The following is a 127884-nucleotide window of genomic DNA, read 5'->3' as shown; positions in this document are numbered from 1 at the left end:
TCGCAGCATCTTGGGGCACACAGTGCAGCCCCAGAGCCCCCCGGCAAGCGAGTACTGGCCGGGCTCCCGGGGGTGCCCACAGAGGACGCAAGCCACCTTCTGAAGCGCTGCAAGGAAACCATGCAACCAGATTCACGTAGCAAGTGTCTCTTCAGCGGGTTTGCCCCTATATATAGGTGCATCTACTGAATATATACATGCCTTAGCAATAGTATACTGGAAACTGTGCCACGCGTGACTTGATGGTGCTGAACTAATGTGTACAAAAGTATGGAGGGGTCCATGTACCCTCTAAGTACAAAGTTCCTCCTGTCCAGCCGCAGGAGGGTCCGATTTTGGGGCATGACGGGTAACCTGCCAGGGCTCCTGGGGGCATGTGGCTTTGGCACCTGCCCAGTTTGCTCACGGAGCCGCTGGATCTGGGAGGACAGACTGGAGCCAGACTGCTGCGGGATGCTCAGGGTGTCAGAGTCCAGCCCAGGCGCTTCAGCCGAGCTGCAATCCCCAGGCCGAGAGCCAGGGAGAGCCAGGGAGAGCCGGGGTGCCCACTGCTTCATGCCCACAGGCTGTTGCAGGCTTGGGCATCGGGCAGCAGCCAGTGAAAGCTCTGCTATGTGCATTCCTCTCATGGCGGGTGAAGATGTGGGTTAACCCCGGGAGAGGAGGACCTGGAGATTTCCCCTTGGAGGTGAAAGGTGCTAACATCCCACCACTGGCTGCCACACAGCACCCGTGGGGCATCCAAAATGCATTTCGTGGGCAGCTGAGCAGCTCTGGAGTGGCTGTGGTTGGTGAGAGGAGGTCCCCTTGGCATGCCTCTCACTGGGGCTGGCATGCCCACTCCTCCCCGGCTGACACGGAGGGGCCCCGGCTGAGCACACTGCCCACTCCAGCAGCCGGGCGAGTAGCCGAGAGTGCTGTCAGGCTTCTCCCTGTGCAACTGGGGTCTGGCTGGCAGGGACGGGGCTGCCTGCCCCTCCATGCGGCATGTCCAAAGGCCAGAACGTCCGGAGAGTTTTTCTTTTCACCCTGTAATTGCACAGCCCACTGTGAGCTAGTGGCAACTCCCAGCTCCTCCTCGAGCAGGTAGTGGCTGCCAGACGGTCCCTGCTCCAGTGGGCAGGTACCCACGCGCATCCCTTCCCCAGGCACCTGCCCTGCACATGGGCCGGGATCTTCCTCACGGAGAAAGTCCAGCTGACATTCCTCCCCTCCGACCAGGGGAAAGAAGCCACTCTGTCCTGGTCTTCATCACCAAGAACATGCTGCATCAATAAATAACCCTCATCTCAGCCTGCGTTGCTCCCGGGCTCGGGTCAGCAAGCGAGGGGGAGGTCCGAGTCGTCCCACGCCGTGGCTCTCCTTGCTGCCCTTGGGGTTTTCCTCTGAGGCTTCACTGTACAATGAGAACAAGACCAGCTGCCGGGTTTTATTGCTAAGTCCGAGTGAAGTGGCTTCGGTTTGCGTATGGGGCTCCTCTGTGGATGGGGAGGGATGGGGACCGGGCTGGGGGGGAGCAAAGGGTCATTCTTCACTGGCTGACTCTTGGAGAAGGCGATGGATGTCCTGGAAGGAGGGACGATCTTTAGTGTCCCGTCTCCAGCAGCTGAGCATTAGCTTATAGACTGAGTCAGGGCATAGTGCAGGCTGGGGAAGGTAGGTCTTAAAAAAAAAAGGCAAAGAAGATAGAGGGAGAGAGTTACTGCCACGGAAATCAAAAAGCAAACCACTCCTGGGGAGCCCCATTTCTCCATGCACTGGGGTGGGGGGCTGTGCTGCTGAGTGTTCAGGGGAAAGGGGACCCCCCAGACGGCACAGTGGGGGGGCTGGGCACGCCTGCTCATGTCTCCCACAGAATCACAGAATTGCTAAGGGTGGAAAAGACCTGTAAGATCATCAAGTCCAACCATCAACTAACACCACCATGCCCACTAAACCATGTCCTGCAATGCCTCGTCCACATGTTCCTTGAACACCTCCAGTGATGGTGACTCCACCACTTCCCTGGGCAGCCTGTTCCAATGCTTCACCACCCTCTCAGTAAAGAAATTTTTCCTAATATCCAGCCTGGCTAAACACCAGAGTGGGGTCAGCGGGCAAGCGATGCCTTGGACTGTGTGAAGTGCAGGGTTTGCCGTGCCAGGCCCTTCACCAGGACTCCTTCCCAGAGGCATTCCTGTCCTGTAACTCCCCCATAGCCAAGCTCCCTATCTGGTCACCTTAAAGTCTTTTCCCAGGTCCCTGGTGTCCCACACACACCTCTGCCTGTCCTGTCCCATCCCGTCCCAACCCATCCCATCCCATCCCATCCCATCCCATCCCATCCAATCCCATCCCGTCTTGTCCCATCCTGTCCCTACCTGCCGGCCCTGGTCCCGGAAAAACTCGCCAGTGTTTTCGATGACCTGCTCATCGGACAGCTGCGAGTAGGGCTGCTCCCGGCAGAGCGTGAAGGTCTCCCACAGCGTCACGCCAAATGCCCACACGTCACTGGCCGTTGTGAACTTGCCCTGGTCGGAGGGAGCAGAGCGGGGTCAGGCATGGGCATTACCCCATCCTGCTCCATAAGACATATGTGCCCAGGATTCAAAACCCCTTTCTAGAAGCTTCAGCTTCCAGATCTGGGCCCAGAGGGGGCTTGGTCCCGCAGACCTGCTCTCTGCCCAGAGCCAGAGCCTGGCGAGCTCCGGGTCCGGCTTGCAGTGACTGCTCTGAGAGCTGGGGCTTGGTAAGGACCCAGCTCCCTGCTCCCTCTTCCAGGTCTGACCATGGCCAGGGGAAGATTTCAAGCACCCCACTCAACAGCTGGGCACCGGGACACCAAAGATCACCACAGTCCCCCCATCCCTCCTGAAAAAGCTGTTACCACTCCTGCTTCCTGTGTGCTTCACCCCAAAGCTGGGCTCCAGGGAGGAGAGACTTCCCCGTCCCTTCTGCACCCCCAGCCCGAGGAAAAAAAGGCTGTGAGCAGCCCCAGGGCCATGTCAGTGTCCGTCAGAGGACCCCAGCCCCTGCGTACCAGCAGGATGCTCTCCCAGGACATCCAGCGGATGGGCAGCACCGCCCGTCCCTGGATACGGTAGTAGTCCCCGCTGTAGAGATTCCTGCTCATGCCGAAATCGGCTATCTTGATGGTGTACTGCTTCCCCACCAGGCAGTTGCGTGTGGCCAGGTCTCGGTGCACGAAGTTGAGGGAGGAGAGGTACTTCATGCCGGAGGCAATCTGGGTGGCCATGAACCGCAGGTTGCTGTAGCTGCCGGGGGACACAAGGGAGGACTGAGGCGCCGGGCAGGACAGCAGCCGGGGCGTACACGGCCCCGAGCGGGGCACCCCAGAGCCGGGCAGGGTGCCGGGAGCTGGCAGCCCTGCCTGCCTCTGCCCGTCCCAGGCAGCGCTACCTGACGGTGGGCGCGTGGCCTGCGGGGGGGCTGCCTGCCTGTTGGCGGGACAGGAACTGGTTGAGGTCCCCGTTCTCCATGTACTCGGTGATCATGCACAGCGGGTCGTCCGCAATGCACACTGCCAGCAGCCGGATGATGTTGGGGTCTTTCAGCCGTGACATGATCTTGATTTCCTTCAGAAAATCATTCCTTTCCGGAACAGAAACCACACGGATCGGATAGACAGACCCCGAGGGGCACGGAGGTGCACACAGACCGGCCAAGCACCCCACCCGCCTGCCCGAGCCTCGCAGGGATGCATGGGTCCCCTCCCCTGGGACTGGGGGCCACGAGGGGGACCTCAGGGCTGATCCGTGCATGGCTGTGGGGTGGACTCAGCTGGTAGATGGGGTGCTGGGGGGCTGGTTAGGACCAGCAAGGACCAAAAGTCCTGAATTGCGGCAGCCCAGCATCTCCAGGTGGCTCGGACACGTGGTCCTCGCAGCTGCACCAAGCGCCTGGCTGCCAGAGGCAGGGGATGCTTTCCAAGCATCCCGGATCTTCTGAGGGGGCTCTGTGTGGGGGGGAGCGATGCTAGGGCATGTGCACCCCCCGGCCCTGTACCTGGCATTCTTGTTGGCATCTGCTCGCAGCATCTTCACAGCCACCAGCACAGGGTGGTTGGAGCTGGTGTCCAAGCCCTCCAGAGCAAAGTCCTTGCCCGTGAACTTCTCCATCCCCTCCACTTCGCAGAGGTGAACCTGGAGGGGGGCAATGGGCAGCTCTTACCTCCACCAACCGATGGCCTCCCCTGGCCCCCACAAACCAGGAATAGCCTTGCCTGAGCCCTGCTGGGAGCAGGTCCAGCTCCCACTCACCTCCCCAAACTGGCCTTCCCCCAGCTTCTCCTTGAAGGTCAGCAGCTTCCTGGGGAACTCCTCGACAGCCACATCCTTGCCGGAGAGCAGGTCCATGGTGAGGGCCGGCACCGAGTAGGTGTTGCCGCCCGTCACGCCCTGCAGGTTCACGATGTCGGCCTCGGCGTAGTGGGGGACGCCTTCAGGGACGCTGGCCTGGGATTGCTTCATGGGGCTGCTGCAGCCTGGGGGAGACAGCAGGGCCAGCCCTGCCTTGGGTGTTCTGCCCTGCACCCTCCGCTTCCCAGTGCCCATTCATGCTCCAGCCGCTGGCTTCTCCATCCCCGTCCCCCCAGAGCCCCCACGCTGCCCTGGCATGGCTGGGCTCCTGCAGACACTGCAGGCTGCTGCGCTCCTTCCCCACCACCGACAAATGCACCGACCCAGCCCCATGTGCCAGATGAGTAGGGATCAGTGCCCGACCTCCAGATCACTGAGGAAGAGACTCTGGAGCATCCCAAGGACTGTGGTGGGGACCCAGTGCTGCCCGGTGTGGACACTGGTGGCTGCTCTTGGTCACAGGCTTTGCACAACCTTCGAGCTGGATGCACAGGAGCTCGTGCAACATCCCCCCCACCCCATTGTGCCAAAATGTTTGGAGACTGGCCAAAAGCTGGGGCTGGGGCTGCGTTGGGCTTGGTGCATGGTGGCTGGCTCTCAGCACGCAGGGTGTCCTGGCTCTCACCTGTGTCCTCCTCCCCCGGGGTGAACTCGGGCAGCTTGCGGATCAGGCGGGAGGGCTCCTGGTAGTCAGGTCCCAGGGGGAATATGCGGTCGTAGGTGGAGCTGGACTCCTGCTCGCTGGAGGAGGAGGAGCGGTTGTGGTTGAACATGCTGGATTCGCTGGGCAGGGAGAGGCTGACGGTCATTTCGTCATCCAGCATCCTCCGTGACGCCTGCGAGAGGGGCAAGGAAGGGGAGAGCTGGGATGGGGGGTCTCCGCAGCACTAGCAGGATGGGGTCTCCTGTGCTCCATGGCACGTGGTCATGCCCAGCCCTGAGCCCTCCTCTCTGGTGCCCTGTCCCAGGGCTGCAGCACCCCCCTGGGGAAGACATTTCTTCTCGTGTCCCCCCCCTTCTATTGTCTGCCTCTATGGAGAAGAGTTTGGCTCCATCACCTCTGCAACTGCCCTCAGTTAGCCGGGGGCTGCAGTGAGACCCCCTCGGGCTCTTCCTCCCCAGCCCAGCTTCAGGACAGAGGGATGGACAAGCAGGCAGGTCCCAAAGTCACCGCCCTGCTCAGCTAAATCCCCTTGCTTGGGAGATGGGTGCAAATCACAACCTTCCTGAGGAGGGAAAGGGAGCGTCAGCCCCTGCACGGATTCTGCTTTCCCCATGCTGAGCTCCCAGGATAACCTGCCTGGGACAAGCCCACGGTGCTGGGGCACCTCGCCAGCCATCCCACGCTTGCCCACCTTCTCCAGCATCTTCTGCCAGAACTGCCGCCACAATATGATGACGATGATGGCCACCAGGATGAAGATGATCGCCACCAGGCACCCGATCAGAATGCGCGTGTTGCTGTCGTCTACCTTGAGTGTGGGGTCTGGCAGAAGGAGGGGACAGCAAGAGCCGGTCACTCCAGGGCAAGGGGAGAGCCTCTGCCTGCTCCCTTTCCTCCGTTGGATGGGGCAGAGCCCCCCAGAGCATCTCCCCACGGGGAGGTGACCCTGGCCCCTGCCCGTCTCGGGGTGACGTGCTTTTCAATACCTTACCGTAGGTGGTGGGGACCACGGGCGCCTCGGGGGGGGCCAGAGAGTTGTTGTACATGGCTGCATCTGGCAAGGGAGAAGAGGAGGGCATCAGGGTGGGGGGCATTGGTGCCCCACAGCCCCAGTCCCTCCTTGACACCCCCCCCTCAGGAGGGTCCGGTCCCCACAGGGCTCGTGGCGGTGGGTACCCGACTGGAAGGTGATCTCGCTGAACATCATCCAGGCATCGGCAAAGTAGTACTGGCACTTGATGGCGCTGGCCATGCGGTGGAGCAGGGGCACGGTGACAAAGCGGGCACTGGGGTTCACGTCGTCCAGCACCAGCACCGAGGAGACTGCGCTGGGCTCCCACTCGCTGGCGTCAGCGCGGAAGTAGCACTGCACCTCCTTGAAGATCTTCACCCCTTTGGCGAACATGTTGTTGCAGTGGACCTGTGGGGCAGCCCGTCAGCGCAGCCACGGCAGGGGACAGGGATGGGGGACGGGAAGGGAGGCATGCAGACCTTCATGGCAGTGAAGTTCCTGATGCGGTCGAACTCAAAGGTGATCTCCACGTAGCCCCCAACAGTGCTCTCATTGCGCCAGCCCACGTAGTCATAGCCCGGCCAGACGTGGTACTCGTGAGTCTGAGTGAAGTCATCCAGCCCCGACACCCCATCCGTCAGCTGGCCCAGGCCCTCCGTCATGCTGGCGCGTGCGAGGGGGGAAAGGGAGTGTGACTCTTGCCAACCCCACAAACCTGCCAGCACCCGGCACCCCCCTCCAGCATCTCCTTGCAGCCCCTGGGAAATTTGGGAGGGTTTTTTTTGTGCTTTTTGAGGTTCTCTCTGGAAAAGTCTACGGGATGCTGAGCATGCAGTGCAGTTAGCGTAAATCCGAAAGAAGAGCTGGGGGTGCTGCCCCTATCACGTTGTCCCCATCACCATGTGCAGCCTCCCAGAGCTGGCTATGTTCCCCAATTTGGGGAGACCCCAATTATTTGCGCTGCTAAGGATCAGCATGCCTGCCTGCAAATGCAGGGAAGAAACACTCCCATCCCCTCCTGTATGCGCAAGCCCCGCCGGTCCTCACCTGTACCCGAATGCCCCGTCGTACACCGAGTCGTTCAGGTAGATGACGGTGCCCCCAGGAAGGACGAGCTGCTGCCCAGCAGGCGCGTTGTAGGACACCAGCCCGTCTGCGGGGAGCGGAGAGTGAGTAGCTGCCCATGCTGGGCACCCCGCTGCCGGTGAGCCCTGCCAGCCCCAGGGTGCTGCCAGCCCCCAGTGGGACAGACAGCCCCCAGCAGACAGACAGCCCCCCAGCCGGGCTCTGGGGACACGGGCAAGGGTGCAGGACCGTGCCACCCACCCAGCCAGACACAGCCATACAGCTCCACGCGCAGGCAGACGTTCATAGAGTGGTCGGTGACGGGGATGAAGCGGACGAAGCGGGCGATGAGGGGCGGCTCCAGGTCCTTGAGGACGATGTCGTAGGGGTTGGTGTTCCCATCCAGCACCTGGGGAGAAGAAGTGTGGTGGGGACAGGCAGGTGCAGCCCCCCACCCGTCTCCCACTGCAGCCCCTGCCCACCTCCTCACCTGCTTCCCGTGCCGGTTCCTCCAGGAGATCCAGCGGGTGCCATCCCGGCTGTAGTTGATCTTATACATTGGGGCAAACTCATTGCCGTGGCCCCCAGCGTGGCGCCCCTGGGTGCCCACCAGCGTGATGAAGTGCAGGGCGCGCAGGTCAATCTGCAGGAACTCCTTCAGGTCGTCAGGCTCCACTGGGATCTCGGGGCACCAGGCACCATCGCCGTCCTCTGAGTCCAGCCTGCAAACCCAGCGTGGGGGAGCAGCTTGCAGGTGGCCGAAGCCAGCTCCATGCCCCCCTTCTGCCCCTCCCTGGTAGCCCAGACCCTGCCGTGGCTGTCGGAGGAGGGTCCCCGCACTCACCGTCCGTACTTGGCAGCTGTGGACTCGGACCACTGGCTGGAGGCTGAGATGTCCTCGTCTGGGATGTGCCCGCCTGACATTCCCAAGGGGTACCGGCATACCGCTGCAAAGAGACCGGCAGGGTGCTGAACAGGCATCCCTCCTTGCCTCCCCGGCTGAGATATGTGCCAAAATACGGCATGGCACTGCCAGGGCTGGGGCACATCCGCAGCGCTGCGGGTGTTGCAGCCCGGGCAGCTCAGGCACAGCACTCTCCATCCCTCTGGCTTGTGGAGGGGGGATGAAGCATGACGGGACAGTCCTGCACAGGCAGATGCCTGCCCGGGCAAATGGAGCCACTGGCCAGAGAAGGATGCCAGCCCAGCCCAAAGCGAAGCTGAGAGCAAGGAGAGCCAACGCTCCAAGGGCTGCTGGACGTACCCGGTCCCCGTCCCCAGAGATCACTTCAGCCTCGCTGGCAAGAGTTTCAGCTGCGGTGGAGGGAGAGCCCGTGGGCTGGCACTGCTGTCCCCACACTCCTCATTCTGGGGCCCCCCAGAGGGCTCGCTCCAGAGGCCGCTCGCCCAAAAAACCCACCTGCAGCAACCTGTTCTAGGTCGTGCCGCCCCGCTGCTGCCCCCCCGCTGCTGCCCCCACTGCTGCCTGGGGGAAGAAGTGATGGTGGGTCCCATCGCCAGCTCCTGCCCCAGCTGCGAGTGGAAAAGTACCCAGGGTGGCGGGAGGGCTGAGTCCTGGAGCGGCAGCCGGCTCCCCCGGCACCGCATCCACACCGCTTCCCAGGAGTTATTTTTTCACGCCCGGCTGCCAAGAGACCTGCTGAAAGGCCGGCTTGTTTGGTCATGTTTACTGTCTGGCCGCCGGCTCCAGCCCACAGCGCTCCCTCCGCACGCCGCCTCAAGCAAACGCCCGCACCGAGGCGGCAGGGCCCAGGTGAGGACGCAGTGCCGGGGCCGCCTCCTGCCCCACAGCCTCCAGCTCGCCCGGTGCTGCACCGGCAAGGAGCCCACGTCCAAGTGTGCAGTGCCACCCAGTAGCTGGCTGCCGTCCCCGGGTGCCCGTGCCACAGGGACCATCTCCTGCATCCGACAGAGGGATGGGCGCATCCTCAGCATGAGCATTGGCACAGTGGGGAGCATCTCTTCTTGTCTCCAGCTCTCCCACTTGTGATGCTCTGCAGAGTACAGCTCCCGCTGAATTCCCATGTAATTCTTGCTGACTGTGGAGCCAGTCCAGCTCCTTTGCCCTAGGTAATAACCACCCTGGCCAGGCAAAGCCGAAGCTGCCCACTGTGAATGGCTGCAGAAGAAACAGGATTGCTTCCCTGAGACGCAGCTAACTCTTCCCATGGATGGAAGAAGCCTTTGAAGGGACTTGTTACAGAGACACCCCAGGGAAACCCCGATGCGCTGAAGGAGCCTGGGCTCAGTGTCCATCCCTGCAGCGCAGGAAGGGGGCTGAGCCCTGCAGAAACAACCATTTAAACACACTTCTCTTGCTGATGTCCGGTGCAGTGTTGTGGTTTCTGAGCAGAAGCCAGGCACCTAGTCAAGCTGCTTTTCTAAAGCCAACCTTGGTTTGCTGCGAAACCGCCAAAGAAAGCACACGCCAGTGGCAGCAAACAATACCCTGGTGCCGTGTCTTCTGCACGCTGCAGCCTCAAAAGTGAATGGGCTCAATGAGCCCCCGATGGAGAAGGGCCCCACTCAGAGCCCGGGGCTCCAGCTGCAGCACTTTGTCTGTACCCCAATGCCTGCCAGTGCCAGGACAGGTACCCACGGCACTCGGAGGATGCTTTCTGGGTCACTGGCGGTGGCTGAGCCGCATGCATGACATCAGAGCGTCCCAGGCAGGCATGGGTTGAGGGGCCATCACACACGGCTCCCAGAGCTGGGCAAGTCCCAGAGATGGTGGAGATGACGTGAGCCCAAGCTCAGACACCCTGGCAGGAACACAGCCCAGGGAAAGGCACCTCGTGGCTCTTGCAGCCACCTGGTCCCCGTCTCACTTACCCGGGTTGACCTGGGGTCTCGCACCCTGCGGGACGTGCAGCAGCAGCAGCAACAGCAGGGCTGGTCTACGGGGGGCCGGCATGTCGGCAGTCCTGAGGAGACAGAGCCGGGACTTGTCATGCCGAGGCAGCTGAGCTGCGCAGGGAATGCCAGTCCTGCTTGGGGCGGCCGGCCGAGGACGGGAGCGCTTCCCCTGCACGAGACCCTGTGTCCCCACCTCAGCCTTGGAGGAGGAGCAGAGCCCCAAGCCTCATGTCTGTAATGGTGGTCAAAAGGGTCCCGGTGTCCCAGCCCCTCTGCCACCACCCCCCGGGAGCCACAGCATCATGGTGCCGTGCTGACACAGCCTTGGTGCAGGCGGATAACATGGCCCTGCTGCATCCCTGGAGCCGGCTGCATGAAATGGCCACGGGACCCACACAAACCTCCCAGGGCTCTGCTTGGGGCTGGCGCCATCCGGCTCCACCGACGGGCAGAAAGGCTCCGGCTGGGCTGCCCACCCTGGGATGGCTTTGAAAGCAAGATGTTGCACAACCCCGTCATATAACAAAATAATAGCACGTTGCAACAGGCGGTTTCCCTGCCTTCTGGCTTGGGAGAGGTAACAGCAGATAATCACCCGAGGTTTACGGCGTATTTATTGTGACAGTTCTCCACAGCAGAGGGGATCTCGGGGACATGGGGGACATGGAAAGGTGTGACAGAGGGCATGAGAGCCAGCTCACGCCTGCTGCCTCCTGGATGGAGGCTGGGGGGACCTAGAGGTCCTGGCAATGGGGCTCAGGCTGCAGCAAGGGGAGCAAAAGGGCTGGTGCTAGCGAGGCTCCTCGGAGCAGGGTGCAGCCCGTGGCACGAGGGGCTCCCCCCCAGCCCCAGCCCCGGGACATGCCCGCCCTCTGAGTCAGCGCTGCCGCCACAGCCACTTCGCAGGGCAGTGGCCATCGCCCTGGCTAGCCCTCGGCTGCCGGGTGCCCCCAGCGCCGGAGCAGCTCCTGCTGCCCCACGTACCTCTGGGGAAGTGCCATGGGATGTGTCACCAGGCCGGGGGATGCACCAGGGACACCAGCGCTGGGTGGCAAATCCCAGCGTCCCCTAAATGTCACCAGCCTGCCCCAGGTTCCCCCTCTCCTTATTTGCCAGGGGGACATTTGTCTTCCTGGGACAGCCCTTCATACGAGCGCGGGATGCAGATTAGTCCTCTCTTTATTAAAAAAGGCTATTTTAACCTAGTTTGCATGCACATTAATCTTTGCAGGAATAACTTACTAACCTGGGGGTTAACGGGACCATAGCTCCCGGCCAGATGTGACCTGGCTGCACTTGAATGCTGGGGCAAATCCCAGCCGAGTGCTGCTGTACCAGGGATGTCTGGGCTGGGCTCACGGGTCCCTGAGCTGGCCCAACACCAGTGACCCCGCAGGTTGGTGCTTGGTTGTGTCCCTGTCCCCACCCCACACAGGGACCCACAGCCTTGTCCCCATCAGCAAGAGAAACCCAAATCCACCCTGAAACAGCTGCCACACAGCGGATGCCCCCATCCTGCGGAGCCCAGCTGGGAGGTGCTGGATACGGCCCTGCTCGCTGGCAAAACCGGGTCTTGGCACAGCAGGAGCGAGGCGGGCTTGCTGTGACCATGCCAGCACCCAAGGGAAGGGCAAAGCCCCAGGAGTTGCCACCCGCACCCTGCTAGAGGATCCCTGCACCCAGCAGTGCGCTGCTGGATTCCCCCGGGATCTCTGCTAAACACCACAAGCTCTGCCGGAGGCACCAATAAACACCTGGACTGAGGGTGATTTTTTCCCCTTTTTTTCTAATTTTTTTTGGAAAAGCATATATGTGGTTGCTTTTTTTTTTTCTATTCCCAGCTGGGAAAGTGTAGTTAGTTGCAACTAACTCAGCTGCAACTGGGAATTTCAACTGCCTCGCTGAGAGGTGCGCACGAGGCTCCTGTGTTTGATGATGGCCAGTTCCCCCAACATTAAAATCTCAATTTCCTTCTGCATTCCAGAAAACATCCAGGGATATTTTTTCCCACTATGCTTTTAGGCTAAGTAAACTCTTTAAGCATCAGGATACCAGATGCCGTAATCTCCCGCAGGGAATGAATTTACATTTAGTCTAATATAGGGAAATTATCCCCACACGGCCATCGTGAAGTGCTCGTCGCTCCTCAGGAGAGCGGGGCTGGGGGACAGCGGGGAGACAGTGACTCAGGCACCGAGGCCGGGGGATAAGGGACGCGCGGTCAAACCAGCGAGCAGTATTGGCAATCCAGCTGGAAATCATTTTTGTTCCACCAGCCCTGCAAAAGGGATGGCTTTGCAACATTTTGTCTGAAAGTGTTTGCTGAAAATTTTCAATCACTGGAAATTTTTAGTGCGGAGAGTTTTTGGAGCTCCTCCCTGGCATCGCCTGGCCTTGGGAGCTTCCCTCAGCCGCTGCTTTTTTTTTTCCCTTTTTTATTTTCCCTCCTTCTTATTCTACTGAAATCACTAGGGAAAACTAGCGGGCAAAAAAATTAAATCCACATTTGTTCAGAAACAAACCCCACCTGAGCGGTGCCCCCTCTCTCCCCCAGCCTGTGCCAGCTAGTGGTCGCCAGCTCGCTTCCCAGGTGGGCACCGCTGTCCTAGTTGGCACCAGAGGAGCGTTGTCCGTGGAGAGGGGGCTGAGCAGCAGCAACCCGCACCCCCTGTGCATGTGAGGTCCTGGACGCGAGTCCCCAAGGGCTGCCAGGGCTCCCAGTGCCAAGCCCATTCCTCGCACGGGGCTGGGGGCTCCCCTCCTGCTGGGGTGGCAGGCACGTGGGACACACTGAGGCCACGCTGGAGGGAACGTCCCCGAGCGGCGAGAGGCTCCCTGTGACCCTGGACCATGACCCAAGGCACGTGGTGTTTCAGTAAGGGGGTTCGGGACCCCTGCCCCAGCTGGCACTACAGCCCCCAGCATGCTATGCCACCGGCGCAGCCTCGGCGGGAGCACAGTGCTGCATGCCGGGACCCGTAGTCCCCCTCCCCTCCAAAAATGCCATTTTAGACCTTTGCTGGGCTCGATGCAGCCCCATTTTCTGCAGCGGCAAGCGTCTCCCCAGCCACAGGCTGGCTGGCTCAGCCAGGGTCATTGCAGCTGTGCAGGGTGTGAGTTGCGGCTGGCATGTCCCCGTAGTGGCCAGCTGCCCCGGAGAGACCTGCCAGCAGCACAGCCCATGGCTGTGGGGCCTAGGGACGTGGTTCTGTGGGTGCTGCACCCAGCAAGCAACCCTGCCAGCCGAGAACTTGCAGCCCTCCTCCTCCGCGACGTCGTGCCACGGTGCACGGCGTCACCCCGCCACAGCGCAGGGCTGCACAGCATCGCTCAGCCGCGGCGCAGGGCTGGGAAGCCACAAGCAGGTCCCCAGCACCAGGATGGGGGGGCAGTACGCTCCGGAGCACCAGACCGGTGGCCCTGTGTCCCCTTCCCAGTGTGACCTGGTGCCTGGCTGGGGGACCCCGGGGGACAGCGGGGCCTCTCTGGCTGGCCAGCACTGCCGCTGGCTCTGCCAACGGACACACAGGCGGGAGCCGAGGAGGGACACCAGGAAGCGCTGGCCTGGCACAAGGCACAAGGGGGGAACATTGGCAGTGGGGGGAAAAATGGAGAGAAGGGGCCAAATGTCACCTCCCCTGGTGGGGACGCTGCGCTGCTGCTGCCCCAGCCCCTTCCCGGGCAGACCCACCACCCCAGCTCTCTGCCGGGGCTCCGACGGGTGACCCCACATCCCCCCAAAATCCCAAAGCCAGGGGTGCAAACGCCTCCCCACGCGCCTGAGAGCGACTCACCGGAGCGGGGAGGCTGCGGCGGGTGGGCGGGCTCCTCGCCCCTCGCCCGGGCCAGAGGAGCCAGGCGAGGAGCAAACTTCCCCGGGCTGATGCAAGATGCCTCTGGGAGAGCGTTCACATTCTGCAGATTCCTGGGAGCCGGCCAGAAATCCCACAATCCTACATCTTGCACATTTGGTTTCAATTAGGGAGCGGAGAGGGGGAGCCAGTCACCAATCCAGGCTGGCTTTTCGACAGAGGTTATTTTCCTCGGCCCGAGGGAATGTGTGCAAAGCTATAATTTACAGCAAAACCCATTCATAGTGCAAGAGAAAAAAGTAAAAAAAAAAAAAAAAAAAAAAAAAAAAATCCCAGCGGCTGGTGAGGGAACTTAAAGCAATAGGCAGCATTTTGCTTTCCGGTGCTCGCCCCCATGGCTGCGGGATGGCACGCGTGTCCAGGACACTCTTCCTGTGCTGTGGGGTGCAGGGACCAGGTGAGACACCCCCAAAATGGGATGATGGAGGTGCTCCATGAGGCCCCATTGCTAGCCCGGAGGTTCCCGCATGGACTGCCCCGCTCCAGGCCCCTGGTGGGAAGAGTGCCGGGCTCCTGCGCGGGCACGGGCGGCCAGGACACCGGCCAAAGAGCCGACCTGCCCCGGCACGTGGCACGGAAGAAGCGCTCTGGCTCCCCGGGCTGCACACCCAGCTCCTGGTTTTACATCATTTCCAGGCACTAGCTTGGCACTGCGGCCACCAACTACGCAACGCAGCAGGGAGAAAATAAGAATAATCAGCTCACATTAATTTTTGTGCAATAGCTAAAAATGCAATTAAAAAAATTTAAAAAAGCAGCAATTTTTTTTCAGACTAGTGTTATGGCTGTATTTTACGCCAGCACCTACACTGCTGTGGGAGGGAAGCAGCACCCCAGGCAGCAGACCAGCAGCTTCCAAAAAGCGCTCCTGTCCCGCAGGGTACCCAGCAGCCCCAGGGCTGCAGCCTTGCTTCTAAACCAACCTCCTCCCCAGGCTCCCAGCCTGCCTGCTCTCCAAACAAACCGAGTCACAGCCAGGGAAAGCCATCCGCTACCCACAGCAGGACACCGGCGACCCTCGCCGCTGCCACCAGAGAGGGGCTGCAGCGCCAGCCCAGCCACGGGTGCAGTAAGAGGCAGACCTCAGGGCAACGCAGGCAAGGCAGAGCACCACAGCTACCTCCAGGCTGGCAGGGAAGGCAGGAAGGAGCAGGCAGGGAGCAGGTTAGTCTAGTGCCTGCTGCAGGGCTCCGCACCATGCCCTGGCATGCCACCCCAGATCAGCTGGCAGGGGGATGCCCTTGCCTGCGCACAGGCTGCCCTACGTGCACGCCGGCACAAGCGCTGGTCGGCTTCGCTCCACCCCTCTTGCCTCCTGCTACCTGGAATTGGCACTCAAATAACTTGGCGGCGGCCAGCGCTGCATCGCTCTATCCCAGGACCTAATGCAAAGGTGTTGGTGTGCAAACAGAGCCAAAAAGCCAAAGCAAACACCTCCCCTCCACCTCTCGCGGCACCCGGGGAGCCAGCTGGAGCAGCGATTCCCCAGGCTCACCATGCAGCCCCTCGCTCCTGCTCAGCGCTGGTCCTGGGGCCACGTGCATCCCCCCTGAGATGGGCCATGCTGTGCTCTGGCTGCTGCCTGCCCCATGCCGGTGAGGAGCAGCTTTGGGGGTGCCCGCCTGCTCCCCAGGGAGCAGAGATGTCCCTTCCTCATGGTGGCTGCTCCCAGGACCCGGCAGAGCCAGTGGGCAGGGAGAGGCGGCGGTGCAGACCACCCGCAGTACTCTGCACTGGCTCCTCGCATCCGCTCTGGCCCCCATCCCGCGCCGTCCCCTGTGGGACCCGTGGCTGCCAGCCTGCCTCGGCCACACACAGCCCAGCTGGCCTGTGGCAAGCCACCAGCAGCCACAGCAGTGTCCAGGACCACCCCCCCCGCCATGGCCCCAGCTTCCCCGGCATGCTGCCTGCGGAGCCAGGTGCTCAGCTGAGCCTAGGGTGCCCAACAGCCACCTTGGCACTCAGGGGACTTGGTGACTTTCCCTGGGAGGGAAGCAGTTTGGGCTCTGTTCTCAGCCCTGCAAGGGAAAATCCCTCCTCAGGCAGCTGTGGAGCAGTGGGCAGCTGTGCCCCCCTGCCCCAGGGGCTGTGGTGGGACTCAGGAGCAGGAGAGGAGCTGGCCAAGCACCATCCCCCCTCCCAAACAGGAGGGGAGGCGGCAGAGCCGCTCTGTCCGAGGGCATCAGGACACCACGCTCCAGGGCAGTGGGCTCTGGCAGGAGCCAAAGAGCCCTCCCTGGAAAAGTAGAGGGCACGCGGTGCTGGAGGAGGGCACCGCGCCAGGCTGGTTTCACCCCGAGCACTCTGGCAGCACAGCACACCTGCCTCTTCCTACTTGCTCAAGGCTTGCTGCCATTTGCAGAAATTCAAGAGGAAAGCACAGCCCTCCACTTCCTCCAGAAATGCCACACAAGCACTGCAAGGCAGAGGACCTGCCTGTGACCCCCCCCAGGCAGCAACCCCTGCTGCGCTGGGCAGAGCGGGGCACTTGGCATGACACAGTCAGACCTCTGCTCTATGAGCAGAGCCTCTGCGGAAAGCCACCATCACTAAAACAACACCAGATGACAGACAGGAGGGACTCAGAGTTTAATCGGGTGCTTCCAGTTGTGCAACGTACAAAGGATGACCAAAAGGGAGGACGTGGGCAATGACAAGGACCCTATTAAAAAAAATAGTCATGTAGATTTGAGAAAAATAAAAATTCAAGATTAATCCCAGCCCCGTACCATAAAAATCCTCTGCATGTACAATGACTATTCCTATATACATGTTTAAAAATAAATGCCCACAGCCCGGAGTGCAAAGAGCAGTGCCACAGCTGTGCTTCATGGCAGGGGAATCCATAAAGTGTTTGGTTTTTAAATTAAAATATAAATAGAAGCATACAACCGAGTGGGTTACATCCTCCTCTGCACAAGGCTAGAGCGAGCAGGACCAGCCCCTACCAGTTACAGCTATAAACCTTCATGTGTCCGAATTCCCAGCCCGCCAGGCGGGACGGGCAGCCTGGCTTGGGCACCGCGCCGCCGCTACATCCCGTTCTTCACCAGCTCGTGGATCCCGTCCTCATCAATAATCAAAGGTGCGCGAAACTCTCGGTCCTTCACGTACTTTTCCAGACCCTAAGGGAGGACGAAGCAGCTCGTTAGGAATGCACCATGCATCATCTGCTCTGTTGACCTGCTGAGCTGCTCACAGGTGGCTCTGGTCCCCTCCCATGCTAGTGGCTTGGTGGACACTGCCTCAAAAAGCTCCACAGTGAATCCAAGTCACACTTTCATGGCTTACCCCCTCCCCGGCCAGGGCTCACACACGTGACCCATCAGCCTCCCACCCGCCTAGTTCATCTGCAAGGGCACCCGACCTCTGAAGAGCCAGTACTCACTTCTCCACCGTAGGAGACAAGGGGAGAAATTTCACACTGGATCGGCAGGTCGTTTGCGTCCTTCAAGCTGCAGAGGGGAAAAAAAAAAACAAAACAGTCAGGAGGGTTAGCCACATCCCACCGGGGACACGTCTGGGGCCCAGACATCTCGCAGACACCAGCGCAGGGGGTCAGCGGCTGGCTGGGGCGCCAGTGGCTGCCAGCCCACGCAGATCCCGTCAGCACAGAGCTGCCCCGGGTTAGTCAAGCCTTGCGTGCTCTCCGTGAAGGCGCGAGCTAAAGTTTAGATAACCAGCAGCGACTGAAAGGGAAGAGAGCTTTAGATGCGGCTTTAATGAGGATCTACGTGCCTTTCCATGTGTGCAACTACAGCAGCGCCTACACCCCCAGCCTGGGCCACAGCCCTGCTATATTTGATGCTGCATGCAAGCTAGTCACCCCTTCCTCCTCCTCCTCCTCCTCCTCCTGCATCCTTGGGGTACGAGAGATGCACTCACAGCACCTTCCTGTTTGGCTGGTCACAACAGGTCTCTTTTTAAACACACTCCTTGTTTAAAGCACAACCTGAGGACACAGGGTAAGCCTGCCTGCTCGCGCAGAAATACTCCCTGCGGCACTGCCTGCTCCTCCTGCCTTTGCCTCTTAGATCAACTGTCTCAGCTCCTCTGTTCTGCACACGAGCCTGAGCTGGTGAGGACCACAGCAGACACACGCCAGCGCTGCCCGCCGCAGCCGCACTGCTGGGCAGGGGTCTGCGTGGGGTCCCTGACCCTGCTCCTGCTGCCACCAGCCTTTGTAGGACCCCCCGGATGCTCCCTGGATCTAGCTGGCGTGAAGCCTGGCCAGGGGGTGAGGAACCACGGTGGCACCCCAGGGTGCCCCTTCACACCGCTCTCCACTGCAGCCAGACAGGCATCGCAAGATGTCACCTGTGACAACGCTCCCTTAGCCCAGGTCGAAGCTCGTCCCTGCTGCCACGCACTCGCTCAGCCCCCTCCTGTCCCAGCTGCGAGTAAATAAAACTCACCCGTCCTAACCCAGCTCTTGCACTTGTGTTTGCCTTAGTCAGATTCATTTCAAGATAATTGTTTAAAAAAAACCTGCCAGTAACTGGCAATGAAGGATGAATGTAGGATAAAGTGCACCCTTTATCCTACATTATAACTAGTGTGATGGCCTAGTTATAAGGCTGAAAGCACTTGGAGTCTTGAATTAAAAACAGAGACCCTAGGCATATCCCACCAGAAAGTACCAGAAGATACCTTTCCCTCTTCGGGAGAAGTTGTAACAAGCTTGCTTAGCTGGTAAGCGTAAGTGACTTGCAGGCTGTAAGCCGCACCGACGTGCCCTGTGCCTACAGAAGAACACGCTGCTATTACAGAAGTTGCTTTAACACTTCTGTCAACTTTCCCGTTTACTTCTGTAAACTTTCAAGCACTGAGCCAGGGGTTTTCCCTGGTGTCACAGTCTGGATCTTCAAAACTCAAGAGCTGAAGTCACACAAAGCACAGCTGGCCGCCTACGCTGAGATTTGCACATGCTACATCAAAGCCTGCTTGACGTTTACTTAACGTTTTTAATCCCGTTTCAATCTGCCTGGATGCCTGGCAGAGACCGGCAGACGGCAGCGGTCTCCAGCTATGGGACTAGCCGGGATCAGTCCAGGCTGTGCTACACCGTGGCGTGACGAATGGGAGTGTCATCGAAGGGACACGCCAGCGTGTTTCCCAACAGCATCCTGCCTGTGGGGTGACCTTTGGGGGCTGCGTGCAGTCAGCAGCAGGCTGCCTGCATCTGTACCAACAGCACAAGCCCCTTCCAGTTATCCCCACCGGCTGCCTCTGCGGAAAGGAGCCCAGGAGGGAGCAGATGCTGCCCACCGCCCGCCACCGTGCGAAGCGGCATCTGTGGGGTCCTGTAGTGAGACATGCCCCACTCCCAGCATGCGGCCCCGAGCCACCCAGACCCATTAGTCACTACAGGCGCCTGCTCACCAGCGTACCCATTGCAGCGACCGCAGCCTGGCACACTGCTTCGCCTACAGCCTGTTAGTACCTAAGCACAGCCCCGCCACCATGCACGCTGCACGGTATAGTTACTTGTCATTGACATCTGCTGTGGTGGCATCTGACCTTCCGTTTGTGACACTACGTGGGAATAAACAAGGATTAGCAAGGGTGGGAAAAAACAGAGCAGAACAAATCCAGGGTTTGCTGTTCTCCAAACAGGGGCGGCGGGAGGTCTCTCAGTCGAGGGATGCCACAACCCTAGTCTGGCTGCTGCATGGATCTGCTGGTGTGCTTGGGCTTTAGGGAGCCACCTCCTCCCTGCACGGGCCACCTTGGCTGCGCAACGGAGACCAGCAGGATTCAGTTCACAGGGGCTGAATCAAGATGGAAAGCTCCTGCCGACTGAACGAGCGCCCCGCCTGCAGCCACCGCCTGGCCTGCACCTGGCTCTGCCCCACGGACCACCCGGGAGAAGGGACCCACAGCTGGTGGCTCCAGCAACGCTGGTTTCAGGAGCGCTGAAATGGAGAAGGGCTGGGGACTGCCTGGAGCTTTATACCCAGCCCAAAAGGGGTGCAGGAGCGCCAGGACCAGCAACTCACCGAGGGATGGCAGGGATGCGCGTGCCATTTTCATCCACGAAATGCCCCCCTGCATTGAGGACCCAGCAGTGGTGCAGGGACATCAAGGCATGTCGGGCTGTGGTGGGGTTGTCCTTGCCATTCTGGCTGTCTGCATTCTTCAGGGGAGAAAATTCATCCTCACGCAGCACCTCATACACCACGAACTTCCTGAGGGGGAAACAGGGCATGGGAGGGTTAGGTTTGGGAAACATGGCTGTTCCCTGTCACTTCGGCTTCTCCCCTGCCAGGGTGGCTGAGCCAGGACCACAGCCCGCACCCATGGGCTGTTCTCACAGCCATGAAGGAGGGAGGGGAGGACCTGGGCTGTAGGGTCAGGAGGTGCTCCTCTGGCCCAGGACCAGGGCTCAGCCAACTAAGAGGCACACAGTGCCTGTCCCTCCTGTTGCTCACATCCCTGATCATCTCAGGGCACAATTGTCCACTGCTGCTGAACAGCATGGGAGCTGGCATCCAGTCCTGACCCCAGGGCACTACTGGTGGGCACAGCCCTGCCATCCCCTAGAGGCTCTCAGAGCTGCCCAAGTGAGAACCAGCAGCCTGCTCCCCACAGAGAGAGAAGGACATACTTGGAAAACTGGAAGATGTCGAAGACGAACTTTTCCATCTTGATCCCATTGGGCTTCTCGGGTTGGATCAGCTGCCCTGTAGCAATGTCCACATGTGGGATCTTCTTCTCGGCTACGTGGTGCTGCAGCCGTGGTTCATAAGTGCTGCAACGGGCCAAGAAAGAGTTGTCGCTCTCCCGAGCAAGGCACGTCTCCAGCCCCCTGGCTCAGACACTGCTGTGGCAGGACGACTGCTCTGCCCTGACCCCCAGCCGTCCCGAGGCACGGGCCGCTCATCCCCACGGCAGCCAGGCGAGGACAGCCCCGCACGCCTGCGCTCTGGTACCAGCAGCCAGCAATGGCCAGGGGAAACCTCATCTCAAGGAATGGACTGTGCAGAGAGGCAGGGGTCAGGCCACACGTGCAGGGGCAGGGGCCAGACCCCACGGGCCTCATCCCAGCATGCCTGCAAACAGCTGGAGCTCAACCAGCGGAAAGCAAGGCGCAGGCGGCCAGGCAGCCGGCTCCGCTGAGCACCGGTGCTCCTCCTCCGGCACGCCAGCAGCACCCTGGCAGGCCCTTACTTGACTACATCTTTGAGGAAGGCGGTGGTGAAGTAGTGATTGGCGATGTTGCCTGCGTTGAAGAGCAGCCGCCCATCTGGGCTCCGTTTCTGGGCAGTGGCCAGGGAGATCTCGCTGTACTCCACCACCTGGTAGACACCATCCACTCGGCACACCACACCAACTGGCTCCGTGGGGTTGGTCTTCTCCACCACCTGCCCAAGAGAAGCACCATCAGGGAAAGGCCCCCAAAGCCCCATGCTTCAAATACGCTCCCCTTGTATCTAGCAGCCCCCATGGAGGCATTTTCCTGTGCAGGACAGTGGGGTTAAGGCAGCGATAGGGATGCTGGAGCCCTCCCCTCCCAGGTGCTTCTGGTGACAGTGCCCAGAGGAGGGTAAGACAGGGTGGCAGGCACACCCAGAGAGTGCGGGCAGGATCTGGCACCAAGCCCGCATGTGGCTGGCAGAGGGCACAGATATTTTTAGCACCCAGCCCGCACATGAACAGCCAGCTTGCCACGCACAAGCAGGAGGCTGCTGGCTCAGCAGAGCCATGCCCCTACACCTGACCTCCCTCCTCTTCCTCGCACCCAACACACCTCCCCCTCTTGCTACGGGCCCCCTCAGCAAATCCCTACCCGTCACTGCCACCAAGGCAGGGCAGCATGCAGGGACACAGGGCTTTCTCCTTTCTGTGGGCTAGGGTTTATTTCCTTGTTCTCTCACTTTGGCCAGAAGGAGGAACTACTTTCCCTTTCCCAGCTCGCTCTCCGAAAGCTTCAAGGCCAGCAAGCCCTCTCACCTGTTTGCCAGAGCTGAGCCCAATGCAAACACAATTGCGCAGCCCCTTTGGCTGTTAATCCAGCCTTTAAGTAAAGCTTCGGGTGTGCAACATCCTACCTGTGAGACACGGGGCTGGGCTCAGCGTCAGCAGTCAGCTGCACCCACCATGTCCTGGTCTGGTGCCCAGGACGTCATGGCCGGGGACAGGTGGCAGCCTGCGGCAGGGATCCCGGCTGCCCGTGCTCCCCGCAGCCACCCAGACACCAGCTGCCCAGCGTTCGGGTGGGAACCAAGCAGCCCTGTTGAGGCTCCCCAGCAGCTCTCGGCCGCAGGGACTAGAGGACCTGCGAGCGCTGGGGCTGTCGGTGCCACGTCCCTTTGCAAGACAGGAGGGGAGCAGCGCCAGGCAGGAGTCAGTAACGCCTCACATCCCCCAGGATGCCAGACCCATGGGGCAGGTGGGACTCTGACAGCACATGCTACTCCACCAGCGAGCTCCCAGTGCTTAGCTATCCCTCCTGGCTGCAGCAAGCCGGCAAAAGAAAGGCGAGGAGTCAGAGAAGCCAGGCAAGGAGCAGGACAGATTCCACCCTGCTCTAGGAAAGAGGTGTCTGCCTGCCCCCAAAACCATACCTTGGCCCCACAGTCCGCTCCCTTCTCCAAGCAGAACCCGATGAACCTGGGGTCAGCCACCTTCACCAGGATGTTGTCCACACAGTAGACATGGACACTCTGCACACCCCTCTGCTCCATGTCATCCACAATGCCGTGCACCCCCAGGGCCCGGTACAGGCCCCCATTGCCATCTAGGGAAAAGGGGAAGAAAGCGTTTGGGCCGCAGCAACGCCCGGCTGCGGTCCCGTTAGCCACCCAGGCTCACCCTCCTTCCCCGCAGAGCCAGGGTGGAGCATCACGGGCCCAGCCATACCCCACCCTGGTCCTCCCCGCCAAGACAGACACCTCCCAGCTGCGTCACCCGTGGGCCACGTCACGCTGCGAGACTGACCTACGCAGGCTCCAGCTCCAAAAGCTTGTCCTCAGCACCGTGTCTCACCCCCGCACACCCCTCCCGCCAGCTCCTGGCTACCGACCTGGTGCCATGGCAATCTTGCCCTTCTCCTCCAGCAGGATTTTCCCATCAAACCCCAGGGCGGGCAGCATGCCCTGCTGGAAGAAGATGATGTTTTCCTTCTTCAAGCCAAAATAGCGATGCTTCAGGAAGAACTCCTTGGTGGACTCCATAGTCCGTCCACTCGTCATGATGTACCTGCCACAGCACAGAAGAGACCCAGTGAGCAGGGAGGAGAAGCAGGATCTCACACCCCTCATCCTAAATGTGGGGAACTGCTCCAGCCTGTAACACCCAGGACAGGCTTCTTCCACCCCAACCCCCCCCAAACACTTAAAGGGATCTGACCCGCTGCAGTCCCACCTCTTTGGCAAGCCAACGAAGGGCTTCACCCCTCCTCGCAACATGCATCTCCAAAACCCTACCACACCCTGTGCAGTGGGTGGGACACCCAGCTGCAGCCGCCAGCTCCCACCATGACACCACGGCATCGTTGCCGTCCCTTGCCTCCCAGACCCCCACCTTGCGTGGCTGCCATCCCACGCAGCAGGCTGCCCAGAGGTGACACGACGCATGTTCCCAAGGGCCGTGGGGTTGAGCCTGACATCGTGGGACCTGCCAGTACCACCCTCTGGGCCTTGACCCACTAACTCCAACAGGCTATGCCCACAGCCATAGCACTGGTGTCGAGAGCGTCTGCGCCAACCCGTGGGTCCTTGGCCTGCCACGGGGGTCTGCGCCAACCCGTGGGTCCTTGGCCTGCCACGGGGGTCTGCGCCAACCCGTGGGTCCTTGGCCTGCCACGGGGGTCTGCGCCAACCCGTGGGTCCTTGGCCTGCCACGGGGGTCTGCGCCAACCCGTGGGTCCTTGGCCTGCCACGGGGGTCTGCGCCAACCTGTGGGTCCTTGGCGTGCTGACACCAACAGGGCCCATGCCAACCCACAAGACCTCGACCCACTGAGGCCAACCAACGGGGCTTTGACCCAGCCAACACCCATGGAACAATACCAACCCACAGGCCCTTAACCCACCAACACCAGCCGGGTTGATGCCAACCGGGTCCCGCTAACGCCAACCCACAGGTCCTTGACCCACCGCTGACAGCGGGGCCCTTCCGACACCACCCCATGAGCCTTGTCCCACCAAGGCCACCCCAGGGGACTTTGCCCGGCCACAGCCCAGGGCAGGGCACTCACCAGGGGATGTGGCAGGGGGTGCCGTGCTGCTCCTCCGCCAGCTGCTGCAGCCGCCGCAGGCGCTGGGCCTGGAGGTGGAAGAGGGTCTTGCGGGAGGGCAGCCCCACGTCGCACATGCCCTTGGGGTAGGGGACGCCGAGGCGGGTGCCCTGCCCGCCGGCCAGCAGCAGCACGGCCACGCGGCTCGCCGCGATCTCCGCCAGCCCTGCGCCCGGGAGAGCACACACGCGTGGGGCCCGCCGCGCCGGCACCGCACCGCACCGCGCCGGGCCCCGCCGCCCCCCGCGCCCCGCACCTACCGCGGCTCTCCCAGCGCGGCAGCAGCCCGCGGTCGCGGGAGGCGCTGCCCAGCACGTCCCGCGGCACCGGCTCCATCCGCGCGTCCAGCCCCGCCGCCGCCGCCGCCCCACCGCCGCCGTCCCCGCGGGCGCGGCGGAAGAAGCGGTTGATCTCGGCCACGTCCATGTCGCGCAGCTCCGCCGCCAGCGCCCGGCGGGCCGCGCCGCCCAGCTCGGGCCAGAAGCGCAGCACATGGCCCTGCCCGCCCGCCGCCAGCCGCTGCTCCAGCGCCGCGGCCACGTCCCCGGCCGCGTCCGCCGCCTCCATCCCGCCCGCCGCCGCGGGGCCGCCGCCCCCCCGCCGCCTCTTTATAGCCCCCCGCCGCCCCGGGGCCGCCAATGGCAGGCGGCGGCGGCACGTCCCGCGCCCTCACTGGCTGCGGGGCACGGCGTCACCGCGACGACTGCGCCCCGCGCCACGTGGTGCCCGCCGCCCGCCCAATGGACGCCGGAGGGGCTCGTGGCAGCGCCCCCCCCCACCGCGCTGCGCCGCCAATCGGAGCGGCCGCTGAGGCGGCGGAGGCGCGCGCGCCGGCGACTGCCATGGCAACGCCCGCCACGTCAGCGCACGGCGCCGCCAGCGGGAGAGGCGAGGGCCGGCCCCGGTCCCCCAGCGGCGGCGGCGCAGCCTCCGCTCCGCTCCCGGGAAGGGGGCGGCCCCCGTCCCCCCCAGGCGGGGCGGGGAGCGGGGTTTCCCGTAAGAGCCCCACCCCTTCCAGCTGTTTCTCCCCGCGCGGGGCCCACGCGTGAAGTGGGAGCTGCGGTCGCCGTCTGCCCCCGGGCAGGGGAAGGACGGCCTTCCAGGGAGCCCCCGGGCAGAGGCGTGGGCCAGCGGTCCCCACGCTGCTCGGGCAGGCAGCAGCCCCCCTCGCCTCCGTCTCCCCTCGGGCAGCAAGAGGGGGGGGTCGCGCAGGGAAAAAACCCCAAAAACCACCCAAAATGGCCAGCGAGGTCTCCGCAAAGGAGGAGCCCCGCAGAGAGCAGCCCCCTCAGCCAGCCATGCCCGGGTCACCCCCAGCGTGCACCGCTGCGGAGAGCCCCGGCCCCGTAATTTAGGGGAGCACGCAGTAAAAGCAGTGGGGGCTGCAGCCGAACATCTGGACACCCCCTCACCCCACGCGTCCCCTCCTGGCTCCGGAGCCGCGCACCGCCAACGGCTGCAGAAAGTTGTGCAACTCACAGCATCTCCTGGGAGAGCGGCCCGCGTCAGCCGAGAGGCGACTCTCCCTCCGGATGATATCACGTCGGAAACCGTTACGCCAGAGCGAGTGAGGAAAGCGGCCGTGCGCGGCCTGAGTAAGCGGTGCAGCCGCAGGAAGCACAGCCCCAAGTGACAGGGAGGGGACATGGCGGGCTCTGGCCTGGCAAAGGTCACCCCAGCGCTCCCAGCGGGATTTTCAGCCACGCTGGTGCGCGGAGCGACCGCGTCCCCACAGCCGCGGGTGCCAAGCGCAAGATGCCAGCGCCGCCGTGGCTGGGTCACAGCCCTGTCCCCCCCCGGACGGAGGCCCTGGCGCAGGGTGAGAGAGAACTTGCTCAGCTACGTGGCATTTCATCGGCGGTCCCAGAAGAAAAGGCTGAACCACCGCTTCGTACTGAAGCATCATTTATTAATCACCTGTATCAAGCACACATCTGCTCAGCAACGGTGCGTGACGGGATACAACAGTTGACATCTAACCCGAAGGGAGGCACGTGGTTACAGGATTCGGCACAGCGGGAGGAAGTACACTGAACCCTCTGGAAAGACAACCCGGCTGCAACGTGGTGCTCAGGCTTTGTTGTTAGGTGGCTGGAGACCAGTGAGAATAGAATCAGGAATAGAACTAAGATTGGAGCTGACTTGTGCTTTGACCAGTGATTTAAAAATCAATTACTCTCCTTGCATAAAATAAATAGGTGGAAGTGTAAAGAACTTTCTCTCTCCCTCCTTGCTCCCAGACAGACATTGGTGGCAGAGGGAGGACAGCTATTCTTTGATTGGCAGTGACATTTTGTGTCATATCACCTACAAAACCCAACCAGCACCAAGGAATAGTGAGCGCCAACGCATTTCCCGTTCACACACATGCTTCCAGGGGACCCAGCCCCTTGGACTGCCTCTTCCTGGGGAGGAGGGCCGGGTGCCTGCCGTGGAATCCCACCGGAGCACCACCAGCCTTCCCTGGCTGTCTCCAGAGGCTTCATCTTTCATCCCTTTCCCCACCAAAGCAGATCTCTCCCTCACAGGCAGCCTGCGGGTTTTCACGTCTAGCTCTCACCTAGCTAGGACTACGCAGGTCAGTGCTACACCGACGGCTCTTCGGAGGGAGTTGTGTCAGCAGCATGGGTCGAGAAACCTAGGGAGCATCTGAGTGGAAAGCCTCAACACTTCTGCAACTCAACAGGCAGTAATTTGGAGATGAGGAAAGCCAGGCCCATTCAGGCACACACCGCGACAGATGCCTTGGATTGAATCACCGTGCACACTTCAGATACAGTCTATAGTTAAGAAACTCACAGGTTTTAGCAGGGCTGAAACTCATGCCAAGCCACCAACAGCTTGCTGAGACACCAGAGTGAGCTTCAGCTTGACAGAAAAAGGCTTTGAAGGCAGAGGGTGAGGGATAATGATAAAATGCTTCTGCTCTGAGGAGTTTCTAAGCCTCCCTGTACCCCACAGCCTGCAGAGGGAAGCCAGGGGCTGGATCCAGTGACAGGACAGAGATCAGCATCTTCAACTCTTGCCAGGAGGAAAACAAAAGATAGCAGCATTGGGGTTTTTGCCCAGCTCAGTGCTCAAGCCTGGTCAATGAGCATCCAGAGAGAAAATCTGGTGGCAAGAGTTTGCATCTTGAAGATTTATTTAGCTCCTATTAAAGCAGCTGAACAAAACCCCAGCCAAACTCAGGTGGAACAGCTGTACCCTGCTGCAGGAACAGGTTGTAGCTCCTCTCTAAAGATTAATCCCGGCACGGCTCTTTATCTTTAGTTGCAAATCCAAAGCACAATTCTGACTGAAAGAGAGATATACTTGAAAGATGACAGGGCAGCTCACAGTCCTAGACAAATGCACATGAGAACTTAAATGCATTTAAGTTCCACACCTGCACCCTGGGATCTCCCTGTCCCGGTACCACTGTGGGTGACAGACCTCACACCCCACACCAAGGGGAGCTCCCCGTGTCCCCACATGGGCTGGCACTCAGTGGAGCAGGAGCTCTTGGGTCTGCTTCTGCCAGCTGACGGGCACACACAGAGCCAGCTTAATGCTGCTGACGCGATGGCATTCAACACATGAATTTCTGGGCCAAAGTGCTTTCACCCCTGGCTCAGCCTGCCAGGGACTGCAACAACTCAGAGCCGAGAAGGTCAGTCAATGCCTACAAATACTCAGAGTACTTTAAACACTGCTCTTCACATAGGAAAAACCCTCACCCAGTTAATTAGCCAATTCCTCCCAGACACTAAAGGTGCTTCACTGCAAGGACAGTTAAATTAAAAGCAATGAATCACACACCCCATCTATGCGAAGCTGCTTTACGGCTATGTACACCAAAGTAGCATCATTCCCAGAAAAAGTCTGATCAGCAAATCACACCTTAAAATTCATTGTGGGATTCCCCCCCCCGGAAAACCTACCACCTCAAGACAACAGATAAATTCAAAGAGATTGGTCCTTTCTGGGGAAGTTTGGGAAGGGCCATAGTAGACAGGACTCTACACCAGCACAGAGAGGAACTCAGACTCATGAAATGCTACAGATATTGCATCTCCTGACACACCGCACACGCACAGGGCAAAAATCAAGAGGAACTTTTAAGTGCAGGATTCCAGCAAGTCCAGCATCAGCAAGATGCAAAAAGTAAACTGCAAGGTAATTCAGGTATTATTCCAGGGAAGGTCAGAGATGGTTCAGGCAGCTGCCTGCAAGTATTTCAGCTGTAGAAAAGAATTCACGAGGGCTCTCCTCCTCACTAAAACTGGTACCAGGGCTGCAAGCCAGAATACGCTGGTCCTTCTCTAAGTAGGCCTGTTCTGTGCTGTGTTCGCCAGGAGCAAAGTGCCCACCCCTGCAGGTAGAGGCTCCGCTGGCTGTATGCGTTTGCACACGTCTGGGAAACAGCCACCACCTACCCTGTACCAGCAGCTGCGTGAGTGAGCTTCTGCCTACGCATTACAGCCACATGAGCAAAGAGCTTGCTCTGCAGGGAGCAGTGATGCTGCTTGCCCAGTTTTTTTTTCCCCTAAAAGCATGTGGCTGTTGTCCCTGATACGGGGAAAGACCTTCTCCTGGCCAGTCAAGTCTGATGACAGAGCGAGCCCTTTCCATACAGCATCTCAGATTGCCTCAGGCCCTTTGTGTAACCTATGAAGGACCAAAAGTGTCAGTGCTTCTAATCTACAAGTCTAATGGGTTGATGCAAAACCAAAACGCACAACACAGAAAAGCCAAGCGTGGGACCTATGAGACACAAGTATTTGTTCTTTCTTATAAGACTTGCAGGGCAGGAGTCCTGCTGAGACACAAATACTGCGTGCTGTAGCACTCCTTTCCTAAAATATCACCTAAAGACGCTTACGTATTACAGATGATTTGGCATCAGAGCTAGGAAGCATCAGTGCCAGCACAGGGTATATGCTAGAAAGATGACTCCACACGACAGGATTTTCACATCACCTCAGGCTACAAAGTGCTTACAGGTTGTGTTGGGACTGAGGCTGGCACTGCTCTGACAACATGTATCTGCCATCAGTCCCTGCCCACCCCAGGCATACAAGCAAGTTCAGCTCACCACAGGCAGCGTCACCCACACTGCCTAAGCCCAGCATGCCATCTGTGCCAGGTCAGACGGATGGCTCTTCTTGGGTCACAAGACGGCGACAGGGTAACACCGTAGGCTCAGCAGATCTGATTTCACTGCCTCTCTCTGCTCTACGTGATGTGAAGACTCAAAAGTCTTCCTGGTCTAGTTCAGAGAGGATGGTGCTTCTGGTTCTTTATTAACCATAGATATGAACAAAAGGCAGGGAAGCCTTCCTCCTCCTCCCCAGCACTGGGGAAGAGCACATGCATTATAGGAAAGCTTAACAGAGAAATCCTCTCTCCAGAGCAAAGTCAAGTGTTAATGCCAATACTTTAAATTGTCTCATTTCAAATCACTTAAAAGCGCTCACCAAGGTCTGCTCAGCCTCCCAGTCACCACTCCTGCCACCCGAGCGCCCGCCGGGGCAAAGCCACACACCCAATGTAAACGAGCAAGCACAACACACACACAAGCACACGCTGAAAGCCATCCCGGCCTCCTCTGCACATCACAAAGCAGCAGTAAAGGTTTCAAAGCCCAGTTAAATCCTTTGCATCTCTCCTTCACAGATGACTCAAAAGCAGGGCTAGGAAGCTCTTTTGTACATTCAACTGTAAAACATGTGAGGAAGAGGAGCAAGACAACTCTCCTGATTGTTGCTACTGCCTACAGCAAGTTTTGGTACAGATATCCTCTCTTATAGGCACTCAGTGGATAAAACGTAGCCACCACAAACTTGCCATCAAAAATCTTTCCAGTCAGCATTTTTTGGGCAGCTTTGGAATCACCAGCATTTGCATATTCAACAAAGACCTGAAAGAGAGAGAGGAGAAACAGGACTTCCAGTGCAGCATGCCACCTGCCCCCTCCCAGCCCTGCAACCAAGGAAACAGTTCCCAAACAAATTTTTCCCCTCTATCCTTGGTTGAGCCCAGAGCAGTGGAGCTAAAAAGGAAGGAGCTGCATCTCTGAACTGGAATTTCACCTCTTGCTGCTCATTTCTAAGGGCAGCATATTTGGTGAGGTGGGAGAAAGTAACATGATGCTCTACATCCTCAACACCTCCTCTCCCACCCACTGGCTTCTCCCCTTGCCTCCCATATCCCGGTTCCCCTGCTAAAGCTGTTTGGAGGCCTCCCAGGTTAGGCAACCTTATATAACCAGGAAGGAACCTGTGCTGCCCTTCAAGATAACCACTTATTTTTAGCACTGGCTGATGAGATTTCCAGGAACTGAGCAGCAGTCCTGCAGCACATGGAGCTTACGTGGGAATACACAGCCTCTTCCCTCCATTCACTTACTTGGCCTTTACCAGGATTCTCCTTTGGAATAAGCAAGGAAACCACCGGTCCGTATTTCTGACACTCCTCCCGTATGTCTTCCAGGATATCTGGGAAAGGAAAGAGCTGGTTGTCTTTCACCTTGCACAAACTAGGATGAGCCAAGAAACAAATGAAGGCCAGATGAACATATCAAGAACATTCAGTCAACAGATAGTCTTTTCCTCTCAATTTCAAATAAACAATTGAGAGGTGCCACAGCAGCTGACACTGCTTAATGGCTGCATAACGAGATGAAGAATCTGAACTGAGGCTCAAGAACACAGACCTGCAGGCAGTGAATCCCTGACAGCAGGGTTTGGAGCACATGGACAGTGCTCTTCCTTGCACACAAAGCCTGGCCTTCCAGTAGCTAAAACATTTGGGATTTGTGCGTGCTTTTTTTTTTTGGTTACGGCACTTAGAGGAGGGGAACTAAAGTAGCTGCCACAAACCCTTCTTTGTATGAGCAGAACCCAGCCTTTTAAACTCATATCCCCAGAGCTCTCTAGCTTTTGCCACTCATGTGGATTTGAGAGCAAGCAGAAACGCAAATTCCACTGACGTGCCTTGCCACCTACCACGTATAGTGTTTGCTACAGTTTAAGAACTCCAATGAGGTATTTCAGTTCTCTGCTGAGATCTTGGATAAGTTCACTAGCAAACTTTTGAGGATCTCTGTTACTGGACTTGAGTCCTCCGCATGTCCAGCAGAAGCTGAGAGCCACAAACACATTATGAGGTCTGTGGGCAATTAACCAAAGAAGAAAATCAAAATAAACTTTTTTTTTTTTAAATCTGGGATCCTTCAAGAACTCACTACAAGCTCTGCTTTCTGTCTCAATCTTTCAGTCTACTCTCTGTTGGTGCAGTTGACCCACTTGGTACCAAGTCTCAGCTGAGCAGCTCTTTGCTGTTCTTAGCCTATTAATTGCTCTTCTGCTTGCTCTCGCATCCCCAAAGCCAAACAAAACAGAGCCTGTAAGGCAACATTGCTGTATGGGAATTGCACAGCTTGCACCAACCTTCATATTCTTCTTCGCACTGCAGAGAAGCATCGCTTAGAACATTTAGCAGCCTCAGCACAGGCGTGGGGAGCATCACCAAATCTTCGATATGGGGAGCTGTTTGACACCCACAGAGTTAGACAGAAGAAAAGAAATCAAAGTCCAAAGGAGCAAGAAAACAGCAAGTGGACTCAATATGCACAATTATACACAAGCACTTACTGCTCTTTGCAGTACAGTTTTGCTTCTCTCCACTATTACCTGCATTTACAGTTTGTATTCTCCCTGTTTCCAACTTATCTTCACCCGTGCACTGAGAGACTCTTCCAAAGGGTTCAGTGCACTCTGCAATTATACTGAGGCCAGCACCTGAAATTGCTTTTAAAATTACAAAGCTAGCAGAAATTAAGACTAGAGTTACGTCTGCTTAGCTCAAATTCTGAAACTGATGTGACCTCAAGAGCTATGTTAGTTGAGCAAACTGCCCTGTACATATGGAGATGCAAGATGAAGGAACTACTCTGCAACCTGCCTCTCCTGTTACTGCTACCAGACAAGCTGAAAACAGGCCGGCCAGCTTCTGTAACTCAATTCTTAAGCTATACTAAGGCACAAGCCTCATCTCTCTCTAGGATATCTTTCAGTTCTTCCCTAAACACCATGTAAACCCTCCTCCCTTCAAAATCCAACTGTAATGCACTGTTTTGAGAACCACCATAGAATCTTGCAACAGAAACGGGGAAAACTACTTAGTTACTTGAACAACGCAGTGCTGTAGAATAAGGCATGGCCACAAGGTGGGTAAGCAGTGATCCTGTGAACGACTTTACAGGAGCAGAAATCAAGCTCGCTGCCATGGGGCGCTTGGCTCTAGAAAACAAACAGCTGCAGGATGGCCTGGAACAGGTAGCATACTACCATAGAAGAAGGAAACAGCCAAGGTGGACAGACTAACACTAAACTGTAAGATTCACGTCTGAGAGGACATCCAGTTCTCTAGAAATTCAAAGCAGCAGGGACAGTGTCACTTCTCCAGGGACAAAAGCTTGATTTAATGTTCCTAAAAGGGACTGGTAGGCCAATCATGAATTTAAGATCTGGGAGTCCAACTTTCAGTACCTGGAGAGTGTTAATGTTTTCATTTGTATTGGCAGCTACAGCAACTGAACACAATATCAGTACCTCACAGTTCTCCCACTTGACAGTGAGAGAGCGGAGAAAAAAGAGAAGAAGCAGCTCCAATTCTCCAGTCTGAGCTTTCTGACTACATTTGCAAAGACAGCTTGGAAAAGTGTTGTATTTTCGCTAAGCACACAATACGTAGAAGGGAGATGATATCTCTGCCAGGTACAGACAGCAGATGTTGATTTCATAGTGCAAGAGATGACAGACAAGCACACACGCTATAAATCTCCTCCTGCCTGACATGGAAGAGTCCTTATGAAAAGCTTAGAGTATGAAAGGCCTTATCAGTCTAGATGATGCCCAGACAGCTCTCAGGGAGAGCTCTTCGAAGAAAGGTGCTGCATTCAGACAATGTCAGGCATGTTCCAGCTCCAAGGGAACCTCTGAGACCATTCTTCCACAGGATTGTTGGCAACCAAGAGACAACATCAGATGAACCAGGGACTGAAAGAACATTTAAGTGTCACCTTGGTCTTATATGCTGCCCCTTTTATTCAAGTAAGTCTGCCCTTCATTTCACACGTCTTTTTTCAGAAAGAGAGACAAACCAACCCCTAGGACTCAGAGCCATCTGGTCTTCCTGTAACCAAGTGACAAATGCATTTCTGGCAATACTCTTCTGCCCTAGGAGGTACTTTCTGCCCAGCCCCTCTGTTCCTCTTCAAAGTGCCAGGTGATACCAACCGCACTGACAACACAGAGCCTGCAAGCAGCCCAGGAAAGAAGTTGATGAACTGGAAAGTCGAGACTTGGCTGTAAATGACAAGGAAAGCCATTCTCAGCTGTCTTTGCTCTAAACAGAAAAAACATGTCCAAGTGAAAGGCAATGACAGATCATTTTCTGACTTCCTAGAAAAACAACAGTAAATACTTCTTTGTGCAGACAATTTGTGTTTGGCAAAGAAGAGAACCAGCAAAGAGAACTAAGAAAAACTGAAGCTGTTATATAAACTTGTAGCACTAACCACAGAAGCACCTTTCTAGGTACAGTTAGAGGTCTGTGTGTTTAAAACTAGACCAGAAAGCACTGCCAATATACTATTCCCTCTGCTCTAAAGCAATACTGGCTGCAAGGTTCAGCCACGGAAGGTGGCTTTGATTACAACAGTCCCACTTTCTGAGATGCAAGAGAAGTTTGAAAACAGGAATAACTTTGTTACCTTTGCCTAATACACAGGAATGCCAGTAATTTGATGTGACCTCAAAAGGCAATACTTAACAACCTCCACTGAAAGGTACACCAAGCAGCTTAAGAAAAGCAGGGCTAAGATTCAAGGGAAAATGCTAGCCCAGCCAGAAGCTGGATGCCTGAAGCATTAATTTATGCTGCAGAAAAGCTGGATGCAGATCTCATCACTGGTGTTCCTGAAAGCAGACAAGCTCTGGAGAATGCTACCATGTTGCTTTTGGAACAGAAAACAGGGAGTGATACAAGCCTGAACAGGGTGGTCTCAGCCCATCTTTTGCCGACAGCCTGCAACCCACATGTCGGGGTCCTGGGGAACCACCACCATTTTACTAAATTGAAGAGAAAGTGCCAGATGAAAGCAACAGTGACATCTGTGCGTGACCTGCCACACAAGCACCAGCAGAGGCAGGCCAGTCACTGCAAAAACAGGCTCGCAGCATGAGAACACACCGGGACTATTCAACCTCTGCAGAGGAGGCAGCAGCAGATGCTACCACCAGCCACTGCCCTAGTTGCTCACATTCCTGCTTCTGAACTGGGAAACACTTGTCGTAAGAAAAACGATAAATAGCACTGCACTCTTGAAAAGAACCTGAACAGTCCCAATACTACGTAAATACCTTGGTTATTTCTGTCCCCTCAGATGAATGCTGCTGCCAATATACTCTTGGTCAGTTTGATCTGGGCAGAACTTAATAGGCAGAATTTAATTTCCAACCAAGGAAAAGCAACAGCCCGCAGGGCTAGAGGGGCAGAGCAGCACTGAGAGCACAGGCATCGCTCCGACCTGCCTGCTGTGGTACTGCAGAGGGCTGGCAAGCGCCACAAAGAGCAAAGTAGCAGCAATGAGGCCTGAACCACAAACAACACAATTCAACTGCACTCTGTGCTGCTTCCAATACATGCTGAGAAAGCCATGAGCAGGGGCGACGTGCACAGCTTACCAAAGGGAATGCTGAAGAACGGGCTGCATAAAGCCTTCTCAGCGGAGGCTCGCTTTCCTTGGTCACAATGAAGCATGCTGGAAGAGAAGATATCCTTATGCTCTTGCACGTGACATGCCTGCATCGACAAATTCAACTCAGGCTGGAAGCCACTAGAAAGGAATACCCTATCTTTGGGATGCTTATGGTACAAAGAAAAGAGCAAGAAGCACATCTTCCAATTCATGGCTGAAGCACACCAGAAGGATCCCCTGAAAGCATTTTGGGTACATGGTACAGTAGGCTTTCCTTCTTGATGTCTCTCAGCGCTGAATGATGGAAGTTGCTCACTTACAAGTTCACAAGGAACACGACATGTTCCAGTTCCACCTCCCCAGGCCATTTAGCCCATGTCTCAGGCACACAGGCAGTCTCATGAAAGTGATCACACTCCAAGGAGCTCCCACATCTTTCCACAAATGGTATTCAAAGCAGCTAATAGCCCAGGGCTTGCCTGAGAACATCCCCTACTTGGCTATTTCTGCCAAGTTGTGCCTTCATTCACTCTGTAGCCTCAGAGCAGAGTCACAGGACAGTGAAAACAATCCCCTCGGCAGATCTCTCAGTAGAAAGCTGCACAAGCGCATTTGAATCTTGACGGCAATGGAGAAGCAGCACTGTCTGTCCCCCTTCCTCGTTTCTGACAAACACTCCCCTAAAGCAGCAAAGTCTCCAGTTTTCTCCAAATATAACCTCATTGACAGGCAGTGCAAAGCACTGAAACAGCAAATGATTAACATCATGACTGATACTCTTTATGTGCTTACTCCAAACTGTGCCAAAATCGCAGAAGCTGAAGCGTCTCTGCTAATGCTTGCTCTTGTTACCAGCACAGTGGCAGGGAGATTTAAGAAAAAAAAAAAAAGTGTTACGTGTGGGCTCTAAGTTACCAAGAGCAAGGCATGAGACTTTACAGAGCACACCTTTAAGCAACAGTTAGTAAATATGATAAGATACCTTTTGATAAGGTCTCTGAGGTGATAAGCTGGAATGGCTGAATTAACCACCCCTTCACTGGCAAATATGCGATCAATGATGGCAGAACTGTTTGTCTGGAAAGAAAAAGAAAGATTGCTTAGGGAGGAAAAAAAAAGACCAGTGCAGAGCTTGCAATATCCCATCATTTTCTGGACTGGATGCAGAGGGCTCTGGTACTGTGGTGCTTTGCAAGAGATCCCCAATGCTCAAGCCTCACAGGTTAAACCAGCAGGCCCACATCAGATGAAGTTTTTCCCATTTGTCTGTGCAAAAGCTGGAAATTTCCACACGCAGGCAAATTTGTTGTTATTGTGGATGTTATGATGATGAAAGGATACTCTTACTGGGAAGGGGACCAGAAAACAAAATTATTTCATAAAGAACAGAAGACAGTCAGGCTCCAGGCTCACAACACAGAGCGTTTCTCTTGTTTTCTCAGGATATGGACTTACAAGAAGATCCCCAAATTAGACCTATCGTTAGACCAAAACCAGCAAATGTTTCCGCTGTCATTGTGCTGCCGAACTAGCTGGCAGCCATCCATTTTGTTCTTCCTTCTGTGCCACACTACAGCCAGCGCAACTCACCTCCCAAATCTTGGCAAGGCACAGGCTCCAAACACAGACTCCTGGAACCCTAAGCTTTCAGTAACCTGAACACAGGCAGCATTCAGACATGCCAGTCCCACAGGGCAGGCGGGTCTTTAAGGCTCTGGAACCTTAATTCTCAAGGCAACAGGATTAGAGAAACATCCTGGAAACACTCCCTAGTTGCCAGGTACTACCTCACAAATTCAGGTTAGGAACAAGAAGCACAACAACTCATTTGGTGCAAGCAAGAACGCCTGCAGCAGCTCTCTCTCACCTTCCATTCCTGAGATTGGACTGTATGTTTCAGTTTCATTCCTGAGAACATTTCCAGTAAAACGATTCCCAGACTCCACAGATCCACAGCAGAGGTACACTCCGTCTCACTCTGGAGCCCTGCCTGCGCCAGGCAGTTCTGCAGTTCTGCCTCTGGAGCCCGATACCCGTCTGTTTGAATATATTTCACATCCTAAGGAAGATCAAACACATAGAAAAAGTTAATTTTCCAGATTCAGGTTCTCTGCTTTATCCTTAAATCAGTTCACAGACATCCTTCCAAATGGGTCACCAAAATACTATTGCTAAATTGACAGAAAGCATTGTACAGCCAGTCATGTTCGGCAGGCAGTTCAACCTGCTATACTGCTGTGTTGATGAGGAAAAAAACAGGACTGTCTGGAAGAGAAAACATCTCCCAACAAAACAGCAGGCATCCCACTAACGTCTGATCTCTCTGAAAGACAGCACTGCTGGGAGGAAGAGGCTGGATGTCACTGCAGCCTGGCCCATGAACCATAAAGTTCTCACAAGTGCAGAAGATGCTAGAAGTTTCAGGGTAAGGGTCGAACACCCACAATATGCTCCCACGTCGGCTGCATGAGAGGACAAACAGCCCAGTCTGAACAGTGAGGATCAATAACAGCTGCCACTATTCAAGTACTGACGTTCTCTGGAACAAAACGTTAGAAGAACGAAGCAGGCACCTAACGCTCAGACAAGGAAATTATCAAAGGTGCTTCCCACGCACCTCTTCCTCCTTCTCCTCGCAGCCAGAAGCGCTGCAGCAATCAATACCTGCCCAGCTGCCACGGCTGGCAGAGTAAAATAAAATGCCCACGCGCTGCCTGCTTAAAAGAAAACAGGAAATTATAGAATCACACAAGTGCTGGCTGGAAGGGCTGCTCTGAAGGTCTCCAGTCCAGCCTCCTGCTCACAGCCAATACCCGATCAGTCAGCTCTGGCTTTACCTAGCCAAGTCTTGTAAGTGTCCAAAGACAAACTGCATGCTGCGTCTTTTAACACGGGAGGGCTCATTTTAGACATACTGATGTGACTCAAGGAATGACAGAAGAATATGCAAGCCTACTTCCTGGATAAAGCGCAGGACTGGGAATTCTTACCAGGGGAATATATTCAAACCAGAATTATCTGGTTCTCTGATTGAAAATACATTTTACAAAAGACATTTTCAGGCAACTGAGCTCTGTCAAAGAAAAATTGATACACAAATTGCTCATCAGCGTCCCTCCTCCTATCAGCAAAGAGCAGAACCTCCAGCATGGCAAAAAGCAGCAGTTTAGCAGCCCCACCAAACAACATTTAGAGATAGAGAAAACACCGTGGTCAATGCCACCAGCAAAAGAGCGAGATGGAATTTCACTCCTACCATCTAAAGCGTTTTGAGAGATTTAAGTGGTTGAGACCTTGCTCTATGTACAGCCATTCTCTGTTAAACAGTAACGGCAGGAAAAGTTATGCAAGGATAAGCACAGCAGAGCTGTCACAAATAAAAGTAGCATAGTCTTGACTCAGATAAGGAAATTACGGACATACGCTGCTGCCCAAGGCAGGGGTGGTGAGGGGAAGCTGATACCCGGTGCACGTTCAAAGCAGGGTCAGGTGGTTTACCCATATAGCCAGCAGTTCCGAGAAGGGGCAAAGGAAACTCAGGCCAAAGAAAGCAGACTGGAAGGAACCACAGAAGCAAATAAAACACCCGATCAACTATTATAAGGCAACTCACAGAGCAAGCAGCAAAACACGGACCTGAAGGAAAAAAAGATATCTACATTAAGCCACAGGACACCAGGAGAATGTTTTTTGCTGATAGGCAGCAACAGATTACCAGCACAAACCAGCATTCAGCCAAGAACGTAGGAGAAATGAAGAACAACATGGAGGAGTTAAGAAGCACAAACATTAAAAACAGCTTGTGTACCAAAGAATTCAGAGACAGGTCACCCACACAATCCTCTGATATTCACAGATCAGTGGGCTGTCCTGTCAATACCAGGTAAACCAGTAAAAAACATATATGAATTTAAAACCTCTAAATAAGTAGAGTGCATGGAGTAGAGATAAGCTAGGACAATGTCTGCACAGAAAAATCATAGCTCATTTACTAGACTTACTGCCCATCACCCAGTGATTAAAGGCAAATTTTCTAAGAGGCTACCTGATGAAAAAGCTTTACTGATACCCCTCATGGGCGGTTACTACAAGAGGGAGGGGTGAAAGGAAGCTCTATCAAGCCAACAGCAGACCGTCCGGAGGCTCTCTGCTTTCATCAGAGGCCATGGAAGAGAATAAAAAGGGCAAGGATGAACAAAACCCAGTATCACCAAAACAAAAAAGTGACGGCACGAAGAGGGATTGAAAGCCCAGCAAATGGGAGAAGCAGAGCAGAACAGAGATCTGTCCGTGTCAGGAAAGAACGAACACTGCCTACCCACAACCAGAGTATGGGCTTTCGTCAACACAATGACACGGGAAAGAAACATCCAGATTTCCTGAAAAAGGGAAGCTGCTGAAGACAGGATGAAAGTAAAGACAAGCACAAGGACACTGCCAGAGATAATGCAATTGACTGGGGAGGCTGATGGTGAAGCCTGGATTACTACTACATACGATAAGGGATGATAAAAGGAAATTCTACAGACCTGGGTGCTCCCACTTGTCTAACCACATAAAAACTCGCAAACTTTCCAGGAAGCTGAGACACCACTTTTTTCAGTGCATCATTAACTTTGGAATTCGTGGTCATGTGTAGCACAAAGGCTAAGACATGAACAGAAACCAGAAACATGTAAGGAGAATGGGAACACGAGCGTCTGTTTCTGGGGCCAGACAACATTCCAGCCTTTTTCCAGGAAACCCTCAGCACCAGCTCAGCTCCCACTCTGATCAGGTCACGTTGACTCCTACACTCATAAGCTGAGAACATCACAGACCCACACAACTCAACACAGAGCCAACTGCTTTGAGAGCAGCACGTTCCAAACCTGATTCCCCTCTTTGAAGCTAAGTCCAAAGTCAATGAGCTTAAAGCACTCCTCCTCTGCGCTCCACAGGATGTTGCGTGGCTTGAGGTCTGCGTGCACGTAGCCTTTGTGGTGCAGGAATGCCAGGGCTTCGAGAACGTCTCGGGCGCAGTGCTGGATCATCCACATGGAGCAGCCCTGGTTGCTGGAGTGCAGCAGCAGCTCGGACACGCTGATGTCCAGCAGCTCCAGCAGGAGACAGCGAGACGGGCCATTCGCAGAGTAGTGGTTGGTGAACACGCCGTACAGCGTCACTACGGAGAGACGCATCGACAGACATTGGTAATGAGCAATTACACGGTCATCACGCTCCACTGCTCTCCACTACTGCCCAGAAGACCACAAAAGCTGCAGGAGGCAGCTCATCTGTTTTACACAGCGTGATGTTTAGAGAGATGGAGAACCAAACTTCAGAGGGAAGCAGCAGGGGAAAAACAGCCTTGTCACCCCTCTGGGCTTCGGCGGATGGGCTGGTCTCCCAGTGCCCCGCCAGGCTCTGCTAAAGCAACGGGGCTGGGCGCTCCTGCTCAGGACAACCTCTGGGACATGGATAAGCAGATCCCAGGGGGTAAAATGGAGGTAGAACCACTCTTTTTGGGACATCTGCCAATCTCTTCCTGTGTGAGTCTAGGTATATTACAGCATTAAAAAGTGTTTCACGCGGACAAAAAATAATCAGCATCGGGAGAACCTGGGGGCTTCCAGCAGCCGCCTCTAACGTGCTGGCCCTTCCCAAGCCCACTCCCACCCAGGCAGGCAGCCCGGGGGCAGCACGGCTCTTACCGGGGCGGCTCAGGCAGCCCTGCCCAACGGGGGACTGAGGGGTGCGCTGCCTGCGGGGACCTGCGCTGCCTACCCAAAGGGTGATGCCCGTCTCTCGCCTGCTCCTGCCCACCCGGGGAGGTGACCTGCAGGCCCCCAGCCCAGGGAAGGGGAGGGGTACCCAGGGGCCTGCCCCAAGGGGGTACCAAGAAGCACCCACCGCGGGGATGCTGCTTTGGGGTGTGCAGGCTCGGGGCCCTCAAGCCTGCCTGCCCAGGGGTACCAGTCCGAGGGGCACAGTGGTCTGGGGGCCCCCAGCCTTGCCTGTGGGGGTCAGTTTGGGGGCGAGGGAACCCATATTCCCAAAGGGGTTGGGGGTTCCCCTCCCTGCTTGGGGGGGGGTGGGGTGGTTTGGAGACACCAGTTTGCCCCGGGGGAGACTATCCTGGGGGAGGGGGGATGTCCCGGGGATAGGGAGTGCCTGCGGGGGCCCCCCGAGAAGGGGGGTTTGGGGAGCGGGGGGGGGGGGTGGTTATCGGAGCGCGTCCAGGCTGGAGGACGAGGCGGGGTGGGGGGTGCCGTTACCGATGTTGCGGTGCCCGCGGAGGTGCTCGAGCGCGGCGCGCTCCTTGCGGAAGCCGTACTCAGCGCAGTCGGCGGCGGGCGGGCGGGCGCCGGGGCGGCGCGCGGGGCCGGGCCGCGGCGGGGGCGGCACGAACTCCTTGACGGCGCCGGGGGGGGCCCGCGGGTCCCCGCAGCAACGCACCCGGTAGACGGAGGCCGAGGAGCCGCTGCCCAGCGGCGCCTGCACCTCCCACAGCCGGCCCAGCGCCTCCAGCAGCGGCGCCGCGCCCCACACGCACCCCGACATGGCGCCGTCCCGCCTCACATCGCCCCCCCCGCCGCTGCCCCGCCACCGCCGCGCGATCGGCACCGGCCCCGACCCCGGCCGCCGCCGCGCTCCGGCCGCCATGACACCGGAAACGGGGCGGGGCGGCGGCGGCACCGCCCGGCGGCCCCTCCCCTCCCGCGGCGCGGGGCGGAGCCGGCGGCGGGGCGGGCTCTGCGCGGGGCCCCGCCCCCTCCGCTCGGTAACGGGCGGGGTCCCGTCCCCTCAGCGCGGGCCCGGCCGGGGGTCCCGCCCCCTGGGCGTCGGGCGCCGCGGGGCGGCCATGTCGCCCTCTCAGCCTGGGCACCGCCGAGCTCCCCCGACGGCCCGCGGCTCCCCGTGGCCGTGCCGCTGGGCCTGGCTCCCGCGGTGGGGCTGCCTGTGGCAGGTGTCAGGCCTCTGGCGGTGCTTTGCGGGGATGTCTGTCTCCCCAACCCCGGGGCTTACCCGTGGCAGGCCCCGTCGGCCTGTGCCACCCCCCCAGCAAGCCCGGCGCTGGAGGGCGGCCTTCCCCGGCACCCCTCAGCCGCAGGGGGCTGCCGGGGCCGCTGCCTCGCTCCTCCGCTCTGCAGCCCGCACGCAGGAGCGTCCAGCGGGTCCCCGGCCTCGCTGGGGGGCTGCGGGGCTATACCGAGCTGGCGCAGGCGGCCCCCTCCCATCAAGGGACTGCCACATGTCGGTGGGTAAAAAAGAAGATTTATTGTGCAACCTGCATCCTTTGTCCCAAACTATACACGCGCCCTAGACAACATAAATAGAGGGACTGGACCAGCAGCGAGGTTCCCTTGTGATCGGCAGGGTTGGAAAATGCGGGTTCCTCAAAGAGGGGCTACGAGCCCTTGTTTCCGTCAACATATAGCATGCAGTGTAGGTCTAGGCAGCGTACACGTATACATACTCATATAGATTGCTGTTTGTGGGGTGGCATCGGCCATGCACAGCGTCATGACAGTACATGCAGGGCGTGTTACACCTCAGCTGGCCGCGGGCTCCCTGCGGCTCTGCCGGCCCCTTCGCTCTCGAGCACGACCTTCCCAGGGGCCGAGCGCTGCAAAGCCCCGGTGCCGCCATGGCACCCACCACGCTGACAGGCAGGGAGGGCATGGTGGCTGCTCCCAGGGCAAAGGGATCCACGCTCACGGCCTCCTTCCTTCAGCAGGACCACAACGTGGCTTTGGGTGGTGGAAGACATTTCTTCAGCCCAACCACCCTGCGTGGCTCAGGAGGAGCTGCGAGCAGAGGTGCCCCATCCGTGAGCCCCTAGCCTCCTCCAGCCCAAAACTGGTCTTTGGAGATTGTCCTCTCAAAACCACCTTTGCAGTGAGGATGCACATAAAAGCTCTAAGCAAAGTGCCATCTCACGGCTGCTTCCTTGCACCGGCCCAGAGGTCCACAGGCTGGCTAACCTCTCCTGTAATTCATGGAGGAACAATCACAGAGCAGTATCAGGACCGCGTGGCTTCTTGTGTCCCAGTCTCGCAAAGACATCACCATCCCAGGAAATGAGGGAGAGTGGTGGCGCTGGCCCCCACGGAGCAGGCTGCCTGCCTGGGCAGGTCAGCCTGGTCGGTGGTGGCTGGGGTGAGACCAGGAAACAAGTGGAAGCTGGAGGGGGATCTCGTGGGGAGCTCAACTCCCCGCCAGAGCCCACTGGCCAGCAGCCATGCGGCCCCAGGCATCCAGCCCTGCTCCCTGCCAGAGCCCGTGCTGTGAGCAGGTCTCCTGCGGCTGGGGGTCCGCTGCAAAGAGGGATGGCACTGGTAGGACTAACGCCAAGGGGTTGGCACCTGGAGAAGGCCTTGGGGACGTCTGCCATGCTGGCTCCCTGGCACGGGGCACTAGGGCTGGGTGAACCTGCTGGCACACCAAGACGGGGTATCTCAGCAAGCACATGATGTAAGCTGGGACACGCTCCAGGCTGGGGCAGCCAGCCCAGATGTGGGCAACCATGGGGGACACTTGTGGGACACTCGCCCCACCACAGCTGACAGGGTTGGGGGCAGGCTGGCACTTCTGCACCCATGCATGAGAACCATGCTGCTGAGCAAGCTCACCCTTGGTCCCCAGCTCAGCGTGGCCCCTGGCTGCAGGCAGGATGGTGGCACCTTGGCAGGACGGGAGCTTTGCAATGACAGGTGAACAGGCCCGGGATGGGGCTGCAGAAACTGTGGCAGGACAGGCTGTGCCCCTCCTGGGAATCTGAGGAGAAATGGAGTGTCACAGCTTCCCACACCCCATGCTAGGGCAGCAATGGCTCCTGCCACCCTGGGGCTTCCCTCTCTGCAAAATAATGACCCCAAAAACGGCAAGTGGCAGTGAGAGACATGTTTGGGAGAGCCAGCCCCCACGGTGTCCCCGTCGTGGCTCCCCCACTGCTACTCAAAGGACAGCAGGTCAGGATGGGGGCCCTCCACCTCCCGGCCGGGGGTGCATGGCTCCGGCTGCGCTGTGCTCCCCGGTGGCTCACGCTCCAGCCCAGGTCTCCGGGAGGGCTTCTCTGTACGGGGTGAGGTCTCGGTGGCCCTCTCGCCCGCTCGCCACTGGCTCTCCAGGCTGCCCTTATGGATGAGGTCGGGCACGGGGAGGGCAGTGGTGGGCTGGTCCCCACTCAGCTCTGGGCTGCTGATCATGCTGGGGACCCTAGGGCATTCTGGAGGGGATGGGTCCCTCGTCCCCGTCCACTCCTCTGCGGGGTCGGGGTGGGCTGCAGGCAGTTCAGGAAGCTCCTCCGTGCTGCTCCTTGTGCTGGTCCCTGCTGCCTGCGGCGCGATGAGCATGTCCTGCGGGGTCTTCAGGGCGCGTGGTGTCCGCTTCTTGGTGACGGGGGGTGGGGGGTCCAGCCGGGGGAAGGTGTCCAGCCCCACGGCCCTGCAAGCACAGAGAAGCAGTGACATGCAGCCCCACGCCAGGGCCCCTCCAACCTGTCCCAATGGCCACGCCATGGGGACACTCACCCATCCTCGCTGGCCGGCTGTCCCGTGCCCAGCATGGCCCCAGCGCTGGCATTCACCTCCATCACTCCCACGCTGGGGAGGCTGGCCGGCTCCTTGCGGCGCAGGAGGTCGTTCACCTTGGCCCCCACGGCCTTGCCCAGGTTGCGGAGGTGCTGGCTGCCGGCAGGGCGGGAGGGCTGCAGTGGGGCGCCCGCCGCGGCAGGGACGTGCTGTGGCCGTGGGGTGGGTGCTGTGCTGGCGCTGGCATTCTCAAACATGCTCTGGTCCACTGGAGGGGAAAAGGGAACAGAGAGGGGGTGTGAGCCGGGCTGGAAGGGGGACCCCAGCAGGGACAGCACATCCCAGAGCTGCCCGCCAGCTCCCAACCCAACAGCATGGGGGGGGCAATGTGGGGGACAGGGAGGCTCCTCCTGCAGCCCGGCAGAGGCTGTGGGCAGCCAGGCCATGCCAGGGCCGCACAGGGCAGTGCATGCAGTGGGGACAGCATGGGGTGAGACGGAACAGAAACGAGCCCAGGGCTCCACGCTGGCACTGCCAACACACCGAGAGCATCTCTTACCTGACACTGAGCGACTTGGGAAGCAGGTTGCGGAAAGAAAGAGAGAGAGAGAGGATTTACCAAGGGAATGGCAAGGGGCCAGTGGGCCTGTGCCTTCCACGCTGCTGGGCGAGGTGCACTGCTGACCCCTTGCCCAGACCTGCCACGCTGCCTGCAAAGATGGGACTTACGTGGGGCCCTTATCAGCCAGGCACCCAGGAAGCAGCAGGGGTTCTCCGGGGGCACCCACAGCCTGGGCTGTGCACTGCCCACCCCACCAAGGCTCCCTCTCCAGCCCAGGCTGGCTGTTCCCTCGCACTGGCCAAGCTCCCCAGAGGGGCCGGGGGCTGAGCCCATTGCCCAGAAGCATCCTGCTGTGCACCGCACACACGTGTGACATCAGCCCTTTGTGACAGTAGCCGATGATGTTACGGGTACCAGTGGTGCAGGAGCCACACTCCGGTTACGCAAGGGTGATGGAGAGCTTTGCCCTGCCCACCGTTTCCACTGGGGCCATGCCCTGCGGCACCAGGACAAGAAGCCCAGAGGCCCCATGCCCCTGGCGCCCTGCCAGCCTGCCTGGTGAGCCTGGTGCCTGCCCGCTGCACCCAGGCAGGGGTTGCAGTCAGCCAGCACTGCCTGTGGGGAGGGGTCTCCCTTGCACCCCCTGGGCACGGCCACAGCACCGCTCAGCCTCAGCCTCCCGTGGCACAGAGAGGGCCTGCGGGCAGACAGGCTGTGAAGGGGTTTAGCTGGGCATATCCTCCTGCGTGGGGCGAGGGAAAGGGGACCGGGAACACCTGTGGCAGCGGGTGTTTTCTGGGGAGCTGGGGTGTTCCTGCAGTCACACCCCACCTCTGAGCTACACCAGTTTCTCCCCCATGTCTTCCCGGCAGGAATCCTCAAAGCTGTGGGTGCTGCTCCCAGGAGTGCCAGCTCGGCCCTGCCATCGCTGCCTCTGTGCCACTGCAGCTCACCATGGGACGGCTCCAGCGGGCTGCTGGGTGAGCCTGGTGCTGTGCTGGTGCCTCGGTGCCCGCCAGCATCCTGCACCCATCTCTACCCCTGCGTCCTACGGGGAGAGGGACGGTACCCTCCATGTCAGGGGGACGTACTGGGACAGAGCCAGCCACCTCTGCATCCGGTGGAGACAGAGATGAAGAGTCCCCAGCACTGCTCCCAACCCCGGGGGGGACTGGGCTCTGGCAGGGACCCCCGACTCACTGCAGATCCTTTCCTCCACAGCCTGCGGCCCCGCAGCCCCGCCGGGCAGCAAGCGCCCTGCCCGCACCTGCACCATCTACCGGCCCTGGTTCTCGCCCTACAGCTACTTCATGTGCACCAAAGGAGCCGCCCAGCAGCACCCGGGCACCTTCTCCTTCAGTCTGGCCACCAGCACCTGGGAGCCTGAGGAGCCCGATGACCTCTCGGAGATCGTCTGCTCCTCCTCTGTCTCCTCAGACAAGCCCCAGCCCCCCGCGAGGAACAGTCTGGCCAGCTGCGGAGCCAGTATCACCATCTGGGACATCCTTGCCGCTTCCCAGCGGCAGTCGGTGGCCCAGCGCGGCTACCAGTGCGTGTCGTGCTGCCGCATCTTCCCCACGCTGTGGTCGGTCAAGACCCACATCCAGCACAGCTCCCAGGAGGGCTACAGCTGCAAGGTGTACTACCGCAGGCTCAAGGCCCTGTGGGAGAAGGAGCACAAGGAGCAGCAGGCTGCAGCCCCCAGGGTGCCCATGTAGCCCCGCCAGCTGGGCAGCCGCCGCGGGAGGGCACTGCTCCATCACGCCTGCCAGCAGCAGAATAAATTATTTTAGGAGCAGCCGGCCCTGTCTGCCTGCTGTTCTTGCCTACACAACACTTCCGCCATCCTTTAAGAGGCTCTTCCTGACTTTTCCTTCCCCAGCAGCCAAAAATCTACCAAGCCCCTGAAAGCACTGCTTAGCATCTCAGCATCTCCATGGGATGCTCTGCAGATGCCAGGAACCCCCTGGCACCCTTGAGCTGTCAGGTCAGCCCTGAGACAAGCCTGTGCTGTGCAGCAGCTGAAGGGGAAGGCTGAAACCTCTCTACCGCCAGCAATTTTCGGGGCACCTGCCTCTCATGGGCAGCCCGTGGCTGGCACCACAAGGAATGGTCCCGCAGGGGAGGATGCTTAGGTTGGATGGGGTCTGTGCAAGGCCAAGAGATGCCACCGCCGGTGCTAGCTCCCAGCATGGAGGGGGAGAGATGTACAGAAAGAGAGAGAGTCAGCGAGAAGGAAGAGACAACAGAAAGCCTTGAGAAATAGAAAGATTTATTTAGCAAAAGCCAGTCAACTAATGACAACACCCAAGGGTTAAGTGCACTTACATTGACAGATTGGTTTCCCAGATAGATTGAGTTAACAGTTAGTAACACGACAGTTGTAGGAAAAGAAAGGACAAAAAATATAGCTATAAATCCCCAGTAAAGGTCCATAACAAAAGTGAGAGGCTAGAGAGGCGTCTTGGAGGCAGCGCCGAGTTAGGATGAGGATCATTTACACATGTACACCTGCTGCGCGGCAGAACACTAGCAGGGTCCCACCTGGCTCCGGCAGCACCCCGTCAGCCTGTGGGGCACCCACCACCGTCCCCTGTGGGCAGAGTGCCGGGCAGGAGCCCGAGCCCGCAGCTGGTCCCAACAGGTCCTCACGGGGCACCGCCTGGGCTGCGTGTGTGCAACAGGGACAGGCAGGAGGGGTGGCCTGGGGAAATGGCTCAGCCCTGCCTGCTTTCTGAGGCAGCCCAGCCTGGAAGAGACCTCCTACCTGCTGCTGCTCCTCCCGGGCTCTCCCTTCGTCTGCCCTGCCTGTATGGCTGAGCTCCTGCTGTCCCCTCTCCTGCACGATCTGTCTGCTCACATGGAAATCCCTCTCCGAGCTCACGCATGCATCCCTACCCTGCCTGCTCCATGTCCTGTGCGTGCTGCCATGCCCACTCTCCCTCCTGGCGGGACCAGCCTCCCATCCCACGCTTTCATCTCCAACCACTGTGAGCTGGCAGCGGGATGTCGGGGTCCCCAGCAGAGGGGCTGGCACACAGCTGTACCCACAGCGGTGCAGGACAGGGCATACGGAAGTATTGGTGGTCAGAGGACAGGAGCACAAGGGTCCCAACCAGCACCCACTCCCACTCTGCCCCCTCTGTGGCTGGTGCAGGGGCTCCCCTGGACACCAGGCCACTGCTGGGGACACTGCATGTGGCCTTCCTTCCCACTAGGACTCTCTAGCTCCTCACAGCATCCAGCCTCCTCCTCTGATGGGGGCCGCACAGCACAGCTCATACTGACCCTGGGGGTCTCATCCACACCTCACTCCTTGGCAGCCCTCAGTCCCAAGGGGACTGGGGCAGAAAGAAGCGATGGATCTTCCTCAGCAGCCGGGCTAAGCCCTGGGGGAGAGCAAGAGCTTGTGCCTGGGACATGCTCAGCTAGGGGTTAGGTGCAGGCAGATCTAGCAGAGACAGAGCTGGTGAAGGCAAGAGCAGAGGAAAGCAACAAAGCGAAGCAGAAGCAGAAGCAGGATAGGAGGGTGGATGGGGAGGAAGACAACTGTGCCAATCCTCATCTCATCAAGTGTTTCCACAAGGAACAGGGGGGACATCAGGACTCTGGCTCATACCCCTTCAGCTGTGGTCTCTTGGAGGCTGCAGCAACAGGCAGCTGATAAATGTGCTTGCAGAAAAGAGACAAGCTTTGGATCCCTTGGAGGCTCCCACAGATGCCTCAGCCATGCCAGACCCCGAGATGGGTCTGGTGGGAGATCCTGAGATTTTGGATTCACTTTTCCGGAGGGTGCAAACCAGAGGTGTGAAGGAGCCCACCTGCAGACACCAGCAGTTCGCTCCCCATTGAGGGGCAGCAAGCGTGCCCATCCCTGTACAGGGCCAATGCCAGCACTGCACCCCCCAGCCCTGGCCCAGGGGCAAGCGCCTGCTTAGAAATGGGAGGGTTTGTCTATAAAACAAAGCAGAGAGTTTGTGGTGATGGTGGGTGCAGGGAAGTGCTTGAAAACGTGACTTGAGAGCACCAGAAAGGCTTTGAAACCTGGCAGCCATGCCGAGGAGCCCAAGGACTGGGCAATGAGGGAAGGACACCCCACAGCCCCGTGCTGCGTGCCCTGGCTCCCTGCTCCTCGCCGAGCTGTGCCTTCCTCTCCACTCCACAGCCTGGGAGAGGAGCGGGCAGTGACCGCACACCCTCCACCTGCCTCAGGCAGGGACAAACCCTGCCCTGGAAGTGCCACAAGCACCAGCACTCTACCAGGAGCTACCTGCTCCCAGCCACCCTGCACGGCCTCATCTCACCCCTTCAGCTCCTTCCCAGGCTCGTCCCCACTGTCCTTCGCTGTCTCACCTCTCACTCACGCACCCACGCCTACAGTGCACCGTCGCCAACCCTAACCAACCCGCTAGCACGGCCCAGACCTTGTCTCCCTCCCTCTCTACCACACAAGAGAGCCAGATCCTCTGCCAGCGGCTCTGTCCCTGCTCACCGCCCTGCGCTAGCTCCTTGGTTGCTCTTGTCCCCGCTCACTGCCCCATGCCTGCTCTCTCATTCCCCCAGCAAAAACCTTCATCCGCTTTAGCGCTCCCCCCTGCAGCAGCACCAGCAGCAGTGGCTAATCCAGCAGGGAGTCCCTCGCCTCTGCCTGACCTCAAAACATGGCTTGCATGGGGACGGGGACCAGCGGGTAGCACAAGCAGCTGTCAGCTCACCATCCGATGCGAAGCGGGGACGCTCCAGCTCAGCACACAAGCCCACGCACACTGGAGCACAGCATGGCCAGCACACCCCCTCGGCACAGCTCCGTCCTCACCTCCGCACACCTCCCGGCCGTGTGCTGGACGCCTTGTGCTCCCTCCTCTGTCCCCTCTCTCTCTGGGCTGTCCCATCCCTGCCAGGGCCAGGGGGCTATGGCCAGGGCCCGCCCCAGCTCCAGCAGGTCCCGGCTGCTCCGCACCACCTCCTGCCAACCCCTACACTGCGATCTCGTCCTCCAGGCTGTCGCCCAGGTCCTGCCTGGGCTGGACATGGAGCAGGCGCGGTGGTTCCTCCTGGGACCAGGAGTCGCGCTCCTCGCTCTCGTCCGTGTTGGACTCGTACTCGGAGGCGATGCCTGACTCGCGGAACTTGATGAGCTCCAGGCTGCCCAGCGGCGGCTCTGGGGCGGGCGGCCCCGAGCCCGGCAGAAAGCGGTAGCACTCTAGCTTCACCAGACAGTCGTTCCTACCTATGGGGCTGCCCAGGGCGCTGGGGAAGCCCGAGCTGGGGCCCAGTGGCGGCGGGTGGGTGTCCTCAGGCTGTGGAGTGGTCGGGTCGCAGAGGACGGGGAGGACGTTGGAGCGAAAGGTGATCTCCAGCAGACTGTCCTGGGAGCCTGCTGCAAGAGAAGGGCACGGCTGAGAGGCAGACAGTGCCACCCCGGCTTGCCTGGGCATCACCCGGCCACCATGGCTGGCTGCAGACTGGACAGAGGACGAGGGTCCGGGGCCATTTGGGTGTCAACCTCCCCACCACCACCATTTAGAGGGGGTCACTTGGTGCCACTGGTGCCAGGAGCTGCTGCTGGCAGCAAAGTGCCAGTTTTGCAGCATAAGAAGTTATCTGTCTCCCACCCCAGCTCCTTTTGGGAGCTGATGGCCACGTCTGCTGGAGAGGAAGGTCAAGGAGGGGCTCTTGGGCAGGTCAGGAGCTGGCCTAGACAATGCAGCCAGTGGGGAAAACGGACATACAGCTGATGGACGTACGTGACTGCCTGTCCATACAGCCCTCCCCATGCCCTCTCCCACGCTGCATGCAAGCACCCTGCCGCACACGGACAAGCCAGGCCAGAAGGGCACTACACAAAACCACCTGAAATGCACAAAAACCCCAGCAGAAACACCCGCACGCACGTCCTCCACAGACCCGGCTAGCTGCGAGGGGAGAGGAAGGGGCAGGAGTGCTTACTGGTGGTGTTCCCCGCCAGCTTCAGCTCCAGCTCCTGCACCTGTTTGACCAGGAGCGAGATGTGCTGCAGCAAGTCCTTGTTCTGGAGCAGGAGCTGGTGCACGCGAGCCTGGGCCTCCAGCCGTGCCGCCGCCTCCGCGGCCAGCTGGTCCTTCAGCAAGTGGACCTGTGTGACAGGAGAGAGTGAGTGAGCACGTGGGAGATGCTGCTCGAGGGCTGAGAGCTTTGACCCCAGCTATCCCTGCTCCTCTACCAGGGCTCACCAGCATCCCGCCAAATGATTTGAAGAAGGAGCCATTCCCTGCAGGTACCTGCAGACGTGATGAGGAGAGCGGGGGCAGGCAGCAGTGTCACACCAGGGCACGCTCAGCAAATCCAGCGTGCGGTCCCCTGGTCTCTCTGATGGAAAAGCCCAAGGCAAAGGGAGGTGGTGCTGACCAAACTGTCAGCCATGCACGTGTGCATGAGGAAAGGGCAGACCGGGAGGAAGCCAGATGGATGTGAAAGAGAAGACACGCTCGACCAACTGGATGGTGCTGCGGGTGCATGAGGGTGCAGCCACGCGCCGCGAGCTGGCCCTGGCTGAGCTGTCCTTCTGGGCAAGTTTCCCAGAGACAGTATTTTGCACAAGGCAGGGTCCTGCCAGCAGTGTCTGCTGCTAGCATGGGCTGGAGCATCAGAGCTGCCCTGGAGCTGCAGGCAGCTCTGGCTGTGACAGGCACGACATGCCTGGAGCAACACAGATGGCAGAGCACTGCTGAGACATGGTGGCTCTGGGGACACGAGCTGGCTGCTCATTCTGGCCTGGGAAGCAGTGCCTGGACATTAGCCAGTGGGAGTCCACGGGCAAGAAGTCCATTGATTTTGGCGTAACTACCCATACGCAAGCAGCTCTATCACCAGCCCCACATCCCAGGGAGGGTGGGACGCTGCTGGGCGAGACCAGCCGGGAGCCCTTGCGCAGGGGCGGTGGGGACAGCTCTCTGCTCTGAGCTCAAGCAAGGAGAGACCCAGGAGCGTACTCCGGACAAGGGGACAGCAGTGCAGAGCCACCGGGGAGCCACACCGGCTCAGCATCCCCTCCTCCCACGGCTCCTACAAGCACTCCTCTCTCCAGCAAGGACTGAGCCAGCCAGGCTCGGGGAACCAGGAAAGCATGGATTTAATGGAAAGGAAAACAAACCCAAACCCGAAAAACCAAACCAAAACCAAACACAAAAAACCCCACCAAAAAAAACAAACCCAAAAAAACAAAACCAAAAAAAGGCAGTTTTACCTTGGCCTAGAAAGTGACCTTGGGGAAGAGGGCGGGAGCTCTCCGCAGTCTGCCAAACCCATGAGCTGCTGCTGCGGCTGCAGGGCCCCAGAAGCAGCACAGCTGGGTGCCACCTGCCCTCCTGGGTGGGTACCAGGAGGCAGCGCAGGTGCTGCCTGCTTTGCCCTGTGCTGCCTGACTGCAGCCAGCAAGGCGGCAGGGCAGTGCCCTTGGCGGGGCAGAGCTGAAGCACAGCGAGCTCGGGGGGCGGCAGGAAGCCAGGCAAGGGGCTGGGACTTGCTTTGCCACTGCTGCGAATCCAGAGAGCCAAAGCCACCTCCTCCTCCTCCTGCCAGCGCTGGGACAGCGGGGCGCAGCAGCGCGGTGGGATGGGGACCCTCTGCTGAACAGCGGTGGGTGAGGCGGAGACCCCGCGCTGAGCTAGCAGAGGTGGAATCGCAATTACACACTAAGCAGGTGCCAAAGCTTTGTGCTGGCAGCGTCAGCCTGGAAGCCATCCTTCCTCGCAGCTGGATAGCTGTCTCCACCACAGGAGCCTGCAGCAGGGCCCAGGTGATGCTCAGGTGATGCCGGGAGAAGATGTGAGCAGAGCCCAAAGGTCACGTCTTGCGGAGGGGCAGTGGCTCGTGCCACCAGGCCCCTGGGGACAACACACAGGAAGGACTCCTGGCCTTAATTCAAGAGAAGGAACTTTCACGGGTATCTGGAAATGCCTTGCAAAAGCAAGTCTCTGGTCAACAAGGGAACTAAATGGCATTTCATCCTCAGCCAAGTAATTAGAGGCCGAGATAATTACAGGATGGTCGCCGTAGCTATAGACCAAGCACAGATCCTGGTCAACACAGTGGATCTCCCGGCTTTGTTAGTAACAAATTTAGCCTATACCCATCACCATGTGTTCAGAGACAAACTGACTTGGTACTTTGTGAGAGAAGATAACAAATGCCATTGACAGAGGTGTTGATGTAATGCACTCAGTCATCTGAAAGGCATTTGACATGATAGGACCCAACTTTTTCATTGATAAAGTACAATGATACGAAATCACCACGGCACACGCTGAAGGGATTAGAGAGCAACTAAGTGACGGGTCCTGGGACAAGGACCATCCTGGGGTGAGCAGAAGTCCAGGGCAGAGTGTCAGCCCTTGGAGAGAGGAGGATGAGGCCACTGACTGCCATCCCACGACACAGCCAAGAAATGGCGTTATACTATTTCAGATATTTTTTTATCTGGAAGTGGGAAGAAAAAGAACTTGCCACTGCAAGGCTCTGCAGGTGCACAAAGACTGGGAGCTACCGAAGGTGGGCAGTCCCTACCACAGAGGGACCCAGCTTTGCCTGGCAAGCTTTGCCTGTAGCAACACCATACTTGGGCAGACATAAAGGATCCCCGGAGGACACAGGTCCCTCTCCCGGAGAGGAAAGCAACTTCCCGAGCCCGTGACCCCCGAAGTCAGCAGCGGCTAACGCCAGGGCCAGGCGTTTGCAAGAACACAGGGGCCAAGAGGCCAAGAAAGCTGGTGGCAGGCAGACCTAACTCTAATCCATCCAGGCTTAACGGGGCCATCACTGGGAGCGAGGGCACAGCCAGCCACGCCAGGAAAGCATGACAGAGCAGGCTGTGCAGCGGAAGATAGGGGACACCGCCCAGCCCGCTCCCATGCCCTAATGTCAGGGTCCACCCCAGCTCAGGTCAGGTCCCCACCCACACCTGCCCTGCTCCAGGCAGGGAATGCTCCGGCACCGAGGGGCTCCGTAGCGCACCCCAGCCCTTCCATTGCCCCCAGGAAAAAGCAGAGGGGAGAACCTGTGCCACGGCCACTTGTGTCTGCTGCTGCTGCTGCTGCAGGAGCTGCTGCAGAAGCTGCATTTGGTGGTGGGCAGAGAGGGGTGTTCCCAGGTCCGGCAGCTGGGCAGACGAGGGCAGCAGCATCTTGGGCGACGCCGTCAGGATATCTTCAGGGTGGAGGCAGCCCTGCAAAACACCGGCGTCGAAAGTGTGATCTTGTGCCCCTCGCCACGGAGAGCCGCCAGGCACACGTGGGCTGCGGCACACAGCAGCCCCCCAAAATACCCAGGAAAGAAGCTGCTGCATTCAAAGCAAACGCACACTTTGTTGGGGGTGCTGAAAAACTTTGAAGACAGTATTGTTTCAGTTTTGACAAAGGCCCAAATACTTTTGCAGAAAATTCCTGAAAAGGCTGATGCTTCCCATGGGAATTCTCACTGTATCAAAAAAATCTTTTTTTTTTTTGGGTGGAAAAAAGTCCCTATCAGCTCTGCTCCAGACGCTTTCCGTGTGGTTGCACATAGCTGAGCCTCAGCACAGCACACTCTGGGAGCGCCCTGGGCCCTGAGCCAAAGGGCAGCCCTGTGTCAGCAGATGGCTTTGATCCGGGAGCTGGGGAATGCTGCACAATCCCTCCTGATCCCCGGGCCCCCGGGATGCGCATCAGAGCCGTGGGGCCGCGGCTGCTCCGTGCCCTGAGAGTGGAGGGCAGGGACCCACGTACCTTGGTGTCGGCACTCGCCTCCTTGCCCACAGCATCGAGGTCGGTCACCCCGCGGCTGAAGTCGAGGATGTCAGCTCCGGGCAGCGGCAGCTCCACAGCGTCGATGTCCGTCTCCTCTGCGGACGCGGCCACCCTCTCCGCACCAGCGAGGCGGCAGGCTGCGGGAGTGGCATCAGAGCAGAGCACAGCCCGCTTGGAGCGGGAGCTTGCTACCGTGCACCCATGGTATGGCGAGTGATGCCCACCAGTCGGTCACCACCACCCCCATGCCACCCACCCTCCAGCTCTGGGCCAGAGCAGGTACAGAGCGACATGGCTGCGCTTCCTGCTGCTGCTCAGGATGGGGCTTGTGGCCAAAAACACACCCAGCCCCAGCACGCCAAACCTGGGGAACGGCGGCCAAAACCCCTGATGTGGAACAAATGGGCCATCAAGAGCAGAAGACACAGAGAAAGCAAGGTAAACAAGAGATTACAGGGGGGGGGAAAAAAAAACAACGGATGCTCAGAAATCCCCAGGGAACTGGGTATCATGGCCGGGACATTGTGTGGAGGAAAACCAAACAATGGCCGGTCCAGGACAGCCCAATGATTAGGTCATCATGACAGCACTGGTTGCAGAGGCAGGCAGGAAACCACAGCACAGCCCAGGCTGCTCCTGTTGGGATGGGGGGACCCAGCACAGGGCGGCGGGGCAGGGCAGGGAACCCACACACAGATGGGCAGCAGTACCCGCCAGCATCCCGACAGGCACTGGAGGTGTTTGACCAACCTCTTGCAAAACATCTGTCTCCCCTCCAGCGCAGCCACCGTCACCAAGGAACACAGCAGCTCCCCAGGGCCCCCCAGAGCCTGGGGTGATGGGGCTGGACCAGCAGCCCCCCAGCCAGCAGCATGCATCCCTGCACCCTCTGCCCATGGGGCTGAGAAGGTGGGGTGGTCCACAGGCTGCCTGCAGACCTGGGAGCTTGATGCAAGACCCCAAATGTGGCTTCGTACATGCAGGGAATTGCAGAGAGCCAGATCCAGACCCGCAAGCACCTCGGGACGCAGGGAGGGTCTGTGCTTAGGGCCTCTTCCGTGGAAGCAGCGAGGAAATGTTTGCAGCGTGTGCAGCCGAGCACAGAGAGTACTTAGGTGCCCAGCAGAGTCCTGGGCGCTGCTAATGGGCTCCCAGCAAGGGGGATGTTTGCGAGGATGATGGCTAACACCTAGCGAAGGCTCCTTGCTGGGCAAGATCCCAGTTTGAGCTCGAGGCGCCACAGGCCAGATTGCTGTGCAAATCCATTCCCTGCAGGTGTCAGCCAGCAAGGAGTGGTATGGGAAGACAGTGACTCTGCAGACCGTGTCTGCCAGGCTCCAGGACCCCCATGCCACCCCCACCTTTGCCCTTGCAGAGTACCTGGGACATCCAGATCGTCCCCGTTCCTCTCACTGTCTCCGTCCTCCTGCCCGTCCGCATTTTGCTGAGTGTGTTGCAGGCTCAGCTTGTGGCAAACCTCGAATGCCTGCCCCACCGTCCGGACGATGCGCATGGCTTGGCTCTGCGGCAGGGGAGGAGAGAAGAGGAGGAACGTAACCTCAGCTGGGCTGCCCCTGGCCGGTGACCTCCCCAGTCTGGCGCAGCTCTCGGGGGTCTCTGTGTGCTGCTGCAGGGACTGAGGCACCAGAGCTCAGATCACCAGGGTGCTCCGGGCAGCCAGCTGCAGCACAGTGCCCCGGGGTCCTGCCCCAGCCGCCCCACCGAGACCCCACGACGGCGCGATGCGTATCATCCCAGCATTTTTACCTTCTTCTTGGATTTGAAGACATTGCACCTGAAGACATTGCTAGACCCATCCCTGGCAATGTAGCTGAAGATCTTTAAGTCCTGGGAGTCGTGGGACACGTAGAATATCCTGCAAGGACAGAAAGGAAGGGAGGATATCAGCATACATATTACCCATATGCCCAGGAAACTGCCAAGGCCACAGCCAGTGCTTCCCATGGCGTGGGGTGCTGGCACATGCCCAGCCTCTGCAGCACATCCCTGCTAAAGCCCATCAGAAATGTCTTTGGCAGTGGTTTTGCCTCGGCTGGGAAAATTAGCCTGCTAATTGCAGCAGCAAGCATTTTGCGAAGGCGGCATGGGGCTTTCTCTGCTCAGACCCCAGGGGCAGAGCTGGTGGTGCAAGAACCCTCCAGGGACCGAGGAGAGCAAACCTCACTCCTCTGCCTTGCCTGCTCAGAGAGCTGGCCTCCTCCTTTGGGCATCTGCCACCCCCTCCCCGGCACGGCTGGGGCCCTTTCTCGCTCCTGTTTGGCTTCCCGGGGACACAGACGCCCCATGCTCTTAGCTTTTGCCAACGAGATGGAGGAAGAGAGCTTAGGACTTCTGGAGAGCACAGCAAACGAGGGGAGCTGCCCTCCGCGGGGACGGTGGCTGCTCTCCAGAGTCAGCCCCCAGCGTGGTGCCAGTGCAGCGTGGGGTAAACGGCACGGCAGAGCCACCCAAGCCTCTGTCCCCTCACCGGGCAGGCTTACCTGTAGATGGGATCATGCATGATGAGCATTTTGTTCTCGTCCCAGGCCCATTCTTTTTTCTGCAACGAAAGAAGCTGAAAATAAGTACGTCAGATGCTGCCCTTGAGATCAAGGACAGGGCAGAGACAGTCCAGGGACAGACCCGGGAAGCCCTCGTAACAGCTCTGCTGCTGCTCCCCTGCAACCTGACGACCGGGTCCTGCTGGGGACCAGCGATGTCCCACATCCCCCCGCCCTCCCACGGGGCCCCCCGATCCCCTTCCACACCCACGTCAGGACTGGCCCAGCCACCCTGCGGGAACATGGCTCATCCGTGGCTGATCCCTGCCCATCTCTCCCTCTCCCAGCCCACCGAAGTTTCCCAGAAATTCAAGGATGCTGCAGGTCCCGGCACCTCGAGGGGAGGGCTCCTGCTGCCGAGGCACCGCTGCCCCAGGGACCAGGGCTGCCTACCTTCTTCTTCTTCTTCAGAATGACCTTCACACCATCCACTGACACGATGAGACTCACTTTCTTCTTCTTGATATTCTTGGCTTTAAACTCATACTGCAGGGGATGGAAGAAAACACCTGAATTAGCCTTCCTGTGCCAGGAAAGCCCCAGGGAGGGCTGAAGAGGCTCCGAGAGGAAGGGGTGACAGGGACAGGGAAAGGTTTCCCCGACCGCACTTGCCTCCCTGAGCGCATGCCCACATCAGCCTGCGCATCCATGCTAGGACAGGACACGAGGCCTTTTTGCCCCATGGTGTCCCCATGCCCAGCATCTGGAGGAGCGCACCCCAAAGCGATCCAGCCCCTGGATGTGGATAACGCTTTGCTCAGTCCAGAATGCTGCTGGAAATGTTAACTTGTGTTTCAAAGGCACTCACTCTGCCCCTCCGAAGGGCCATACCTCCCCGCAGAGGGACCACCAGCTCCCCAGCCTCGACAGCCCCCGGGGCTCCGCAGCCCAGCCGGGTTTGCCCCCCTGGCTTGTAGCCATTGCTGAGCTCTGGTAAGGGAAATAGCATTTTGAGCTGGGGCGGGGGGGGGGGGGGGCGGTTTTTGGGCTCAGTATAAAACTGAAGATGATTGCTGAGGACTCTGTGAACTTCTCCAGGGGAGATGGGATAATGCAATTACCCACTTCAATTAGAAGTCACTGGACAGGAAAAAAACCCAACAGGAACTTCCAAAGATCACTGACTAAACACAAAGCTCTGGTCTAGCCTGGGGAGAGAATAAGATCCCCCAAAATCCAGCCACTTCTGCATTTAGAGTCTTACAAGTGGGGAGGGGGCTGGCAGGGGAATAGGCGAGATGAGCCATTTAGGCTGAGCAACCTCCTGCTGTAGGGCTTTTGGGCAGTCCCATAACCAGTCTACCACAGGTGCACCCACATCAGGTACCCGGTGTGCTGGTCCCACACGCAGGGTGCTGTGCACAGCCGTGGGGACAGATCCTCTGCACCCGTCCAGCGCAGAAAAGCCCCACATCCTGCACCTCGCATGCCGAGGAAGAGGAATTTAATTAATCCTCACATTATTTCGCCAGTCTCTCTGCAGAGGGAGCACAGGGCAGGCGCCCCAATGCAAAGCCCTGCCTCTGGGCCACACCGAGCCTCCGTGTGACATTTCCAGCACTGCATGATGTATTAACTTTGGCAGCCAGAGCCAGCAGGCAGGAAAAGCTGCTGGCCCTGACCTGCGATAGAATGATGAAAGACCTGAAAGTACAATTCCTCAAAGCCATTTTAAAGTCGCCGATGGGGATGGGAGATACAGATGACTCAGAAAACAGCGGGGGGGAATGCAGCTCTGCCCTCCTCAGTGCACAGAGCAGGCAAGCTGTGCAAGCCCACCCAACTCCGGGGCTGAAGCCACGGTGATGGGCTGGAGAAAGCAGAGCTCAGGCTCCCACCATGGCTATATCCAGCCTCAAAATCCCCAGCACATAGTCATATGCTGCTTGCAGGGGTTATTTCTCATGGAGAAGGGTCTCACCAGAGTCCCTCATCAAAGAGCCCACCAGGGTGGGCTTCCAAGTCCCATCTCTCATATTCCCGTTCCCTGCCATTACAAGCAGAGGCGAAACTGCATCCAAGAGCCCCCTCTCTGTGCCTTGCTAAGACAACAGACCAGTACCAAGATCACAGAAGTGTGTCTGGTACCTAACACTAAAGAAATGTCTTGATTTAGCCCTGAAAAGGTGAGCTCCAGCTCGGCTACCTTGGAGTAACGAACCCAGCACCTTCTGATGCTCTGCATGTGATTTTTCCAGGAGCTGTGGGCTAAGCTGGATGCTCTCCTCAGCACCCAGAGCGACTGCATGACACCTTGTCGAGCTGCAGCCTGATTTATTGGTCCTAACCATCACTGATTACAAACATCAAGCTGCATTTCCGAGCTGCTGGAGCTGTGGGGTTTCTGTTCTGGGCCATCCCAAGTGGTAATTAATGTGGGCTTGGAAGAGACAGCAACCCTGAAAAATATCTCAGGATTAGAGAGACTATTTTTAGCCTGGTTTTTGGGTGAGTAACAACCTCAGGACAGCAATGCAGACAGGCCAGGACATTTTAGCAAAGATGCTACCCAGCCCCTGCATATGTTTCAGGCACAGAATCAATGCAGAGCTCCTCGGAGAGGCTTCCGCAATCCCTTGCTGCAGGCAAGGGATTCTGCCCAGGCTCACCCCGTGCCTGGCGGAAGGGAGTGCCATGGGGAAAGCTGTTTTGCCTCTGCCACACTGAAGCCAAAGTCCCCTTGTGCAGATGGCTCATGGCAAAACTCCAGCAAGAACCAACGGGAGCAAAGAAGTCAAATTCTCAGAAGGGTTGACTGGCCAGATTTGTTAAGCCCTTGCATAAATCCAGGTCTTTATCCTGATGCCAAGGCGAGAGCCAAGCTCCTTTGCAAGTCTGAGACATGTGCTCAGAGAGCTATTGCACATCCTGCCCCTACCAGAGCTCGTTAGCGCAATCACTCCAACGAGTCCAGGCGCTCTTTGGGATACATTTCCCATGCAACGAAGCGCAGCTCTAGCCAATAAAACGCTAATGAACTCATGCCCACTGGGGCTCTAATGAAACACTAACTGTAATTTAATAACAAATTAGCAAGGAAGAGTGTTCAATAAAACAGCAATTCAGCCGAGCCGCCTCTCGCACCCCTGGGCTGCGTGGGGCAGGCATGCCGAGACCCACAGGCCAGGAGATGCATGCTGATTTTGAAGGGCTTTCAATTTTGAGTTTGGGTAAATAGGTGAAAGAAGGGAGGAAAAGCACCCAGGAGAGAAGGGCAGCAGACCAAACAGAAAGGGAGCACGTACTGCTCTGCAGAGCCTGGCACACCGTTCGTGTGCCGCTCCCCCTCTGCCTACAGCCACAGCGTGGAATTTGCTCTGCCTTGTTCCCAAGGCTAATTCAGCAAACCAGCGGGATTTCACCCCAAGCCGTACCTCTGGCTAGTGTCAAAGGGAGCATTAGGTTTGCGCGGTTCCTCTAAGTGAGATTTGAGCCACAGAGGCTGTAAGGGATGAACTGTGCAGGGCAGAATCTGCACTCAGACCTGCTGGCTCATGGTGCAGCAGTTCACATTAGCAGTGACAGCAGCTGCCACGACCAGCCCCGCTCAGCGCCCTGACGTGCCGAGATGCCACTCTCTGGCTATAGCAGGAGAAAGGTAAGTCTCACCGCAAGTCCTTGCACACCCCAGCAAGCCCCTGCAGCTCCCGGGAAGGCAGCGGCTGATGCTTGCAGTCAGCCCGAGGCACCAGGGGAGACACCAGCCCAGGAGCAGTACTCGGGGACGGGCTGGGTGCCCTGCATGCATCCTGGCTCTCCCCAGCCTGGGACAGGTAGCTGGCCCTACGCTACCTCCTTGGACATCTCCAAAGCAATGGCAAATCCTTTCCATTAGCAGACTACAGATGCCAGTATGGGCTTTTGTTCCCAAAGACTGCTGGACGTCTCAGATGGTCTCACTGACATGCTGCATGTCGACCGGATCTGCCCTTGCTAACACCTGCCTTGCAAGCCCAGTTACTAACGGGGCAATGGGAAACCTTCCTGGCTTGGAGTTATTCTTGACCATAGCTCTGTCCGCCCTGGGCACAGAGATCTGCCAGGATTTGTCAACATCCCCTCCTTCTGCTGTGAAACGGAGAGAGAAAGCTTAAGAGGGATGCAAAGCATTAGGGTTTTAGCTTTCCCTGTGCTGGGAGGAGAGCAGAGGCGATGGGAGGGTTGGAAATGCCACCGAAGGGACTCCGAGACTATCTGCACAGCCACATCCAAAACCAGCAGGCACCAGCTGACCCAGAGGAGAAGAAATCCCGCACGTTTCCAGGGAGGTGGGACCAATGCCATACAACCCTTGCTGGGAATATACCTTGCATCCCTAAAGGTGCACTAAAAATCACACCATCGCTGCTAACAAGCTTCTCACCGAGCCAATACAAAACTCCGCGTGCAGCCAAGCCCAGGTGGGGTTTCTCAAAGCCGCCAGCGTGGGACCCGCTCTGCTGCCCGGAGGGGACCGGGAGGCTCAGGGGAGCTTTGCTGTGCATTGCAACAGGAGCAAGGGGAGTGTCTCTGTAACGGGGTGCAGGGAGCTGGGTGACAGCAATTCACCCCGTGCTCTCTGGGTACGGCATTCTGATTTTAGGTGACTCTTTCCCCTTTGGTTTCACACCGTGCAGCATTTCACTGTATTACTTATACATAACTAAATTGTCAGAAGGGCTTTCCTGACTTTCATCCCAAGTAGTTTGCCCATCTTGGGCACAATTCTGGATTTTGAAATATCTATAACAATACTACAAGTTTGGCTTAATTATATGAATTCTTGGTTATAGCAATGTGGCAATCCCAGAAGACATATAATTTCAGGGAAAGGCACAGAAAATGGGAAGAGCAACAGAGAAACCCTTCTGATCCTAGACTTGCACAGCTCTACAGTTGGTCTCTGACTAAAGCTTTAAGCACTCTACTAAAATTTTTAAGCAAAGATTGAAAATGGACATCTGAGATATGCCAAAGTTAAAAAAAGAAATTATTCAAGAGAAAAAGTAAAGGTGGTCTCACTAATGAAAAAGAAGTATTAGATCACTGTAAACTCCAACCAGCTAACGAGTGAATAAAGCTTACCCCTTAATTTTACACCGCTCACGAAAAACCACGTTCATCTTCTCAATCAGGAAAGAAACATCTATTTCGTCAGAGCACGAGAGCTTTACCATTGACCTCAGGTTAGCGGGAGTCTATTTTCAACATCTGTCTTTTATGCGGAGTTCAATATTTAAATAACTTTAGATGGAAAATAAAGCCAGCTGGTGTATGCATCATTGTGCACCACATTCCTCCTGGCAGAGTATTAAAATTGCCCTTTCTGGAGAACAGAGTAACATATGTTGCTTAATAGAGAGCGCATGTAACCATGTCAGCTTAGAGTAAAATTACGTATGAATCCGAGTGTGATGGGTACGTGTGAAAGGCATGAAAAACTCAGTGTCCGTAGAAACGTGTTATCTGTCCCTGTCGCATTGTTTCTACATGGTAAAAGTGTAAGAAAACTTGTAACCATGCACTGCACACTAGGTTAGGCAGGTCAGACACTACAGAAGAGAGATGATGTCTGTATAGATTCATCATCCCCCCACATTCACAAGCATCTGAAACAGGTTAACCTGAACAAAAATGCCCTCATTTCATTCCAGCCCATCTAAACTATAGCGAGGACAGATTTAAGCCTGCCCACTAGATTTCTCCAGCAGTAAGGGAAGGTAGCAGGAATGCTATATGGTCAGATGGTGCTAGCAGAACGCAAATAAATGGGAAATTTTTTAATGGGAGTGCACCTAAATGCATTGAGCTGTCCCTGTCCCCTTCTATCCTCTATCCCCCTGCTCCTCCTCAAAAAAAAAAAAAAAAAAAAAGGTTTACAAGCTTGTCCTGGGGAAAGAGCAGTGGTCCAAGAATTCAATTAATAGGGAAAAAGCAATTTCCACAGAAGTCATTGCTACTCTGCTAGCTGAGGGAGACAGGGGAAAAAAAATCTGTGTTAGGAAAAAAAAGCATCGAAGGGGATGTATTTTTTTTTTGCCAGAAAACTATATTTCTTTGTGTTTATACGGAAAGAACATGAAACTCTGAGCAAAGCCGGATCCCACGGAGCCACCTTTGCTGAACGCGAAGCGCTGGCTGGGACGGACCCTGCGACGTGAGCAGCCCAAGCTCCGAGCTCTGCCTGCGACGATGCCCCTGCAGCTCTCCCAGGGCTCCTGCAGCCCACTTCATCACCGGAATGAAACCGCAAGCGCGGGGCTGGCAGGGCTGGTGCAGTCCCTGGCAGGGGAGCGGGGCAGGGCGCTGGAAGCCGGTGCCCACCTCCCTCTGCACCCCACGGCGGCTCCTCCTCGCAGCTGGCTGGCACAGCAACTAATAAAATACCTGTACAGTTAGACTTTAACCCAAGGTCAGCTCAGGCTAATGAAAGACACGGCAGACTAGCCAAGGCTTTCCCAGCACTTTGGGGGGAGGAGCGGTACTGTTCTCTTGATGAAGAATTAACTTACTACAAAATGACAGCTGAGCTTGAGTTCAATCGGCACAGGCGCCATGGCTCCGAGAATTAATGACTGGGGGGGTGGGGAACGACATACCTCGCAATTTCTGCTGCTGAAAACACAGGGAATGAAAGTACATCTCAGAAATGCACAGGAGATCAGGCGTAACTTCCAGGAGAGAAGCCTGGGAAACCTTGCTGGGATCCTCGTAGCAGTAATTGGGAGGAACAGCGAACAGCGGCACTGTGCAGGGGACGAGGATTTCGCTTTACTGAACCACACAAGGACACGGCACCAACACCGGTGCCCTCGGGTGACTCTCAGCCGGCCGTGGGCTGTGTGGGAAAGGGAACCTGGGAGGGACACGGCCCTTTCCTGGCCAGGGCTGCCAAGCCACCCCAGGGATGGACGTGGAAAGCAGAAGGAGCGGGAAGGCAGCAGCTGCTGCCCGCGAGCCCTTCGTGGGGTAAACGACAGCCAGAGCTCAGCGCTGGGGTCCTGCCGAAGTGCTAGGAGCAGACCGCTGCCAGGAACAGCTCTTCTCTTCTTTTTTTCCTTCTGGTGCTTTGTTAACTGGAGGAGGAGTGCAACTTCCAGCGTTGGAGGGGCTGCACCACACCCAGGCAGGCAGCACAGTGAGCACAGGACTGCAACCTGCCTGTGTGTCCTGCAAACCAACAGTTTCTTGGGCCAAAAGGTTGGGTAGAGCCCACGCGTAGATGCAGTGCACACTGCACCCAGCTCGCCAGGTGCAGAGGTGCTGCGCGCTGGGACTGGCGGCATGCATACGGGATGCATGAAATGCAACTGCGTCTGAAAAGGACGGGCAAGCTGCAATGCCACTGTGCAGGATGAGCCAGAGATCTTGTTAGAATCACGCAGCACAGGCCCAGGCATGCTTATGTGGGCAAGGAAGAGGCACAGAGAAAGGCCTCCTGGATGAGTTTCAGCATGGAGTGCTGGCCATCCAAGAGGAGCCTGACCATTTCAGCTAAAGGAGGGAACACGACCAGTATCTCTAAATACAGCGGCAGAAAGAAAAGAGCACTGGGGAAGAAAAGGGAATGGTTTAAAATACAGCTTTGGCACAGTAGCAAACAGACGCAACCTGGCCAGGAGTAGCCTCGCAGATCAGAAGAGAGTCCCCGACCATCCAAGCCACACAGGTCTGGGAATATCAGGGTGGTATCCAGCAGGCAGCTGGGCATGGTCTGCCACACGGCAGGGAACGGAGGCAGCACTGCCTCTCCCGAGAGCCTGGCTGACAGACGGGTAGGGCAGCAGAGAGCCAGGCGTCCGGCCAGTGGGTACCCAGGCGTGGAGCATCACTCCCTTCTGCTGCGGTTGCTGCCCCAAAAGCAGAAAGGCACCTGCCAGCTTGCCCCGGCCCGCATCTCCCTCATGCATCGCCCCAGCTCTACTGGGGCCGCAGCAGATGTCGGCAGATAAAGCGGCTGGAAAGCGGGATACCTCCCAGGAGGGTGGTCAGCTTCATCCAAGAGGCATTTCTGAACAAGGCTTCAAAATATCTGACAGTCCACTGAATCTGGGCTGTGCTTTAAGCCCACAGGGGACCCAAGCTTGCTGGAGGGGACCACACTGCAATACCTGCTTAGCCTACTAATCTGATCAGCAATAAATGGACTAAACCCTGTTTTTAGAAGATTGCCTTAAGCCGCCCTATCAAAGTGCTGCGCTGCTGCCTCTGTCTGTCAAGGACTCCCTTGACCCTTCGCCATGGGCATGCAATCCTATTGTGGCTCCCATGAGGACACGTTACCACCCCAATTCCTGCATGCAGCTGTAAAGTACGTGCCTGGCCATGGCCCATGCCCACGCACCAGCAGGGCGCTCAACCATGGGATGCCCGCATCACCTCCCTGCTCCTTCCCGGAGCTGGGAGACAAAGAGGCAAGGACAGCGGGGAGATTTGGGGATCCGCTCGGTGTGGTCACTTTGCTTGTGCTCCCCTCTCCTGCCACCAAAACCTGGGACAAAACCAACCTGCAGCGCTCACATCTGTAGTGGGGATGGCTCCCATCATGGGACAGGGAGTCACAGAGACATTTTGGGGCAGGACCAAGGTTCCCACTGGCTCCCATCTGCAAATCGCCAGCACGGCACAGGCAAACATGCAAGACACCTCTGCCATCCTGCCAGCTCAGGTTTGAGCTGCTCCTCAGGCTTAAATTTTCCCCGTCACCCTGTCTACACCCCAGTACTGGTGGCTTTGCCAGTAGCTAGACTTTAATCAAAGGGCACAGTAATTTGGAAGGGGCAGAAGAGTAATGAAGTATTGGGTGCTCGTTCTCGGGCTTAACGATGTTTTTCAAAACTCTTCCACAGTTCCTCAGAGTTTGCATTTGCACATATGGGAAAATGTGGCTCTGAGGTGCATGCGTTCATTTGAAATAAGATATGATTTTGGTTTGCACTGACAAGGTCAGTGCCTATTTTCCCATCCAACTTCAGGTTTAATTTTGGTAACCGTCTGTGACGGTTGCGAGCACTGATGGGTATAAATGGGAATCAGTCTAAATATACCCATGTTGTGAAAGCAGCAGAGCAGAGTTAAGGTTGCTGCTTTGAAACAATCCCTGGATCACAGCATACCCATTTATCACACAAAATATGTTTTCCAGTAACACCGAATACTTCACAATAAATTCTTTCTGCTCAGTTTGCTATTTCCTACCAGAGAGCTGCCTCAATCCACTTCCTCCAACCTCCCCTCACTACCTCCAAGTTTCATGAGTCGAGGTGGCAAACTGGGACACATACGCAAGCCATCTTCGGTCCAAGCAGCTTCACAGGAATCTCAGAGAAATCAGAACTGGTAAAAATTAAATCAGCGTCAATCATAGGGTTAAATGAAGAAAGTTCCTCTAGGTCACAGCTTATTCTCACCCCCTCTTTTGCAGGCTTCCACTTACAAGATGATTTACCACCCTTACAAGAAATCCTTAGGGGTTCCATACCTCCCGGTCCTGGTCTTGAAATGTGGTGGGTGTTTTTTCAAAAAAACTCAAAATCAGAGGTTCAAAGGAGACCTGAGACATGTGAGTGTATCTCCCCTCCCAAGGCAGCTCGCAGCCGCTCTGTGTGCCGTGGAAGCCCAGCGCTGTGCAGGGGGATGCAGCGGCGCGGCGCACATGAGGGATGCAGCCAGCGGTGCAGGACACGCTTCCCAGCAACACCCCTCAGCTCCACCCAGCAGCTCATCAAAGCCACCAACGGGTCCCCGTGCGCGTGTTACTGTTCACTTCATTGGGGATTAACTAATACCGAGCTTCTAAGAGAAAGCTGGGGATCCTGTCCCAGCACAGCCACATCATCTCTCCCCCAGCTCGGGCACGCACAGTGACGGCTCTGAACGGGAGCGACCACTCCTGGGCTGGGAAAAGCAGCGCTTCTCAGCCAGATGTGAAGGTCTGTGGAGACTGTGCCACAGGCTAGCGCCCAGCCTTGAAAACATCTCTAAACCCCTTTCAGAAATCTAGGGAAGCGATAACAACACGGACCGGACCCGCGTGGGAGGCGGCAAGCTCCCACCTGCCTTCACATGCTGCCATCTCCGATGACCAAGCGCGGCGTGTGCGAATTAACCAGCGCGTGGGTGCGTATGGGATACTGGTCAAACTGGTTGTAAAAATAACCAGGCTTTGAGCTGCTCCCTTTGGTTAATGAAAACAAGGAGCAGGCTCTGCGCGCATCTGCAGGCACTGCTTTCGCACTGTTTTTCACAGCCCTGGAGATACAAGAGATGAGCTGTACACTTTTCAATATTTACCACCTGTTGCTAAATACGAAGCAGCACATTCCTTGGAAACCCCACATCTGACGGGAATTTGTGGTATTTTTAATTAGACACGCATTGGTTTGACCTATGCGGGCAAAGGCAGCGGGTGCACAAGCTGTTTTGGTGACAGTTCCTTGCCATCGCCCTCTGAAGAAGATAAGAAGCTCCAAGAGCCTAGAAATGGCTTCTGTTCATCCAGCCTACAGTGGGTTGGAACCCACGTGCTAGAATGAGCTTGGCTTAAAGAAAAGCATGGCCATTTTGCAGGAGTTTAGTCATGCCCATTTAATTAAACTCCTGCCTCCTTCTGGCACCGGCAAGACCTGATGCCCTGGGGGACCCCGGGAGCGCCGGGTGCTGAGCAGCGCAGGCAGTGCCCACCCGGGCACCTTCCTCCGCCTCAACAGGAAAACTAAATTTCTGCGTTCAAGATTAGCTTTCTTCCCCAAATGCTTGCTTTCTAAGACAGACCCTACCTCAAGGCAGCTGAGATCGTCCCCACCCGCCCGGAGGGGGCCGGAGGCAGGGCTGACACCACAGAGGAGCGCAGTTACCCCAAATCCACCCCGAGGGCAGGTGACACAGAGAGGGGCACTTTAAGAACATACCCACGCAGCGCTTCAGAAAGGTGTCAGCTCAGCCAAGTGAGCCGAATCAGAACGTGGCGAGATTTACGCCCCAAGTTGTGAAATACAGGGTTTATTTTGGTATTTTTTTACTGCTCACCAAAGAGCTGCTCTCCCACAGTTGCATAAAAAGCTTGAGCAAGACCAGTTGAGAAGGCAGATGAGAATAGCCAGGCACAAAAGCAGTGACGAACTGAAGGAAGGCAAGCTGGTAATACTGTAACTAAATGAGCAATTATGAAATTCAGACAATTAATAAAGAATGAATGAGCAGCAGCATTAAACGCTTAGCGCATCAGAAACAAGCCAGTCCTGTGGGGCTCATTAGATGCCGGCGGTGCTCAAGACACTTGTTTCATGGTTCCTAGTTCAGCAATAACTAATGCAGGTATTAAAAAACATTCACTAAATTCTACATTTTAAAGTCAACAAGTCTGAATAATGTCCTTTAGAGAGATTTAGAAAGAATTATAGACTCAGATCCTTGAAAAAATTCCAAACTAATAAAAGTTCCAAGATTTTAGGCGGAGTTAGAAAACAACCAATATAGGACTTAATGTCAAGCAAAAGGATCACAGTACAACCCGGCACAGCACTAGTTCTATGCAAGCTGAGATCCGAAACTATCTCAGTAAAATTAAAAGTGTACCTCACAAAGGCTGGCTAAGAAACTTAGAGAATACATTGCTGTTTCCCTCTTTGCATGCATTTTGACAAAAACGTTATCTATAACAACCGTACAGCCCAGACTAAGGTGACAAAATCCACCTCACCGGTGGATCCCAAAAATGAAGCAACGACAGAGACAGATGACAGAATGCCACTGTGCTTGCAGGAAACCCCACGGCAAGGAGAGCACAGCAATGCTCATTTTTATGCGGGTCTGGAAGAAAACACAGGGTATTTGCTGTGCAGGTCAAGCGTACAGGAATTCAGCATCTACTCATTTCAGGTTGATTTTATATGGCATTGGCCAAGCAGGCTCCCAAAGGAAAAACAAACAGAAGCTGCATCCAAAAGATGCAGAAACGCATCTTTAAAAACCCCAGAGCCATAGAAAGGTGTCATCCCAGTGGAAAGGACACTATGAAGATAGTGTGGTCCTGGGCACATGAGCAGGGCAATGCACAGCAAAGTAGAAAGGTGAAATTACCTCAAAACAAAGCACTGTTGATATCACAACTAATACAATTGGTGCCAACATAACATGTTCTGCTTCATCATACACTCCAAAGAAGCAATAGAAAGGAGTTTAGAAAAAAGCAACAAGAACATGAGGCGGGTTTCCCAGGCTCTTAAGTTGCAGAGGTTAAAAGAAACTTGGTCTATTTAGCTTATCCAAAGAGTAGGCTAGGAGGGGACTTGTCCGCAGCTCAGACCTGGGACTCGGGGAGAGCTTCCTCACGTTGAAGGCTCTTTGACTTCGGGCAAACGCAGCTCGACTAGCTGGGAGTTGAAGTTGGATCCATTCACACCACAGAAAGACCTGTCTTTTCACAGAAAGCTCGGTGGGACCCGCACCCTGACTCACGCTCACCACCAGCTTTGGGCCAGTTACTCTGGATTTCTCTTTTTTAAATATTGAGGATTTCTTAGCATGCATGCCGAGGTCAGCAGAGATGTGCTCTCTGTGTTTGCAGTACTGGAGAGATACAGGCACATCCCCGAAGTTCCCAGGGATCAGGGAGTGTTTGAAGGAGTCCAGACCAATCCCATCCGTCATGTTAAGAGGGAGTAAGAAAATGTCATTGGAGCAAAATGCCAAAACAAAACTGCAGGCCTTGGAGGGAAAAAGAAAGAGATGGCTCCCTATAATGCATATCACTATTGCAATCCAAGAACAGTACTGTAAAACATCACAGGTGGGGCTGTTTTCAGTTAAAGAGCTAAGCTGAAATTTAACCATCTTTGCTAAAGTTTCCTGTGGTGAATACCCACTTCAGGCCGATTTTTGCAGTTTCCACTGAAACGGATCAGCAGTTTCCGTAGGGAAGCATATAGGAAGGAGAACTGGTTTGGTTGGGGTTTTTTTCCACTGTGTTAAACTCATGCTGGTGAAGACCAAGCGACATATTAAGAATCACTAGGATCCTTGTTTTCCATCAGGGAAACCTGACCTGAGAAGGAAACATTTTCTTCTCTGAAAATTCATCCAAAACTTGGCTACATTCCTCATCTAGAGTCTTCCTCTGGGCAGACTTCACTCCAGCCCGGGAAAGTCCAATCCCTCCAAAAATCCCAGCTGAAGCACATCACTTCACCCACCGACTATCATCCACAGGGACACTGGAGCAGCCGGGGACTGCGTCCGTGGCCGCAGTGCCGTGCCGAGAAGCAGCAGCCCCTGCGCGGCCATCGCAGCCTGGCTGCGGGCGCGGCGGTGCGGGCAGGAGGAGGCAGGGGACCTCCAGGGCTTTCATCGTGCTTTGTACGCTACAGCCCGTCTCCGCTGGGACGGGAGAGTGCTCGGCTCCTTTATCTTGTTCTTGGCTGTGCTTGTTGTTCTGCTGTCCTACAATAGACGACGCATCCTTTCCTCCAGCTCCCTAATTAAACGAGATCCGTTCCACAGACCGGCTCACACAATAGTTTTTGCAGCCTCTCCTCTTAAACAGATGTGATCCTTTCCTCCGCTCCCGCGCGCCGCAGGAACACCCCGTAACACAGACACCCTTACAGCTCTCACGGCCACAAAACCCTGCGCCAAAATCCTTCTCACCTTGCTGCAGGCGGCGAGGCAGGCTCTGACGCTGCTCTTCCCCCTCGGCCATTTGGCGTACAGCATCGCCTGGAACAAACCTTCCTGCTGCACCAAGCCAAAACCACCAAGAATTAATTTTAGCAGTGAAGAAACTGGGGCACGTGGCATTTTTTTGCAAGGCTGTAGCTCTGCTCTTTGCCTCTCTTCTGAGGTGATGCAGCAGAGGAGAACACTTTAAATCGAGGGGTCCTTGGTCTTTGAGCAGAGAAGCATGAGAGCAGAAAAGATCATACACAGAGTAGCATTTAAAGTGTTAACTTCAGCTTGGTTCAATTTTAATTCAGCCCAGTTCCCTGTGCAGGGATGCCTCCCTCGGAAGGAGTCTGACAAGTCACTTAGTCTCCCTGTATCTCAGTTTCTCATCCATACAACAGACATTAAATATTGTTTGACCCCTCACCGGCTGCTTGTGAGGTTTTTCTAATCTTTGCTCTCCTTTTCCTAAGCTATTTCTCCCCTTCATCACAGAGCAAGAGCCAGGTATCATCTCTGGACACACTCACGCCTGGCTGGAAGAGGCAGCTGCCCGGGATACGGCTGCCCGTGTCTCTTCTGCTCAGGTCCACGCAACATCAGCTTCAGCGGTCAGCACAAGGGAGGGTTTGGATGCCACTCCATCCCAAGGGTAAAAAGCTGCCATGATGGCAGCAAAGTGCTGAAAGCCCTGATGTATTAAAAAACACAGGAAAATTCCATGTTGCAGTAAACCAGAAGAAAGAAACCTCCAAATAAAAGCAATGGCATGGGTGTGAGGAGACACGAACGCAAGGGCATTGGAAAAGGCGGACAGGTCCAGCTCTCCACTGTGCTGACCAGAAAAGTGCCGGGAGACGCCAGGATGAGTTGCAGACCCTGAAATCAGCCACACCTCAGCGTACCCCTCTCAAACCCAGGTTCTCTCCTCCACAACCTCTCAGGTGTGACAGGAGCTTATTCTTACGCACAGTTAGGAATTCACTCCAAAATGCAAAGATAAGTGGAGACGGTTAGCTTTGCTAGCAAGTTTCTAGCAGCAGAAGAGACTGTCACCTCTCTGTGACAGTGGTCGGGCTGGAGAGCACTGAGCTTGGTGTGTTATGGCTGGTGACACTGAGCACAGCCCTTTCCCTCAGTAACAATACTTTCTGCAAAGGTTTATGCAACTTGGAGGGTCAGGCAATCAAAGGCAGTTCTGTGACCTTGCAGAAAGAGCAGAGAGCTATCAAAGGACAACAGTTTCTGTAAGAACTCTTCAAACTCTCACAAACAGCAATTACCAGTGCTCTCATGACCCGAAATCTCCCAGAACAAGCTGCAGACCTCCCCCTTGACAGCCAGGCTAAATCCAATCATGCCTGTGAGCCAGAGCGTGCAACAAATCATTCCCTTCTAGGCAGGAAGAAAAGCCAGAGTGGGCATGCGGAGAGTAGGAGAGCTACCTCGGCATCACCAGCAGCTTCCGCGGCATTTGCGGTGCTGCAGACGTTATGCGCGTCAGTGCTCCAACTGCGCTGTAAAGCGAGGTTTACAGTACCGGATTCCCCTGCTTCTAGCACAGCTGAGCCCTGGCACTGAACTGGGCTTGCTGCGCTACCAAAACCACGTGTGCAACATGGGGAGCCTCAAAGGAAGGAGCCACGGAAAGCCAGGGGCACCTCTCCAGCATGCACCAACACCCCTGCGCGTGCTCTGCTGAGCCCAACGGATAATGCAACTCATTAGTGCAGTGCTTAAAGCCTGCATGGAGAAACGTTGCCGAGGAAGAACAAACATGAGCAGAAGGAAGGGGAGGAAGCACAAGGGCACAAAAGGGGACAGACATTTGTGAAATGACTTGACAGGCTCTCCATGGATTTAGAGAGGGGGTGGGAGTTGGCAGAGCACTGCTGGGCTGGGAAGGAGCAATGCAGAAGGTCTGCCCTCTCCCCCACGTTCAGGGAGCCTGGCAGATGTTATTCCCCATCCTCTCCCTTGAGCTCCCAGCAGATATTTGCCGACGGCTCAGACGATGGCATTGGCCAGACGGTAACTGTAACGTGACTCACGGCCAGCACAGGCGGGGAAAGCCCCCAGCCGGGGAGCAAGATGAGTCACAGGGAGAAGCCGCTGGCTCTTGGAGAAGGAAGAAAGCCCAACCGAGGAAAGGCCAACCCAAGCAAACACAGGGCAGGGATGCGTGACGGGGACGTAGGGGACACGAGGAACTGCTGCCTCCCAGCTTTTTGCCGGCAGCTCCAGTCCTGCCCCAGGCTCAGTGCCTACTTGGCTCCCAGCCCTCTCAAAGGCGTTTGCCTGGCTACAGGACAGCATCACTCACCAGGGGCATTGCTGCTTGCGTGGCATGCCCAGCAACAGTTGATGTGCTCCTGGCAGAGCCCTGAGCACCGCCTGCCTGTGGGACACTTGCCCAGAGCAAAGTGCTGAGCTCCTCAGAGAGACAGGAGGTATGGGGAAGACCATGCACCAGCATGCACCTCCTGGCTCATTAGCTTTCCCAAAGCATGCTCCCCAGTCTGGGTTATGGTTTCCTTCATTCTCGCTGGCTCCACAACCAAGCTCTGCATCCAGGTAGGAACCCGCTGCTCTTCCCCAGGCTGGACCCCCTGCCACCAAGCTCTCCTCCCCAGCATGGCTGGAGCCTCGCCACAAGGGACATGTTGAGAACTCAAGCCTGGCAGAGAACTCGTAGCTAGGGCTTTGCTGGAAGCCGAAAGGCAATGAGTTTATCATGACTTATTTATGAGGCCAGCTACCGGGGGAAGAGTGGCATGCCCGCTCCTTGTCTCCTCGGGACCCATCAGGTCGCATGTCTGGCTGAGCCCAGTCATTCCTGCCACCGCATGACCCAGCAAGCCCGGCAGACAGCCGGCACAGGCAGTACTTGCTCACGGAGCACCCTCCCACAGTCCCTCTGGCAAGCAGTGCCCGAAGCCCTATCCCTACCCGGCTTCCTCTGGGGCTCAGACCTCACTTTCCAGCATTAATGGCTCACACTTCACACCTTCTTACCAGTTCAGATGCCTGCCCTCTGCCACATGGAGTCATTTACCTCCTTAACTTGTAATTTTACTACATGTTCATTACAACAGAGTGTACGTACAACTCGCACTACTTAACGCCGCCAGTAACCTTCAAAGCTTCACTGGAAAGCAATCACTGCATCCTGGCAATGATATTAAAACAGACAGCAAAGCCAGGGCCACCATGCTTTGGCCAGCTCTCTTGGAAAACATTCCTCCCCTGTGGGCAGCCTTGGTCAAAAGGCTGCTCTGCTGAATCTGAGTACTAATTTAACCAGCTGATTGATTAAAAACTAAACACAGGATGAGATCCTGACCTATTTCATGCAACTGAGCAGGTGGCATGTTGGTAGCAATGCCGGAGTAGCCGTGATTTTATTATGAAGTTAAGCAGCACTGGTGGTGCCAGGAGAAATACAATTAAGTTCCCCGGAAGCCTTCACCCTTTTTACTGTGATTGTCAGAGCACTGAAAGAGCAATTGAAATTATTACAGATATTCCTCCCAGATCTAATACAACGTAATCTTGTTCATCTCAGTTAATCACGTCAAGTCATTAGCTCGCCGATAATTCACCTCGCACCGAGTGCTGTGACTTGGCAAAGAGCAGGCTGCGCTCTCCAGGCGGCCAAAGCCTGAGCATCTCCTGGCCAGCCCGCTGCCCACCGTGCAGGTCCCCCACAGGCAGCCGGGGTGGGCTGCCCACAGGCAGGGCTCATGCACGCAGGCGCAGCTCGCTTCAAATCCTGCTCCGTTTTACGGCACGGACAGCCGCCGCTGTGCTGCTTCTTGCACGATGAAAGGAAAAAAAAAAAAAGCACGACTTCATTATAAATGACCTAACGCTTTTAAAAACTTGCCATGGCAGAAGCAGGGGTGTATCAGAAATATTTTAATTGGATGAGCTCAAAATTACACCAGGTGCTCTACACAAATAACTGGCCAAACGCATCAATTTTCACACCAGTCCGACTGTGCGCACGGCTTGCAGGGGATGCAAAATCCTGCTTTAAACAAGCTTGTTGAAATTCAGCGATTTTGCCAATTTGCTAAAATAGAGCTCAGCTACGCAAAGCAGCAGAAGTCCCACAAAATCAGATGTACCTGACAGAGTAGGAGGTGTAGAGGAGCTAGATTTTAAAGTGCTTGAAATGCCTCCTTGTTTTGAGCCTGCAAAACTCAGCTGGACACCTCCCAGAAACAGGCTTGCAGAAGACTTCCACAGAAGCAGCTTTTAAGAAGTGCCTATATAGGATTTCATCCTTTCTGGCACCAAAGAAAAACTGGATTAAAGCTGCACTCAGCAATCCAAGTAGCAAAAAAAGGATGATTCCAAATTCTCTAGAATGACCACATGAAGCCACAGCCAGGTAGCACTGACTGTGCTGGAGAATGCCAGGAGCACAGAGAGGAAAGCATTTGCATATATTTACATCATGACAACATAAAAAATACATAGTTATTGTTGTCATTTAGGGTCCCATGTGCTCAGCCATTCTGAAAAAAAAATAAAAAATAAAAGAAAGGATGCCCTGCAGGTAGCTCAGGCACTTTAAACTGAAATCTTCAACAACTCATAGTCTTTATGGTTGGGAAGATGCATCAGTTGGGCTCTTGCTCTCCAGTACTGTAACACCCTCTTCGGTAGCTGACGGACGTGCGACCCATCCCAAACCACTCTCATGAGCTCTCATCCGAATTTCTCAGGCTTTGCCTGTGACCAGCACAGAGCAGAAGAGCACTGCCGCCTCTGGGCTGCTGCATCCCAGCAAAGCCTGGGCAAGGAACATCACCCGGGCTCACACCGACAGGACAGGCTGGCTGTGGCTTTAATGAGCATTTAATTACTGTTGAGCTTGGGACCTTTTGATGTTCAGGTGCCCAAGGGTAACCATCTGGACTTACAGATGGGTTTCTCAATCCTTGCATCCAGAGGAGCCAAGGAGCACTTTGAAGGCAAACCTACCCCAGCAGGGCATGAAGCAACATGGACTGGGTCACCCTGTTTTGGGATGAGGAGGAGAAGGGGTTCAGTTGTATGAACACAAGCCCAGCTGCTTGCCAGGAAAACAAGCCCTAGCCTATTGTATTTATTAGTACTGACGTTGCCATCGGTGCCCTGCAGAAGAGCCAGAAGATGTAGGCTCTGGAGGAAAGCTGCAGCAAATGCTCACGAAATTGCTGTCCAAGTGCATCCTTGGCAGGGCAAATGTCCCGTTCCACCGCGTCCTTCCAGGGCCAGGGATTTGCACCAAGATGCAGAGCAAGACAGGGCTGCATCCTCAGCAAGCCCCACCGGAGCAGGCAGGAAAAGCAGGAAGGCAGAGGCAGCCGGCTGAGCACCTCTCCCCTTCCCTCCTGCCCCTGAGCTGCGAGAATCCCAGGAATTCTCCAACATCCTCCTGCTTCTGGACAGAAACCCTCCCTCTGGTGAGCACCATGAGGATGGCCATGCCACCGCCAGCCCCTCAGCAGCAAAAGGGACCAAATTTGGGCTTAATATACACATCTTGCTCCGGTGGAGCCATTCTGCCCATGGCCCGTTGCTCTGCTTTGCTCTTGGGAGAGTGGCACCGGGACAGAGTCCAGCCACAGCAGGAATCCCAGCAATGCCAGCTATGCCGTGTCCTCCTCTTTGCCCCCAAAGGGTCAGGTCTCCATCTAAACAGGAAGCCGGGATCAGCCAGGCCCACGACGCTCTCCCTCCAGTCCCAACTGCCGGGGAGGAGAGGAGAGGCAGCGCCGCAGGAGCTGCTGCTGCTCGTGGCCCCGTCCCTCCCCAGTTATGGGGACTTCCAGGGCGCTCTCCCCCTCGGGACCCTGTCAGGCAGGGTGCTTCCGCACTTCTTTGCAGGATCTTTTTTTTTTATCATTCAGTAAATAGTGCCAAAGGCCAGTGAGCAGCTAGCACGAAGGCAGCACTGAGAAAGGGGAGCCGCAGTGGCAGGAGGGACAGAGAGGGTCCCCCTCCGTCACCGGCAGCGAGTAACTCAGAACACGCCAGGACACAACACTTTCCCCCTAAACCAGGGACTGCATTAAAAACCACGCAAACCTCAGGGTCAGCAGCTGCCTCACACACCACACGCAGAAACGCTGCAGCTTGCACTTGGACATCTCCAGTTGCTCGCTTTCTGTGCCTAAATAAGCTTTTTCTTCCTCTGGTTTCCCCATGCCAATATTTTGGGATTACTTTATTCCTTAAAGAACACAACTACCCTTCTGCATTAAGAAGGAGACACATTCCTTGACCTCCAGCCAAATCCAAACCAGCCTCCGGCGCCCAGCCCAGCCAGCGAATGCCCTTGCAACGCTGCGGTAACGTCTTGCTGCTGGGTGCAAGGCCAGTGCAAAACACGGGAAGCCGGGGAATGGCTTTATGCGTAAACTCCTGTCAAACAAACCATCCTGGCATGCTCTTCACAAACAGCACCCGCGACAAATAAACAGACATTAAAAGTCTCTCTGGCAGATCTGATCTGCAAACTCATGGCCTTCCAATGACTTGCACCTCTCCCATCTTACACTAGATCAAGGAAATTTGAGCACATGTTTCAAACACATTATTCATCATGAGAAATCATTATTTTACCCTAATTTGTGTTCTTTCTGCCATTCAGAGCTTTATCTATGAATTGTCTAGACTATGCTTAAGTTTATTTACATTGGTCAATAAAAAAGCACAGTAGGGTTTATTTAAGCCCTCGAAGTTGTGCCAGTGCTCCCATGCTGATGTGGAATTATGTGATTTTGGGGCTGGAGCTGCGTTCTTTCAAAAGTCTTATCTTGAAAGGCAGCAGAGGAAATAGCTGTTTATGAGAGGTCTTGACAGCGCCACAGTTGTTCTGTCCCAAATCTCATTTGGAACCAAGGTGAGCAAACCCAATGCCATAAAGGACTTCCCAACTTGTGCACTGGCCACAACATTAAACACCATCGAGATGAGAGGGCAAGGGGTCGGAAAGCTGCTGAGAAAAGCCCACAAACTATTTATGTGCTGGAAGTTTGAAACAGAAGAGCCTTGCAATCTGTGTCCTTGGGATACAATACTCCTCTCCTTGGGATACAATACTTCTTTCCTCCTCTGGCAATGAGAAAAGAGAAAATGAGATGATAGCAAGAGTCCACAGGAGGGGCTGAGAGAGGAGCAGGGCCACAGCCGAGCCCCGGTAGGGCTGCTCAGCCACACGAGCAGTTCCAGTGCTCACAGAATCCCACGAGGCCACCAGAAAGACAGCTCATCCATTACTCAACGTCCCTGCAACCATCCTCAGCTCCTTCATTTAAGAGTGTTATTTCCAGGAGAGAGCCATCCCTGGAAGACAGGGCAGACCCCTTGCTGTGACCCACGGAGCAGATCAAATTCCCTGCGCCTGTGGCCACACCACCATGTACGTCAGACCAAGGTCCAACCACCGCCCAAAGGGCTGCCTTGTGTGTCGGGAGCAGTCAAGCTCCTGCTGTTTTAAGCCCGGGGGCAGCAAGCTGGCCGGGTGCGTGGTTTGCTCACCTCCCAGCCCACCCTTGGACACCTTCCAGTTGAGCAGGCGAGAGGCCGGGGCACGGAGGAAAAGCTCCTCTCCTGGCTATTGGCCAATCATTATATGGCAAGAGCACCCCGTATCCTGACGATAGGTATTTTGGGAAGCCAGATGACTTCATTACCAGCTGACATCCCCTGACCTACTCGCTGTTAAACAAACTCACAGCTGGCCAGCCCCAGAGCTCATTACTCAGCACTTTAATTTGCACGTTGCTATTTACTGGGCACTAACGTGCCAGCATATCCAGGCAGCGTTCAAACTTTCACACAGCTGAAGCACTTATGCAAACAGTAAAAAACAAATGTACTTCTTCCACAAGTAGCTTGCTGTTACCTTTGAATTGGGACTGACACACGAGGAAATCCTCTGAATCGCGGACATGCTATGGTTTCCGTCCAGTGCCAACAGCCCCACATCCCGCACCCACCTTCCACCCCATCCCCACCTCCGCAGCACACGCTCCTGCACAGGATGCAGCACCGTGAGCGCGGAGACGGCCCTACTACCGCTCGGTCTGCAGATAACCCCAGTCACGGCACGCAGAATGCCCGGGTACCGCGGGGGATAGCCAGCACCGGGGATGCTCCAAATGCGACAGTGTGGTACAAAGTCACAAGCTTGCTGGCACCGAGCCGGGGTTACGCAGAGATCTCCATGGAGAGAGTGATGGTCAAAAATGCAGAGTTATGAATAACCCAGAGGACAGGACTTAAGTGAGACAAGGCTGTAAGCAGAGACTGAGGAGTGGTGCCCCCGCCACCCCAATGCAGAAGGGGAAGGAGCATCCTCGCGACACTCACCCTGATCCGCCGCATGGCCGTCACGATCTCCACCCGGCTGTTTGGCCGTGGCACATCCAGGCTCCCGATGTACTGGAGGGAAAGAAAGAGCTGATTACTCGAGGTTCCATGGCACTGGAAACCTCACGGTCCCACCATGGCCTCAATGGCATCCCTGGATGGAACCCAGGGTCAATTCTGGGGAACAGGATGCATTTTGCCTGCTGCACTCGAAGCATTGCACGCTTCCCACCACAAAGCTGTTCCCTCACCACAATGTTTCAAGGATTCAGCAGCCTTATTCTAACAATAAAATAACATCAGTAATCAGGCCAGGAGGACTCATTCATCTATGCTGTGATCAAAGTACATAGGTATAAGCCAATATCCCCTCGGCTGCACGGAGTCATCTATTATAGACCTGGATATTGGAATATCCCTGAAATAGCTGGGGCAACCTGTCCTGTGACAGGCCCTTCACTGTTTAATTACAGCCCTGCCAAACCCTTGGCTGTTTTTGCAGCGATGCTGAGCCTCCAGGCCAAGCCTGCAGAATAAAGGAGCCGCTTTGCTATTCAAAGGGGACCAAAGGCAGTACCGCTGCGACCCAGCACGGAGAGATGCCGAACAAAAACCTTTTTAAAAATAAAATGGAAGAGGGCAGATTCAGAAGAAGGATCAGAAAATAGACAAGTGATGAAGAGTCAATGCGGAGCGCTAAAAACATGTCGTTAAAAGAAAAGCTTTTTGAGTCTATTTACTAGCCCCCTGTGCTCCCACGCTTCATCTTGACACAAGCGCTGATGTAACCCTCGGCAGCGCAGCGCGGGCACTAAACCTGGCAGGGCTGTACGTTCCTGTGAATATGGCCGTAACCTTTGCTGACACTGTGAAAACACAGGTCACTTGTTTCAAGCGCCAGCGCTGAGACGGGTACTTAAATGGCCGAACATGTGCTAGGGGTCGTCATCAGGCAGAGGCCGCGGAGAGGGGTTATTTCTCACCCAGCATCGCTGCGGGACTCCCGGCACCTCTCTGCTGGGATGCTCCTGCCACCTCTATCGAGGGCACCGCGCGGGGGCTGCGTGACTGCCCCTGGGTTTTGTGTGTGCATGCTGTCCCAGGGAGCCCTCCTTGCTAACCCTCCGCGCCCGCACCCCAAGCTCAACAATCCCACCCGCTCGGCGAGGCCATCCCCAGCTGCACAGCTCCTGCCCCGGGTGCAGATGGAGGCAGGCGTCCAGCGACCGGCACCGGGCAGTCGGTGCTGCGAGTAGATGCGAAGAGAGAGGATATAAAAATAAACACCAAACAGCTGGCATGTTCATCAAGTGCTGAGCAGGCTGCCGCGGTGCAGGGCAGCTTTATGTAACCGGGAATTAAAGCCCACGATGCACACCGCTGGCAAAGGCAGCATTAACTGCCCAGACCCAACCGCTCAACACCCAGCCGCAAAATCACAAGTCTTGGTAAGTTTTTAGTCGCATCCCCTAAACAGAGCCTTCCCACCTCTTCAAAGGTTCAGGTTGTATTCACAGAGGTGTCTTTTACATCAGTCAATTCCCTTTTCTCATATAAAGTCTGGAAACCATCAGTAAAAAGCAGGAGATGACGAGGAGGGCTGAGGCAGCCAGAGCCCTGGGCACACAGTCGCCGCGCAGCACCCAAGGGAGAAACCTCTCCCTGTCTTCCCCTGCCAGGCGAACACCTTGGCTCCACAGCACCTCTCCCTCCGAGCCTCCCCACGCCGCTCTTCTGCCGGGGACCACACGGCACTGTTTCCCACTCCCCTGCAAGGGAGACTTCTTAGCTTGAATTATGAGAAGGACAGACTTTTGCTAGCAAAAGGGACAGCCAGAGGATGCCTATCATCTTCTAGTTACTCCCAACAGCACGAGGTCACTGCCGCTGGAGGGGTAATGGCTGTCCTTGCGCAGGCAAGCGCAGAGTACAGCCACATGCAAGGACACGGCAAGCAGCAGCAGCTATCAGCCGGGCAGGGGACAGCCCAGTCCACTGCCGGCTCCCACAGCCGCATGAATTCGAGCAATGCCAACCTCCTGGCTGACGACCACGACCTCGGCCAGCAGCAGCACTCAGTCATGCCCATAACTGCACGTGCGAGCCCGGCAGGGCCGGGCCGCCCCGTAAGCAAGCGATGGAGCAGAAACCACCTTGGACCTCCTTGGATGGCCCTCCTGGAAAACAGCACCAGCAGCAGGAATGTCTTGATGCTGTCCTATCTGCACCCCTTTATTCAGCTATTCCGCTGCAGCCCACGTTCACATGTACCTGAACCAAGGGGCTCAGGTCACAAACCATGCAGGATTTGCCTTTGCTCCCAAATCCAGGCTCCAAGGTACCCTGCTGCATCCCACGGGAGCATGCCCCCACCAGAGCCCATGGCACCTCCAGCCCCAGTGTGGGCTCGCTTCACACAATTACTGTGCTCACAGCTCCGAAAACACCCACCTCTCCCTCCGCTCTGGAGGCAGGTATTTTTTGCACGTTTCACAAAACTCAACAGATGGACAGTCTCCATGGATTATTTTTGCCTTCAGGGCAGAAATCACACGTGGGAGCTGCACCGCAGAGGAGCAACCCTTCACAGCGTGGCGAGTATCCCCCCGAAAATGTGGACGTGGAGGTCAGCCTTTCAGCTAAACTACTATTTCCCAGGCGAGGAGCGGGGATGGCCTGAGAAACCACCCGTATTTACTAGTGATTTGCAGGCAATAAGCGCACCGAGGGCCGCTCCTACTCCGCTTTCCTCCAGCCCTCCTACTCACAGCACTGACTTTCATTTCGGGACGAGGTGTGGGAAAAAGCAGGCGAGGCAGAGGCGAGGATCAGCAAAGCAGCTGGAGCCTCCGGGGTGCAGGACTCTCCCCTCAACCCACCCCAACGCTTAGACCCAGCTCCTCCCTCCCAGGGTGGGAGCCCCAGGGACCCCCGAGCATTGGGGCTCCCAGACCCCAGGCACGGGCTTTTGCCTTCCTTTAAAATCCACGTGCCCCAAGCGAGGTGCCAGGCGCGGCGGTGGCTCTGGTCCCCGCAGGGGCCGATGTCCCAGCTCCCAGGGCTCAGGCCAGCATCCATGCCAGCAGGTCAGCCCTGCGGGAAAAGGAAGGAGCAGGGCTGGGGCTCAGCCGGGGAGGAGAAAGGAAGGGGCCCGAGACAAAAGGAAGGAAAATAAAGCTGTGTGAAAGAGAGCTGACAAAGAAAATAAACCCATGAAAGAACCCACCCTCCCCAAGCGCCCGGGAACCAAGGAGGAGGAAGCCATATGCAGATACGCAGGACGCAGCTTTCCGAAATAATAGCCTCCAGATCTGTGGCCCCACCACCCTGCCAGTGTAAGGGGACAGAGGTGGAGCCCCCCACCTGCACCCATGAGCCAGGCGGGATTAGGGGGTCACCGATCCCCACGCTCTGAAGGCAGGGGACACGGCTGGCTCGGTGGGGAGGGCAGTCCCCAGCAGCCCCCTCCTCCCCGGCCCAATTAGGAGGAGAAAGGCCACCCGCCCGGAGCACCAGTGAATGGGCAGCTGAGGGGGTCCCTCTGTAATGAGGCGCTCTGGCAGCCCCACAAAGGCAGCACTCGCATTGCAAACGGCCAGAGCCGCTCGGGGCTGCATCGCCCGGCGGCACGGGTAGGCAGGCACAAAGCACCTATTTTGCAGGGTGCTTTCAGTCCCCCGTGCACCCTGCTGCTCCTCACCCCCATATGTGGGACCCGGTCTTCCATCGATCCCTCCTGGGCCCCTTTCCCTGCCATGGCACAGGCTTGGTGGCCGTCACCCATCGGGCTTCTCAGCACCCCAAGGGAGCCTGCTTGCTGCCCCCCTCCCATGCAAACAGGCTCCCCTGTCTGCCCCGCGCACGGCTGCACAGCCCACACCACACACCCTCTGCCCATGGCTTATGAAAGACCTGTCCAGTTCAGGGCAATACCAGTCCTCCCCAGGCCAGAGGAAAAAAAACCAAGAAAACAAAGGAGAGCATTTTGCCAAAGCAATGTTTGCACAAGTCACTTAGCTTCTCATTTTTCCCTGAGGTTCTTTAATATTGCTTGTTTTCTGCCCTGTCAGAAATGGATTTTCTTGAGAAGGTGCTTTTTCTGTGACGGCAGTTGGCAGATATTTTCGGAAAACTGAAGGCCAATCGCCACCCTGACAGAGGGACCCCTCCAAGGGGTGTCGGCACACCTTGCGGGTGGCGGGCAGTGGTGGGCAGCGAAAGCCTCTTCCCGGAGAGGAGCTGCCGCCTTCCCAAGGGAGTCACGCTGCCTCTGCGCCAGCCCGACACTGCGTGCAGAGGTCAGGGCTGAATCACACCCACCTCAGAGGGGAGCCCAGCTTGGCTGGCTGCCGGGTTTCCAGCTTCGAAAGCCGCCCCGAGTCAGAGAGCCTGCCACAGATGAAGAGCCACTGCCTCTGCAGAAGAGCTGCAGGCAGGCTGGCGGCACAGGCAGCGAGACACGCTGGCACCAGCCCCAGGCTGGGGCATCGCACTGTGGGCTACGCAGCCATCCTCGGGGCCAGGAGAGCCTCGTCGAAGCAGGGAACCCTGCACCTGGGCTGGGGAGGGGTTACCGGAGGTACCAGTGGCCAGGTGGGAGGCATCGCATACAGGGCACGAGGGTCCCGAGATTTCTGAAGAGTCCAGGGCGGCGTGAGGCCAGACCAGGTACCGGGACGTCAGCCCCGTGACACACGGCCGTGCCACGAAGCGAGGGCCAAAGTCCTCGGGCGCCCTGAGCCCAGAGATTTGAAATCTCATTTCCCCAGCGCCCAGGGAAACACCCAACCTCTCTGGAGCCTGGCTGATAAGGGCTTCTCCCGGAGCTGCTGTGGTCAGGGAAAGCAAGGAGAAATCCAATTCCTGCGACTTCTGCTGTCCCAGTGCTCCCACTCCCTCCACCCGGGGAGCCACGGGGCCGGGCTGGCACAGCCCCGGCTCTGCCCGGCACCCCAGGAACACCCAGTCTCACTGGAAGGAAAGGGGGGAAGTTTACTCAGACTGCGGTGGTGTGGGCTCAGAGGCCAAAAGGGACGGAAAAGTTGGGATGCCAGCTGACTTCAATGGAAAAAAGCCTTGGCTTCCCAGCCTGAGCCCGGCAGGTGGGTGCAGCGGGCTCCCTGCTCCAGCCCTGCCCAGGCCTCCCTTAACGGGGCTCTGCACCCTGAGGACACCGGGGTGCCTCCAGCCCTGGGAGCCAATTAGTTTAACACAGCGTGTTAAGAGAGCTATGCAACCAGCCAGTGGGCATTAACACAGGGACACCTCATGCCAGGCAGCACCGGTCAAGCTGGTGCCCTAAGAATATCGGTGCATATCTGTCTGCTGATCCTAGAACCGCTTGCACTGCCTATCAGCTGTGCAGGGGCTAGAGTGCCAGCAACAGAGAGCTGCGAGGGTCCCAAGACAAGACCCCAGCGCCCACCAGAGCCATGTGCACCACACCCACCCTCCACTCTAAAACGGGGGTCACGCAATAAGGGGAGACACCTTTGCAGCAGGATGAGGCCCTGCAGTGGGGACACCAGGACACAGAGTGAGGGGGTGCAGCAGGAGAGCTGAAGTTTTTCCATGCCAATGAATCACAGCTGTCCACTCACCCCTGTTTCCACACCCCACCCAGCCAGGCTGCCCACAGCTACCCCCCGCACAGGGGCTGAGCTTCCTGCACTAACACCCACCTACAGCCTTAACAGGCGTTTCTGTACGGGGTGCACAAGACCAGAGCATTTCAGCGGCCAAAAAGCAGGGCTGGGAGCATCCCACCCCCATCACTTCTTCCTCAAGGACCTTCTGGCATCTGCTGAGCCCACGCGCTGCCTGGCCGGTACCCACAGTCTCAGCATACACAGCTTTGCCAAATCCTGGCAGAGTTTGGGTGTTTTTTTTTTTTTTTGCTAAGAGCTTCACTAAGCAGCCTGTGAACTGACTTAACAAGTATGGCAGAAATATGCCACTGTTTCAGACGAGAACTTTTGTGGCACTTGGGAAGGTTATTTATAGCCGCGAGCAAGCAATCCCGGGCTAAATCACACTGCAGCTTTGCTCGGGGCTGAGCAGCCCTGACAGAGCACACCATGCTCCAGACCTGCCAGTACAAACAGCCCCCAAATAAAGCTGCCAAGTCTCTCCCAGCTAGCTAAAGAGGTGCAGAGCTTCACACAACCTGTCTCCAGCTTCCCAGCCCTCCGGGAAAGGGAAACCTTGCTGGGAAGGGAGCCTGAAGCAGAGGAGGGGAACTGAAGACCCCGATCGGAGCTGCCTGCAATTCAACTCACTTCAAATGCTTTTATGTGCAGACCCTACGTACATGAAAATATATGCAAGAGTGGAAACACATGCGCATTTCCTCCTTAGCGTTCATCTGAGGCCATAATCCTTTTCCTGATAAAGGATTTATCTTTGCAGCAACCGGCAGGCACTGCCAGCGCTCACAGCCTCGGGAGGGTGGTGGGCAGGTGAGCTGGAAGAACTCATAGGAAGGGACATACTGGATTAGACTAAAGTCTCCTTCATGTCCCGTCTCCAAACATAGACAGCAGCAGATGCTCGGTTCAACTTCGGTTTCCCACGCACAAAAGCAGAGAAAAGTACTGACAAACATGATAGAAAATGCCTGGTTGTCAAGATCCCTTAAGGGGAAAAAACCCCACCACCCGAACCCAAAACCCCCACCTGCTCATTGCCCAGAAGAACAGCAATCCTCCCAAACTTCCAGTTTATCTGCAAACAGGTCTGCTATCAGGAAAGCCATGTCTCAGCACAGGTCTTGTCTCAGCCCCCGGCAGCCCTGGACTGCAGGCGGTGGGTCTCCCCGAGGACCAGGGTTTGCTTGGACAGCCCCTTCTCCCCTCGCCTGCAGAGGGGGGAGCAGCAGAGAGGGTCCTTGCACCCATCTCGCCCCTTCACTGGGAACCATGTACATTAGGGCACTGCGAATGGATTAACGAGCCTCAGGACCAAAGGATTAACAGCTGTTTCCAAAGAATGGGTATTTGGTAGGTGGGACCTTGCTCTGGACCACAAAATCTCCAGGGCAGGAGGAGAGCCCAGCCCAGTGATCTCCCGAGAGCGGTTCTAATGACGGGGGCCAGTAACAGCTTCCCCATGCAAACCCAGCAGCACCCAGCACCCCTGCATTCGAATGGACGGGGGGTCCGGCAGTCCAATGACAGGCTCCACCACCCCATTTAATTCCCTCTGCACGCTGATCTCTGTGGAGGTGTTGGAGTAGCCTGAGTCATGATTTCTGAATGCGCAGAATTGCTGGTGTTGCACAAGCTGGCCCTTGGGTTTTGTCCTGCAGCACTAAGGCTTTGGAAAAATAAGGAGAAAGCTTGCATCCCCCTCCTCCTCGCCCCGACTGGAGGAGAAGTGCTGGGCGGAGAGGTGGAGGAGGACAGAAGGAGTCTTTACTCTCTACATACCCATTTATTTAACCAGGAAACCATTGCACAAGTGGGAATTTCTGCCTGCTCCCCTGTGCCATGCTGCAGCTCCCAGCTCTTTCATCCGAATGCTTCAGCTAACTCACGAGGCCAGGCTTTTGATTTTATTCAACAATTCAGACCACAAGACGCAGAAGAAAGCGAACGCCCTGCCTTCCCTCGGAGCCAGCTCCCCCGATTCCCAGCAGCCTGGCTGAGGCACCTCAGGGACACAGAGGGATTTGATGCCAAGAGGGCTGGCCAATGAAAACAGATCCAAAAGTGTGAAATGTATTACTATTCCTAAGAAGATGCAGTGGGATTTTCCAACTATTGGATTTATCTCCAGAAAATGGATTAACATAATCCTTAGAGGACACTTCGCTCAGACTTGGTGTCCCTGTGCCAGAGCATATGGCTGCAAGTAGCTTCAGTGGGGACAAGCAACACAAGTCTCCTGATGGCATCGCATGTGACAGCACCGCTTGCTTCAGAGCGAGTCCATCGCTCTGTGCTTGAAAAGGGCCCAAATCCTGATTGCCCACAGCCACCCACCCCGGGATGCTGGGACTCCCTCAGGAGAGAAGCAAGGGGAACATCAACATGGGTTCTAGCAGCTACTGATGAACCAAAATGTGCATTACGTCCACTACGTGTGCCATTTAAAGACAGCAGCAGACAGTGTAGGTCTGAGGGTAAAAATAAAATAAAAAATTAAAACAATAAATCAGCACATACCAACTCAGGCCCGCATTACCCCCCTGCGGTGAGCCCCAAGCAAGCTCGCCTGGAATCTCAGGCTGCCGGAGCAGAGACTGCTGATCCAGCTGCTGAGGGCTGTAACACTGGGATCCCCGCTGCCCGCGCTATCAGCAATCCCAGGAGGCTTTTAGGAGACAGGCAACATGAGTCTCGGCACCCCAGCCAAGTATTTTTCTTCCTTAATCTTCCCCCAAAGTTCTGCTCTGATTCAGAGTTCCTCATTTTTGTGACTTGTGCTGGGTGCCTGGCCGAAACAAGAGCCACGCGGGTTTAAGTGCTTGGGATTCTTGGGGATAAAAGAAACTAAAGGAGCGTAAGCATTTAATTGATCTCCAGCAATCTAATAAAAGGATAGAGTAATTGCCTAAGCTATCTGCATTCTGCATCTGGCATCAGGAGCTGCTGGAGAAACCCATAAATTCGGAAGCTGGGTTTCATACGGATGGTGCTTGGCATTAACGCATGCCACAGGATACAAAATAAGAGAAAGAGGAGCTAACAAAGACTAATACGCACCACCCCATCAACGCAGCCAGACCAGCAGCACGGAAAAGAGATGAGCCTCAAGCAGACCGAGGGGCAACTGAAGCCCCATCCCACTCCTTACACCCAAGCTGGGCTGCCCAAAGCTGGCATGGAAGAGGCACAGCACTTACACCCAGGCACGCGGGATTTAGAAGGGGAAGTGCTTTGCAGCCTCCCCACAGGTGCTGGCAGTAAAACAGCAATTGGCTCCAATAATCCAGGAGCAAAAGGCTGCAAAGCTGAATGTGGACAGTCTTTCCCAGGAAAGAGTTGCAAAGCAGGTTTAAGTTTGCTCCATAAACAACTCCTCTGCTGTTTTGCTCTCCACAGTGCAGTGCCCGCCATCAGGTGGGCAACGGCCTCTGCAGAGCAACCTTCCCAGACGTGATAAGAGGGGGAAATAACACAACTTTGGCACCCTCCAAGGAGCTGCAGCTTTGCCCCCGGGGCACTGCACAGGATTAGATGCCAAAGCTGCAATTTTTCCCCTGCCAGCACCCATGCTCCAAGGAGTGTGTTCCACAGATGTCTCCCTCCCTGCCACTCAAAATCTGCTCTACACCAGTTTTTTTCCAAGTTAACCTCACTTGGAGTATCTCACCAGTGTGACAACATATCCCCCAGGAACAGCAAAGGGAGCAGGATTTTGTTTCCCCTTTTCAAATTTCATGGCCAGCTACTTCCCGGTGCACTGCTGGCCAGCGCTCCCTGCTCAGGGCTGGACAACGCGGGCAGGTAGCTCGGCTTTTCCCCAGCCTGCTGAGAGCGCAAGCACTCAGACCGTGGGAAGCCACAGCCTAAGTGGAGTAAGAGACCGAGAGGTCCCAACAGAAAAAAAAAAAATAGCGCTTCCTGCCAAATCCAGTAGCAAGGATGGTTCATAGATGTAAGGAGAAATAGCAAGCTTTTATTTCGGGCGGTTGGCCCTGACCTCTTGCATTGCACCGCAAATGGCACGCAGTTCCTCCGTCCGCTCACACATGAGTTTATCCCGTTAGAGGAGCACCAGGGTAGAAGGCATCCTGCAGGACACCGACCGTCCCCGTCACACCGGCGCTCCAGCACAGCGCTGGAAACGCAGAGCACAGCCTGAGCCCTCCGCTCTTTCCCGGGAAGATGCACGCAGTCCCTGGTTCTCCTGGGCCAGTGTCCCCAAGCAACACCACGCAGAGCCTAGGAGGGATGCAGGGCCAAGGATGGAAAGCAGCTGGGTGACCCCTCTCCAGCTGGACCCATCAGTCCAGCTTCAACATCCTTATGGGATGGGTGGGAAGCCTCACCCAACTCTTTGCAGCTGAGTTTGGGGGAGAGCAGACAACGCCAACGGGAAAGGCTGCCGCGGGAAGTAAGGAAGACCCAAAGCTACGCGAGAAGCAAGCTGGAAAACTGGGAACCCGGGGGGTCGGGGCGCAAGCGCCGGGCAGGGACCCCCCGCCGGTCCCCGGGGACCCCCTCCGCGCCCGCTGCCCACCTTGGCCTCGAAGCAGATGCCGTGCTGGAAGGCGTCCTCGTTGTGCAGGGGGATGCGGAGGTCGTGCCGGTCATCCACCAGGTTGTACTTGGACTTGGCGGGCATGGCGGCCCCGCGGCGGCCGGGCTGCCCCTGCAGCGCGCCCGGCGCCGCCGCCGCGGAACCTCCGCCCCTCGCCGCCGGCCGGCCCCGGGGCGGGGACGCGCCGCCGCGGAGCGCGGAGGAAGGGCGGGGACGGGGGGTCTGTAAGCGCGGGTCTCCGCGCCCCCCCTCTTCCAGCGGGGAGGGAGGGGCGGGCGGGGAAGCGTTAAAAAATGCGGACCCGAAAGGGGCGCTGGGGAAGGCAGGGCTGACATCTAGTGCGCGGTGCCGGGTCTGCACCCCAGCCCCGCCGGAGTTTGGGAAAAAAGGGGGGGGGGAAAGAAAAAGCCTCGCAAGTGGTTACGGTGGCGGGGGCTGGCTCAGCCCGGGGGTGCGCTGAGCGCTGGGGGAACGCCGTGCCGCCTCCCCGGGGCACAGACGGCAGGTCCTCGGCTGGGAGCGGGGCCCGAGGAACGCATCCCTCCTTGGTGGTAGAGCCCGAGTGCTGCAAACGCTCAGGCCAGTGAACTCTGTATCCAAGTCTTTATATCAACACCAGACATGACGGAAATCAAGGGAGCTGGAGGTGAAAACTCTCCAGCTTGTGCTGAATGAAAGGCGAGTCTTTGTGACCAGACCCTACTATGCCCTACCTTATAAAAGCGCTGAAAACTGTGAATGTACTTCCCCCACCCCCTGAAAGCACGCCAGACTTGCTTTCCAGATGTGCAGGGACCTACTCATGTAGCTCTGACTGCAAGTCCAGACTGTTTCACCCCATATCCCCACCCTCAGGTAGGGCTCCATCCCTCTGTATTTTAACACCCACAGATGCTGCATGACAGCCGTGAAGCTCATCTCACTGCACCATGGCTGAAGAGCTCACACTGGCCTTCACACACGCCAGAGGCCCCACTTAGGCCAAGCCCTTCCCAGGGCAGACGTGTCCCCCCCACTCCAGAGGAGACCCACAGTTGCCAAAGCCCTTGCCTTGCTCTGCTTGCACGGCCCTACCTGCCAGAGCTTGTTTCCCTCTTTCCCTTGTGCGTCTCAGGTTTCTAAATGACTGCAATGCAAACAGCGGTGCTGGTTGTTGACCCTTCCCTGGGCAGAACAGATACAGGGCCATTGATTTTTCAGACTGAATCAATGCAGTTAAAGTTCCTTTGAGTTTATAATGCAGTTCAAAGCCATCCACAGCTGCAGCGTTTCAGCCACATCTGAAAAATTATTGTTTCCCCTCAAAGTGGAGTGGGCTTTCCACCATCCCCAGAGGCTCAGATAACAGGCTGGGCACAGACAATTCCACGACAAGCTGAGAAATCCCTGTGCTCAGTCATGCCCATGAGAGATGTACAGGAATGGCTGCTGTGCTGCCAGCTTCCCTGTGCCAGGCTCAGGGTGGGATCACACAGAGCTGTCAGCACTTAGACAAGTGGATCAAGGGATCATTTCCCACTGAAGAAAGCAAGATGCCAGCAAGCCCTGTGCTCTTGAAAACCTTTACTCCTTGTTTTGGAAGGGGGCAGAGGATCAGTGTGGTGCATTGCAGCAGCTTGGTAACTGCATTTGCAGAGATCCCTGGGCAAAAAGGGTGCAGAGAACTGAATGCCCACAAGGCACTTGAGCTCACTTAAGTCTGAGACAAACAGAAGCCAGTGGTGGGACAATCTTGAGCCTGGATCCGCTCTGTGGTATTCGAGTCTCTGGGTTCTTGCTGAAAGTTTCTGTTTACCTCTAGCAAAGGTTTAGCTGACAGCATTGAAGTCCCAGGTGCTGGGAATGATACAGCCACTGGAGAAGTCCCCTGGAGGTCTCTAGTCCAACCCCTGCTCCAAGCAGGGCAAGCTTCAAGATGAGAGCAGCAGCTCAGGGCTGTGTCTAGGTGAGTTGCAAGTATCCCCAGGGGCAGGGATCCCACAGCTTCTCTGGAGCCCTGTTCCTGTGCTAAATTTGATTAAAGACATGCAGCCAGCAAAGCCCCATGGATTTGGTGAAGAACTGAACTCCTGCGTGGGAGGGCTTGCAAGCACCTCTTCAGTGAATGGTGTCTTTGGGGAGGTTTTCCCCCAGACATGGGCGTTTGATGGGAAGCCTTCAGAGCCTAGCAAACAAGCAAGCTCCTCCCAGGCAGTCCCCGTGGGTTTGCCTGGCAGCGCTGGGGCTGCTCACAGACCCTGGTGAGTGGTGGATGCCCTGGGCAGCCCATGGCCTGTTCCTCTGGCCCCTGCCACAGTTACGGAGGCTGTTCTCACCGACTGCTGCAGCACCTAGGGCAAACCTGGAGACTGCTCTTCAAATACTGGGGTTGAACCGAAGGGTGAGCCTCACTCTGCAGTTGCTTCTGGACTTTCAGCTCAGTACTGCTGCAGCCTTGTGGGGGGGGAGCAGCTCTTCCTGCAACCTGTCTGTCCCAAACCCCTACTCCCCTATTGCCCCAAGTGTGATTTGGGTGGTACTTGCAGCACCAGGCAGTGCTCCAGACAAAGTCACACAGGCCCTGCAGGGAGTTTAGGATACCTGCGGCATTTCACGTGATTCCACCTTCCTGTTATATTACAAAAATTAACTGTGATCCCAGAAAAAGAGAGAGACAATGACGAGCTCTCCCTGTCCTTGCACTGTGCCTGCCAAACCACCACCTCTTCCCAGGCTTTTGATCCCAGGACATGGAGCCTAGTCCACCACCACCACCAGCAGGTACAGGAGATCCCCAGAGAACAGGGGGAGGATTGAACTCTCACACTCATGTTTGTCCTGCAAGTCCAGAACCTGTTTCCTCCCTTTCAAAATCAATAATTAGAAGCCCTGGAATGACACGTTGGAGTTGTGTAACAGGTTTGCTTGGTTTTGCAGTCCCGTCCGTTTCCGCCCCGTGCGAGGACGCGGTGGCTTGCCCGCGTTGGCACAACGGCCTAGGACAAAGGTCCCATTGCCACCCGGGCAGGAGGGGACCTCCCCGAAGCCAGGGAGACGTATTGTCGGGGATAGGGCGCGTGCAGTCTGGATTGAACCGCCAGGTCATTTCGAAGGACTTGTTAAGAGGAGGGGTTTGAGCAGCCTCCGGGGTGCAGGGCGGAGGGGGGCAGCGGGGCAGCCCCGCCGGGGGAAGGCGGCTGGGTCCCCGCTCCCCCCGGGAGCTCGGGGGTCCTGCTCAGCCCTCGCCCGGCGCGGGTTGCCGCTGCTCGCTGCGGGTTGTGGATTTATAAAGCTGGCCTGCCATCTCCTGGGAAGGCCGTGAAATGCAGCGCAGAAAGCCCAGGTCGGACCGGAGAGGCGATCGCCTTCCCCAGCTTTGCCCCTGCGCTGCAGCCCGGGCTTTCGGGGGCTTTCTGCCCTCGCTCCTGCCCCAGCACCCCAGGGAAACCGGTCCACGTCCCACCTGAGATTCACAGACTTCCTTTTTTCACCCTATGAAGTTGAGAAGATGTTCTTGCAACGCTTATGTGAAAGCCGGACAAAAAAAGCATGTCACCGCGTGCCCACTGCGGAGACCCCTCCAGACAGGGCCAGCAGCAGAGCCCGGGGCTCCACTACATCCTCCGGCAGCGGCTGCTGGGGCGCAGTGGGGAGAGCTGACTGTCACCCCGGCTGGCAGCACACTTGGGCATTGGTCTGCACCGAGCAACGTTCCCAAAAGCAAAGGGCCTGCAAGAGTTGGTCAAGAGTGTTTTAAGTTGGCCCATAATGGTTTCCAAAGCATCGCAAAGCTTTGGTAGGTTTCAGGACTAGAAGAGAGCTGATATTGTGCAAGTATTTTATAAAGGCAGTCTGGCCTGCAAGTGTCAGCATGCATTGTCTAGTCTTGCCCTTAAGAAAAAAAAAAGCACTATGGAAATACTGCAGTATTTCCAACAGAAAAGCATGTTTGTTACTGTAACGTCCACAGCCTGTAGCAGAAGCCACCTGTGATCCTTTATCTAGCCTGGGGAGACACGGGGAAATGTAAGGTTTGCAGAGCACTTTGTACATCAAACACAGATTGTGCCAGAATGGCAAAGCTGCAACTTTCCCCAAAACTCTTGTGCCGCACCATTGTGGGAGGAGAGGACAACCATCTGCAAACAAGGCAACGGCAAGCACGTGCCGCAGCCCCAGCGGGCCAGTATCGCCCTTCTCTTGCTGCTAGCACACTCAAAGCAAATAATCCAATGTACCAGTGGCCGATTACTCCATAGCCCTCATTGCACGTGTTGCTTCCACAGCAACAGTGCAGCACACTGGCTTTGGGGAAAATACGCTGTGCGCTGTTTGCGCTTGGGAGGCCCCTCCTCCAGAGAGCAATAATAAAAGGGCTTTTGGCCAGGTATGCAAATATTTTTTCATTGTGCTGGATGTGTGTGGGAATGAGAAACACAGTGGAGCACAGCTATGAGAGGAAACGAGCAGATGGCAGATTTTGCAGCTCTAAGCAATAAATTGTAAAGCAAATTGGCTCTTAGGCAGGTATTCAGATAGGAAAGGTAGGATCCGGCCCATAGCTGGGTGCTCCAGTTTGCTTTAATGTCTTTCCATGAAATCCTACAGCAGCAAATTCTATTAGGGTCACAGTCTTGCAACTGAAGGGTGCACTAGAGCACACACCTCTGTAACATCAAGGGCCAGTTGGCACAGAGCATCCCAAAGCTTGCTACCTCTGAACCCGTGGTGGGCTTGGGCAGAGAGTCACCTTGTCCCTCCAGTCACCTGCACGGTCCCAGGGAAGAAGGGCTAAGTAAGCTGCAGGTCAGCACAGTCAGCAGAGGCCTTTTCTGCCTAATAAAACCTGGTGATTAACATCTAAATAGCAAGGGCTGGGAAGGAAGCAAAAACTTCAGAAAGGGGAGGAAGGCAAGTCTGCTGGAATTAAGGTCAGGAACTTACTGGCATTTGCTGACATTTTATTCTGATGAGCTGGCAGAGCTCATTCTCATCAGGGACACATGTATGCATACATTTATTTATTTTAGAGGTGGGACTGGGAAAAATTTCAGAGCTGTTTTTTAAAAACACAAGCCCATCCTTGATATCCGCTGGGGTGCAGATGGACTGTTAATGGAACCACTTGAAAACTCAGATTTTGTCTTTGTAGACATTTTGATTCTTTGCACCACAATTTCCTTTCAATTTGCAATTATCCCAGGTTTTTGGAAGCTCTCCTCAAATCCCAAGTCTTGAAACATTTTTGTTTTGGAAAGACAAACACATGGTGCTTCTGAAATAAATACACTCCATGGAGTGGAGCAGGTGCTGGCTAAAATTAACATTCCTCCCTGCCAGCCTCAGCCAGTAAGTAAGCCATGAGAACCTGGAAGGTTTGGGGCACCCAGAGTCCCATTGCCACAGCAGGGAGCTGGTGGTAGCGGGAGCCCATGCCTGTGAGTCTCCCAAGGGCTCCACACATGGGAGCTACCCAGGACCAGCAGCCAGAGTACTCCCACAGCAGGCTGAAACAATGCCCACATCCACTGAACCTTTCCCAGCCACACAGGAGCCATCCCATACAGTATTCATCTTGTTCTAATCTCACTGGCCCATTGAAGTTCAACATGCCTAAATGGTGTTATAAGAAACACACACAGCATAAACACCCCTCTTAACCATCCTCAGCACAGTCAGTTGTAATAGTCATCAGTAAACTTATCAATAAATGTATTAACAGCTGCTCATTATAAGAATCAGTACTTACCTCCTCAATGTAAAGCATTTCCCATCAGCACAGCACCCCAGAGCTCAGCTCCTTCCCCAGCTCCCAGAACTTTTAGGCTGTACCTGGACACAGCTGGAAAACATCTGCAGCAAGCTGCTAAGGGCTGCACACAGGGCACTGCTCCACCAGCAAAACTCCCACCATCCTCCCAACACAGACCACCCCACTGTAAGGTGAGTCACATCCCCTTAAATCCCCACTTCCCCAGGTGCTCCCAATGAGTGAAAGAAGCTGCTCCATGCTGCCTGCCAGACCACGGAGGGGAAAAAAATAACGTGAAAGTGGAAGAAGCCAACAAGTGGGTTTGCTTCTGGGTGGCTGGCAGGTTCCCCTGCCCACACAAGGCTTGGGCTGCCCACAGCAATGGGGTTGGGAAGTGCTGAGGGCAGATGCCCAAGAGAAGGAGGGTGAGGACTTGAAGTGAGGAGGGAGCTGTGCTGGTGATCCCACGGCGGGGCGGCAGGGAGGGCTGCGGCAGCAAGCAGCTGCTCTGGGTGTGCAACACCGCAGGGTGCTGGGTCTGCGGGCTGTCAGTCTGAAATTCATTCATGGTTCATCATGGTGCTGTTCCCAAGCTAGAATCACTGCAGAAGGAAAGGCCTTGAGGTTGGTTGACTGGATGCAAGGGGATTTATACAGCAAGACTTTCCCTCTCCGCAGGAAGAGCCCGGGGCACGCGGGACTCCAGGCTAGCCTTGTCCCTATGATCCCAGTCCAGAGTGCGTGATTTTGGCCATAGCTTTTAAGTAGCACCAGAGACAAGAAGGAATCTGAAGGAATATGGCTTTTCTCAGCTCCTATAAGAAGGACCAAGGAAGAAGAGCATCTTCATTTGTGTGACAAACAAGTAGCCATATTCAAACGATATGTTAATTGCCATGTCTAGCTGTCAAGCTTCTTGTAGCAATCCCTCACTTGCGGCTGATAAATAAATACAATGCTTGGCATTCTTCGTTTGAGAATGCAGCTTATGATCTTCAGACATGTTATTGCTCAGTTCCCGAGTGCAAGACACCAAACTGAGGAGGAGCCGTTATCCTGGGTGCTCTCCCCTGTGAATCACTGCAGCTAATTGGAACTACCTTTGATATGTTTGTAATTTGCCAAGGTTTATTTGCTGTATAATCAGACACATGGTCCCTTCCTTTAATTGCCTTGTAAACTGCCAGAATGATTAATTCTGACACAAGCTTGCATTTATCTGGGGATTGACGTGTGGTGACTTACGAGGGTGGTGAGGCGAGGGCTGGGACACCCCTGTCCAGCCCACCAGGTTGGGGGAGCATCTCTCCTGCTAGGTGCAAGTGGTTGGACCTCACCCTTGATAAACGTGTGGGCATGCACCCCTTTCCCCGTGCCCAAAACCACAGCACCAGCCACATCTGTGCCTGTGCAGTAGCTGTGCTCCTGGGCTGGTGCCTGCTGATGGGTGCAGCGTTCCCAGAAACACTCCCTGCACCCAGCCCAGTCCACGGCAAACGTCTCCCTCAGCGCTCACATACACCCTCGGGGACACGTGCTGGTCCCTACCCTCACCTGGAAAACCTCCCCCAGCTCTGCCCCTCTCCACAGCTGTCTTCCCACAGCCTGTCAATAGGCGACGGCCTGCGAAGGCAATATTTCACTCTCACTCCCACATATTTTATGTGCTAATGCCATAACTCTGATATATTCTCCTAAGGGACCTCTCATATCTGGTCAACTTTCTTGCCTGGAGATGTATTCATATGAAAAAAATAATATATACATCAGCCCCCAAATCCCAGTGACTGCAAATGTCCAGGGAAGAATTAAAGCAGCACAGCTGCCATCATTACGGAATTTACATAATGTCACCGTGGCTGGACACTGGTGGAAGGAGGGACGAGCAGCTCAGGTGGGTGCCTGGGTGCTTGGCTGCTTGCTGCTGCCGGGACGGATGGACAGACGGATGGAAGGAGGTGCGGGGAGCAGTGTGCCCGGAGCCAGCCCAGCCGGCTCCTTGGTGGGGCACTGGGGAGAGGGGTGGGGGATGCCCAGAGTCCCCCCCCGCACTCACCCGCTGCCTGCTGGGGCCAGAGTATGGCTGGTCCCCAGCGTCGCCAGTGCCACCAGAGAGAGGTGGCAGGCCTGCACGCCGAGGGACCAGGGCCACGGGAGATGTGGAAGTGTGCTGGGCATGCCAGCGGGGTGACAGCAAATGGGCAAGCGGGGGGCATGGGGCTGTGGCTGCAGGCTGCATGATGGGGACAGGGGGGTGACCAAGCCTCGCAGGAGGAGCTGGGAGTTTGGATCCAGAGGGAACCATTTCCACAGCCTCAGCTGAAAGCAGCATCCAGGGGAGGGTCGTCTGTCCAAACACATGGGGCACAGGATTTGCCCTGGGCTGTGAGCAAGTGCCTGGAGTTGTGCAGGACTGGGTGTGGGGGAACATGCCGACGTCCTCTGGGCACCTGAGGATGCGCTTCCCTGCAGGAGACTTTGGTGCTGGTGGAAGAGCAGAGAGGTCAGTGCGGGTGTTCAGCAGAAAGAAAGCTCTTGAGATTGTCCTTCTCTTGCCTTATCTCTGTTTCGAGGACCAGGTTATTTTGGAAACATGCTGTAAGTGGAAAAAAGCCCACAAAGGAAAGAAGGCAAGGTGGGTAAGAGGGTGGGTGTGGGTGCTCAGCGGGAGAGCAGCAGCTAAGCATTGGAGCCCTTGGGTCCCCCCTCGATTTTCTCTTTCTGCTCCTTTTGGGGCCTGATTAGGCATCAGCTGAACCCTGCTGTAGCTAGCTCAGCCCCCTCCCAGCGCTGGGGGAGAAATTAAAGAGGACTTTGTTTCCAAACAATTTCAAATGCATAGTTTGAGAATCCGTAATTTAAACTCAAATCCTCCTTCTGTTAGCAGTGATGGATGGCTTTTTCCTACTGCTTTGAGAGCCCTTGGATCCTGCACTGCAGGTGCCTTCCTGATTGATGGCTTGCCTCTTCATGCGATGGGAAACAAACAGCCCGGTTCTAATTACCACACTCTTGTTAGGATAGTTTCCTATATTGCTTCCATCTTATTACCAGGGCTCCCCACTCTGCCTTTGTACAGCTGACCTGTGTTTTATGGGTAACCTTGGCATGGATTCAAATAATGTCTGTTGCACTCATTTTGCTGGCATGTAAGTTCATGTGCACCATAGATGGATGACACGCTAGAAATTGTGGTTTTTTCTGAGTGGCTCAGTCAGTGAGGGGAGTCAAGATGTGGGGATGGGGATCAGGAGGAAGGAGAAAAGCCAGTGCCAGTGGTATTTGCCCGCCTCCGATGAGCACTGGCAGAAAAGAGAGAGGGATGGATGGGGCCACACAAGGGGCTAAAAATAAATGTTCTTCATCCTAAAGAGAATCTTGCTGGTTCAACTCTTTCCCATTCTTTCCTGTGTGAGTGGTTAATTCTCCTTGGGAGCCCATTCACTCAGCAGATGTTGCTTTTCTTTGTGTGATTAGCCTGAAATCAATGGAAAATAATCCTATCTTTTAACAAATATTTGAGCATACGATTCCAGTGCTACAAGGTGCTTCAGCAGCCCGAACAGATGCTGAAATTACTGTCTGTAAGAAAAGTGCACACGGACATATTTGTGCTTTTAAAATAGCATTGCCCGAGTTTACGAGCTGATGGGGGAAAAATGCCTGTTCACAGCTGCAGAGCTGGGGCTGGTTTGGGCTTCCCGGCACAAGGACAGTGACATCCCAGAGCAAGTCCGGTGAGGCCGCTGCGGTGGCCAGGGCAAGAGCATGGGCTGTAGGAGTAGAAGCCAAGAGCTGCATTAGTTCAGCCCAGGGAAGGGGAACCCTCCGAAAAGCCTCCACCCCTGTGCTTCCCATTTGGCCCGGGCTGCGGAGCTCAGCCCTGTGTTCACCATTGCAGCCACTTGGCTCGTCCTGGCCATGCGGCAAATGCTGCCGGCAGCGATGCTACCAGCAGAAATGCCAAACCCTGACCCTCGCAGTCCCCAGCGATGCCCACCAGCTGAGGGTTTCTGGCTCACACTGACATCTTGAAATGGGCTTGTCAGCTACGTTTTAATTCACCTAATGTGTCTTTTACTGATAACTTTTAAAATCAGACTGTCACGCCATCCGGACTCAAATGCCAGCAAAGCCCAAGGATTTCACATCTGTGCCGTTACCTTTACCAGCCAAAGTCATAATCTTATCATAGAGCAAAATCAGAATTACCTGATGAGCACCGAGTCCCTGTAAAAGCCAGAGGATGGGGGTGAATTATCTTCCTACTGCTTGATCTAAAATCACTGAATCCCAGTAAGCTTGCCCTTTATTTGCTGCTGTGAGTTACGAGGGATGCTATCCCCCAGCCCTGGCCCGGTCCAGCCCTCCGCCAAGTCCTTTACGGGCCTTCAGTCAACATGCATATCTGGATCATGCTCTGATGCCCGCCTGTTCTTGCCTCCCTCTCATGCGATGGGGGAAAATATACTTATTTCTGATCACCCGCCAGGGCTTGTGCTCAGCAGCCTGGGGCAACCTCCTGGCACGGGAATGCCTGTGTCACCGCTCTGCGTGGAGCCCAGACCTCGAGCCACCAGCAGTCACATCCTCCTACTTGTTCAGGTGATAATTTTCCCCACCAAGAAAACCTTTGGGTCACACAACGACTAGTTTTATTTCACCTAATTTGCAGTCAATGCCCTTTCATATTTCGAAGTCACTTCTTGTGTACTGAGGGGAGAGAAGAGAATAGCCCATGAGAGCTTGCTTGAAGGTGGTGTCTCTAATCTTCCTCTCAGACATGAAAATGCAAATCCTTTCCAAATGGCATGAGATCATTGAATCCAGCAATGTATTTGTATGGAAAATTTATTATCAGCCCCTGAAATCATTGCCCTGCCTCAGTGCAGCACTGGAGTGCTCTCTGCTGTGGTGGCTCCGAATTGGCATCTCCCCACCCGCTGAAACCTGGTTGGGCACAGGGCGCTGGCGCTGCCCGGGGCTCCATGCGGGCTCACCTGAGCAGCTGGACCGGCCCTGCCTGGCGTGGGGATGCTGACACCAGCCAACACCAACCCTGAAAAACTTCTCTCCCTTGCCCAGATCCCAAGATTGTTTAAAGGAGCAAGGCGCTCTGCCTGGCTCTGCTGCACTGCGAGCCAGCAATGAGCCGCCTCTGGGCTGGCCCAGCGCCCGTTCCCTCCAGCTCCGGGGGGGAGCTGGGGACAGCCCCCGCAGATGGGGAGACATGAAACCCGTTAATCATCTCCCCGGTGCTGTGCTGTTGCATGAAATTGGATTTAACACCATTAGCTGAGCGGCTCCTGAGCGGCTCCTTGACTCCTGCCGAAACCGCTTTCCCACTGCAAAGCTGATTAACAGAGTGCATCCACAGTATTCAATTAACCTAATGAACCCTGACGATAAAATTAGAGTCCGCTTAATTCCTAGTCCCCCACCGTGGTGTGCAGGTGAAACAGCTCGCGGTGCCACAACAACCCACAGCTGCTTTGCAGTGGTTGCCAGGGTCCGGCACCTGGGCTGGGGGCTCCTGCGCAGCCCTGGGCTGCCCCGACTGAATCAGCCTCTTTGCCCGCTGCACTTGTAAAGCTCTTCACAACCCCAAAAGAGAGAATTGGAGATAACGGATCAACAGCTCGCATCTGAGCAATTAACCAGTCCTCGCACCCCGGGGGGCTGGAGCGCCTGCTGCTTCTGCAAAGGACCCCAGGTCCCACCTTTAGGCATTTCTCCTCATGGGAAAGGAAAGGATAATAAATTAAAGGCTCGGGGCCCCTGGCAGAGTCTGTGATCTCCGGTTGTGCTGCCCTGGATGTCACAGACGCTGGAGCCCGTAGGGAGGAGGAAGGCGATGGACGGGGCGAGGAGGTGGGTACCTGTGCAGTGCACCTGGCCGGGCTCTCCGGGGCTGGCACGGCCCTGCCCGATGCGCGCTCCTGCCGTAGATGGCAGCAGCCGGCTGGATTGGTGCCACCAGCCCAGCCGGAGCTCATCCTTCCTCTGCAATTGCTCCAGACATTTGGAAGGAGACGGTTGAAGCAGAGAGGTTTTGTCCTGGTATAAACAGAGCGCTGTCTTAATGAGAGCTCCATAGCGGAGCATGGGCTGCCCCTCTGCCGCTTTCGGGACGACTGGGGAGGAGAACTGCCAAGCACGCCACGCAGGTACAGGGAGCCCACAGGTGACATAACTTCTCCAGCACTTGACGTTTTCTGATTGCGGCTGCGTTTTTCTCTGTGTGAAGATGGATTGTCGCTCGGCCAGAAATGCTGGGCTTGAGGGAGGAATCATTGGGCGAGCTTCTCTGGCCGCTGCTCTGCAGATCGTATTAATCCCTTCTGGCCCTAAAGCTTATGAATCTATAAACTAGATAATTACTAAAATAGCTATGCCATTTCCCTGTGACATAGCAATAATTTAAAATGTATTTTAATAATATATACAGAATGTAAAAGAGAAATGTCCCGGGGAAACAGAAATGCCAAAGAGCATCAATTCTGCCACTTGCAGCAAATCAAATGGCTTTTTGTGATAGAAGTGCTGTTTTGGGGAAAAGGAGAAAAAGCCCCTCTTCCCCCCACCCCGGGTTCCCAGGAGCCCTCTTCCCTGACCCGAATTACATCCACCTCTCCACTAACCCCTACACCTTGCAACCTGCTCGGTAGCCAGGTGCGTGGTGAGAAGTGACAGTACAAGCACGGGTGTAGCATCAGGTAGTGGTGTAAGGGAAAGCTGCCTTTCCTCACTGAAAGTTGATGATTCCCTTCGTGCCCAGCTTCTAGAGTCCAGACCCCTTGCAGCCTTCTTGGGTGCAACAACTCAGCGGCGGAATTTAAGGGGCCTTTTAGGGGAATTTTAGGAGCCTCATCCTACACTTGCTGTGTGCTTGGTCTTCCTCAGGCTGCTCCTTTCAGAGAAACAGATCCAAAACACACTGGAGAAAAACTCTTCTGAGCCCAGAATTAAGAAGAAATGTGATGCACTTATTCCTGGAGACTTTGAGTTGCAGAAACGTGACCCTAGAGTAAGAATTTGTGGGAGCAGTTTCTCGGCTGGATTTCAGTATGCCTTTAAAGTCTCAGGGTTTGGGATTGGGGCAGTGAAATTGGGGAGAAACAATAGTTCAGCTGCCCAAGCTGTTTACAACTGCAAGATGATAGGTATGGGAAAAAAGTGAAAAAATAAAGTAAATGAGAGAATAAGTAAGATTTTTCTCAATTTTGAACTTGTAATAACCTATACTGTTGCTTGTCTTGCAGATAAGCAAATGACAGATACTCCAGATCCGCCCAGATGGAGTTATTTAGTATGCCTTCAACATGGGGAGAAATGGAAATGAAGCCTAATAAGGCTCCTGAACTCTTTCTTTACTACCCTCAGAGACAACTGAAAGGCATTTAATTTCCTGCAACCCAAGAGCATAAACTGCACTCAGACACTTTATAAAACCCATCAGGCATCTTTCTGAAAGATTAAATAAGTAGGACAACATTTTCAAGAAGCCAAATTGGAGCTGCATGAGCAAACTGCCTGGCCAGAGCTGCGCCATGCCTCTGCCTGCTCCGATTTCTGCCCCGCTGCATGGCTCTTCTCTCGCTGTCAGCGAAGCAGAAATGAGCATTCGACGGCATCAGCCATCCCCCCGCGCAGCGGCGGTGCCCTGTCCCTGCCTGTCGCCTGGCAGCAGAGGTGCGGGGCTTGTTTTGCCACCTGCACATCCCCTTCTAAGAGGTCAGAGCTCCCTGTGCATCACGCCTGGTGCCCGGCACAGGCGGAGGACGAGCTGCGGAGGTTGCTGTCTTTCCTGTCCTTCTGGGGGGGGATGCTGAGGTCTGGTCCCTCTCCCAGAGTTGCTCAGCAAGATGGAGAAAGTTCGAGGGGTCTGTCTGCCAGAGAAGCCCCCGCAGCTAACGCAGTGAGCATGCAGGGTGCTGCGTGCCCAGCCATGGGTGCTGAGCCCTGCGTGCGGGGCGAGGGACCGGCAGCCCTCCCTCGGAGACGCCGCTGCTTTCACCACTGCATGGCTCCTGCAGTGTGTGGGAAGCTTGGCAAGCCATCGCCCAGGGCAAGGTTATCTTTAGGATGGTTTTCGTTTAAGCAGAGGGAAGGTGGTCGGATTTGCAAGCACGCTGTCTTGCCCATGGGAGCGGTGTCAGATTATGGCTCTAAGTGGAGGATGGAAAAGCAATTCTACCTGCGGGCTGTATGGCATGGGGAGGGGGCTCTGCTGATGGGCAGCATGGAGGGAACCACGGTGCTAGGGTAAGAATAAGCAAGAATTAAGAATCATAAGCTCTGACCCGGGTGCACAGAGCTGTGCAGGGACGATGGGGGCACCCCCTTCCACGTTATCTTCCTCTCCTGCTGGATTAGTATAATTCAGAGAAGGGGAACAGGCCAGGGAAAGTCTGCTTCCCATGTTCAGGTGAGAAATAGGGATCGCTTGGCTGCCCCCGCACCCGGGAAAGCGGGTCCCAGAAGACTTCCAGGTGCTCTTCTCTTGCAAGCAAGAGCCACGCGATTTGGGCAGCTCTGCTTCTTTGCCATATGCCTTAATCTTGCAGCAAAGGAACTCAGAGAGCAAACTACCGGTGTTAAAGGGAGAGCCCAGTTACAGGAAGAGCTCCCAGTGCCTTGGGAAAGAGCTGTGGGCAGGGGAAGGGATGATGTGACTGCGCACTGTTGGCTCAGGCATCCGGGTCTGCACTCTTCAAACTCTTTGCCACGGGCAATAAAACCTTAAAAGTGCAGGAAAGGTTCCCGTGTGTGCTGTTTTCTGTCCTGCACCCTGGAGCAAGGGGGACAGCATGTTCAGGGAGCATTGCAGGGGGAAGGGGCCGGATCCTGCATGTGGACGAACAGCTCGTTTCTGCGCAGGAGGCAGAATTTCTGTATCAGACACGGAAGTTGGAAAGAGCCCAAAATCTGCAGCTGTGTTGAGCAAATTGGATCGTTATATTAGAAACCGAACAGGAGGAATCTGTGAATGAGAGCAGCTTGATGGTAGCTATTTTTCATCTGAAGAGGGATTCAACAAGGCGAACCCATCTCCCACTGTTACCTTGGCCACAAGATGACAGAGATGACAGTTTGATATTCACTCCTATCATATCTCCTGCTATCAATGCAAATAGCCCGTCAGGCTTCTCCCACCCCTGCCTGCTTCTCCGGCTGACGCAGTCCTGCTGGGAGCACACAGAGCACCCAAGCCCCAGAAGTCTGGAGAGCAGAAGGGCTGAGGCACAAACCAAGGCGAGACATGTCGGTGGCAGGAGCCCTCCACGCCCTAATGCACTGCCCAAAAGCCCTGCACCGGGGCCAGGAGGGAAGGGTGGCTGCAGGGCACGGGCACCCAGAGCCAGGCGTCCTGGCAGACGAATGCCAGGTTTGGTGCTGCTGGAAGGGGATGTCACAGACCCACCTGGTTGTGGGTCCCCAGGACCCACCCTTGGGTGCTCACTGTGCTCTCTGAATGCAGTGGTGAGGGCTGGAGCAGGGAGCGAAAGGGCATGGGCTATCCTGGCTGCCAGACTGCAGGGTTGGGCTCTTGCCCATGCCCCATAGCTTTATTTAGGAGAGAAGCAGCCTGCAGCTCCACAGGGGAATTAGCTACCGGCACAGTGAGCTGTGACTCTACTTCCAGTCCCTTTCCTAGGGGAAAACTCAGCCCCTTGCTTTGCTGGCAGCTTGAAATGGGAAATAGGCTCTTCTGCAGGATGCACGTGATTGTGCCTGGCTAAAAACCCCAGCAGCCAGCAGCATCCAGGGCACAATCCAAGACTGAGCAGGGGCTGCAGCTTGCAGGGAGGGTTCAACGGGGAGCTGTGCTGCCTGTGGTCGTCAGCTCCCGGGGATGGCAGCGCTCCCGGCCTCGAGCATCAGCTGCAGAGGTCAGCCCGCCTGCAAAGGTGCTGGGGGGTCCTCTCACCTTCACCGGCACAGGCCTGCCTGGAACAGGCTCCCGTGCCTGTTGCAGCACACTTGGCAAGGGGAGTTTAAGTTAAATGTCAGCTGTGATTTGGCATTTTATCTCTAAGTGGAGGTGAGTGACCTTTCTGGCTGCGGTCGGCGCGTGTTCCCGTCCCACGGAGGCAGGCGCAGGCGGCTGGGGGAGGAGGCGCTGGGCCACGCACAGATTTTTGGCAGGAACAGCATTCATTCTTTGCTGTTTGCTGTTTCTTTGCTGCCCTTGAGTCATCGTTAAATTTGTCAAGTATGATATACAACTGTGTCAACAAGTGGGATCCAAGCTGCTGGTCCACACCGCAGGGAGGAAGAGGGGGAATAGCTCCTGAGACGCGATACGAACTGGAAGGCTTGAAGAGAAAAGTGCAGCTACTCTCCTAAGCCACAAGCTTGCCTAGTCAGGTGTTGCTGTAATTGCTCTGCAGTTCCCAGGGTCTGACATTGCCCCTGGACATTTCTCTCACCATTCAAATGTGGCTGAGTCTGTCTGACAGGGTTGAAATTCAGACTACGGTTCATGGGGGTTCAGTATCTTCAGCTTGTTTCTGCAGCGTGCCAAGAAGCAAGGTGCTTGTCTCCCCAAAGATGCCACGGTCCTTCCCTTGCAGGGAAGGCTTTGCATGTCAAACCCTAGCATCACCCAAGTTTGCTGTTTGGTCCCTAGTCCAGCCCCTGGCTCAGGGCAGGACTCTTACCAGTGCTAGATCTGGCCCTGATGGTCTTAGTAGCCTTTGATTTCTCCATGTCTCTCCTAAAATGGGGGCAGGGACCCAAACTGGGCTCTATTGCAGGTGCAGCCTTGCCAGCACCAAGCAGAGGGGAGTAATAACTCCCCTCCATCTCCTGGCCTCGTTCCTCCTAAAGTAGCCCAGGATGTGGTTGCCTTCTCTTGCGGTGTGTCTGCAGACCAGCATGCCCGTGGGCCTGTTTCTGAGGCGGAGGACACAAATCCATCTCCTCCCTGCGGTGGCAGAGAGCTGGCCACCCACCACAGGATCACCCACCCTGGAGCACATGCTCCGGCTTGCAGTGGATGGAGCCGGATCAATGCACGAAGGAGATGGCTGAGCTTCTGCATCACCCCGATCAAATCAAACACCCTCTCCTTTGCAAAGCACTGAAGGGTTCGGCAAGCCAAGCCAAGCCAAGGAAAGACATGATTCGCTTCTATTTAACATCACAGGTCAGTGCCTGCAGAGCCCTTCTGCTCCGTTGGAAACGTTGCAGAGCCCTTCAGCTGGCACCAGGCACCGCCTTCTCATGGCAACAGGCTCTGCTCCTCAGGTGCTTTGCTGCCTGCTGTGTCCTGACTCCGAGCAGAGGACTGTGGCAATTCCTGTTCAGAAATTCCCACTGTAATGCTTGTCTGAGTTCGGGTGGGGAAGGACACGTCGTCAGTCCCTGGAGACCTTCGGAAGTGGTATTGGGGATGCATGACGTTTTCCTTCTGCTTTATCGCTGGAGCAATCCGGACAGGCAGCAGTTGTCTGTTGGAGCAAAATATCGCTGCCACCACGTAGTTGCATGTAGCTGATGTTTATTTCCCCATGAAGAGAATTACTGTAACCACTGACAAATCTGTAATCGCCAATAAAAAGCAGCAATGGAAGTAACTGCAAACTGGAGGGATGCATCCCATTGGCATGAAATGCATCCATGAAAACAGCCATTCTCCCTCTTTTACCTTCAGTAGGTAAAGAAAATTGCCATGCATTTGTACTGTGGCGTCTCACACCCAGCTGGGTCATCTTACCATCCGAATGGCCTGGGGAGCATGTCATGCCAGGTCTGAGGCGATGGAAAAATCCCTTCTCTACTTCCCTGTAAAATTTCTGCGTGACGAGTGGGTTCTGCTCCTCATTAGGGGCTATTCACATGCAAGTCAACTGTGGTTGAGCTGATTTAAGTGTATCATCGTGACAATAAAACCTGCTGGTGAAAAAAATTACCTAAATGAGAAATCCTCAGAAGGGTTGGAGTGGTCGTCCTTGCAGCTCTGCAGAAGAAACTCTTACAGCGGAGCATGGGCGTCTGCTCGGCAAAGGAAGATGTTTGCTGAAGTCGGGGGCTGCTGCATCGGGGAGGGTTTTGAAGCTGCAGGGAGAGCCTGCTTGCAGAGGAGTCCCACTGCCGTGCCCCCCTTTCACATGTGGAAGGGCTTATAAATATTCTGATTCCCACGGCTCGACAAATAGCACGCGCTGCGGTTGCTCTGCAAAGGGCTATATCTAAGCAGGAATTCCCCATTCATCTCCCTTCCTTCGGCATTCTGCTCCTCCTGCTGCAAACACAGCCTATTGCTGTTATTATTGCTATTGCTGTTATTATTATTATTACATATCACTTTTTAATTGCCTGGTAAATTTGTGGTAGCGTGAAAAAAAAACAAAGGAGGACGTGTAATTTGAAATGCTAAAGAGAGCAAGAGTGAAGACAGGGAAAATGCAGCACATCTAGTAGGATTATTGAAGAGGTGATGAGGACATTCTTAACCTTAATTATTTCAAATCAACTCATTTTGTAGAGTGTGTAGGTTTATGAATCAGATGAAATGTAAATTGATTCATAATTTCCTTTAATTTTCTGATCTTTGGAGAATTTAAATCCTTATTAACATAACCTGTACCAACCAGTTACTAAGAGACAGGAGAAAATCAGCATGGGCGAAGCTGGGAGGCTGGCATTTTAATACGCTCGAGCCCACCTGCTGCGTGGAGGTTGTGATTGGGACTCATCAGCGCGGGGCTGCTCCTGGCCCCCCCGAGCACCCGGCTGCTGCTGCCTCCCCCGGCACTCCCGGTCTGGGAAACGGAGGGCTCGGGGAAGAGCAAGATGGGCACGGGTAGAGGGCACGGTCCGAATTTGCTCCTGCTGCTCCACGGAAATAAAAGCAACTCGAGAACTAGTAGAAAAGTTAATATTATCCATCACAGAGGTGGAGATCAGCTGCCCAGTCCCCTCCGGGCAGCCTCAACTTGCTTTTTGCAAGTATTTTTCCTTCCAGCACCTTTCATTTTTGTGATGAAAAAAATCATCATCATTTGCTCTCTTGAAATTACCCTTCCGGTACCTGTTTTCTGCTACCCAAAATTGCAGGTTAAAGGGAATGTATGAGTCAACCGTGCTGTGCAGTGCTGGAAAAAAACGGTCTCGCTGTAAGTCCCGGTACATAAGGATTGCACAGAAATTTCTTCTTGCCCTCTGCCGCTGGACGTCCTGAGCCAGTCGGTGATGCAAAAGCGACGCAGTGTCCCCCAGGTACCAGCTCCCTGCCGTGGCAGGCTGCACAGGGGTGCGCAAGCCTCCACAGCACTGTACGAATGTAAGACAGGCATTTGTCATTTCCAGTTTCAAAGAGAAAGCTTTCCTTTAGGAAATAAGCAAATACATGAATTACCAGCTACAGGGAAAAAGAATAATCAGGCCTGCTGGATCGCAAGAATAAGGATGTCTATAAGCCAAATTGCTTTCTTGCTCTTTTTATTTGTATTGAGCCTGTGCTGCAGCTTTTTCCTTTGTTGTGCACCTGGAGGCTGAGGGGGGACGTGGGTGGAGGTTTGGGGACAGTATGTTCGTGCCCTTCTTCAGCGCAAGGCACCGGCAAGCTGCGCTGCGGCGGTCCGGGCTGACCTTGCTTGCAAGTTCCTTTGGGCAGTGACAAACGCCTTCCTTCGGAGACTGCTCTTATTTCAGGTTGGACAGAAATCAAACGTAAAAAGCACACGAGACAGCTGGCCGTGTGGGAAGCTGGCTCCGAGCGCTCTCGCTCTGCGACGGGAACACTTCATTACCATTTCCACTTGTCCTGCATGTTGTCCTCCTTGAGTCAGCCGTACTGTGGGTTGCGCAGCTCAGGCATCTCCGCCGCTGCCAGCGCCAGGGATGGCCGGCGCACGGAGTTCGGCGGGGATGCATGCAGCCGCCTGAACAAGTCACTGTGAAGCCCTTCATTCAGCGGCCGTGTCGGACCCTGCAGCCTGCGGTGGGAACGGGGAGATGTGAGGAGGCAGCAGCAAAGTTGCTCCCAGCCTGGGCAGATGTTGGCAAAGCAAAACACAACCCAACCAGAAATATTTCAAGGTGGCATTTACTGTTTGCACTCCCGGCTGCAGTCTCATTGCTGTTCCCAGCAGGCAGGGTTTATTTTTTCCTTGCGAGAGTGCCAAGGCAGGAGAGATGCACATGCCCCATGCGGGAAATGCAGTTTGTGGTGAAAGAGCTGCACAGGTACGTTCTTGCTGGTGTATTAAATGCACTGAGTAAAACAGCAGGTCATGGTAATATTAATCCAATAAAGCAAAATCAATAGTGGAATTCAGTTCAGGAGGGAGGGATTTCATGGCTGCCTCTCGCAAGTGCAAACACACATTATGTCATCAGCAGAGCGGTAAATCAGCATTTCTGAGACCAGCTGCCCAATTACCGAGGCAGTTAGATGATGGGAACTGTAAATTGGATGTATGCAAATACATAGAATGAGACAGTAAAGTAAACACCTCCAAGAATTACTGAGAAATCCCTGGACCAAGTCGCTGACCAGGCGGCTAGCCAGGTGTGAAGGCTCACAGGGCACGGAGCAGAAAATGAGCGTGGATGCTCTTGGTGCTCGTGCATCATCCCCAGGGCCCTGCCAGGCTAGCTTGGAGACTTGCAAGCTCCCGGTGACTTGCTCGATGCCATGGCCTCACCTCTATGGCTGGCAGGAGCAGCGAGTGCCTGGCGCTGCTTGGGCTGGCTCGCAAAACACATCTCTCCATATGCTGCTTTACATCTCCCCAGGGTCCTTATGTGTCATGGACCTCTGGGTTTCTACAAAGCTAGGAGCGGCAAGACATGGCCAGCTCCATGCTGTTGATCCTGAAGGTGAGGTAGCCATCACGTATTTCCATGTCCTTGCTCTGAAGAGCATCTTTCCTGAGCACACGCTGTGCTAAGAAATTATATCAGTTTCGTCCTTTCAACAACTTCACAAAAAAATGAACATTTTTAACTGCTTTCCTCCATGTACAATTTCTTCTCTCTATCGTACTTACAGAGATAAAGTAAAGCTGCGAATCAGAGGGAAGCTGAAGAATTTGAAGTGACGATGATGGGAGAACTCAAAGCGTATGTCTGTGCCCACAGAGGTGACGAGGAAAAGCAATTAGTTCTCTGTATTTGCCGGGAATACACCCACGCCAGAGCGTTCGGTGAAAGCCTGCCTGGAGGACACCTTCTCCTGTGCCTTTTTTAAAGGACTTCTGCTCAACTTCTTTCTCTAGTCTTGGTTCCTTTATATCTATTATCCTCACTCCCAGGTTCTCCTCCTGCTCCATGCGCTGCTTGCTTTCTCTGAGGATCTGTCCATCTACCACCCCCTGCTTGGGACAGCCCTTCTCGTGCACTGCTATGCATACTTGCAGATGACAGTGTAAGTTTTCTCATTTGAGCAACTGCATAAGCCCAAACGAGGGGGTTTCCCCACTCATCTGCAGAGGACACCAACAATTTGTGGGTGACCCGACCCCGAGTGGTGCTGAGCCCACCAGGTCTCTCGGTAATCGCCTAGACAGCCAACTGCTCTTACAAGCAGAGTGCTCATTGCATTTTCAGCTTGAAATTTGCTGAATATTCAGTGCTGGACATTGTGGTGTTTTCATCAGCTACTGCAAAGACCTATTTAAATATTGTACACCATCTCCCTGCACAGGGGCTTAAAGACTGTGGTCAAGTTTCTTCTTTACCCAGCTCTTTAATAAGCTAAACAGATTGAGCTCCTTAAATCACTCATCAGTGTAAAGAGAGTTAAAGAGCAGAGGCAGGGCTCAGGACCCAAAGCAATGTGAACATGGCACCGCAGAAGTGACCTCTAGCCTGGCTTCCTAAGGAAAACACCACTCATGCACCTGGGCTGTGTGCCTATTGCTTGTCTGTCTGTCTGTCAGTCCCATCCTCCTCATCTCAACCTGTTGCAACCCTATTTGTCAGAGGAACGCAGTGCCACGGAGATGCACGCTGGAAGCCACCTGGGTGCAGGGACCTGGCAGTTGTAACCCTCCCAGTCATAACAGAGGGGGGTCTTTGTGCCCCAGTCACTGCAGTTAGCCACAGGTTTATTGCGTGCCTCTCGCAGCACCGACAAACCAAGGGCACCCTGCCGAGGGACGTATCCATCGTGAATTGATAGTGGCTAGCCTGACTTGAGCACATTGTGGAGCGTGACGGGCTGCCGGCCCTGGCTTCGGAGAGCTCCTTGACAGAAAGATGAAGCCTCCTCAGCTTACCCGGGGGGTTCCCCGGGCCGAGGCTGGTGCTGCAGGGGTAGCAGTCAGCAGCAGTGAGCAAAGCGTGGCTCTGGGATGAATCTCCTCCCCATTGCACCCCACTGCACCCACCAGGGTCTCAGCCCCACCAGAAGGACCCTTGATTTCGCTGCTGTCTTGGCCCAAGACCAGGGTTAGGTGCTCCGGCAGGACCAACAGCAGGTGGGGAAGAGGAGATGTTTCACTTGCTCTGGTGCACCAAGTCCCCCCATGGTCTGGTTGCAGCAGTGCAGCCTCATCTCCAGAACCAGTTTGGTCTCTGGCCTGTAACTGGGTGAGGAAAGCTTCAGGGAGGAACCTCCTTGCTGCCTTCCCTTTGCGTTGCCCAAACTGCAACAGCCAAGGTGGCAAAAAAGAGCAGCCTGGCTCAGACCTCCTGCTTGCCCACAGGGACACTGCCCTGCGCACGCCTGCCATGGCAAACGCAGGGCTGCAGCTGCCGAGAGCCTCTCTGCCCTTTATCCGTCCCTCCAGCAGCCCCAACGGGATGTTTCCAAGCTTAGCCTGGTGTTGTGACACTGCAAAAATCTCGTGCCAAAGCCAGCATCTGCCAGAGCGGCGAGTGGGTTAAAAATAACCCTGCATCCACGGGACCGAGCCTGGGAGCTGCTCCCAGGTGAAACACAGCCGTGCTCCCAAGCGATGGAGCCGGGAAGAGTGTGTGCCAGAGGCCAGGCGAGGTTTTGGAAGGGTTTTTTGAATTTGCCATCATCGGTCCCTGGCATCAAGATTTCATCCCATGACCCGGGGTTGGCAGGCTCTGTTCTTGCTGCGGGATGTGGGTGCCCGTCCTGCGGATGGAGCAGGCAGCACTGGCCCGGCTTCCCGGACAGCTCGTGCCAACAAACCCAGCACGAGTGTCAAGGGCAAGCCGCTGCTCCTGCTCCCCCAGCTTGGCCTCTGTTTTAATTTGTGTTTGCTTTAATTTTAACTATCCAAATCTATTTTAATTGGCAGCTGGCCAAGGTCAACCCACCGCAGCCGGTTCCCAGTGAGAGCTGCTGTGCCGGGGGGGCTGGTCCCCGCAAGCTGCCGGGGGATGTGGGTGCGCTGCAGGACGAGGGACGAGGCAATGGGCCTCGTGGTGCCAGGGGGAAAGGGCGGCTGTTAGCAGAGCCCGGCGTCGGCAGGGCAAACGATGCTGCACGTCCATCCCATTGCTGGAAATGTAAATATTTCATTATGGATTTATTATAATCTAGTCTCAGGCCAGCCAAGTGCGTAATGAGTGGTATCAGCACCCGCTTAGGGAAACGCAACTCCTGACTGTTGCCTGCTCACCCAGCCCACCCGACTTTGCGTGACAAGACTGCCCTTGACGGGGACACCTTGCTGCCCCGCGGCCTCTCTAAGGACAGGGCCATCGTCTGTCAGGCCTGGGGCTAGCAGGGCTAGCGCAGGGATGTATGAGAACTGCTGGCTCTCCCCATGGGATGGCCATGGTGTGGGAAAAGGCAGAGACAGGAGCTCACGGCGGGGCGGGGGGTGGACAGGATTTAGCCAACCACCATTCCAGGCGGGAGGCAAGTGGTGGGACCCGCAGAGCCACACAGAAGCCTCCGGGATGCTCGAGAGCCATGCTGCAGTGCCCAGGGGATGTGCCCTGGGTGGTCCATTGCCCTCCTCTTCGAACTCCAAACCCCCAGAAGAGCCCTCGGGGCCATCAGACACCCCTTCGGGGCTCTCGTGAGCCCTGTCAAATGCTGGAGGGCACCGAGAGCCTCTGGGCAGGGTCTCATGGGGATCCCGAGGGCAGTGCCAGTCTTTTGGAGCAGGCTGCTGCTGTCCCAAGGCAATGGCATGCTCCAGAAGTGTCCTCACAGCCGGGTCCTGGGAAGCTGGCAAACACACAGGGAGATGGAGGTGAGAGCCTCAGGACTTTGCTGCAAGGCCGGCGCTCTCCCATCTCCGTGCATCGCTCCCCACGGACAGCGCTGCTCTGAACGCTATCCGGAAGATATCTACTTCTCCTCTTTCCTTGCCGCGGGAAAAAAACATCGGAAGTGGGGGTGATACCTCACGTAGGGATGCTGCTCTTCAGCCTGGGCTGCTCCAGAGCATGGCTTCTGTGCCTGCCCCTCCGGTGCCGGGCTGGCAGCTCTCTCCCACCATCGTTTCAGGGAGCAGCAAACCCAGAGCCGCTGCCTGCCTAGTGCTGGGGTGCAGGAGGGGCGGGACACTCCCCACAGCATCACACCGCTCCTCGGATGTGGAGCATCCCCCACAAATCTGGTTTGGGGGCTGTCCTGCTCTCTTGCTTGTCCTAGAGGCTTGGATTGTTTTAATCCAGGCTTCATAACATGATTAATTCCGATCACTGATTCATGATGTCTGCTTTCTGAACCGTAAGTGCTTTAGTATTTCTTTTTATGTTGCTTTCAGGGTTACACAGTTTATTCCACGAACAAGAGGTTGGGACAGTCATTAGCGTGTGAAATCAGAAACGCATGCATCAGTAACTATGGCAACTCTGGAGAGAACACCGGTTTCCAGTAAAATCAATAATTAAGCTTACATGAAAATGCTGAAGTAGGAGAGATCCTATCTGCTGAGGGCGTAGTGCACATTTAAAAAAGAAAAGAAAGGTCTGAAATACTCAAGTAAACTGAGCCCACCCAAACCAGAGAGTGCAGGCGGCCCTGCAACCCAGCCATGCTGGTGCACCCCCCTGCACGAGGGCAAGCCTGCTCGCATCTGAAAAATAAATGCATGTAACAGCTGAGCCTGCCAGCCTCATCCAAAGGCCTGTCGTGCTGCCCCTGCACCCCTCTGCCTGCTCACGGGGGTTTGTCTTTCCCAGGAGCAAGCCGATGCTGTAGCATAGCTCACGGAGCAGCGAGGCTCCAAGCAGAGGGTATCTGCCAGGGGATACTTGGAGCAGCATCCATAATTGATGCTGTAAAAACAACGCTGCCTGTTTGGGCCCTCTCATGATGTTAGGTGTCAGATGCCAGCGCAGCTGCCTCCCATACATCTTGTAGATACAGCGGTTTGCTGCACTGTGTGAAGGCATCACAGAGTTCCCCCTAAATAATTCAGGCTATCTTTTTGACAGCTTCAGTATGTAAGGGCTTTTCCTCGCCGCGATGAAGAAAGTCTTTGCTTTGTGCTCCCGAAAGCTTATTGCCACCTCAATATTTTCCTTATCCGTTTATATAATTGAGAAAACATAAACAAAATAACATCACTGGGGAGAAGTTCTTAGACGCCATCCCCTCTGTGGAGCGATTACACCTACGTGGCTGGAGAGATTACATGTGTGCCGGGTTGGTATTAATCTGCGAGCAATCAGGCGCCAAGCCCGGGTGCTGCTCCATGGATGGCATCTGCTTGCACCGAGCAGGGTTTTTAATGCCGTGCCGAACAAGGCACTGTAAATACCTCGGCAGCCCAGCAAAAGGCAGGAATTAAAGGAAATTAAAGTTTTTTGGAAGAGGCTGCTTTTTCAAAGCCTGATTTAGTGATGCTAATACTGGCACCTGTGATTATGTTTGCCCTATTCCCAGTTGCTTTTTCAGTGTAATCATCCTCGAAGTGTTCGAATGGAAATCTTTCCCGCTGCTTTCCGCTTCACACTGATTTGGGAGCGGGAGAGGGAAGGAAACAGCCACCGGCTGGTGGGGGCCATGGGGAAATCAGGGATGGTGTTTGGAGGGTGGGAGCTGAGTGGTGGAGGGTGCAAGGCGAGCAGCACGCGCGGGGAGCAGCCTGCGTGCCCCTGCCCGTGGCAGGACGCCCTCCTTGCCCTGGCGACCTGCTTTACACAGCAGTTCTGGTGTCAGGATACGGTATGAACTCCTGCTTACATTCTCCTTTAACACATCTATATACGAAACAGAGGGCAGTTAAGAAGTGACCCTGCATGTTACAATTGCATTACAGCAGACAAAGCGCAGGTCGTTCCTGGCTGCAGTGGAGGGCATTTCCATTGGTTTGTCTCCCTGAGCCAGAAGACACCACCTGTGCAACCAAGGGACCTTCTGCCAGCCCAAGCCTGTTGAGGGACACATGCTCCACCACTCTCCATGTGCAGAACACTTAGCACGGGATTGCCCAGCCTGGCCCAGCAAGCTCCTAGCACACAGACCAGCTTCCCGCTATCTTTGCACCGAGATGGACATGGTCAGGCTGCATGGCCTCCATCTTTTTAGCACCCGGAGCTTGTGAGCTGCCCCCTCAGTAAATGCATTGCCAGTTATCATCCCCAGCTGTGTTTCCAGGTGCGGGCCCATGGATGTACAGGCATAATTTGCATGGTGGACATTCAGAAAGAAATCACAGGGCTTATCAGAGTGCCCTTGTGCTCCAAGAGATCAAGTTTTTACAAGGAACCCGTACATTTCAGCTGAAAAATCATCAGGAAATTTTTTAACGCTGAAAACTATGAATTCCTTTGAACCCTCGAGATACAGACGTTCATGGCCCATTCATTGTGCTCATCAGAAAGATGGTACTGTGGGCGTGGGGTGTGATTTGCAAAGGCACTTAGCATGAGTTTGAAACCCTGACCCAAATCCGAATTAAATACTTGTCTGGCAAAGAGGTTTATTTTAGATGACTTTTTACCCTTACCGAGAGTACCTTGTCCTCTGCAAATTATCTGTGGGCTGGAAGTCTGTACATTTATTGTAAAGACAATAAAAGGAGCTTTACCAAATGGCAGGGAAATTCCTTCCCTATTTTCTGCTCTTAGACATATGCGACACATTTCCTTTCCACCAATGTTTTGTGAGCATAAGCTGATATTCTTGAACATTCACAAATAAAAAGGGTCATAAACACTGAAAAGGCAAACCAGCTGGGTTCATTTGCAATAATATTGCAGATGCATTCATTTTATTCATCCCGTGTGATGAGGGTGAAGGCTGCTCGGGGCAGGTCAGCTCAAGAGCATCTTGATTTCTGGCTTGGATATCTTTGGTCTCACATCTGAGTTTTGTCCCACGTGGGATTTTTGGAGGAATTAAATATGTATGGCAGAGGGAGACAACATCTCAGAAGCAGCCCATAAAGGTAGGCAAATGCTGGACGGGTGCAGACCGCGGGCACTCGAGCCAGGGTGGCAGGACAGGGAGCAGCAGCAGGACGTTAGCACCAGAAGCAATGAAGCCGGCTGTCAGGAGTAATCCCCAGGGGGTACGCCGTGGTCAGAAATGCCTCCTGATGGGACTGGTGGAAATCTTGTTGCTGCCTCCGCTTCGGAAGGGCTGGGTGATGCGCTAGGCATCTGCTGCAGGGAGCATCCCACCACGGGCAGGAGCCTCCCGCCCCCCGGGCACAGCTGAAGCGGGCAGGAGCACCCCAGCTGCCCAATGCCTGCGCTCTCTGCCGCGGGGGAAGCTCAGAGCTCCTTTATTTTTATGGGTTTGAACTCCTCCTCACGTGTCCTTGGCCCTGGGAGACGTCTCTTGCTCCCCTGCTTCGCTCACTCTGGCCACAGCAGACCTTGCCCCCGCTCGCTTTGTCCCTCGGGCAGGGAGAGCCCAGCGCAATGGGCAGGATTTTCTCCCTTTCAGGAGAAAGTGGTAAAAGATAAATTCTCTCTGGCCCCATGCCCAGCTGCCTTTGAGGGCTCCTTTCTCCCCCGCTGTTGTCTCCTTTGATGTGGTTGGTTTGATTTGCACTGCAGAGGCTGTATCAGAGCCCTTGCACTTTTCCAGGCTGGAGGGACATGGGGTTTAGGGTAAGAGCAGTGTCCCGCAGCATGGCGCAACCTGCTCTCTGTCCTGCTGCAGCATCCCGTGAAGCAATGGATGCCGCTGGCCGTGGCTAATCGGGAATAAGCGTGGAGCTTCACGGAGCAGCTCCCAGCCCTGGGGGTGAACGTGGCCCGGGCGGCTGGCTCTCTGCCTCCTGCCTTCAGCAGGGTTGCCCTGCTGCCTGTTTATTATTTAAAAGTGTGTTCCTGCTCATTTTGAACAAGCTCAATAAGAAAATAATATAACAGAAGACTAGCATGTGTGGGGTGCCACCAGAACTACCACCATTGGGTGATGCCTTTCCATTTCCAAGTACTTTGAGATCTATCTATGAGCCAATTTTCAGTCTATAAACTGCACACATCTGTACCTTGCATGTGTATAAATCAGGCTGATGGGTGATACCATGGCAGGTGCCTATGTGTAATGTCAACACATTTACTTTTATCAATCAAGCTTGTAACTACGTGGGAAAAAAGCCCCAACACGCAGGATTTGACAGGATTCATTTTCCTTTAAAGTGTACAGCCTGGAATTAATTTTCCATTAAAGTGTACAGACCACCAACCAGGGCGGTCTCACGTGCTTTGCAAGCTGCTCTGCCTATCGCTGGCATTCGTCTTGCCATGGCTACTTGCTCCTTGCCAGTCCCTCGTCCCCAGCTCCCAGGGACATTGCTGTGAAAGCTGATTTTACAGAGAAATGATCTGATTCTTCAGGCCTGTCAGGTGGAGAGGCTGTCACACAGCCGCTCTGCGTGACAGCAGCAGAAGGCACCTTTATCCCAGACGTCTTCCTTCATCATCCCCAGCTAGGGAAAATAATTTGAAGACTGACTGACACCTCTTAGGCAACGCTGGAAAGAAAACCCATTTGGAGATAATTTGGCTTCTGCTTCGTGAGTTTGCTTAATTTTCCTGCATCCTGGCGGGGTGTGTTAACATGGAGGCAGAGTCTTTGCTTTAAACAGCTCATCAGCTCCAATTATTGACCACACTCCTGATGTCAGTGCAAGACGGGAGGACATGGCAGCAGAGAACAGCCTCAAGCTGCAAAACCCCGCTTGTGGTCCATGCCCCATCAGCAGAGCTGCCACCAGGCTCTGGGGAAAGGAGCTGGCAGGGACAGAGGTGAAATAATTTGGAGGGTTTGTAACCTGCTCCCTGGTATCCTGAGACTCAGGATCTCAGCGTGTCTCCGCAAAGCGTCACGGTGAAGCTAGCAGAGGTGGCTTGCAAAAGCAGAGGGTGCACAAAAAGCATCCTACCCACTAATCGCAGCCTGTCCGAGGTGTGACTCACGGACAGTTCAGCCAGCCCCGTGGAGACGGCTTTCTTTGGAGGCGGTGGCTCTGTTCAGGTTTCTGCTTCCTGGGCAGGAGATCAGCAGCATGATCCTGAAAGCCCAGAAAGGGGGTGTTTTATAGAGGGAATAAACGGCTGAGTTTGGAATCTGTGAGACGAAGTCTGGTGATGGCCTCAATGGAAAGATGGTCCTGCAACTCAATGTATACATGGATTAGATGGAACATTAAATTAAGAAGATATTTAATGCAACATAGAGGTTATGAGTTTAAGGAGAGAAGCACCAGCGCAGGTAGCAGGGAAGGTTCCCACGCCAGCGTCCCTGTGCTGAGGGATGTGCAGCACTGCTGGGAGCCGGTCCCCAGGCTTCCTGGTGGAGGACAAGCCAGATGCTGTCAATAGCATCTTTCTGACGGGGAGGTTCACATCAGCCCGTGAATTTCAGGTGGATGTAAGGCACACAAGATTAAGATTTAGCACCTAGAAAGAAGGCACTGAGGAGATAGTCTATGTGAAGCCTGGAGGCTGAGCACCCTGAGTTTGCAGCTGGACTTCTAATGAGCAGACCTTGCATCCATCAGGGAGATGCCGGCGCTCACGAGGACAGATGCGAGCCTGCAACGACCGCATCTAATGCGGTGTGAGAACAGACAACTTGGCAATCTCTCTGAGAACAACAGTGTGCTGGAGGCTGCCTGCAGAATAAAGCAGCTGAAATTTCACAGCTCTATTATCACGCTCTGAAAGGCAAGCAGGTCTCTGCTCTCTGAATGAGGACTGCTGGCCAGCTCTGCATGTTTTGATGGCCCAGAAAATCTCACCTGTAAGTGTAGGTGCAGCAGGAGCAGCTGGGTGATGATGCCACTAGATGCTGGCAATCACCCTGAAGGAGAGCAGGATGCTGCACTCCATAATTCACCAGAAATCAGAGAACATACCTCCCCGGGAGGCAGCCCGGAGGTGTGCAAGGAAGGGCTTGTGCCCAGTCTGCGGGGGCCGTGGCCTTCAAGGGTCCCTGCACATGATGAACATTAGATGAGGGCTTTTGCTGTCTCCCCCCGGTGTGAACACCCCTCTCCTGTGTTCCCCTGAGCCTGAGCCCTGTGCAAGCTGCCCCTCTCCCCACGCTCTGCACTCAGCATCCCGCACAGCTTTCTCCTTGGAGAGTGCTCCAGCTAACGAGTCTTTAAGGAAAGCAGCAGCTCAAATCCCCTTGATTTTGAAGAGCTGTGATTAGTGCTGCGAGGGCCTTCACAAACCCTCCGGGGCAGGTTGGGAAAGCAGCTTGTGCTGGAAATGCTGCCGGCTGTAGCAGGACCAGGGGGATTTTCCAGTCGGCTGGCAGGTGGGAGCAGGGAGAGGAGCTCCTTGCTGGTGCCACCGCATCAGGAGATCCCCAGGGGTGAGTGCTGCTGTGGTGGCTCTGGGATCCTCCAGGCAGGTGGTTCGTTCGGTGCCTTTGCTCAGGGACAGAGGACACATCTTTCAAAAGCACCTAAATAGTTCAGGAGCCTGCGTGTCCTTGGCAGTCCTCATGATGCCCACGGTTGTGCAAACGTCCCACAGTGCCGGTGATGGGCCCAGGGACCTGAGCAGGCTCCAGAGCCCGCTGTTCCTCCTTCCCCTCGCGAGGAAGGCAAGGCAGCAGCCACTGCGGCTGCAGCGGCTCCCTCGGGCCGTGAGATGCCAGGGGCCTGTCTGTCTGCATTTTCTTCATCAGCATGACCTACATCCTCCAAATGTTTTCCAGCACCTCTCCAACTCTGGCAATTAGTTGCCTGTGAAAGAAGAAACGCTCCTGCCCAGGATGACTTTCTTAGTAGAAAAGCTGGATTGCTCCACGCTGGCAAAGCTTTGCAGAGCCCTGCTGCCAAACACAGGAGATCATCACCTGCCCAACTAAGGTGGGCTCCAGAGAGCTCAGCTGTGTTTGAGCTCCTTGCCACCTCCAGGAGGACAGGAGAGGAGACCCACCACAGCCTGGGGGAGTGGGAGACTATTTACCAGCCCACGGGCTGATCTGGTGTCTGAGCATCATAGCCCCGCCGCAGTCCATCAGCCTTCACCTGCATGGCTCAGGGAGCAAATGCAGCATCCAGACTGCTCCAGCGGCTGAGAGCTGCCTCGGGAACACAGCCGCCCAGGTGGAAAATAGCATCTGGTCAGCCCTTACTCTCTTGCGTACACAACTGCTCCCTTTCCTCTCCTAATTCGGAGGCATTTTGGGGAATTCTGACATTGTGGCTGTAAGCGAAACCGCAGCATTTTGTTTTCCACAAAAATTGATAGTTTGCCAAGAAGATATGTATCTCTGAGGAATCCCTGCCCTCTCCTATACCTCCAGCCTGAACCCTTTTAACCAATGCTTTTGAGCCAGCCCTGCCCGTCCCTGCTTCCCTCCACTTGCAGTGAGGAAGAAGAGGAGGATTTGGGCTGGATTCTGTGTTTCCACTGCCTGCTTTCCCCTGGCTTTGCAGAAACACGAGCCCCTGAAAAACCCGAGAGACAGAATAGCGTAATTAAGGCAAAGAGGAGCTCCAGATAACACTGGCTCTAGAGAACGGTGCTTTCCCCTCCCTCTCGGTGCTTTCTCATTGCATCAGTCTCTCGCTGGGGGCATGAGTCACATCGGTTCTGGTGACGGATGAAATTAGCTCCAATGTGAAACGGGAAATAAAAAGCCATTCACCGACAAGACAGCTGTGCAGACACGGGGCTCAGGGCAACGATCCTCTCTGCCTTTTTCTGCTCTTGCGCTTTTCACAAGCAGCTCCCTTTTAATTAGATGGGACGCAGTTCTAAGTCAACTATAAATGATATTATCAAACTAATAGAGTGTGATCATATCCTGGCTTTTGCTGGTCTGGGAGCTGCTGCTGGCTGCCATGGGAACTGCGTATTTCACATAGCTCCTAAGCTCTGGTTTGTAGGCATCAAAAGAAGGGAAGGGAAGAGGAGATGAACCCCCCAAATGTCCTTGCTTTGCAAAGAACCGATGAGTTGTTCTCCCCAGAGACTCATCCATTGGGACTTCTTCATCCCTTCTTTCTTGGCCAGTGCTGCTCTTCAGCATTGCCCTTCATCTCCTAGCAGGCTGCTGCCCCTCGCCCTCCCACCCCCCTGCTCGCCACCCCCCTTGCTGTGGCTGGGCTGGGCGAAACCGAGACAGACAGAGAAGGGAAGCAGAGAGTAAAGGGAGGACCCTCCTGCTGAGCCGCACAGCCTGCGTGTGAGTGCTGAATGGAGCAGTGTTTGCCCCGCACTGGGGCTGTCCCCAGGAACAAAACCCCTCTGTCCCCGGCCGCGCACCCCGCAGGAAGCCGCCCCGCTGCAACGCGCCTCTGCGGGATGTGAAAAGGAGAAGCTTCCTGAAAGTTATCCCAGGGGAGTGAGAGAAGTAGGGCAGGGGAGGCATTCCCAGGATCCTGCAGTGTTCCCAAAATGCGGGGCGGTGAGGCAGACAGCAACAGGAGGGGAGAGGAAAGTGGGGGCTGCAGCCTGCACCCCCCCCAGCCTGCCTGTGTGCAGCAGAGAGGGTGCAGCGTAGGATGTATTCGCAAATGCAATCAAATGCAAAGGGAGAAGAGATGGCAAGAGAGAAAGATGACTTGGTCCTGGCTGCCATTAGTGTTTCAAGCTTGGCAGGAGGTTGCAGGCTCCAGGTGCACCCATGCTACCCTGGGCTGGAGCACATCTCAGCTGGGTCCATCCAGCCAGCTGGCTCCAGCTCAGAAAGCTGGCTATTAAACCTAGCCCAGTGAGCTGACCCCCAGCCTGACCCCCCACACCCTCTGCACCACAGGGAGCAGCAATTAGCCTCCCCTGTGCCTCGTCAGCTCATCAGCACTTCTAAAGGTCAGAACATGGCACGGTGGGTGCGCATCTGCTGGGCTGGGCATGGGGGGCGACTGCAGGGACATGGGCTCCTGCAGGGATCGGATGGGACCTGGCTGAAAGGAAAGCTTCCCTGCCAAGTGTGTTACTGTCCTCCTGTGGCAAGAGACCCAAGTCCAGCCTCAAAGCAGGGGTTGTGATGATGCACGGCTGTGGGTGACCCAGGGGACAAGGAGAACCCTTGCCTGTGTCCCACCGGCTTCTCAGCTGGGTCCTGCATCCCTGCTCCTGCTGCCCCATAATGCTGCAGCTCTGGCTGCTGGCATGGCCTCACCTTGCCTGGCTAGCCCCTCTCTTCTTCGATCTCCTCTTCTTGTAGAATTTGGGATCCTCTAAAGAAAAATTGCCTTAAGCGGGAGAGGTTTGTTATAACTTACAGGCTGAAAGGCTTTTTCCCTGCCTGCTTGACCCTGCTCTGTGATGTCCCTTTGAATAGATCTGTCCATGCTCCGTGAGTGAAGGCATTGAGCGTGAAATCCCTGGCCCCAGTTGAGATCTTCTCAAACTACCCCTGCTGCACTGATATTTTTTTGCATGGGACTAATTTTTTAATCGGAGTGATGTAGGACATGATCAGAAGCAATTAAAGGCTGGCAGACTAATTAATGTCAATCAGCATGGTTTATGGGTATTGGCCTTGTCAATCAAACTTGATATTGTGTGTCGGTGAGATTGCTTTTGGTTCTCAAAGCTAATGCTCTGCAGAGAGCTTTTCTTTCCTGAGATGCTCATTAAAATAGTACAAGTCCTTCAGGAACGAGTTAAAGGACATATTTAAAGGTTCTTTAGGCACTGACAATTACAGATAGATCCTTTGCTAAATCCCACTTGGTGCTGCAGAAGAATAAATGCCAAGCTTGCTATTGTGCTCCTGAGAACTGTGATAGGGGCATCGCACCCCTCCTGGGGCCAGCGTGCCACTGGGAACGTGCCATGCAAAGGTCCGGGCTGGAGGAGATGGGTATAGCAAGCTGCTCAGCCCAGTAAAGGAGTGATTAAATGGGCATCGTGGCAAGACTTAAGCAGCATGAGGGCAGGATTTCTTCCAGAGACAGACTGGAAATCTGAAATGGGCCGTTGGGTGGTTTGCAGAGGGATGTTTGGGAAAAAGAGAAAGAAGCGGAAACCTGTTGTAAGCTTGATCCTGACAAAAGCAAATGCTCAGGGTGCTTTGGAAAGGGTGGGTTTGTAAGTGAGGAGACCTGCTGCAGCTGAGGCATTCCCAGCAGCACTGCTGATCTCTCCACAAGACCCCAGATGTTTGCTGACTGTGGGCATTGGCAACATTTCCAGCATCCCACATGAACCCATGGAAGAAGAACAGAGCCAGCTATTAAAGGACATCCCTTCCCTTGCAAGCCTGAGTGCCCTGAACCTGGCGCTGCTCTTGTTCAAACAAAAATCAAAGAGCGTTTACAGTGCCTGTGTTAGGATGGCACAGGCACAGTTGGTATGAGTGCTCACCACCTGTTAAACTCTGAACCCCACAGCACTCATGTTCTTTGCACATAATAGTATGGATGTAGTTTCCTATTTTAAAGAAAAAAGAATAAAGGAAGAAGTCCATCAGGTGGAGCCCCTGGGAAGTGCCTGGCAGAGGTGTGAGAGGGCAGAGAGAGGACCTTGCAGGGCACAGCCAGCCATGAGAAGCGATGCTCCGAAGTCCCAACAGCCCAAAGCAGGGGTGACACGGGCTGCAGGGTACCACTGGGCTGGTGGCATCACCTTCCCAACAGAAAACACCTGGCCCGTTGGCACCGTTGTGCTTGGGAGGTGTGAGACTCATGGCCGTCCATGCTTCACGGGCAACGCAGTGCCAGCTCCTTCCTACGCAGAGCTGGAGAGAGCTGAAACGCTGGTCTCTATCCCGCTGGCTTCTATAGGCCTCCCTGGGTCCGAGAAAGACTGGCATATTATTCAGCAACCTCATCAAATATTACAGTTCAGCCAGCAGGTTTCTAAGTGGTCACCGTTAAATTTATCTGTTTGATTGCTGGGGCTCGTATTATTAAACTTTGGAGCTGTATAATTTTATCCTTTCTGAATGGCTTACAATCCTTTGCCACAGCCTGTCAGCCGGAGATGTCTGAAAGACCACGGCAGGCTGAGATCAGCTCTGGTCACCAGCGAGCTGGGAAGTTGAGCCATGCAATGCTTCACAGCCCCAGTAGCCCTGGCACGCAGAGAACCGCTGCGGACATGGTGGGAACAGGGAGATTGTAGCCATTAGAGGGGAGCAGAGCGGTTTTTATGACACACTTGTTTCCATGGTACAAAATCATATATTGACATTATGGTGGAAGATCCTTTCCCTGGTTATCGCTTGAAGACATTTTATCTAAGCAAATGTTTAATTGCTCCTCATTGGACACTGGTCAGGGGACATTAGGCATCAATAAAAGATGACTCTTAAAATATGGGCTGAATACTCTTTCCAGCACAGTGTGGTGGTTATGGTCGCAGAACAGATTTGTTTCACTGCCTTTTTATTTTTTCATTTGTTTCCCATTTGGGCAAGGTGGGTGATACCTCTGCCATAATCACATCCCTACTTCCCAGCACCAGCCTCTGCCCTGCAGCTTTCCTGACGCAAAATGCCCCAGCCCTGAGGGGGCCACTGGGGACAGAGCCACACATTTTGATTCCTAGCTGACATGGGAAGAGCATGGCCTTGAGACAGAAGATGAGGTTGCATGCTGCTCAGCAAGAGCGTGGAGACACCGGTTGCTCTGAGGACACGGATGCTGGAGGGAAGCATTAATACTCTGGGCCACCATGTCTCCCTGCCATCTGTTGCACCAAAGCAAAGGACACCAAAATAAACTTCAAAATCCCCTGCAAGGGAGAAAACTGGATGCTATTTCTACAGCAAGCTGTTCAAGGCTTGCTCAAATCATCTTTCTCCTTTCCAAACATAGCATTTTTCAGAGCTGTCCTGCCTCGGGGAGATGGGTTTGGTAGCTGTAAGGCTTGTAGTAGTGTGATGGTACATGCCGGAGGTGCACGGCGTGCTCCAGCGCAGACAGCCCAGCTGATTGCTGCTGATAAGGATGAAAAGCAGAAGCCATGCGGTCTCCAAAGCAGCTGGTCCTTGAGCTGGCAGTCCTTGTGGAGCAGTTTGGTCCTGGGCAGGCAGCACCGTTTAAAGCTTTTAGACATTTCCTGAAATGTTTGATGGAAAGGAGGAGAGGTTTCCTCCCATAACGCCTGCAGACTGCTCGAGGCCCTTGTGCTGCCCTACCTCCTGCTAAAAGCCCTTCCACCAAGGATCCATCTCCTCCAAGTGCTGATGTCCTCTCCCCAGGAGGAGATCAGAAGGAAAATTTTATGAGGATTTATTCTTTATTTGGCATTTGGGACTCTCCCAGTATAACGCACTTACTGCCTATGGCCCATTCCCCTGTCTCCTGGTATGTGCAGGTAAAAATTTATGCTACTCCAGGTGCCAGCCTCACTGGAGAGATTAATGAGAGATAATTTCTTACAAAGAGGTTTATTGAGTTCTCCGAGTTCATTCACCAGCTGTAAAGTGAAACATCTGAAAACAGTTTTTGAATACTAAGTTCTCCCTGGCACTAGCGCAAAAAAGGGAAACAGTGCCTTTTTCTGCTCGAGGTATTTATTCTGCTGGGCAGAGCAGGCTCCATGTGCAAAGCCCTGGGAGCTGAGATGCCAGGTTATTAGATGCCTGCTGGTGTGGACCACCCGGGGTGTGGGAGGATGTGCCTGGCATGCTCAAGGCACCGCGCTCTGCTTCTCAGCATCCTCAGCCCCGCAAGCTCCCGTGAGCGAGGGGTTATTATCTCATGGCAGATTTGGAGAAGCAGGGGAGCCCTGGAGACCAAGGCAGGGGAGATCACTCAGCTAAGGCAATGTAAAGGCACTAGGAAAAGGGTTTGTGGCTATGGCACCCTGCAGAACCTCATGTCTGCTGGTCTTATCGCCTGAAATGTTGGTCTGGTTTCATGGCAATATCTCTTCTGCTATTTTATGCTTTAAGAGCCAAGGAGGAAGGTCCTTCCTTGGACCTCAACCTCAGCCAGTCCCCTCATTGCATGTGTCTTGTTGACCTGCTTCTCAGGACATCCCCGCTCCCTTTGCCCTACCCACAAGCCAAGCGGGAGCCCAGCACTGGCTCCTGCACCCTCACGCTGGGCTGGTGCAGAGGGCAGAGCCCAGACCAGCACAGCCCGGCAAAATAACGCGTGGTTGTACTGTTAGAGATGATGCTGTTTTGCTGCATCCAGTTCTCTTCCTTGGTGCATGGCTCCTCCGAACAGAAGTCACCCTTGCTTGGGTTGGAGGAAATTGGTTGCAATCAGTAAAATGTCCTTTCAAAAACTCCTCCTATTAGCAGTTGGGCTGGTGGCTGCACAGGAGCCTCTGGGGTGTATATCTGTATGCAAATATTGGCCACGGGGCACTAATTATCCTCTTCTCCCATCTCAAGCTCATTTCTATCCCTGCCAATGGATCATTCTACTAATTTTTATCTCCATTGCACTTAGTGTACCATGCCCATAATGTCTTTGGATTTTCACACAGACGCTGAGGGTACGTTAGCAGGGAAGAGTCGGTGGGGAAGCCCACAGCTGTAAGGACAGATTTCAGAAGATGATTTACTATTTCCCTCAACATGTTAGAGCAAGTCCCCAGCAAGCCATGGTCAGACTGTGGGCTTTTCCTCTGGGATACACAAGTGGGGAGGATCTGGGCATCTTCTTCACTTATTTATTAATTTACACTTTGATAAGCCTTCCTTGGAGGTGATTTTTCTGCTATCTGCAGCATTTTTCCTTCAAAATCCCCCTCCTGACAGCATCCCAGCTCCAGCAACAGGACTGCCGCTTCTCCACATCCCGATGAAGAACTTGCAGAGATATGTTTGCAAATGCCTTTTGCACACATGAAATGCTGTAACATCAGGAAAGCTCACATAAAAACAAGCTAGAGTACTTGCTCTTCCCTTTGACTGGTCTTTGTCGTCAAACAACTGTAAAAGAGGGCTATCAATATACCTTGCCAGGGTCTAATGCTTACTGAGCCATTATGGTCATAATGTTTCTTCAGGCTGTCGTGTCCATACATTTGAGACACTGAACATGTCAAAACCACATAAAATCTTTATTAAGGTGAAATTAAATGAGCAAGCCAAAAGCAGTAACTTAAATTGATATTATCCTTCAAGGATGCCAGACATCAAAACCAGACAGAGCTGAAAAATCCAGGGCATTCAAAGTTAGGATAAAATTGATGAGAAACTCAAACTTTTCCTGCAGAGCCCAGGCAGGAGGAATTTAGGCGGACAGGAATTGCTGTTACAGTGCTCTGGACACCTGCCCTTTGTTTTTTATTGCAGAATTGGCCTGAGTTAAAGAAGTGCAGCGAATCTGGGGCAGGCAAGAGGAAAAGAGTTACTGGCATGAATGTTCAGTCTCCCTCCGTTCAACAAATTAACCCAGACTGAACAAAAGAAAACAACAAAAAAAATTATTTATTTGCATACAGTCTGAGGTGAGAGTCCACGGGGCTGCCCTG

General features: G+C 55.4%; 6 protein-coding genes across 11 annotated transcripts; 1 reads left to right on the top strand and 5 right to left on the bottom strand.

Annotated features, from left to right (window-relative positions):
- Positions 1-536: 536 nt before the first annotated feature.
- On the bottom strand, positions 537-13791 carry DDR2 (discoidin domain receptor tyrosine kinase 2). Its single transcript, XM_059821606.1, has 17 exons — positions 13771-13791; positions 9953-10044; positions 7944-8046; positions 7590-7821; positions 7361-7508; positions 7082-7187; positions 6514-6697; positions 6199-6442; positions 6014-6076; positions 5714-5844; positions 4984-5194; positions 4260-4483; positions 4006-4142; positions 3400-3591; positions 3020-3254; positions 2361-2510; positions 537-1662 (listed from the first exon to the last, which is right to left on the bottom strand). The coding sequence occupies exons 2-17, from the start codon at positions 10032-10034 to the stop codon at positions 1525-1527; spliced, it is 2580 nt and encodes an 859-aa protein (XP_059677589.1). The 5' UTR covers positions 10035-10044; positions 13771-13791; the 3' UTR covers positions 537-1524.
- Positions 13792-16413: 2622 nt separating this feature from the next.
- UAP1 (UDP-N-acetylglucosamine pyrophosphorylase 1) lies at positions 16414-24654 on the bottom strand. Its single transcript, XM_059821701.1, has 10 exons — positions 24348-24654; positions 24049-24253; positions 22874-23049; positions 22416-22588; positions 21019-21212; positions 20456-20599; positions 19848-20036; positions 19336-19383; positions 17237-17303; positions 16414-16973 (listed from the first exon to the last, which is right to left on the bottom strand). The coding sequence occupies exons 1-10, from the start codon at positions 24652-24654 to the stop codon at positions 16881-16883; spliced, it is 1596 nt and encodes a 531-aa protein (XP_059677684.1). The 3' UTR covers positions 16414-16880.
- A 1336-nt stretch (positions 24655-25990) lies between these two features.
- On the bottom strand, positions 25991-41374 carry UHMK1 (U2AF homology motif kinase 1). The gene is made up of 8 exons (XM_059821700.1): positions 41089-41374; positions 39703-39995; positions 36699-36890; positions 35814-35908; positions 34818-34894; positions 31518-31616; positions 30475-30563; positions 25991-29986 (listed from the first exon to the last, which is right to left on the bottom strand). The coding sequence occupies exons 1-8, from the start codon at positions 41372-41374 to the stop codon at positions 29840-29842; spliced, it is 1278 nt and encodes a 425-aa protein (XP_059677683.1). The 3' UTR covers positions 25991-29839.
- Positions 41375-42092: 718 nt separating this feature from the next.
- C10H1orf226 (chromosome 10 C1orf226 homolog) lies at positions 42093-45311 on the bottom strand. Its single transcript, XM_059821635.1, is given in 5 exon segments — positions 42093-44260; positions 44347-44614; positions 44906-44919; positions 45045-45175; positions 45177-45311. Coding segments are annotated over 5 exon segments (1014 nt in total). The 5' UTR covers positions 45285-45311; the 3' UTR covers positions 42093-43767.
- A 49-nt stretch (positions 45312-45360) lies between these two features.
- Positions 45361-46626, top strand: SPATA46 (spermatogenesis associated 46). The gene is made up of 2 exons (XM_059822161.1): positions 45361-45466; positions 46145-46626. Exons 1-2 carry the CDS (start codon positions 45361-45363, stop codon positions 46624-46626), a joined length of 588 nt encoding a protein of 195 aa, XP_059678144.1.
- A 535-nt stretch (positions 46627-47161) lies between these two features.
- On the bottom strand, positions 47162-89558 carry NOS1AP (nitric oxide synthase 1 adaptor protein). Of its 6 annotated transcripts, none has more exons than XM_059821632.1 (11): positions 89427-89558; positions 79242-79313; positions 57624-57716; positions 57171-57244; positions 56437-56545; positions 56050-56191; positions 54645-54806; positions 54248-54268; positions 53943-54091; positions 50858-51023; positions 47162-50288 (listed from the first exon to the last, which is right to left on the bottom strand). In XM_059821632.1, exons 1-11 carry the CDS (start codon positions 89529-89531, stop codon positions 49885-49887), a joined length of 1497 nt encoding a protein of 498 aa, XP_059677615.1. In that variant the 5' UTR covers positions 89532-89558; the 3' UTR covers positions 47162-49884. The 6 variants fall into 6 exon arrangements, with proteins under 6 accessions (XP_059677615.1, XP_059677617.1, XP_059677612.1 ...); XM_059821634.1 differs by having other exon boundaries at positions 57171-57229; XM_059821629.1 differs by lacking the exon at positions 54248-54268 and having other exon boundaries at positions 53943-54110; positions 54649-54806.
- Positions 89559-127884: the final 38326 nt, after the last annotated feature.

Source organism: Gavia stellata, chromosome 10 (genome assembly GCF_030936135.1).
Source record: "Gavia stellata isolate bGavSte3 chromosome 10, bGavSte3.hap2, whole genome shotgun sequence".
In the NCBI taxonomy this organism is placed as follows: Eukaryota; Metazoa; Chordata; class Aves; order Gaviiformes; family Gaviidae; genus Gavia; species Gavia stellata.
The sequence above is the reverse complement of the archived record's forward strand: the minus strand, read 5'-3'. Positions and strand labels throughout refer to the sequence as shown.

Bases quoted from the DNA above. Each gene is read 5' to 3' on its own strand.
- SPATA46 (XM_059822161.1), top strand. From the start codon at position 45,361: ATGGAGAGCTTTGCCCTGCCCACCGTTTCCACTGGGGCCATGCCCTGC. The intron at 45,467-46,144 runs GTGAGCCTGGTG...GCGGCCCCGCAG, and splicing joins GCGCCCTGCCAGCCTGCCTG to CCCCGCCGGGCAGCAAGCGC.
- NOS1AP (XM_059821632.1), bottom strand. From the start codon at position 89,531: ATGCCCGCCAAGTCCAAGTACAACCTGGTGGATGACCGGCACGACCTC. The intron at 79,314-89,426 runs GTGGGCAGCGGG...CTTTCCCTCCAG, and splicing joins GCATCTGCTTCGAGGCCAAG to TACATCGGGAGCCTGGATGT. The intron at 51,024-53,942 runs GTTCTCCCCTCT...CCTGTCACACAG, and splicing joins CACAAGTGGCCGTGGCACAG to GTCCACTTGCTGAAGGACCA.
- UHMK1 (XM_059821700.1), bottom strand. From the start codon at position 41,374: ATGTCGGGGTGCGTGTGGGGCGCGGCGCCGCTGCTGGAGGCGCTGGGC. The intron at 36,891-39,702 runs GTTTGGAACGTG...GATCTTCCTTAG, and splicing joins GCTTCAAAGAGGGGAATCAG to GATGTGAAATATATTCAAAC. The intron at 31,617-34,817 runs GTAAGCTGTGCA...GGTGTCAAACAG, and splicing joins GTTCTTCAGCATTCCCTTTG to CTCCCCATATCGAAGATTTG.
- DDR2 (XM_059821606.1), bottom strand. From the start codon at position 10,034: ATGCCGGCCCCCCGTAGACCAGCCCTGCTGTTGCTGCTGCTGCTGCAC. The intron at 8,047-9,952 runs GTAAGTGAGACG...GTCTCTTTGCAG, and splicing joins GAGACCCCAGGTCAACCCGG to CGGTATGCCGGTACCCCTTG. The intron at 4,143-4,259 runs GTGAGTGGGAGC...GCCCCCCTCCAG, and splicing joins GGGAAGGCCAGTTTGGGGAG to GTTCACCTCTGCGAAGTGGA.
- UAP1 (XM_059821701.1), bottom strand. From the start codon at position 24,654: ATGGAGGCGGCGGACGCGGCCGGGGACGTGGCCGCGGCGCTGGAGCAG. The intron at 24,254-24,347 runs GTAGGTGCGGGG...TCCCGGGCGCAG, and splicing joins GCCGCGCTGGGAGAGCCGCG to GGCTGGCGGAGATCGCGGCG. The intron at 20,600-21,018 runs GTAAGGGCCTGC...GGCCCGTTGCAG, and splicing joins TTCCTCAAAGATGTAGTCAA to CACTTATGAACCACGGCTGC.